The sequence below is a fragment of the Bos indicus x Bos taurus genome, chromosome 12 (genome assembly GCF_003369695.1).
Source record: "Bos indicus x Bos taurus breed Angus x Brahman F1 hybrid chromosome 12, Bos_hybrid_MaternalHap_v2.0, whole genome shotgun sequence".
Lineage (NCBI taxonomy): Eukaryota > Metazoa > Chordata > Mammalia > Artiodactyla > Bovidae > Bos > Bos indicus x Bos taurus.
The window spans coordinates 12,215,814-12,359,992 of NC_040087.1; the positions used below are offsets into that span (position 1 = coordinate 12,215,814).

General features: G+C 41.8%; 1 protein-coding gene and 1 non-coding gene across 5 annotated transcripts; one reads left to right on the forward strand and one right to left on the reverse strand.

Annotated features, from left to right (window-relative positions):
• Nucleotides 1–9,782: 9,782 nt before the first annotated feature.
• On the forward strand, nucleotides 9,783–62,203 carry AKAP11 (A-kinase anchoring protein 11). Of its 4 annotated transcripts, none has more exons than XM_027557155.1 (12): nucleotides 9,783–10,003; nucleotides 22,000–22,109; nucleotides 28,094–28,210; nucleotides 31,057–31,104; nucleotides 32,622–32,756; nucleotides 37,569–37,833; nucleotides 38,825–43,328; nucleotides 48,053–48,208; nucleotides 51,336–51,419; nucleotides 52,197–52,243; nucleotides 55,755–55,915; nucleotides 58,302–62,203. In XM_027557155.1, exons 2-12 carry the CDS (start codon nucleotides 22,050–22,052, stop codon nucleotides 58,440–58,442), a joined length of 5,718 nt encoding a protein of 1,905 aa, XP_027412956.1. In that variant the 5' UTR covers nucleotides 9,783–10,003; nucleotides 22,000–22,049; the 3' UTR covers nucleotides 58,443–62,203. The 4 variants fall into 4 exon arrangements, with proteins under 4 accessions (XP_027412956.1, XP_027412954.1, XP_027412957.1 ...); XM_027557153.1 differs by lacking the exon at nucleotides 9,783–10,003 and adding an exon at nucleotides 10,339–10,444; XM_027557154.1 differs by lacking the exon at nucleotides 9,783–10,003 and adding an exon at nucleotides 10,450–10,474.
• LOC113902609 lies at nucleotides 22,053–22,250 on the reverse strand. The gene has a single exon (XR_003513874.1). It is a non-coding gene; the product is annotated as a U2 spliceosomal RNA (small nuclear RNA).
• Nucleotides 62,204–144,179: the final 81,976 nt, after the last annotated feature.

The window sequence follows — 144,179 nt, forward strand, 5'->3', positions numbered from 1 at the left end:
TGATTCAGAATCGAATAAGATAGCATACATTTCAGCAGACATCCACCAAGGGCTTTAGTTCCTCCTGGAATTTAGCTGAATTCTTGGCATTACATAAAGAGTACAGTGAGCAAGAAATGTTCATAATAATTAAGAATAGTTATAAAAAATTCAGACTAATATTAAAGTTGGCAGGGCACAGGATTTGACACTAAAGTCCAAGAAGTACCTAGTATTGGGTTGATGAAAAAGTGATTGTGGTTTCAAACTGTGACTTTTAAATCATTATAACTAGGCTCAAACACAACTTTATTTATCAAAATAGGAACCATTACAGTCAATACATTTTTTGCCAATGAGAAATTAGTTTGTTTATTCTTGTAGTGCAAAAATCCATACGTTGGGATTTGATGAACTCTTGGAAGGCATCTTCTGCCTCCTGCTGGTCGTGAAAGCATTTTCCCTGCAAAAACTCATGGAGGCACTTGAAGAAGTGGTAGCTGGTTGGTGAGAGTAGTCCAACACATTTAACTTTTGAAGCGCTGGTTGTGCGACCTGCCGTGTGGTCACGCGTTGTCATGGAAAAGAATTGGGTCCTTTCTGTTGAGCAATGCCGGCTGCAGGCATGGCAGGTTTTGGTGCGTCTCATCGATTTGCTGAGCATACTTCTCAGATGTAATGGTTTCTCTGGGATTCAGAAAGCTGTAGTGGATCAGGCCAGCAGACCACCGAACAGTGACCATGATGTTTTTTTGGTGCCAGTTTGGCCTTGGGAAGTGCTTTGGAGCTTCTTCTTGGTCCAGCCACTGAGCTAGTTGTCTCTGGTTGGTGTACACAGTCCACTTCTTGTTTCACATCACTGTCCAATGATACTTCAAAACAACAATTTTTTTTTTATTTGTGGTCAGCTCATGAGGCGCCCACTTATCAAGCTTTTTCAGCTTTCCAATTTGCTTCAAATACCAAATGACCATAGAATGGTTGACTTTGAGTTCTTTGGCAACTTCTCACGTAGTTTAGGAGGATTAGCCTCGATGACGGCTCTCATTTGATTGTTGTCAAGTTCCTATGGCCGGCCACTATGCTCCTCATCTTCAAGGCTCTCGTCTCCTTTCCAAAACTTCTTGAACCACCACTGCATTGTACATTCATTAGCAGTTCCTGGGCCAAACACGTTGCTGATCTCGTGAGTTGTCTCCACTGCTTTACAACCCATTTTGAACTTGAAAAAAAAATCACTCAAATTTGCTTTTTGTCTAACATCATTTCTATAGTCTAAAATAAACAGCAAGTAATAAGTCATTAGCAAAAAAACATAAAGCAAGAAACATGCATCAAAATGATGTATAACATAACATTCATTTAAGACTGTATTCCAATGTCAAAGTGCAACAGTGTAAAACCATAATTACTTTTGCACCAACCTAGTAAAGTCTTGACTTGTATTTTCCATAAAAGAATGACATTTCCACAACCCATATACAAAAGGTAGTGTGGTATCCTATTGGTTTTATTTTACTATACATCTTGTTTTCATCAGATGTTTATATAGGAACTTCAGAATAGCTACTGACCAGCCCAGGTGGTGTCAATGGTAAAAAGCCTGCCCGCCAATGCAGGAGATGAGGGTTTGATTCCTGGGTCAGGAAGGTCCCTGGGAGGAGGGCAGGGCAACCCACTCCACTATTCTTGCCTGGGAAAGCCCAAGGACAGAGGAGCCTGGCGGGCTACAGTCTATGGGGTCACAAAGAATTAGACACGACAGTGACTAAATAACAACAACAAAACTGAAGCGGCTAGGCTCGCATGCATGCACCTGAAAAAGAGAGTTACAGGCTATTCAAGTGTGAAACAGGAGCTCAGCAAGAATCATGTTACACCCATTACACCTTGCCTTTAATCATGATGTTTCAAGATAACAAGATCCTTGTAAGAATCTTATTACAGCAACTGATAAGGATAGCAACCTGGTCAATCAAATGTGAGATATGGACAGGCTTTCAAAAAGCAGTGCTTTCCTGGCAGCTCAGATGGTAAAGAATCTGCCTGCAATGCAGGAGACCTAGGTTCCATCCCTGCCTGGGTCAGGAAGATCCTCTGGAGAAGGGAATGGCTACCCACTCCAGAAAAGCTCCAGGAAAAGGCCAGAGTTCATTCCAATACCAAAGAAGGGCAAGGCCAAAGAATGTTTAAAACGACCGCACAATTGCACTCATCTCAGATGCTAGCAAGGTCATGCTCAAAATCCTCCAAGCCAGGCTTCTACAGTACATGAACCGAGAACTTCCAGATGTTCAAGCTGGATTTAGAAAAGGCAGAGGAACCAGAGATCAAATTACCAACATCCACTGGATCACAGAGCTGTGCCGTGCAGGCTTTTCTCTTGTTGCTGCCGGAGGGGGCTACGCTCTAGCTGCCATGCTCCGGCTTCTCGTTGCAGAAGCTTCTTTTTTTGTGGAGCATGGGCTCTAGAGGATAGGTGCTTCAATAGTTGTGGCACATGGGCTCAGTAGTTGTGATTCCCCGGCCCTAGAGAACAGGCTCAATAGTTTGGCGCATGAGTTCAGCTGATTCTTGGCAAGTGGGTTCTTCCTGGATCAGGGATTGAACCTGTGTCTCCTGCACTGACAGGTGGATTCTTTACCATCAAGCCACCAGGGAAGTCGCTGTAGTAAAAATTTATTTTATAAAGTGTTGCTCTTCTATTTTATGATTAACTCTTTGTGCTTGTGCTCAGTCATGTCCAACTCTTTTGTGACCCCATGGACTGTAACCCATCAGGATCCTCTGTCCATTGGGATTCTCCAGGCAAGAATACTGGAGTGAGTTGCCATTTCTTCCTCCAGGGGATCTTCCCAACCCAGGCTTCGAACACGTGTCTCTTGTGTCTCCTGCACTGGCAGGCAGATTCTTTATGACTGCACCACTTGGAAAGCCCACAGTTAACTCTATACCAACCACACAAAATAAGAAGGGCACTGCTATTTTAAAAGTTGTCTTATGAAGCAGTTATATTTAGACATTGTTTTTGAACTTCATACAGTCATACATTATGTTTTCTTAAAAGACGGTATACCTGTATTTTACATATTGGAAGTTAAGTTAGTCATTTAGCTATGCGGGCTGCCTTCTATGGGGTCACACAGAGTCGGACACGACTGAAGCGACTTAGCAGCAGCAGCAGCATAATGTTTTAAATCAGAATAATTATTATATATGAGTATGATATATAACAGCACTCAAATATATTTTTCCAATTCAATATGTCTTTAATTTGGAGTGGCACTTATGAATTATCTTCTGTACTGTTTACTAATACTTATAGTCAGGATTTTAGCAGTCATGGAGCATTTAATAAACACCTACTATACATAAAATCATTACTGGGATTAACCATAATGGAAAAGAATATTAAAGAATGTATATATGTCTATGAGTCATTTTGCTGTATAGCCGAGACTGACACATCATTGTAAATTAACTATACTGCAGTAAAAACAAACAAACAACAAAAAATGTTACTAGGTGTCATTTTATACAAAAGGTTAAGATGAACTTTTGTCCTTCAGGAGACTCATTACAAACGAGTAAGGTAAGTGTTATAAATGACACAACAGATTGTGATGTAATATGCACACTAGTGAAACTAAGTCAGGGCTTCCCAGGTGACTCAGTGGTAAAGGATCTGCCTGCCAATGCAGGAGATGCAGATTCAATCCCTGGGTCAGGAAGATCCCCTGGAGTAGGAAATGGCAACCCACGCCAGTATTCTGGTGGTTGCTTTACATACATTACCGTTTCTCTGATGGCTTAAACAGTCGGACATGACTGAGTAATCACTCACGCAAAACAAAGTCATGAATGAGATACTTCATCTTTTAAATTTAAAAAGTATTTTTATGTTTTTAACTGGCTGATGAAATTATAACTTTCATATTTTCCCACCTTCCAAAGTTGGTTTATTAAATATTACTAAATAATGTATGTAAAGTGAAAACATTAGTTGCTCAGTCATGTCCGACTCTTTGCCACCCCATGGACTGTAGCCCACCAGGCTCCTCTGTCTGTGGGATTCTCCAGGCAAGAATATCGGAGTGGGTTGCCATTTCCTCCTCCAGGAGATCTTGCCGACCCAGGGACTGAACCAGCATCTCCTGCATTGCCCGCAGATTCTTTACAGTCTAAGCCATCAGGGAAACGGTAATGTATGTAAAGCAACCACTAGAAAGGGAATCAGCTCTATTCTCTTTTCCTGTATTTTCCATTATTCTACATAACGTGTATTGATTTGTTATTACTAAAACCTCCCAAATCCCCAAACAGCAGCGTGACAAAGAAGGACTGACATCTCTCTGTCACAAGTGAACAGCCAGCTGGCACCATCACTCAGGCAGGAAACAGGAATTCAGCAAGTGGGCCAAAGGGAGACTCAAGTTTTCAAACAGGAAGCGACATGGAATCTACTCCTGGCTGTCAGAGGTTGCTGGTGTAAAGCTCCAGAGATCCGGAGGAAAGATGATGCCTGCTTTGTCGTCAAAAGGTCATTAGGAGGATTACATGGACAGCTAGCTTTGTTCGCATGCCTAGTTCCATGGAAAGGCAGAACCAGACTGAACGAGCTGACTTGAGTCAGAACCACGACACTTAGTGGGCTTCCCAGGTGGCTCAGTGATAAAGAATCCACCTGCCAACGCAGAAGATGCAGGTTTGATCCTTGGGTTAGGAAGATCCCCTGGAGAAGCAAATGGCAACCCACTCTGTATTCTTGCCTGGAAAATCCCATAGACAGAGAAGCCTGGGGGGCTACAGTCGGGAGGGTTACAAAAGAGTTGTACCTGACTCACTGAACAACAGCCTCAACAACATGATGCTTAATGCCCCAGGTGATCAGAACAAATCATTCATCTGGGCTGGGCCAGGATTCTTTCATGCGCCTATAACTCAAATGTCTTGGCTCCATTAGGCTATGCAAACAAATGGAAGTAACATTTTCATTAAGTGGCAAAACTACTTTGGAGGAGATCCACCAGCCACTAACTTGACTGCTGGGAATCAGTCCACTAAAATGTGTCCTGGGCACTTGGGGGACCACTGAGGCTTTCCTTGGTATATGTTAGGTAAAGTAGACACAGCCTGTGTTCTCTGACTTGTCATACTGAGGCCTCATCTTCACTGTACACCAATGCCTTTCCCTCCGCACATCGCCCTCTCTGTAAGAAGCACCGGGCAGCGGATATGTGCCTCCCTTGCTACACCATCTCAAGCATGGGCCAGGCTTTCTATTCATTTCCTTTACCACAGCACAGATAGGCCTTACAACATTTATCAGGACCTTGCTTCAGGACTTGCTGAAGACCAGGACTTTCCTGGTATTAAAAAAATGCTCAAAGTAAACAATTTAGGTGATACAAATGAGCTAACTCTTCATGAAGTAGACAGCCTCCATTCCAAGAATTGCAAAATGGAATGAAAGGCAGGAAGCTTTTACAGGCTAAAAAACAGGGAAAAACAAAAACAGAAAATATCTGAGTGCCTGGGGCCACACTGCCGACCTTGCTTGGGGTGAGAAGGAACAAGGAAATAAACTCGGCTTTGCCTTGGCATTTGGGGATTTGTTGCTGTTTAGTCGCTCAATCATGTCTGACTCTTTGCCATCCATGGACTATAGCCCACCAGGCTTCTCTGTCCATGGGATTCCCCAGGCAAGAACAGGGGGGTTTGTCTGACTGAATAGACTGTGTTTCTGGTCTAGTGGCGGAATTACAGGAACATAAAAGTTCTCTAAGTTTTGGTTTGCTGAGGTAGTACTGTGGGCCCAAGAGCCTCCATGGTGGGCTTATAATTTAGTTCAAGTCTAGAAAAACAGGGAAAAATAGAACCCCCCTTTCCTTCTCTTCCTTCCTTCTTTCCTTTCTTTCTCCTCCCACTCTCCCCTCCTTCTCCTCCCTCTCTTTCTCTTCCTCCCTCCTTTCCTTCTTATTTTTCTCTTCTTCCTCTTCCTTTTCCTCCCCGTCCCCCTCCCCACCCCCTCCTTCTCCTTCTTTCTCTTTCTTCTTCCCTCCTTCCTTCCCTCCTCCTCTCCCTTCCTCCCTTACTTCCTCTGAATAGTTACTGAAGAACTACTAACACCTGCTGTGTGCCAGGCATGTTTAAGTAAAAACAGATGTGGTTCCTGCTCAGGGATCTTGCAGTCTAGCAGGGGAAAGAGACAGACAGTAACCAATTACTCAAAGAGAAATCATTTTAAGTTGATGAATGCTTTGAAGAAAAAGTAGAGAGTCCTAGATAAGGAGGGGCTTAGTCTGGGGAGTTAGGAAGAGTTCTTGACGAACTGAGAGCAGAGCAGGATGCTGGCAGATTCACGGGCATTCATTCAGAGGCTAAGGGGAATGGGGAGAGAAAGAACATTTACTAAGGAACAGCTTGTGGGAAGGCTCTGAAGCAAGGAGGGTCTGGCCCTACGTCCAGGAACTGAAACGAAGACTATCTGAGAAAGAGAATGACATCAGAGCGGGGAAGAAAGTTAGGAAGATCATGGGTAGACCAATCACAAGCCTTTTAAAAGGTTTTAAACAGGGCAGTGATATGGCCAGATGTGAAATACCCAAATAGAAATGCCAGCCTTCCGGGGATGAGTGCAGATTTCAAACAGCAGGCAAAAAAGACAAAGCTAGGGGGCTTCCCTGGTGGCCCAGTGGGAAAGAATCCACCTGCCAAGGTAGGAGACACAGGTTCAATTCCTGGGTCTGGGAAGATCCCCTGGACAAGGGCATGGCAACCTACTGCAATATTCTTGCCTGGAGAATCCCATGGACAGAGGAGCCTGGCAGCCTAGAGTCCACAAGGTCTCGAAGAGTCAGACATGACTCAGTGACTAAATAACAACAAGGAGCAAAGTAATTCTGCTAGGAGAAAAACATATGGACTTGTAAACTGGATATATATATTATTTTTTAAAGTATTAAAAAAGAATAAGCAACATCCACACAAACAGCCCCAAAGTGGAAACAAAACAAATGTCTATTAATTGATAAGTTGATAAATAAAATGTGCTATATCCATACAATGGAATCATTATTGGGCAATAAAAAAATGAACTACTGATACATGCTACATGATACATGGATGGCCCTTGAAAACATGAAATGACTGGAGTGAGACAAATGACCACATATTGGATAAATTTGTTAATACAAAATTTCCAGAATAGGAAAGTCTATAAAAGAATTTTTATATATAAAAAGAAAAAAGCTGTAGTGTAGGGCTGGGGACAGGGTGGAGGATTGACTGCTAACAGATAAGGGGTTTCTTTTGGAGGAAAAAAATTGTTCCAAAGTTAGATTTTGCTAATGATTGGGCAACTCTGGGAGTATACCCAAACCACTGAATTGTACATTTGAACACTGTATGATCAGTGGATTATATATCAATCAAGCTGTTAAAAAAGAAAATAAAAAATTATCTAGAACTAGGGACACCTGTAGAAATGGATTTCAATCCTGATTTCTTCTCATTTTATATTTGTTGGCCTAGAAATAATTGTAGACCGCAAGAGACAACAGTGACTGTCTTGCTAGCTTGAGTTGGGAGGGTTTATTGCTGTATTAGTTTAGGTTAGAATGGGAGAGTTGAGCCCATTGTGCATTAAATTAGCAGTATGGAGCAGCTGTTTCAGTTAATCATTATAAGGACTGCAAACAGCATTCAAAGAGTACTTGATTCTTTCAGCATTTTAAATGAATGCTCTTAATATGTTAAAATAATACTTTTTCTCATTCAGTGTTTTTCCTTTCAAAAAAATAACCCTATAGTGTTGAAATCTTATTTTCATTAAAATCGAGGTGTTGGCTTAACTTTAAAATATTGCTCCATATCTTTTAAACATTTCTAGTTCTTAAATTTTGATTAGGGATATGTGAATCATTATTACACACTACATAGGTTCAAAATAGCTACAGAGAAAGGGAATATGAGGTTGAGCAGGTGGAATGTTTCCATTTTCACACTCTGAGAAGGCCAAGGTTTCTTAGGGAAGCATTCCTGGTATCTGTATTAATCAGTTTGATAGTTTCTCAGCTGCTGTGTGTGCGTGCATACGTGTGTGTGTGTGTGTGTGCGCGCGCGCGTACGAGCTTCCAATTTCATTTGACTTGTGCTGCTGACTCTGTTAGGTTTTTATAGAAATTCATTTCATTTCCCTTTCCAGCTTCCCTCCTGTGGGTGTGTGCATGCCAAAATATAATTCAGGCTTAACCACTTTGCGTGCAGGCTACTTCATTGTCTTGTTTTATGCATGAGGAAGCTGAGACTTACGGATGATAAGGTACCTTGCTTGATTTGGCTGAGTCACCAGTTAATGAGTTCTTCTAGTTGGAACCCAGTTCTCCTGATCTCTGTTTCTTGTTAGTGAAACATCTCCATTTTCTAGCCTTAGACCTCTATCTTTTCAAATCTTATACTCAGGAATAAATATCTGCATTGAACATCATTTTATGTTGGCTATTCTTAGAACTGACCTTTGGACAGAAGAGGTGGTTATCTGTGAGTTGTAAATGGAGGGGAAAAAAATCAAAGGTAATGATTTTTTGGGGGCCATTTGTTTTCCCGTGTAATAAAATTTCCCATTTATTTCTCCAATTGTAATTAAACAGCAGTAACTGAAGAATATCTAGATTTTTTTTTTTTTAACAAAATATGGCAAACAGAACCAGGACTCTGACCTAACAGATTTTAGAACAGGAATGTCAATGTCATCGGAAATTAAAAATTTCGGGGCTCCTTCTTACATAGATTATAATCCTTTAATCTCCCTTCTTCCTTTGTGGCCTTCTTAAGATCCGTGCTCTGCAGCAAAGAGCTTAAAATTATTAAAACATAGGTGTCTCTTCCCTATTTAAAACTCTCCAGGGCTTTCCACTGCATTCAGAATAAACTAATTCCTATATTGGCTTACAAAACCCTACAGGATGTAACCTGTGCTTGTTTACGTCTCCAAGAGTGTTTCCAAGCTTACTTTCCTTTTACTTTCTCATACCTTCCCCCTCAAACCCAATTTAGGGCCTTAGAATTAGCAGTTTCCTTCGCCCCAAATTCTTCTCTGATATTTGCATGCCTGTTACGCAAACCGCTTCTTAAATGTTTCCTCCTCAAAAGGGCCACTCCATTGCAATAGTCATCAATCACATCATTCCCTGCATTTCTTCTGCGTGGAGCTTAACACCAAGATATTTTTCCTCCCCTGCTCATAAGCTCCCTAGAACTTAGATTTACATGTTTTTGAGGATGCTCAATCGAGAGTTTGAATAGTCCCTAACATAGAAGCTCAACAAAAAATTGTTAAGAAATAAACATATGAATATACCCTTTGTTCCTTGCCCTCCTCTCTCCCAGCCTGGGCAAAACTTATAATGAAGATATACTTAAAAATGTCGTTCTCATCTATCAGGTATCTCCACTCTTGAGGAATAGATGTCTTCGAGGAGACTGCAACTTCACTGGACTAGCCCTTCCGATTCTACTTTCTTTTTTTTTTTTTTCTACCTTGATTCTAAACATACTAGCTTTTCATCTCTGTTTTGGTTTCTCCGTGATCAAGGCTTTACTTCCCGATTCTGACATCGCCTCACGACGGAAAGGTGAGCATTAGGGCCTGGATATCCCTTGATACCATTTGTCCAGGTCTGCATGGGGCCGTGGGCCTGGCGCGCTGTGAATGGTCCTCTGGGAAATGCTGGGGGGAAAGGGCGGAGCTGTGTCAGAGGATGAGCCCTTCTAGAGCCGTCGGATCTCGAGGGGCTGCCGCTATGGGAAGGGGACCCCGGAATCAGAAGCAAGCACAAGCTAATCTGGGGCGAAGAAGGAGCCCAGCTGACCTCCGGCGGTAAAACCTAGGGGACGAAGGAAAGGAGGCAGGGCCTTACACCCGAACCGCAGAGCAAGCCAAGATTTGGATATTTTGCCAGAGGAAAGGGTTAAACGGTTCCCCAGGTAACGGACCAGGAAGCGCGCAAGACGTCTGCAGGAGGTTCGTAGGTCAGCCTCGAGTTTAAAGCTCCCGTGGGCCAAACGGACTCTGACCAATGGGAATGCTGCTGGGCGTGGTCACGTGACGCGCGCGGCCATCCGGCTGGCAGCCCCGGAGCACGTGGGAAGGCTTTTTCCTGTTCCTTCTCTCCCGTTTAAAAGCCCACCCACTTTTTGCGCGGGCTTGGTCGCGGAGTTCTTCTCGCGAGAGGCGGGGTGTCCTCTCGCGATAGCCAGTGGGAGGCGTGAGGACTCTCGGAGGTGTTGCGGGCTGGAGCTGCGGTGGCGGAAGCCGGGGGCGGGTGGGCCGGCCGCGGGGCGGGGAGGGGGGAGGGCTGGGGGCCGCTGCGGGAGGGGGGCGCCCGCCTCCTCGGCCGCTCCCGCCGCTGGTCGTTGCGGGCGGGTGTCATGCTTGTGAGCTGCGGAGGCTGCGGCCCCCCAGGTGAGCCTTGGCGCGGGTCCGCCCGCTGAGGTGAGCGGCGCCCGTTGGCTGGGGCGGCGGCGGGGCGTGGGGCCTCGCTGGATGGAGCGGCCGGGAGCGGCCAGCAGCCCCGGCTCTGACTTCGGGGCTGCCCGGAGCTGCGCCTTCGCACGGCGGAGGGAGGAGCGGGGCGGGGAGAGGAGAGGAAGCTTGAGGCCCTGGGCCTGAGGGGACGGGGACGAGCGTCCTCGGGCTCCGGAAGGGTCTTCCCGGGGTCTGAGGGCGGCGGCGGGGCGGCAGCTCTTTGGGTGACAGGCCTAGTTTCCGTCCCCTAAGGTGGTCTTCACAGCCGGGCCCCCGCCGTGCGTGCTGCTGCGTGTGCCTCGTTGGGGTGCGTGCTGCACGCACAGAAACCTTTGCGGGAGGAATAGGAGGATGCATTTTGTCCCCCGAACCAACAGCCATCCTCTGTCAGATCCCTTTGAGCCCTGGAATCGGGCACAGCCCAAATACTGTGACAGAAACGGAAAGCGTCAAGCAGCTCCTCGGGGTGCTACTTGGATTTATCTGCTCTCAGATTTCCTTCAGCGCTGTTAAACAGCTCAAATGCAGGCCACCACCCCTCATCTGAATGGACTGGGTAGACTTATTCTTTTATTCCAGGCACTTAAACTGCCTAATTAAAAAAAATACGTGGGTGTGACCAAAGTGTTAAAAACGTTGGCAGAATAACAATGGCAGTAGAATCTGAACCACAGTGTATGACGTGGGGACAGTCTTTCTGATTTCCTTCCACTGAAACCCCTGTTAAACTGGAGGTGGTTTAGCTTAAGATGCTAAGGAAATTTCAGGGTGAGAAATACTGCTGAGACATATATCTAATGGCCTTTTTGCAGCCTGGCGTTAAACATTCTGGTTCGCTTTTCAGCTTTGTAATTCCTTAGTCCCTTGCAAAACTCATAAGCTTTCCTTAGCTGTTTTCCACCTTGTTAGGGATGATATATTGATTGATACTGACTTTGGTATGTCTGGAAATAGGAAATGTACTCAGAAAATTTAGGGTTCTCAGCAGTTATTTTCATGTCTTATTATTGTCCTATTTATGGTTTTAGAGGAAATGGCATCCCAGTGCCCAGCACAATCACTGTCAGTTTAGGTAGTACCATTTTAATGAAGCTCTTAAAATACACAGTTGTATTTTTCTTTATGGCCCTGTGGCAGAACTGACCCAAAGGTTGACCGTGAATTTCACTCTTGGCTGTAACAGAAGTTTATGAGAAATCTGAGAATGTAAAGGGCAGTCAGAACAAATTCCCAAAATTGAACTGGTACCTAGGGATGAATATCTGTACCCACATAGCTGCTCTGTTAATAAGGGCCTAGTGGTTTACCTCCAGGAGAAGGCAGTGGCACCCCACTCCAGTACTCTTGCCTGGAAAATCCCATGGACGGAGGAGCCTGGTGGGCTGCAGTCCATGAGGTCGCTGAGAGTCGGACACGACTGAGTGATTTTACTTTGACTTTTCACTTTCATGCATTGGAGAAGGAAATGGCAACCCACTCCAGTGTTCCTGCCTGGAGAATCCCATGACGGGGAAGCCTGGTGGACTGCCGTCTATGGGGTTGCACAGAGTCGGACACGACTGAAGTGACTTAGCAGTAGCAGCAATGATATTTCCCAGTTATTGAGGATATGGGACCTGCCAGAGACCCTGAACCACAGTGAGAAGTTCTCTAGCTTTACAACTCTTCGGAGAACTCTAGAAGCTGAAGAAGTTTTCCTTTGCCTTTCAAGGATGGAAGAAGGATAGTACATTTGTTTTTCTTTTTTTTTTAATGAAACATTCCAGGAACTTAACTGTCTGGAAAAGTAAATCAAACCAAATCAGATGATACATTTTAGGTTGTTCTTAGGGAAATTTCCAGTAATGAGTAGGCTATGCTGTTGTTTGTACTTGGAGAAAACATGAAAAACTTCAGCAGTGTCTTTTTGAGAATGGGCAAAAGAGATTGTATAGATTTAAGAAGTTCTCTGTCATTTCATCTTGGGAAGCTGATTTTCAGGGATAGAAAAACAGTTTTATGCTGGTTTTTTAATCACTTTGGCAATATTTTCAGGTTTAGGATGTAGATACTTGTAAATGAAGTCACTTTGGGTAGGATGATTAGGTAAGCTAAACTGTTCTTTTTCTGGCCTGCATTTTTAGTCAAATCAATGATTTGGAGGAAATGAGGAATGGGGCAGGTCAGGAAAAGATCTAAGCTGGCCTGGGCTTGAGTTAAGGGTTAGTGTATAAAGTGGTAAAGTAAGGAAAGAAAAATACTTCATCAATTTAGAAACAAATCAGACAGCTCCTAGTGGCTTTATTCTGGCACTCATCTTCATTATTAAAGTTTATTATAAAATACTAGCATAAAGGCATTTGAAATATATAGGTTAGAGACTGGACAGGAGAAAAGAAAACATTTTTGGACTAATCAGAGAATGTTTCATGGGAAAAAACAGATAAATGGCATTGAGGATTGGAACAGATTAGATGTTACTTGAGTGAAAAAGAGGTACAGTGTAAAAGAAAAAAGTAGAAAGAAAAGAGTTTGTGTTTGGGAGTCCAGCAGATCTGTCCATTGATACTACAAAGCCTCTTTTTCTTCATCCCTGACAGGAAAGTTTTTAAAACCTTAGTTACAGTGAAGCACATAGTAACTGCTTACCCACTGTTTTTTCTTTGACCTCTTTTAATGTCTTGAGGATTATTTGGCTGCAAGAAACAGAAACCATTTGAATTAACTTACTTAAAAAGGGCATTTGTCAGACAGAAGGCGTCTGAAGTCCAGCTCAGCGTTCTGGAAACCAGAAGATCTTCAGGCAGTTAACCAGCCAGTTTTTCTCTGGGAAGCCATGACACGGGTCTTGTGTCTCTGTTACTCTGTAATGTCTGTTTCGACTTCTTCAGACTGTTTCTTTCAAGTTCTTGGTTTCTGCTTCCCCATACCTTTGGTTTGCACGAGACTTTGGTTTGCTTTAGTGCCGACACAAGATGTTTTGATTTTGCAGTGTGGTTCTCTTGAGATATCTCTATGTCTTAATTCCGAATTTCTGGAGATATAGATGGTCCAGTTGATCAGGTACCTACTTGTAGTCCTGTTGGCTGAGGGTGGGGAAAGATGGGGGAGAAGATGTAGGTGTGCTCTACACAAAAGTCCCAAAAAAGTCCCACAGTTTGTATTTTTTCAGGCTGGGTACTGCAATTTCTCTAGTAAAGGGGGTGTGAACAGCAGGAAAAGGTGGGTACTTCCGGTGTACTCTGACCTCCTACAGTTAGAATTTTCCCCTTCGTACTCCTCTGAACTTGCTCTCACCAATGATCTCCTTCAGGACAGGTTCTAGGTGTATGAGGGAGAAATGTGTATGTAAATCAGGTGTCCCCAACCTCCAGGATCTAATGCCTGATCTGAGGTGGAACTGATGTAATAATAATAGAAATAAAGTGCACAATAAATATAATGTGCTTGAATCATCCCGAAAACATCCCCCCCTCCGCAGCCCTGCCAGTCCGAGGAAAAATTGTCTTCCGCAAGACTGGACCCTGGTGCCAGAAAGGTTGGAGGACCACTGAAGTAAATGTTTTGTATCTCAGTTTTCTTATGTAAAAATGGGTATAAAACAGCAACTTCTGTTGTGAAAAATATAAATTCTGTTCATCAGCAATTCAGCAGTGCCTGCCTGGCAGAGTGTAAGGGATGTGGTGTGACTGACTGAGGGCTGTGGGTATTGTGTGTGGGTATTGTGGTGTGGCTCCTGCAGCATTTGAAGAAGAAACACTCATTCCTAGCTAAGTCTAGTACTGACCACTGCATACTTAAAACTGTTTCTTGACTTCAGTGACACCTGCTGCTGCTGCTCCTGCTGCTAAGTCACTTCAGTCGTGTCCGATTCTGTGCGACTCCATAGACTGCAGCCCACCAGGCTCCCCCGTCCCTGGGATTCTCCAGGCAAGAACACTGGAGTGGGTTGCCATTTCCTTCTCCAATGCATGAAAGTGAAAAGTGAAAGTGAAGTCGCTCAGTCCTGTCCGACTCTTCCTGACCCCATGGACTGCAGCCTACCAGGCTCCTCCATCCATGGGATTTTCCAGGCAAGAGTACTGGAGTGGGGTGTCATCGCCTTCTCCTCAGTGACACCTAAATTCTCCTAAATTGCTGCCTCACTTGCTTTGACTGCCACTGATTTGTGGTTCTTCGTTTACCTGCCTGGGGACTGTTCGTCATGATTGTCTTCTGTCTTGTCAGAGTCTCTAGGGTCAGTCAGCTTTGAAGCTCTCTGTATGCAGATAATTCCTAGAGTAGTGTCTCTAGCTCTGACTACCACAGCTAAATTTATTTTTTTAGGTGCTCTTTGGATATTATCTTGACATAAAATAATGCTATCTTCCACTTACCCTCTAGTTGGCTTCACTTACAGCTCCCCAAGCTTGAAACCTTAAAATTACCTTTCACACTCTTTTTTTTTTTTTAAACAACTGTTTATTTTTTTATTTGGCTCCACCTGGGTCTTAGTTGCAGCTTGCAGGCTCTGTCGTTGTGGTATGTGGGATCTAGTTCCCTGAGTAGGGATCGAACCCAGGCCCCCCTGCATTTGGAACACAGAGTCTTAGTTACTGGACCACCAGGTAATCCCCACACTTTTTTTTTTATGCTTCATGTATTCTGTTGGTTAATAGGTTCTGCACAGAATTTTAGAATGCTACATATGTGCCAAGCACTGGGCCCATCTGCAAAGGAGATCTGTTCACTCATTCCTGCTGCTGGCAGTTTGGGGTAGAACCTTATTATTATTTGCACGAGCTGCTTAAGTGCCTTTTCAGCAATATATTCTTAGAGCTGTGAAATCACAGATGCCACTGACATGGAGAAATGTGTTCCTGAATTAAAATTTTGAGCATACTTTTTTGTTAAAAATAATCTTGTAGGTGGGGATTGTGCAGAAGGTTAAGAATATTATTACCCTACCTTCTAGGAAGCGTATTCACATTAAGTGCACAGCCTCAGTACTTTAGGGTATTTTTTTAAGTTGTGTTTGTTGTTCATATACAGGACATTTATAGAGAAGCAGATATCTTAGTAGATAATCAGATTACATTCACACTTCTTTTTGCATGAATGATTATTGTGTTGAAAGACAAAGTAGTAACTGATAGCTGTGATATTTTTAGATTTCATAAATCTAAGGAAGAAGCTAACATTTTTCAGTTCTTTCTACATCAAGTATTGTTTTTAAATGTATTAATTGTATTCTTATAACCATCCTGTGAAGATGAAGCCTTGGGTTCCTTACCTGCAAAAAGAGGATAGCACCTCTTCACACCACTTTGCTTTGTATTTGATGGTTGCTCTGGGGTTAACAAGATAACTTATCAATATCACTTTTTGTATAGTGTAGAACAGTATTTTTTTTAGTTCTTAACTGTGTGTAATTTTGTTACACATCTTACTTATATGTATGTTGTAAACCCCATAATTCATTGTTATTTTCAGTTTAAAGTTATTTTTTAAGGAATTAAAAAAGCAGAAAATATTTTTTATATTACCCTTATATTGACCCTTTGAGATATTATGCTTAGTTTAGATCCAAATTTGCATGTGATAGTGTTTTTCTTTTGCCTGTAGAAAAAAAAATTTTTTAACACTGATTATAGTGATGGTTGGTTGGTGATGAATTCTCATAGCTTTTTTTTAGTTCAAATAAATTTATTTTCTCTTAATTTTTGAAAGATATTTGGGAATGCGTATCTGGGTTGACACTCTTTAGATGTTTCCCCATTGTTTTATGGTTTGGCATAGTTTCTAATAAGAAATTTGTTGCCTTTGTTCCTCTGTATGTAGTGAGTAGTTTTCTCTCTGGTTGCTTTCAAGAGGTTTCTCTTTATCACACATTTTCAGAAATTTGGTTGCAGTGTGTATTGGTGAAGTCCTCCTCATGTTTGTTTTCCTTAGGGTTTGTTAATCTTCCTTACATCTGTCAGTTTATGGTTTTCATCAACTTTGGGACATTCTGAGCCATTTTGTCTTCATATGTTGCTCCTTGTTCTCACACTTTTTGGGATTCCAGTTATTCATCTTTTACAGTGAGTCATTTGTTTGTTTTTAAGTTTCTCTGTGCAGCATTTTGGGTAGTTTCTATTGCTATGTCTTTAAATTAACTGAGCTTCTCTCTTGCAGTGTCTAATCTGCTGTTAATTGCATCTAGGATGTACTTTATTTTTATCTCCAGAAATTCAATTTGAATCTCTTGCATCTTCTGTTCTCTCCTTATCATAATCATGTTTTCTTTCCCTTCTTGACTGTATGGAACACATTTGTAATATAGTTTTAATATCTGTTCTGTGCATTCCATTATCTCCGTCATTTCTGGATCTGCACTTAGTGACTTTTATCCTCCTGCTTATGGGTCTTATTTTTCTCCTCTGTATATCTGATAATTTCAGACTGTGTGCCAGCTATTAAATTTTATGCTGTTACTTGCTCAGTTTTGTTGTATTCCTTTAAGTGTTGGAGTTAGTTGGAGTATACAGCTAGATTATTTGTAGTCTGTTGGGTGTTTTGAGGCTGGACTTTTATCTTTGTTAGGGTAAGTCCAGAGCAGACTTTAGTGCTGACTTAGTTCCTCAGCTGAGGCAAATTTCCTTCTGAGGAGTCCATCCATTTCCTGGTATGTTACAGAGTTTTCCCACTCTGGTTGGTGGGACTTATTCCAAAAGTCCTGTGTGGCTCAAGGTACTATTTGGCCTACTGCTCTCTGGAAATTATTTCCCCATCCTCAGCTACTCAGCACATATAAGGACCCTAGGAAGCCCACCTTGCAGGTCTGTAAAGTTCTGACTCTTTCTGAGCTCTTTCTCCAGTACCTGCCCTGCAAATTCTAAGCAACTTGGCCTTCCCAAACTCTGGTCCCTGTTTCTTCAATTCGGTGAGACTGCCAGACTGCTTGGCATGTGTCTCTTTGTGTTGTGACCTGGAAGTATTTCTCTTGGATGATAGTCTTGCATAGATCAACTCTTGTGTTGTCTCTTGTCTGGTAGTGTCTGAAACTAATGTTTCACATATTTTGTCCTATTTAGTTGTATTTATATTCAATAGAATATTTATTTTTAACACTGGATATTTGGGATTTGGCCAAAATATGTATTTGGTGTATTTATTATAAATACGTTCCCAAATATTATACAATTAGAAATTATTGGAGACTTATATTTTCAGAAATAATTATTTAAATGTAGAGGTATCCATTTCAACATTTAAAGATCTACTTTGTACTTTAAAAATAATTTTTATTTTTTTCAGCAGATGTTTGAATGCTTACTGTGCTTGAATACAAATACAATAAAACACTTTTGTTTTCAGAACTCAAAAAGAGGGAAACATGCAGTGTCAGTTTTGTATGTATATAATTTTTAAAAAAATCACCGAGAGCACACTATTTATGTTGTTCTGTAGCTTTCTTTTTTCCTTAATATATTGTGAACACGCTGGACTATCGTCAGTATGTATTGCTTTCTTTCCAACACAGTCATATGAATTTATTATAATTTATTTGACTTGTTGGGCTTCTAGGTTATTTTTAGTTTTCATCCTTTTTTGTCTTAGTGAATATTCTTTCACATATATCCTCGTGAATTTTGTGCAAGTATGTATATAGGATAAATTTTAAGAAGTGAAATCGCAGGATCAAGGATAGGTACAGTTTATTCAAAGTGTCTGATACCTGTTTTCTGTGCTCTTTATAATTTTTCTAGTTTTCATTTGTTTTCTTTTACATTCTGTGGTATTTATTTTTCTTTTGTGATATTTCTTAAAACTTTCTTGGTTGTTTGTGTTTCAGCAAACAACTATTCTGCTTTTTTGCTGCTTCTCAGAAGATTTCATTTGTTTCATGGTGCTTTATATCCTGTGGCTTTCCTGAGCTCTGACAGCTTACTCTTGAGTTGTTTGCCTTGTCCATCTGTACTTTATTTTCTTAGAGCTGTTTAGTAAAACATTATCCAGGTTCACTCTAATATTTGACTTTAGAGAAAAACCCTTAGTGATTTCCTGTTTAGGACTCTTGTTTATTCACCCAGAATGGAACACAAAACAAAAAAGCATTAAGGGAAAAGTTTATTATCCTAACATAAAGATGTTCCAGGGAAAAATACTGTATTTTTGCACCTTTTGTAAAATCTGTTTAAAAGTACATATTCTGTAATTATGAAAGAATGAGGAACCCTACTCTGTTACTCTTTCTCCCTCTATCTGCCTTTGTGTCTTTTCTAAAGAGATTTTTGTTTCTTTGCTTTATCAGAAGTATGACTCATACCATCTCATGCTGGATTCACTGTTACGGACTGTTTCATAGATATTCTTTGATAGATTTCTTTTCTCTGCAAGGTTAATATTTTGCTTATGTTTTAAGTGAAACACAGAAGTAATGGAGTAGGATTCAGTAAGTATTTTTCTTCAGTGAGTGAAGCAGAGTGTAAACGTGGGATTAAAACTAGTTTCTTAAATTCTAAAAATAGATAATGTGAGTTTTGGGTGGCATGAGTATGTTGGGAGTTTGTTTTTTTTTTCCTTTCTTCAGTGTATATTTGTGTGTGTGTGTGTTTTAATGATTCTTTGTAGGTTCATACTGGATTGTTCAGTTCTCAGCTTTGAAAAGGGTGTCCTGTTTAGGTCTGCCATTCAGGAATATTTCAGGTAGTGAGCTGCGGTAGTACACGGTGTCAGATACGGATGTTGTATCAGAGGCCCTGGCCTTCCCCGAAGGCCTTGTGACTGCTTCTTTCCTTGGGGGCTTGGCCTGTTGCAGAGTCCACCTTCTGGTGAGGTAATGGGTCAGTTTCAGGTTTGGTGACGCCACCATTGAGTTCAAGTTTAATCTTTGCTCGTGTTGCCTTTATTCTGCAGCTGCAAAGTTAATTGCTTTTAGCAATTACCATCTCTTAGCAACTCCATCTCTTGGGGAAGATTAGGGGTCAGAGAAAGTACAGATGCTTTGCATGCTGGTTGTCTGTCCGTGCGCATTGTGTACCGTGGCCGACATCATGTCGTGGTGGGAAGGCACTCTCGGGCATTCAGTCTTTCTGTTTCTGACATCTGGGGTGGTCCTTATTGCTATTACAAAGTGCGATGAACAGCTTTTCAGGCCTCTGTACACTGTAGAGAGGAGGATAAGCGCCTGGGGGCTGGAGTTCAAAGATCTGGATTTGCGTCTCAGCCCTCTGCTGCTAACTGTGGGGGCCTGGTGAGTGGTTAACTTTGCTCACCTCTGTTTTTCTCACTGTAGAACTGGATTCTGCCAGTCCTAAGGATTGAACGATACGTGCAAGGAAGTCTTTTAGCACAGCTATTGGTGTGTCTTAAGCTCTCCTGAGAACCCTGGCTGCTCCAGGGGCATTCTTTCCTTTGATGAATTCCCAGAAGTGGAGTGGCTGTGTCAGAGTGTAGGGGTGTTTTCAGGGTTTTGGCATGCATTACAAAATTGCGCTCCAGAAAGGTGATGCCAGTTTACTCAGGAGCTGAGTTAGAGTTTCACTGTTGTTGCATCCTTGTGTTGGCCTCTTAATTTTATATGTTTTATGTGAAGTTTGAGGCAAGTCCACTCGTCTCTGAGGGTTTTTGGTAGGTGTAGAAAAATCGGGGCGGGGAAGAGGGGAATGGAGAGTGTCTTGGACTGGGACAAAGAAAAAGATTATTTCTTTGCTTTGGTTACATAAACCTTTATACCTTGTTTTGAGAAGTTTGGTCCTCTTAATCATTTTGGTCTGTAAGTAAATCTTTTACCTATGTTTATAGTTTTTGAAGTGCCTCTTATAAATTTCTATTTGATTCTTACAATAAACTTGTCCAGTAAGTAGGGTAGTATACATTGAGGTTAACATACATCATATACACCCAGATATATACATAGAGGAAACAGATCCAGAGATAATGCAGTTTGCCTAGAGGGAACAGAGCTAGTGAGAGTCACAAGGGGGATACAAATGCTACTTTTCTGTATCCCAGTGTATCGCTCTTTATCTTGTGCTATCTGGACATTCCTTGTCTTTCTGACAACTCTGCTTCAATTCCAGTCACTAATCACGTTTTATTGTTAAAGAGACCAGAATAGAAGTTTATTTTAGTTCAGAATAGAAATTCTTTGTCTGAAACAATTAAATTCTGGGACTTCCCTGGCAGTCCGATGGTTAAGATTGCGCTACTCCTGCAGAGGGCACAGGTTTGATCCCTATTAGGGGAGCTGATAGCCTCCCCAAGTGTGTGGCCCCCCCAATAAGTAAAAAATATAATTCTTTGGGAAAAATTAGAATCTAGGAATCCCTAAAGGGAGGTGCATTTGTGTGCAGGCGCTGATACTTCAGTTTTATCTTTGTAGCAAAAGAATATAAAATTAGAGCTCCACTATAATTTAGGTTTTCTTTTTTTTTTTTTGCAGTTCTGTGGGGGACTAGTTTGAAGTTTGGTTTTGTGTATAAATCTCTTCATAGTATAAATTAATATCAACCAAATGTCTTGAAAACTTCAACTAGGTAATTCTTGAGAAGACCAATTTGACTGAAACTGATTAGGCATGTCTTCAATCTCCATTCAGATTTTTTTTAGTATTAAGGATTTATTTATTTATTTATTTTTTAGTATTTTTTTTTTTTTTAGTATTAAGGATTTAGAATTCAGTTCTCACTCCTGCCCTTTACAGTAATAAAGGATTTTCCTTGTAAGGCTCTGACCCAGAAGGGCTGTATATGCCCCGTTCTATACCTGTATCCATAGCATCTGGTGCCCATAGATTATGAACGAAGGGACAAGTTACTGTGGTCAAATGTGGGTATTGAGTGGTTAATACTCAAGTTGATTTAAGCTCTCAAAGGTGTTTCATTAAAGCATTGATAAAAAGTGACATAGCTAGCGTTTTCTACCAAGGAGGGTGTGTGTGTGTGTTTTAAATACTATGGTGTTATCATTTGAATTGGATGTTTTTGAATTCTTGCCATTGGTATGCTCTTAAGAGTCCTGTAGAAGGGATTTGTTTTTATCTGATTTTATCTGATATGTACAGATTTCATATTTTCGTTTGTATATTATTAAACCTTTCTCCCCAAGAAATAAGAATGTCTAGAGCATTCATGGTTGCTGTAGTAATAGAGTCACTTTTAGGAGACAAGAACGTTGAGGTTCTTTCTGTGATACTCTGTTTTAGGTTTTTTAAAAGTTTTTGAAATATTTCTTACTAAGGCTTTCAGATATTATTTGTAATTAAAAAGGGCTAAGACTGACTAGATATGGGTAATTTTGAATATATAATAATTTTGAACCTAAAAATAACATTTTGTAATAGTTTGATCTTACTAAGTTACCAGTATTCATAGTTTTCATGAATATTCAAATATTCATGTTAGACTGTTGAGTACATTTTTATGTCTGAGAATTTTTGTTTATGTTTTCATTTTTCTAAGTGAATTTGAAGAAGTTATTTTAGGACAAAATGCTTGCCTGAATTACTCAGATCAATAAATTAGTTTCTTTTACTATTTTTTCTTTAGGTCTTTAGTGGATTAACTCTTCATTGATTACATACAACAGCAGAATAGTCATGGCGACCTTCCAGTCTTTCAGGAACAATCACATGAAAACTAGAGCATCTGTCAGAAAAGTAAGTTCACTATATTAGATTTCTTTTAGTGATTGTTTTAATAAAAATGTTGATCCTTTTTCTGAAGTCAGAGTCTTTTTAAGCAGCTGTGTTATATTACTGTTTTTACACTTGATCTTAGCCAAAAGGCCAAGAAGGAATTGATATTACTGTTTTTAAATGCATTTTAATTATTGAAATCAATAATGATAAAATGCAGAGATTGGGATATATGTAAATAGTGATATGAAATCATGGAGACAATAAACATTATTTCCCAAAGATCAAAATCTCTCCCTATTTCTTCTCAGTAGTTTTCTTTCTTCTTCTTCACAATATAAGCATCAGGTGTGACTTTTCTTACATAGCTTTAGCTTTACCTCAAAATATTACTGTTCACTGATTCACTCAGCAGATATAAACTTGAGTGCTGCTAGTATGCCTGGCCCTAGGCTAGGTAGCAGGTGGAAAATAAAGAGCGAGCAAATGAAATGCGATTTCTGATGCTTCCGGGTTTCTAGTCTGAGGAAGAACCCTCTCTCTTTTCCTCTCGTGATGATTTTGTTACCCTTTCATTCTTGACATTTTTCCTGACTAACACTGTGGGGGTGTCACTTGATGAAAGGGAGAATGAACACTGGAGGACGGTTAGCAGTCTTTGTCAAACCTTTTTTTAGCTTCATCTCTTACATTATATGACACTGTTGACAAGTCCTTGCTTGATAAATGGTCTTTGACTTCTTGCATTGTAGCTTTTTCTCGCTCCTCTCTTATAGTAGCTCTTGTCTCTCTGCAGATCTTCTTTCCAGCTTCTCATTGTTAGTGTTCTTAAAGCTGCTAGGCCTGCTTTTTCATTTAGCTATTCATTTCTTCAGAGATCTAAGAAATGTTTGGGTTTGACTGCTAACTGGAATAGAGTGGTTGTCGAAAAAGGTGCCTGTAAAGTTGGAAAACAGAAAGTAAACTTATTTATTTTATATTTTTTATTGGAAGATAATTGCTTTATAATATTGTGCTAGTTTCTGTAGTAATTATATTTTTAAGTAATATGCCCCTTGTGTTTTCAGGGACCTTTAAACTTAGTAGGTCCCCTTTTTAATTTGAAAAAAGAAACCTGGGTTCTATCCCTGAGTCAGGAAGATCCCCTGGAGAAGGAAATGGCAACCCACTCCAGTACTCTTGCCTGGAAAACTCCATGGATGTAGGAGGCTGCTGGGCTATAGTCCATGGGGTTGCAAAGAGTTGGACACGACTGAGCAACTTCACTTCATAGTAAAAACTATTTTCTGTGTGTTTTTACTTTTTGTAAACTATAGGTATATTATAGTTTTTTCAGATTAGCCATTGGATCCATAGCTTTAAATTAGTAATTAAATTGTACTGATTGCTTTAAATTAATATTAGAACTAAGAAATGCACATATACAGAAAATATGGTAGTGAGTGACCATGTACTCCAAGCATTGTACTACCTATCTATTTAATTTGAATTCACCAGTGTATTCAGCCACAGCCGAAACTTCATACTGTTAATTTAATATTGTTATTTAGCAACCCACTCCAGTACTCTTGCCTGAAAATCCCATGGACGGAGGAGCCTGGTAGGCTGCAGTCCATGGGGTCGTGAAGAGTCGGACTTGACTGAGCGACTTCACTTTCACTTTTCACTTTCATGCATTGGAGAAGGAAATGGCAACCCACTCCAGTGTTCTTGCCTGGAGAATCCCAGGGACGGCGGAGCCTGGTGGGCTGCCATCTATGGGGTCGTACAGAATCGGACACGACTGAAGTGACGCAGCAGCAGCAGCAGCAGCAGCCCATTGTTTATATTAGACACATGATAAAATTCTGGTTTGAATTCTCTTGAATATTTGGAAACCCTTTTAGATAGAAGTATATGAATCTAAATCTTATATACTTTGTATGTGTGTTCTGTATGCACAGTACAACTTTTGACATTTTTTATTTCAAAAGGTCTGTGTGTGTGTGTGTGTGTGTATTATATGTATTATATGTATAATATATATATAATATATATATATTAGCTGAAAAAAACTTCCCTGTTGGCTAATGTGGAAATTGGAAACATATACTCAGATTTTCTAGATTTCACCTTACTTTGCATTAAAGGTAAAGAGATACTTTGAATATTTATTGGGAATCAGGGACTATGAGAACCAGAAAGAACTGCACTTTATATTCCATTAATTTTTTTCTAACATTTTATTATGAAAATTTCAAGCATATAGAGAAACTATAGTACACCCATATGTAAACCTACATACCAACCACCCCTATTCAGCAGTTAATATTTTTGTTTTATTTCTGTGTGTATTTAATTTTTGGCAGAACCATTTGAAAATTAATGGTCTTTATTTTTTTTAAAACTACAATTGATTTACAATATTGTGTTAATTTGAGGTGTAGAGCTTCAGATTCTTTTCCATTATAGGTTATCACAAGATGTTGAATATAGTTCCCTGTGCTATACAGTAAATCCTTGTAAAAGTTAACATTCTTGATGTTTCATCACTCCAAACATGATCACATTCAAGAAAATTAAATATAATCCCCTATATCTAATACCCAGCCATACTCAGATTTCCTTTATTACTCTGAAAATGTTTTTTATAGGCCATCACCCACCCCACTTCCATTTTGGGTTCAATGTAGGCTCCTATTGCATTTGAGCTAATTGCATTTGATGGTTATGACTCATGTTTTTGAGGAGTGGTTCTGAAAGAGCTTCTCTTCTTTTTCTCTGTTTTTAAATTCAAGACTGACTGGTTGAATGGGCCAGGCCAGTTTCTTGTACAGTGTTCCACATTCTGCATTTGTCTCGTGGTTTTCTCACAGTGCTATTTAACTTACTCTTCTCCCCTCTCTATATATTTCATATAAACTAGAAGTTAGGTGTAAAGGCTTAACTTAGATTCAAGTTAAAAATTTTTAGCCAGGATACTAAAGGGTAGTGAGAAGACAAAATTGCAGGTTTTCCTAATGATTAGTGATGCTAGAATCGATCAGTTGATTAAGGTAGTAACTGTTGTCCATTTTAAAAGTGTTTCTGTTTTTTAGTTAGCAGATAATCTATGGGATGATACTTGGTGGTGTGCAAGCATCTTGTTTTTTCAACTTTCATTAACACTTTTGGCATCCCTTGATGGTCCTTTCCTGCAGCTAGTTCCTGAAAGTTGCAACATGGTGATTATCAATTTTCAGATGAATGATTTGGTGGAATAGTCACCTTACATGGATGCTAGTAGTTTAAATTTATTTGTGTTGCTCTGGAAGCATTAATTTTAAAATAACTATGTTTTCTTATCTTTTATTTATTTGCAATCATTTATTTATTCACTCGTTTATTTAAGTTGCTCAGATTGCCCCAGACTTGGTCCCTATAAGCCCCTTCAGGCAATGCCAAAGTCCTTTTGTCTCAGGCTTATAATTCTTTAATTGCTTCCTTGCTTTCTAGTATAAGACTGACCCTGTTTCTGCTTTACCTTCCTCAGACCTGGAATGGGCTCTTTCTCCACAGAACCTTTTGATTTTAGAAATCAAGATCTGGGTACTAACTGTGACTGTTGTTCTTTTACTGTCAGGAGTTTATGTTGATTGCTTATGTTCAGATTTCACATTTCATATTTTTTCCTTTTTTAAGTTCATGTTCATAATTTAGCCTGAAAATTTCCACTCATTAGTGAAAGAAGAATCATTTAAAATTTTGAATATTCAAATATTGGGGGGAAAAGCAGTACAATGAACACCACATCTACTCTTCACTTAGATTCACCCTGTTAACATTTTACCAAACCCATTCTATCTGCATGTGTATATATGTACATACACACTTCCCTTTTGAAACCAAATAAGAGTAGGCTACAGACATTATTTTACTTCTCGTTTTCCTCTGCTAGCATGCTTCTCTTAAGAACATCAGCATTATTACTGTCCTTCAGAAAATCATTAATTCAGTAGCACAGTCTTAACGTGCAATCCATGCATAAATTTCCCCAGTTGTCTCAGTATCCTTGTGATTTTCCCCTTGCCTCTCATCTAGGAGTCAAGTAAGGTTGACATTCTCTACTTAGGTATTGTATCTTTTTGATCTCCCCACCCCCGTCAGCTCCATCTCTGGTCTAAATTCTTTTCTCATGATGGCAGATCTTTGGAAGAGTTTGTAGCGCTTATCTTGTAGAACATCTTCATATTCTGAGTTCACTTGTTTTTTCCTTGTGGTTAGGTTCAGTAGGAACACCTCACGGATCATGTCATGGTCATTCTAGTGTTTCAGATCAGAAGGTGCATCTTTTTAAGGCCAGGCTTGACCAGATAGTTAGTTACCCTTAACTGCCTTAACTCTGATAAACCACCAGTTATCTGCAGCATAAAGACACATAATCCCTTTGTAATTAATACTGTTAATAAGTAATCTATAGGGTGATGTGGCAAAACACTATCTTGTTCCCCAGTAGCTTTTAATCTGGTAGATTAGGATACATTGATAGTCCTTTCCTGAATCAGTAGTTATATTGGGAGTTACAAATGGAATTTTTAAATTTTGTCATTCTGTTCATATTTGTTAGCCAGCCTTCTAAGGTAAGGTAGCACAGTCCTCCAACCCCTACCCTTTTATCTGTCTCTCTTAATGGGCTTGTAGTTTCTTTGAAAACTCAGCTGTCGTACTCCATTACCATCTGTATTCTTTTGATGCTTAGATTATCCCATATTTGGCCAATTGGAATTCCTTCAAGTGTTCTTCAAGCTTCTGTGTTCTTTTGAGACACTTTCTTCCATTGTGTCACAGTAAGACGTTCAGCTGCACTTCATAAGTTTCCGCCTCAGACCTGGAATTCCTTCACTCAGAGAACTTCTAGTTCTTTTCATTGGTGAATGGTATTTAATTGGTGAATGGTAAATACCATTCCAGGAGTTTGTGTGCTGGATTTGCTCATTGCTCTTAAGGGTCATTGATTCTATGATCTATCAATGGAAAAAATGCAGTACAAACGTTTAAAGAGCCCTGAGTTCATATTGAAAGTTCAGATTTAACATTACATTTTTTTTGTTAATTGCTTTGATTTCATATTTGCATCTTTTCTCTTTGTTTGAGTTCATACTGTATGTGAGGTACTGAAATCTGGGATAATAGATTGAGTAAAGGACAATTACTTCAGTAATTTGGATTAACAGGTAGGAAAGACATACATACAAAAGCAGTAATTATAATACATTGTGGTATAGATTAAATGATCTTAATGTGCAAACAATACAGTAGGAAGTTTGGGAGAGCTTTATTACGACTAAGGGGTGGGAAATCTTCACAGGTCTTGGAATACATAGGATTTCTACAGGGGAACATTAGGGAATAAGGACATTTTTGCCAAAATAGCAGATCAACAAATCAGAAGGGGAATAAGGTAGAGAGAAATTAATGTTCTCTTTATATCCAACTATAATATTCATTTATGAAATTTTCCTCCTCCTCTGTTTCTTTGCACTTATGACATCCTTTTCTTTCAAATCTGGAATGCCTTCCCTCTTTCATCATACTGCTGCTTTAAGAACCCTGAAAAGCCTTATTTTGGGTTCTTACCTCTTTGATTTTTCCATCCCCAACTTCGCTATGAAATTAATCACATTGTTAGCATACCTTACTGTAAGCCCCCCCATCATCATCTTATGAATTGTTGCTTCTGTTCTTCCAGTGACTTGGAAATCAGGTGTGCCATCTGCTAGGTGTCAGTGCAGGGTGGAAGGGAGAGGGCCTGGCTGAGGGCCTCACGTCTCTCTAGGTTGAGAGCCTGGGGCTGTTGTGTGTTGAGCATGTGGAGTTCTGCTTCAGCCTTTTGTTCTTTCTTTCTCTCAGTTGAGTTGAGTTCTGTTACATCAAAAGGTGCCCACTGAATATTCTCTGGAAAGTTACGGACTCTCCATTTAATCCATCACCAGGTTCTTTTACATTGTCTTAGAATTAAGTAAATTAAGAGTATCTTTTGTTTTCAGAGCTTCAATGAAGATGTGTTCCAGTCTGTGAAGTCTTTATTGCAGAGCGAGAAGGAACTATGCAGTGTATCAGCCGAGGACTGTTTGAAGCAGGATGAACGTGCCAATTTGACTGAGGTTTGACGGATTACGCACTATACCCTTTTCTAATACAGCACAGTGTATTTTCATGTATCTTTGTAGGACTACGTGGTCTGTTTTTAAATGCCTAAAATCTCTGCACATTAATTCATGTGTGAGAAGTACCTGTTTTAAGTACCTGCTATGGTGGCACTAGTGGTAAAGAACCTGCCTGCCAGTTCAAGAGACATAAGAGATGTGAGTTCAGTCCCTGGGTCAGGAAGATCTCTGGAAGAGGGCTTGGCAACCCACTCCAGTATTCTTGCCTGGAAAATCCCACAGACAGAGGAGCCTGGCAGGCTACAGTCCATGGGATCGCAAAGAATCCCACACACCTGAAGCAATTTAGCACGCACACACAGCATAGTCATCTTAGTGTATTATAATGCACACATTTAATTCAGTGCACAGACATTACTGACCACTCAGACACACAGCTGTGTATTAAATGATTTCTACTATGTTCAGTAATTGGGACTTACATTCTGAAATTTTCTACTCTGAAACAAAATATATACTTACATTTATTGGTTGTTTAAATTCAGTGCTTTGATTCAAAAATGAAATAGTGATATATTTATTTTGAAGTAAGATATTTGCCACTTAAGGATATGATATACTACTTGCTCACCTTTTTCTCTGTTGCGTCAATGTTTCCAATCTTTGTTTGAATTTATTACTATTAAAAGGGGTAAAGTTTTTTTCTACAATATATAACCATAGTCCATCTATACATTTATTTACCAAAGAAGAGAGACAGGATATTGGGGTCATTGAAGCTCAAAACTGATAAATATGTTGATTAAAGATTCTTTTTTGAAATCAGGGTTCTAATAAAAATATTGGTTATTATTTTGGGTATGGTTTTCTTTCATATTCCTTGAGAAACTGTTTGAAGTAGCTGCACAGGATGGCGAGCACAGCTTTCAGGCCTGCAGTGGTTCTGACCCGAGCCTCTTCTTTTTGTGTGAGCTCGGTTCTCTGGCTCTTGGCTGTTCTCCTGTTTGTTATCCTTTATTATTTTATTTTAGTCGAGCCAAGCCTCTCCTGATCTCCTCAGCTGTTGCCAGGCATGACAAGTCTTCTGTGTCCTCTGCCCTCAACCGGGGTCCCAGCCGCCTCTCTCCAGTGGTTTACTCAGTGCCCTCTGAGCCCACATTCCTTAAGCACTGCGAAATGCAGTGCTCTGCTGGCACCTTCAGACCTCCATGCCAGCTCATTTTCTCTCTTGCATTCAGTTAAAGGAAGCTTAAAAGAATAGAAGGAATTTCTGTCTCATGTTAGGGCATATATATTTCCGAAGTATCTTTGTTGAAGAAAGGAAGCTTGTTACTTGAGTGTCTCTTTGTTGTTGAGTGCCTGCGATATGCTGGGCACTTTCCTCCACATTCTCTTATTAGCCCTCACAACCATGGGAGAGGAGTTGTGTTGCCTTAAGATTTATACGTAAGGAGACAGGTTCCTACAGGTTAATGACTTTACCTGGACACCTGGAAGTTAACTGTAACATTTCTGTGAAGGCAGTACTCATAATCAATGAGAATAAAGATTCTGCAACAATCTTAAGATTCTGACTTGCTTTTGAGTCAACAGAAAGATGTCAAAAGTATATTGAGTGTTGCTTTGTATTTTAACTATGCTGTTTTCCATTAATTCTTGAGAATTGATTATCTATATTGTTGCCACTTATTTCATATTTTTAGTCATAGAACTTACTTGGTAGACAGTTACTAGTCTAGCTTCAAGCAGTCAAAATTTCTTCTTATGATGTCAAAGACAAAGAAATATAAATTTTTAAAGTAATGATACTCAGGTTACAAAACTGTACATATTCCATATAGAAAAATAAGAAATACTGAAAGTATTAAAAAAAAATGTCATTAATTCTGTAAGTGAGGAAAGAAAAAACCATAGGGGGGCAAAAGTAGAGAAAAATAAGATCACTTACAATTCCATCATTAAAAGTTAATCCCTCCTTATAATTTGGTATATTAACTTCCAGAATTATTTTCCTGGTGTATATTTTTAAAAATAAGGTTGAAATTATGTGTATAGTCTATATCATTTTTCTATAATTTGTCCTTTTTGCTTAATAATGTGACATTTCTTCAGACCATTAGATTGTCTTTAAAAATTTAATTTCTATAAACTTTTGTAGAGAAATCTCCATGTAAAGGTATTGAAGGAAATAAATGTGATATCACAGAGAGTCAGTCAGGAGGTACCTTGGGAGGTTCCCAGGGAAAGCCTCTCTGTGGAGGTGATGTTTAGGTTGGAACTAGAAGAACAAGAAGCAGCTAGACAGGTAAACATCCAAGGAATAGGGGTCTGGGTTGAAGGCACCACTCTGAAGCCCTTAGGCAGGAACAATCAGGCGTGTCCTGGACCCAGCGAGGGGGCCCATGTGTTTGAATGAAGGTGAGGGAAAGTTGAAGCCACCAGCTAAGCCAGAGCCTTGGGACCTCCATTAGGACTCTGCATTGAGAAGCTTGGAAAGGTTTTGACAGGGAAATGACAGGATGGTTCCTGAGGCAGGTAGGAGAGGACTGGGGTCATGCCAGGGAGAAGTGGCCACAGAGGCTGTGGAGAGAAGAGACATGTGCTTTATGTTTGAGGGTGAGGATTGAATTTGCTAATGAGTGGGTGTGGGAGAGGTTTGGGAACCCCAGTTGGAGCCAGACCTTTGGTGAAAAACCTTTGTGATCATCTTTGAAAAAATTAATCATCTTGCAGCAGCATTTTAATGCATTGTGTGCTTTGCTTTCTGTTTCTCAGCTCTGTCAACAATCTAATTGAGACAAGACTTAAAAATTTTAATGGACCTTTATTCCTTTTTTATTCAGGTCACATTTCTAGGTTTTAATGAAGAAACAGATGCTGCTCATATACAGGTACGGTCGATTTATTGAACTGGAAAGGGACATGAGAGATTATTTGAAACAAATTTTGAGAGCCTGGAAAATTTGCTCATTAGCCTTAAAGTTACGTTAAACTCTTCTGTTATCATTCCTATTTAAAGTTAAAAGATGACATTTTGAGGTCACCTTTTGAGTGTGTCCTCGACATTTTCACTTTTAGTGTTTTCACTGAGTGTTTCTGTTACGGAAAGCAGTTTTAGGTCAGGGGACCACAAAAGTCATTTATCTGAGAAGGTTGCAAACCACAGGCTAACTTTTTCTGCATCTGTCATAATGTAGAATGGAAGATTTATTTTTTATTTCGATGGTTTTTATAATCTAACTTCAACAGTCATATTCTTATGTTTTTAATTGAGAAAAGAGTTAAATTTGTTAAAGTAAGAGTAAATTTGTAAAAAATAATGAAGAACCAGTGTAAAAATTGTAGCCTGTTTGATTTAGGCAGGTGTTTATAGAGGCACTGACAGTTGAGATTAGGATCAGCAAAGCAAAGCTGCACACTTAGGTGAAGAGGAGTGGAAGCTCGGGTAGATGTGATAGGGGTACTTTCTTTTTCACCTTGTACTGCTTCTTAAAACTTGTGCTCGTCGTGTTTCCTTTTGTGTCAGTAAAACATCTGGCAGAAGCAGCAGCACTAGCACTGCATTGTTTGCAAAGGTAATGCGTATCTGGTGATGAGAAAAGAAACCTTTGCTGTGTGTCTTGATTGTGCCCTTACCTGAAGGAAATAGTTTAGACAGAGGGCACAAGAGAAGATATAGTTGCGAGAGCGTAAGGCTTAAAAGATGAATCCAAAGTTATTTCTTTCATACTCCACTTCCTCTTTAAGAATGACTGATAAAACCATGTTTATGAAGGAAAGTACTATATGAATGGTCAGAGATGGTAATAATTCTTGCACTGGGCAAAACAGTTACATAAAAGGGGCAAATGGAAAGAAAAACAGGCGTTTTTCATTACATCTTCATAAAATTTTCACTAAAGGGAAGAAAGGCAGAAAAATAGACTTGAATTATACAAATATGTAACTTAACCGCCAAAGAACTGTAAAAGCAAGAATCCCATTTGAGACATTTCATGGTTAAACTTGAGGACTCCAGATTTGACATTTGCTGCTGAAAACTATTAAATGCCTCGTTGTTGTTGATGTGTGAGGTACCATGTGAAATCTTGTTACAGTTTGGTATCATTATGTTTAAAGTGCTAAAAAAATTGTCAATTTTAAAATATTTTAGTACATTTTATTTTTGAGTTTCCAAACAATCGATGGTGGTCAATAAACTGCAAGTGTTAGCTATTATGAACTGGAAAGTTTACTAACTAGTAGGCTTTAGCGTGCTGCAGTCCACGGGGCTGCAAAGGGTTGGACATGGTTGAGCAACTAAACAACAATAACAAGTAGACTTTATGATTTTAGTTCAGGGCCACAATATAAGGGATTTAAAGTGTTATGCTACAGTGTTATTTATTGTGTTATTGCTTTACATTAGGATTTGGCTGCAGTTTCTTTGGAACTCCCAGATCTTCTGAACTCACTGCACTTCTGCAGTCTAAATGAAAATGAAATTATTTGTATGAAGGATATAAATAAATCATCAGATATAAACAGTGATCCTCTAAACCAGGTAACTTTTATATATTATTTCTAATGAGTTTTTGTTGGCACATTTTATAAATGACTTTTAATTTAGCATTGTAGTTCACTCGCTCAGTCCTGTCCGAATCTTTGCAACCCCATGGATTGTAGCATGTCAGACTCTTCTGTCCTCCATGATCTCCTGGAGTTTGCTCATATTCATGTCCATTGAGTTGGTGATGCCATCTAACCACCCAGTCCTCTGCCTCCCGCTTCTCCTTTTGCCTTAAGTCTTTCCCAGCATCAGGGTCTTTTCCAGTGAGTCAGCTCTTTATATCACATGGCCAGAGTATTAGAGCTTCAGCTTTAGCCATCAGTCCTTGCAGTGAATATTCAGGGTTGATTTCCTTTAGGACTGACTGGTTTGATCTCCTTGCTGTCTGAGAGACTCTCAAGAGTCTTCTCCAGCACCAAATTAGAAAGCATCAGTTCTTCAGTGCTCAGCTTTCTTTATGGTCCAACTCTCACACCTGTATATGACTACTGGAAAAACCATAGCTTTAACTATATAATATAGGCCTTTGCAGCCAAGTACTATCTCTGCTTTTTAATATGATGTTTAGGTTGGTCATTGCTTTCCTTCCAAGGAGCAAGCATCTTTTAATTTGATGCCTGCAGTCACCATCTGCAGTGATTTTGGACCCAAGAAAATAAAATCTGTCACTGCTTCCACCTTTTCGCTTTCTATCTGCCATCAAGTGATGGACCGGATGCCATGAGTTTTTTTTTCTATTGTTGAGTTTTAAGCCAGCTTTTTCACTCTCTACTTTGACCATCTTTTGGGTTTGCCAGGTGGTGATAGTGGTGAAGAACCCGCTTGTCAATGCAGGAGACAAGAGACTGGTTCAGTCCCGCATGGGAAGCTCCCATGGAGGAGGGCATGGCAGTCCACTCCAATGATCTTGCCTGGAGACTTCCATGGACAGAGGAGCCTGGTGGGCTACAGTCCATAGTTGCAAAGAGTCAGACACAACTGAGACTTAGCACCCACGCAAGAGACTCTTTTCTTTAGTTGCTTTTCATTTTCTGCCATTAAAGTGGTATTATCTGCACATGGAGGTTGTTGATATTTCTCCTAACAATCTTAATTCCAGCTTGTGATTCATCCAGCCTGGAATTTGGCATAATGTACTATGCATATAAGTTAAATAAGCAGGGTGTCAATATGCAGCCTTGACGTATTCCTTTGACAGTTTTGCACCAATCACTTATTCTTCGTCTGGTTCTTTTGCTTCTTGACCTGCATACAGGTTTCTCAGGAGACAAGTAAGGTAGTCTGGTACTCCCATCTCTTTAAGAATTTTCCACAGTTTGTTGTGATCCACACAGTCAAAGGCTTTAGTGTAGTCAGTGAAGCAGAAGTAGATATTTTTCTGGAATTTCCTTAGTTTCTCCATGATCCAACGAATGTTGGCAGTTTGATCTCATGTTCCTCTGCCTTTTCTAAATCCAGCTTGTACATCTTGAAATTCTCAGTTCATGTGTTGCTGAGGCCTAGATTGAAGGATTTTGAGCATAACCTTACTAGCATGTGAAATGAGTGCAATTATCTGGTGTTTGAACATTCTTTGGCATTGCCCTTCTTCGGAATTAGAATGAAAACTGACCTTTTCCAGTCTTATGGCCACTGCTGCATTTTCCAAATTTGCTGGCATATTGAGTATAGCACTTCCATAGCATCATCTTTCAGATTTGAAACAGTTCAGCTGGAATTCCATCACCTCCACCAGCTTTATTCATAGAAATGCTACCTAAGGCCCACTTGACTTCACACTCCAGGATGTCTGACTCTAGGTGAGTGATCACACCATTGTGGTTATCTGGGTCATTAAGATCTCTTCTGTATAGTTCTTCTGTGTGTTCTTGCCACCTCTTCTTAATATCTTCTGCTGCTATTAAGTCCATACCATTTCTGTCCTTTTCTGTGCCCTTTCTTGAAATGTTTGCTTAGTATCTTCAATTTTCTCAAAGAGATCTTTAGTCTTTCCAGTTCTGTTGTTTTCCTCCGTTTCTTTGCATTGTTCATTTAAGGCCTTCTTATCTCTCCTTGCTATGCTCTGGAACTGTGCTTTCAGTTGGGTATGTATTTCCCTTTCTTCTTTGCTTTTTGCTTCTCTTTCTTGCTCAACTATTTGTAAAGCCTTCTCAGACAACCACTGTGCCTTCTTGCATTTCTTTTTCTTTGGGATAGTTTTTGTTACTGCCTCCTGTACAGTGTTAAAAATCTCCTTCTGTAGTTCTTCAGGCACTTTCTCTACCAGATCTAATCCCTTGAATCTATTGATCACCTCCACTGTTTAATCATAAGGGATTTGGTTCACTGAATCAAATCAAAATGGTTTTGATTTGAACCACTGAATGGTCTAGTGCTTTTCCCTACATTCTTCAGTTTAAGCCTGAATTTTTCAATAGGGAGCTGATGATCTGAGCCATAGTCAGCTCCATGTTTTGCTTTTGCTGACTATAGAGCTTCTCCATCTTTGGCTGCAGAGAACATAAGCAATCTGATTTTGGTATTGACCATTTGGTGATGTCCATGTGTAGAGTTGTCTCTTGGGTTGTTGGAAAAGGGTGCAGCATGTTCTCTTGACAGAGCTCTGTTAGACTTTGCCCTGCTTTGTTTTGTACTCCCAAGGCCAAACTTGCCTGTTACTCTACTCTGGGTATCTCTTGACTTCCTACTTTTGTATTCCAATCCCCTATGATGGAAAGGACATCTTTTTTTGGTGACAGTTCTAGAAGGTCTTGTAGGTCTTCTTAGAACCAGTGAATTTCAGCTTCTTTGGCATTAATGGTTGGGGCGTAGACTTGGTTTACTGTGATGTTGAATGGTGTGCCTTGGAAGCGAACCAAAGTCATTCGGTCATCTTTGAGGTTGCATCCAGTTACTGCATTTCGAACTCTTTCATTGACTATGAGGGTTACTCCATTTCTTCTAAGGAATTCTTTCCCATGTAGTAGATACAATGGTCATCTGAATTAAATTCGCCAATTCCTGTCTACTTTAGTTGACTGATTCCTAAGATGTTGATGTTCAATCTTGCCATCTCCTATTTGACCACATCCAATTTACCTTGATTGATGCACCTACATTTCAGGTTCCTATGTAGTATTGTTCTCTATATATCTGACTTCACTTTCACCACTAGACACATCCAAAACTGAGCACGTTTCCACTTTGGCCCCTGGTCTTCATTCTTTCTGGAGCTATTTGTAGTTGCCCTCTCCTGTACCCCAGTAACATATTGGACACCTTCCGACCTGGGCAGGCTCATCTTCTGGTGTCATAACTTTTTCCTTTTTTATAGTGTTGCTGGGTTCTCCAGGCAAGATTATTGGAGTAGGTTGCCATTCCCTCCTCCAGTGGACCACATTTTGTCAGAACTTTCAACTATGACCTGTCTGCCTTGGGTGGCCCAGCATGGCATGGCTCATAGCTTCATTGAGTTACGTAAGACACTTTGCCACAACAGGCTGCAGTCCATGAAGGGGTTAATTTAGAGCATTAAATTTTAAAATGCTTGGGTGAAGTTTCTTTTTGTTTAATACCATCTGAAGGAAATATAATTCATAAGAAATCGAACTCATGAATCTTTGAAATCACTGAAGGGTAAAATAATTTTGGTCATAGCTTTAAATTAGATTTTCCATGTATGAAGCTCCATAAGTGGTATGTAAGACATATTAATTTTTTTCTGAAAATTGATTATTTCTGGATTCTTGAATTTTTACCTGTGTGTAAGTCATATAAAATTTTCCCTCTTCTTTCCAACTCCAAATTTATGTAAATATTGAGCTGTATCTTTTAAAGAATATACTTTAACTCATTTTCTGGTTTAAAAAATTTCATGTTAAATCAGTACCTGAAGATGTGTTCTTTATTTATTTATAAGCAAAAATGTCACCTTTCAGTGAGGTCACTAGTATCATAATATTGAACATTTAGTTCTTTACTAAGTGTTAATTTATTGATAATGCACCAAACAAAAATACATTGCATATTTTCCCTCCTAAAAATTGAATCAGTAGGTTTAAATTTAGGTTACTTATTCCTTCAAGTGTTATAGACTACTGTGTTTTTTATGAGATTTACAGATAAAAGTAGAACTGTGCTCATTTCCTTCATTAGATTCTTCATTTATATTTACTTTGTTTTATTTACGAGAAGAGGTGATCAGCTATTTTATCTCATTTCTAGCCTTTTGAACAAGTCATTTGTCAACATTTGTCTTTTAATATGTATGGGAAAGTTCAGTTGACTATTTTTAATCAAAGCTATAAACCTTGGAAATTGAAATACTAGGGGAATTTAGGAGAAAGGAAGGGACAGTTCTTTTATGATAGAAGAGAATGTATTATCATGCTGAAAGCTGCAGGAAAATGGGATACGGGAAGACTAAGACCTAGTTCCTGTCCTTAAGCAGTTAATAATATAGTTAGTGAACCAGGTGAATGATTAAGAAAAAGCACAGGGCTGTATAGTAACAGGAAAGCATCGTTGTCACAGAAATGGATGGCAAGTTCTTTTGACATTTAAAGAGACATAATAGGTAGAATTTGAATACCTGGATAAGAGAAAGGTGGGAGAAGACACTGGAAAGTGAGAAGTGTTGTGGAGAAAGAATGAAGAAAATAATTAAACATTACAAAATCAGGCAGCCTTTTAGGATGCATGTGTTTCTTTTTTTTTTTCTTTTAAAACGGTATCGTGTTATTTCTGGGCTTTATTTCCAGGTAATATGTCTTGTAAGTATAGTATATTTTGAAATTAAAATTGTTACCATCTTTTATCTTTTCCCAGAGTCAACATCCTGGAATGCTTTGTGTCATGAGAGTGTCACCTACATTACCAAGACTTAAAATTGATTTTATTTTTAGTCTCCTAAGTAAATACGCTACTGGCATAAGGTACACCGTGGACACATATTTGCATCACAAGCACCAACTTGAGGCCACCAGTGAGGACGACGATGATACTAACCAGTCTGTATCTTCCATCGAAGATGACTTTGTCACTGCTTTTGAGCACTTAGAGGAGGAAGAGACTTCAAAGCCATATAATGATGGTTTGTTCTTCACTAGATTTTTTTTCTTGAAATAGAGAATTAAGGTTTAAAGTTCAGTTTTAAAAGTTTTAAGACAGACTTGTTCAGTTGACATTTATTTTGAAATTTGTTCAAATTAAAGCATTGATACCTATTTTTTGTCTGATAGAGGAATTAACTTTCTTGTGTCTTTTAAGGTCATTGTTACCTGGTTTTTAGTTTTGCTCTTTTATTAGGTTGTACTGTTCAGACACTGTTTCCCTTAAAAATGCCTAAGTTCAGACTTGAGTTAGCTGTCAGGGTCACCTAAATATTAGTGTTTCTAACATGTGGCAACATGCTAGATATTCCTTAGACCAGGTATTCCTAGATGTGGTGTAGAATGAGAATATTTTAGTAATGGGTAAACTCCAATACTTTGGCCATCTGATGCAAAGAGTTGACTCATTGGAAACGACCCTGATGCTGGGAAAGATTAGGGGCAGGAGGAGAAGGGGACACCAGAGGATGGATGAGATGGTTGGATGGCATCACTGACGCAGTGGACATGGGTTTGGGTGGGCTCCGGGAGTTGGTGATGGACAGGGAGTCCTGGCGTGCTATGGTTCATTGGGTCGCAAAGAGTTGGACACGACTGAGCAAATGAACTGAATACTTGCTCTTAAGTACAACTTGAGATGAATCTGTTAATTCAGTGGTCCCCAACCTTTTTGACACCAGGACTGGTTTCATGAAAGATAATTTTCCCATGGAACTAGGGCAGGAAGGGGATGGTTTCAGGATGATTCAAGTGCATTACATTAATTGTACATGTTATTTCTAGTATTATTACATCAGTTCCACCTCAGATCATCAGGCATCACATCTTGGAGGTTGGGGATCCCTGTGTTAAAATAGTATAGAAGATACTTATAATATAAATGAGTATTTCATGGTTCACGTCTACTTATTCCCATCGATTTAAATCAGTTAAATTCTTTTCAAGAATAATCATTTTATTCTTTTCCTCTAGGATTAAACATAATTGCACTAAGGAGCCAGTGTGATGCTACTTCACAGACTATTTCTGGTCACCATTTGGATACCCATGATTTCAGGGTTCTGGTTGGCTCTGAGCAGCAGAAGTCATTGGCTAAACCTTCAGCTTCTTTAATAAACATTCTGGGACATAAAAAACTGCCTCCAGTGAGAACTTCAGTCACGACATCAGTCTCTGAACCATGGGTCCAAAGGAGTTTCTATAGTTCCTTTGCTGCTTCAGAGAAAGGTAGTGATGCCCAGAAACCATTGTTCTCGTCTTCTCCTGCCTACTCGTCTGAATCAGAGTGCTCAAGTCCAAGTCCTGTTATCTTCTTGGATGAAGAAGGTTATCAAAAAAGTTTGAAAGCAAAACTTGAGTTACCTAAAATTCCTGTGATGAAAGATGATATTGAGGATTCAGACTCAGAAGTGAGTGAGTTTTTTGATAGTTTTGATCAGTTTGATGAACTAGAACAAACGTTAGAGACTGCTTGTCCGTTTCTGAAAGATCTTGCTGTAGGGAAGCCATCGCAAAAGAAAGGGCACAAACATGAAAAATTGTGCTCTGTAACCACTACTATGAATCCTCAAAAATTCAAGTTTGATCGGCCAGCTCTCCCAGCTAACGTTAGGAAGCCAACACCTCGTAAACCAGAATCCCCTTATAGTAACCTGTGTGATGCCCCAGATTCTCCCCGCCCCGTGAAGGCCTCAGGGGAAGACAGTGGTTTGTTTAGTCCTATTCGATCCTCTGCTTTCAGTCCTCTTGGAGGCTGTACTCCAGCTGAATGCTTTTGCCAAACAGATATTGGTGAAGATAGGGGTCATGAAAATCCTGATTCTCTTTATTATACCTTTGAAGATTATGCAAATAGCCTTTCCTATGAAGTTCTGGGTTCAGTTCTTCATAGCCAACATACTAATGCAACATCCAACACTAATAATATTAAAAAGGGAGAAAATAAAATGGTAGCTCTTCAGCATGGAAGCCTTGATCAAAAAAGTAAATCTAAAAATAAACCCATAATGATTGATAGCATTCAGAAGTTTGCAGCAGATCTCGTGGAAAAAAGTTTTGGCAGTGCATTTAAAGACTTACAGAAAGGGGTCTCTTCATGTACCAATGCCTTATGCCAGTTAGCCATCAAATTGACGTCATCCATTTTTCAAATGGCATTTAACGAACTGAGAAGGCAGTGTGCTTTTTCACTGAAAGAACGAGCCATTAGTGGCCTGGCTAGTTTTTTGGTGAGTGAGGCATTCTCAGATGCTTTACAAGATCTACAGTATGTAAAGAAACAGATCTTCACTAACACCGTCACTAGATTTGCTGCAGATCTTGCTGAAGAGCTTGTTTTTGAAGGCATCATGGAAGTGTGTCAGTTCTCATATCCTCCAACACCTGCATCTCTGCAGGGTCGGTCATTTCACTGTGAAGACAGAGTGGTGAAGTCCTATGCAAGAGATCTGTCTGAATCTGTAATACAGGAAGCATTCATTGAGCTGTCTCAAGTTGATGTTACCTTTACCACAAAGGCAGCAGTTAGTGTTTCCCCAGAAAACATCAAGTTTGTGAGCACAGAAGATGTAGTGCCAGCAACACAGACTTCTGTGTGTTCCCCTACTTCTAACAGTCAAACAGTTACGGTGACAAAACCAGTGCAGGAGTATAAAAAGGAATACACGGTGCAGCAGGCCTTGCTCTGTACTTCAGGAATTGTTACTTCAATACCAGTGCCCTTGGCAGGGAGTGCCCTTCACCCATACCGTATTTCTTCTAATACGTATCAGACAAAGTCTCATCCATCATGTGATGATAGTCATTTGAATGGTGGTCCTACCCCAGCAAGTGTTGCCACAAAAAACAAAGAAGAGGAGCTAGCTTGTCTCAGGAATATTTGTTTACCTTCAGACCACAACCCCGGTAGCCAGAATGAGGTGAAACCAACTAGTGATGTTGTTGAAACAAAAAGCTCTTCAAAGTTAACAAATGATCCTGTCATTATTGGCGATTTTTCTGCCGCAATGGTGCATACGATAGTAAATGAAACTATAGATTCAGTGACATCTTCCAAAGTTGCAAAAACAGAAGAACACACAGATTGTTTAACTCAAACAGGAAAGGGAAAAACCCCTTCTTTCTACTGGGATCAAGCAACAGTGCCACAGAGTGAGGCTAGCAAGAAGGACATGTTCGCCGATCGGTTATCTAAATCTATTATCAAACATTCCATAGATGAAAGCAAGTCAGTGATCGTAAATGTAGATAAAAATGTCCTCCCCAAGAAAGACTTGCCTGTTCCTGGAGATGAGTCACAGTTGACCTTGGAAGAGTTCCCCAAGTTTCTTGAAGCTCAAGATCATTTAACTCACTGTTCACTTTCAGAAGTAAAGGATTGTGTTCCAGAAGGTAAAGGTTCTGTGGCTCCTGGATTTTCTTTGGAGACACTACCACCTTGTCTAGCAGCGGCAGGCCAGAAAGCTGATCTGAAGGAAATTGCTAAGGACAAATCTGTGAAAAAGCAGAATTTGCATAATTCAGCCCTCGAGCCCTTGGCTTTTGGGCAGGAAAACTCGTTTCCCCATTCACATGCTTTCTCATCCACAGTGCTCACCTGTGTAGATGGTTTGCACGTGGAAGATAAACAGAAAATGAGAGATGGGAATGTAATACCTGACACCCCTCCATCAACTCCTCTGGTTCCATCCCAGGCTCCTTCTGATTGGGATATCAAGAAGTTAACCAAAAAGCTTAAGGGGGAGTTAGCAAAAGAGTTTGCACCGGCCACACCACCATCCACACCTCACAACTCGTCTGTAAGCAGTTTGTCTGAAAATGAACAAAATGCAATAGAAAAAGAAGAGTTCATGTTGAAGCTCATGCGGTCTCTCTCAGAAGAAGTTGAAAGTAGTGACGGCGAAGAGCAGCAAGAGGTGGACGTGAAGTTGGAGCCAGCAGGGAAAAAAGTTCAGTTTGCAGACGCATTAGCGACACACATCGTTTCTCTTGCAACAGAAATGGCAGCTTCCCATTTGGATAATAAAGTGATTCAAGAAGCCAGGGTGAAAAGCCCTTGCTTAAATGTGCAGAGTCAAAGAAGCCTATCACCTGCTTTTTTTAATTGCTCAGATGAAAGTTTACAGGCATTATGCAGTTTTGCAGGTGATATGGCAGCAGAAGTCATTACGGAAGCTGAAAAAATAGCAAAAGTTAGGAGCTGTATGTTTTTCAGGAGGAAGAGGAACAGTTGTGTTGATGGTGACCAAGATCATAGATCCGAAGAGAAGTTGGATGTAGAGGCTGTAGCACACCCGGGAGGAGTAGATCCGTTTGTTCTTCCTTTACCACCAAGTTCTTGTCTGTCAGGTCTAACGTACAAGTATCCCAGCTGTGAAAGTGTGACAGATGAGTATGCAGGTCACATTATCCAAATACTAAAACAGGAAGGTGGCAACAGTGAGTTAATAATGGACCAGTACGCCAACAGACTTGCCTATCGGTCTGTTAAGTCAGGATTGCAAGAAGCAGCTAAAACAGCCAAAGTGAAGTGCAGCTCCAAAATATTCCCTGTGCAGAGCTCACAGGTGAAAACCAACGATGAACTGTTACTGTTTTTAAATAAAGAACACCAGCAAGAAGCAGATACAAAAAGACAAAGCAGAAGTGCTGGAAGTTACCTTCATAAAAACCAGACTTGTGAGTGGACACGGGACACGTGCAGAAACGAGTGCTCGGAACTACGTAGTTTTTCAACCTGTCTTGCTCACAGCATCACAAGAGATGTTAAAAAAGAGCTGATGGCATCGACAGGTGGCTTGCCAAAATCCTTAACAGATTCTTGCCTTTATGAAAAAAACGTATGTGACAAAGATACTGAGACTCATGTCGGGCCAGAGTTTCCCAAGTCTCTTCAGCCTTCTTCACAGAATCACAGATTTTCTCAGAGTACAGGCAGCTTGAGTGGGTGTGGCTATGGAGAGACTGTCGTTCAAGCTATAGAGCAGTATGCTAACAAAGTTGTGGGCGACACTTTAGAGCTGGGTTTAGGATCTGCCACCTTCCACGTGTCTGAAGCCACAAAAGCAGTTGATAGGATTACTTACGCAGAAAAGCTGTCACCTCTGGTGGGTCAGGCTTGCCGATACTGTGACCGTAAAGAGCTCCATGACTGCACTGGAAATTCGTCTCCTCGCTTTCCCAGACCGGATTCGCTTGCTGGTAGTAAGCCAGTTTCTCATTCACAGCTTAGCAGCTTCTATCAGAAATCTAGGATTTTTCATCTCGATGTTCCTCAAATTCACGTTGATCTCGATAAGAAGACAGTGCTTGCTGAGAAGATAGTTGCTGAAGCAATTGAAAAGGCAGAGAGAGAGCTGAGCAGTACCAGCCAGGCAGCCGACAGTGGGATCGGACAGGAAGGTGTCAGCTTTGCCGAGAGCCTCAGCACAGAGATACTGGCGTCAGCAGTGGTCAGTGCTGGACAGGCCATCAGCAGGTAAGCTCCTAATTTCTTTTGGGTTTTGCAGTAAAGAGTTAACTTGATTATTTATGTCTTAGAAAGATGTTCAGAAAGATGTGATTCTTTTTAATCCTAAATGAACAAAAAGAAATACTCCCTATTACATTTGCATATCGTTGATATCCTACCTGTTACTTTTCATAGACACTGTCTCATTATCCCCCAGCAGCCCTTTGGGGGAAGGAAGATATGAGCCATTTCCTCAATTGGAAGGTGAGGCTTAGAGTAGAAAGTCACTTTGCCCAAGTTTACACAGCTGTAGAGTAGGTAGGGTTGAATCAAGGAAACAGCTGGAGAAGTTCATACAGCAAGTACTGAGTTGCACCATATTAATGTACCACTCTGAGATTATGTTTTTATTTCTGTTCACAAAGGTAAGTTTTCTTACAAAGAGTATAAATAACGTGCCAGGCGTCTCTGTCCATGGGATGTCCCAGGCAAAAATACTGAAGTGGGTTGCCATTTCCTTCTCCAGAGGGTCTTACCCACCCAGGGTTCTGTGTTGCCAGTAGATTCTTGACCAGTTGAGCCACCAGGGAAGCCCCATGAAGAAAGCAAGTGTTCTCTACATAGTTCCCTCCTGCCACCACTCCTCTTGATAAGCCGCCGTCTAAGGGGCAGTTCTCTGTGATAGTCCTACGGTGTTTTGTGTTTCAGAGACTGTGCCTTGTGCTTAGTGGTCCTAACAGCTTAGTTCAGATGTTTACTTTTAGCCTTCTCTCTCCCTGGGAAAACATCAGGACTGACTTGTGTTATTAGTTTGTAGGATTATTTTTGTTAGTCTTATGGAAAGAGAAAATTTCTTGAGTTGAGAAGGAATTCCATTGAGCCACATGGTAACCCAGGATATTTTAGTAGCTTTTGTCAATGCCGTGACAAGCACTGCCTCTTTTCTTGGCCAGAGGGAGATGCAGGGAGCTAGTGCTGGGGGTGGCGGTGGGCAGCAGCAGGCGGGGGTGGCATGCAGTTTTGAAGAGGTAGCAGGAAGCAGCTCGGACAAAGTGACATTTGAGCAGCGAGCCAAAGGTGAAGAGACAGTAAGCTAAGTGGGAATCAGGGAAATGGGGTTCCCAGCCAAGGTTAGTGGGACTGCGTTTTGGGGAAACAGCAGAGAGGCTTGTGTGGCTAAGGTGGGTGAGCCAGGGAGAGCAGGAGCCCAGGGAAGGTCATGAGAGGTTATCATACCAGATGCATGTTAAAAGGGTTTGGACTCTTTATTTTGATTGATGAGAAGCCACTGGAAGGTTTTGATCAGAAGACTAACACTTCCCCTCTTCATGTTTGAAAATACGGGGCAAGATTGGGGTATAGGGTTAAGAGGCACAAACTACTATGTGCAAAATAAGCAACAAAGATAAATTCTATAGCATTGGGAAATAAATATAAGCCATTATTTTGTAATAACTTTAAATGGAATATAATCCTCAAACATACCGAATCACTGTGTTGTACACCTGAAACTAATAAAATAATGTAAATCAACTGTACTTCAACAAAAAGTTAAAACATCACTTTAAACTGTTCAGTTCAGTTCAGTCGCTCAGTCGTGTCCGACTCTTTGCAACCCCATGAATCGCAGCACGCCAGGCCTCCCTGTCCATCACCAACTCCCGGAGTTCACTCAGACTCACGTCCATCGAGTCAGTGATGCCATCCAGCCATCTCATCCTCTCTTGTCCCCTTCTCCTCCTGCCCCCAATCCCTCCCAGCATCAGGGTCTTCTCCAATGAGTCAACTTTTCACATGAGGTGGCCAAAGTATTGGAGTTTCAGCTTTAGCATCATTCCTTCCAAAGAAATCCCAGGGCTGATCTCCTTCAGAATGAGCTGGTTGGATCTCCTTGCAGTCCAAGGGACTCTCAAGAGTCTTCTCCAACACCACAGTTCAAAAGCATCAATTCTTCGGTACTCAGCCTTCTTCACAGTCCAACTCTCACATCCATATGTGACGACTGTAAAAACCATAGCCTTGACTAGATGGACCTTTGTTGGCAAAGTAATGTCTCTGCTTTTCATTATGCTATCTAGGTTGGTCATAACTTTTCTGCCAAAGAGTAAGCGTCTTTTATTTCATGGCTGCAGTCACTATCTGCAGTGATTTTGGAGCCCGAAAAAATAAAGTCTGACACTGTTTCCACTGTTTCCCCATCTATTTCCCATGAAGTGATGGGACCGGATGCCATGATCTTCGTTTTCTGAATGTTGAGTTTTAAGCCAACTTTTTCACTCTCCTCTTTCATCTTCATCAAGAGGCTTTTTAGTTCCTCTTCGCTTTCTGCCATAAGGGTGGTGTCATCTGCATATCTGAGGTTATTGATATTTCTCCCAGCAATCTTTATTCCAGCTTGTGCTTCTTCCAGCCCAGCGTTTCTCATGATGTACTCTGCATAGAAGTTACATAAGCAGGGTGACAATATACAGCCTTGACGTACTCCTTTTCCTATTTGGAACCAGTCTGTTGTTCCATGTCAAGTTCTAACTGTCGCTTCCTGACCTGCATACACATTTCTCAAGAGGCAGGTCAGGTGGTCTGGTATTCCCATCTCTTTCAGAATTTCCACAGTTTATTGTGATCCACACAGTCAAAGGCTTTGGCATAGTCAGTAAAGCAGAAATAGATGTTTTTCTGGAACTCTCTTGCTTTTTCTATGATCCAGCAGATGTTGGCAATTTGGTCTCTGGTTCCTCTGCCTTTTCTAAAACCAGCTTGAACATCTGGAAGTTCACGGTTCACGTATTGCTGAAGCCTGGCTTGGAGAATTTTTAAGCATTACTTTACTAGCGTGTGAGATGAGTGCAATTGTGTGGTAGTTTGAGCATTCTTTGACATTGCCTTTCTTTGGAATTGGAATGAAAACTGACCTTTTCCAGTCCTGTGGCCACTGCTGAGTTTTGCAAATTTGCTGGCATATTGAGTGCAGCACTTTGAGAGCATCATCTTTCAGGATTTGAAATAGCTCAACTGGAATTCCATCACCTCCACTAGCTTTGTTCGTAGTGATGTTTTCTAAGGCCCACTTAACTTCACATTCCAGGATATCTGGCTCTAGGTGAGTGATCACACCATCGTGATTACCTGGGTCGTGAAGATATTTTTTGTATAGTTCTTCTGTGTGTTCTTGCCACCTCTTCTTAATATCTTCTGCTTCTGTTAGGTCCATACCATTTCTGTCCTTTATCGAGCCCATCTTTGCATGAAATGTTCCCTTGGTATCTCTGATTTTCTTGAAGAGATCTCTAGTCTTTCCCATTCTGTTGTTTTCCTCTATTTCTTTGCATTGATCGCTGAGGAAGGCTTCCTTATCTCTTCTTGTTATTCTTTGGAACTCTGCATTCAGATGCTTATATCTTTCCTTTGCTCCTTTGCTTTTCGCTTCTCTTCTTTTCACATCTATTTGTAAGGCCTCCCCAGACAGCCATTTTGCTTTTTTGCATTTCTTTTGCGTGGGGATGGTCTTGATTCCTGTCTCCTGTACAATGTCACGAACCTCATTCCATAGTTCATCAGGCACTCTCTCTATCAGATCTAGGCCCTTAAATGTATTTCTCACTTCCACTGTATAATCATAAGGGATTTGAGTTAGGTCATACCTGAATGGTCTAGTGGTTTTCCCTACTTTCTTCAGTTTCAATCTGAATTTGGCAATAAGGAGTTCACGATCTGAGCCACAGTCAGCTCCTGGTCTTGTTTTAGCTGACTGTATAGAGCTTCTCCATCTTTGGCTGCAAAGAATATAATTAGTCTGATTTCGGTGTTGACCATCTGGTGATGTCCATGTGTAGAGTCTTCTCTTGTGTTGCTGGAAGAGGGTGTTTGCTATGACCAGTGCATTTTCTTGGCAAAACTCTATTAGTCTTTGCCCTGCTTCATTCTGTATTCCAAGGCCAAATTTACCTGTTACTCCAGGTGTTTCTTGACTTCCTACTTTTGAATGCCAGTCCCGTATCATGAAAAGGACATCTTTTTTGGGTGTTAGTTCTAAAAGGTCTTGTAGGTCTTCATAGAACTGTTCAACTTCAGCTTCTTCAGCGTTACTGGTTGGGGCATAGTCTGTTAGTCAAGAATAAAATGTAGAAGGGGCATACACAGTAATTGAACAACAAATGGAATTTCTTGTGAAGATAGAATAAAACTATAAATGTTTTTTCCTCAATGAATAAAACTATAAATGTTTTTTCGTTGAGGAAAAAAATGAGAGGGATTATGATCCATGCTCAGAATGTTGAAGAGATTTGGCTAGTCTGACTGTACCCTCGATTGGCAGTGTAGAATTCCTTGAACTACTTTTTTTGTTGTTCTTAAAGCCAGAAAAGGGGTAATTTTTGGTACAAATAAAAATACTGTTTTACAAAGCAGATGTGGCAGACTTAGGAACTTGTGGTCCTTCATAGTGTCCCTATTGAAAATATGAACTGCTTTGAAGAGAATTTAAATAAATGATGTGCTTGGGATGAACCCATAATGAACAGAGTAGGTTAGGGATATCAGTGGGTATCTCAGTTAATTTTGAAATTAACAAGCTGTCCTGCCAAGTCTCTTTATTAGCAGATCCAAACAAAGGGTTAGATCGACCACTGGTCTAATTCTGAAGGTCCCATTTCTTGTTTTTGTCATCGGTATCATCAAATGGATATTCCTGTTAATAATACAAATCAGAACCTGATGCTTTTGGACTTATTTTCTTTCTTTCTTTTTTCTAGTCCAAAAGAAACAGAAGAGATTCAGTCAGCTGAGTCTCTTGGTAGCCAGCAGATGCATCTCAGTATTGGTGAGGACAGTACTGGGAGCTGGTCCAACTTAAGTTTTGAAGATGAACACCAGGATGAAAGCAGTAGTTTTCACCATCTAAGTGAAAGGTAACTCTGATTTTGCATGTAATTGCATAGTTTAGGTACTCAGACTCCTCAGAAATAAGTCCCAAATTATACTGAATTTAATTTTAAAATTCTTAATTTGTAAACCTAACCATTATTATCAAAGTGTATTTTGTTCCAACATTATTTCTAATGGTTTGACATTTATTAAATATAGTAATTAGCTGGACTAATTTTCTTTGTGCCAATAATTGAAAAATATGTCATACATTTGATTTTATATGCTTCATGCTATACTTGGCCTTCTCATGAACTTTTGAGAAAAAATTTTCTTTCTCACTTTAAAGGACAGGAAAAAGAATAATTATCTGTAAAAGGCATCAAAATGGTCCTGTAATTTTTTTAATATTATAGTAGTATTTTTCTAGGGGAAGGATTCCTTATTTGTCCATTCAGGAACACTGTAACTTGAGCAGTTATACCTGAATGACTGAAAATACGTAAACTCATTACAAAAATACAGTATAATATAACAGAAGGCACTTCATGTATCATTCTCTCAGTTAACCTTGTTCCTAAAACCAGTTTTAGAATATTTTATTAATTAGAATTATTTCCTTTATTCGTAATGCTGTACAGACCTTCCTGAGTAACCTATAAAATGTTACAAAATCTTTATTCACATTAAGTGATACTTGGAAATAGTAAACACTGACCCTAGCTGAGCCTAGGGAGAGGAGGGGGTTTTGGGCACTTGTAGAAAGGACCCTGTGAAGCTTCTGCAGAACAGGCCCTTGGAATGGACTTACCAGGAGGAGGAGGAAAGAGGGGATGAGGAAGCAGAAGGAAAGGAAATGGTTTTTCAGCTGTTAGAACACATCATCTCGGAGTACTTGGTTTGATGCTTGGATTAACCAGTGAGTGTTAATATTTTTATATTTTTATTGTCATAGTTTTTAAAATGTGACACAAGCCACCAACATTTTACAAAATTTAAATCCAAAAAAGGCAGTCTTTAAAATTAGTAGTAGGAAGTGGGGTAATATCACAGATTATCATTTGGCCCTCTCCATAGCTTTAGAATGTTTACACTTAAATTCTTCTCTCACTTTGAGAAACAGGCTTCTAGAATTTCAGTGGAGTTGACATTGTTGCTTATGAAATCCTGGTGTTAAAGTGGGAGAACTTAAAGGCTAGTGGCCATAAAAGGACTGTAGCTGGTTGAACGACTCAATATGGAATGCTCTCCAATATGATGAAAAGAAGGAAGTACCTACCAGGGTCAGCCCTTGGTTCTTCCTCTTTAGCATTATTTTATCAGTGGTGTAGAACACTCATTATTTGTGAGTGACTCAAAACAGAGATGAAAAGGTTAATCCTGTTAATAGAACCAGAGTTCAGAAAGACCAAATCAGGCTGAGGCTAAACCAGTTGTGTTTAACATGAGTAAATATCTTTAGGTTCAGAAAATTAATTACTTGAATGGGAAAAACCTGACCTGATAGCATTTTGTCCAGGGGAAAAAAAAACCTGTGGTTTAATTGACCATAGAATTAATAAGAACTAACAATACTGTGTGAATTTAAGGTTCCGGCACAAAGAAAAACTTAGTGGGGCTCATCCAGGGTTGGTGGTGTGCTTGTCTCCTAGAGATTAAGGTTCACTGGGTCATTGGCAGTCCCAAGATTCTGCATGCTTGATAAGTGCCTCAGATGATTTTAAAGCAGGTGTTTCAGAGACCTCACTTAAGATACATCCACTTTAGTGTAGAAATGGGTAAAAATTTTAATTTTGTAATTTTTTTCTGTGCGTAATCATTCTATTAATGGAAGTAAATATGGTGTTTGAGATCATTGATTTTCTCTCTCTTTGGCTGACAGCTGTCTAACCATTCTGTATTTCCATATTTTCTCGATTTTGGTTTGTCTGTCACCAGACTATGTAGGCAAAACTGGTTGGTTTCATGGTTTTACACTAGAGCTGTATTTGTTTGAATGTAATGTTGAAAAGACACTGATCAGTTTTAATTTTTATTCTGTAATGCATTACGGTTTGTGACAGTTGGATAGTGCTAATACGTACATGTTAATTATTGAGATAGCCTGGAAACTCTTTAGAACTTTTAAGTAATCAGCCCCTTTTTGGGAACCGTATCAACATTTACTGATGGATAAAAGGTGATTTTATGTTAACTAATTTTTAGAACCCAAATTTTATATTGTGTAAATATTTTTATAATTGTCTAGCCTACTATGGGAAAATACAGCTGCTTATCACTGCAAACTAATGTGCTTACTAATTATTTTAATGATAAGAATTTTTAAAAATTGCATGTTTAGATTTTAATCTGAAAAGCTGAATTTAGTTTTGTTTCCGAACACAGTTGCTTTTTGTGTTGTGTCGCTTTGCCGCACTTGTAGAATGTAGCTGCTTTCTTCTTTTGATTAGGCAGTGAAAGAAGGTATTGGTGGGGTGTTAGTGACTGGCTGATCTGTCAAGTGTGACACGTGATTAGACCTTGCAGTATTCTGAAGAAACTGTATATTATTTAACCTGCTGAATTATACATAATGTGTGAAATGAAGGTAATTGACATAATAACAAGTATCTTAAAGTGAGAAGATGTCTTTTCTCCCCGTAGTTAGACGAGGTCTTTTGGGAATGTTTCAGTGTCTTCCTTCTCATCCTTTTCCCATCCTCCTTCCCCGCCCTGGCCATCACTGTGTGCACTCTCTGAAGACTCAGGGGAAAAAAAAGACTCGAGAGAATGTTAACCTGTGTAAACTTTATCCAAACTGAAGAGCATTGGCTTTTTACAAATTATGTCCTAAGTTTTGCCATAGACGTTAATTTCATTGTGAAACTTTTTCCTTCTTCCATTCATTTACTGTCCTAAAAGTCACTGTCTGAATCTGTAAAATAAATATAAATTTAGAATAATTTTCATGAACTGCTGAGGACAAGTAAGTAAACTCCCTAATCTCTGAAGCTGTCAAACACCTCGTGTAGTAGCAACGATGGTCTTCACGTAACTCCATGGATGCTGCGCCCACCGAGGCAGCTTCAGAACATCCTCAGTTATCAGTGATGGATGCCGTTCCAAGGAAAACCAGGGTTGTTTTTACCATTCATTTTCTAGTTCAGCTCTGTTCTTTTCTTCCTCTGGCAGTAATGGTAACAGCAGTAGCTGGAGCAGTCTTGGTTTAGAAGGAGATTTGTATGAGGACAATTTATCCTTTCCAACATCAGACAGGTTGGTCCAGTCCAGAAATCTAAACACTGATGAGTCTTTCACCACTAATGCATGATATCATATTCTTAAAAGAATGTGGGTTAGAGTGCCAACATGTATCAACCTGCTTTTCTTCTATATTTGATTCTGCTTGATAAATTTACATCTAATGAAAAAATTCAACTCTACTAAGATACGACTGACACCTAATTGCAAAATGTGTTACTTTTATGCATGTGTTGCACTGCTTGCTATTTTTCATTCTACCAATTACTGTTTCATTAAAAAGAGCTTGCTTCCTACAGGATTTCTGTTGTTTTGTTTTATTTTGTTTTGTTTCTGTATATAGTTTCATTTCATTTATAAGAAAAGTATAGGAAAAAATGTGTTTTTAACTGTTAAAAATATACAAATGGCATCAACCGAAGCACTAATAAATAATTACTCATGGCATTCTGTGATATTCAAATGCTGTGTTATCTAAAACCAAATTAGCATATTTTTGCTTTAAATTATTTTAAATTTTATTATGTGATTACTTGACACTCTGTATGTTGTGGTCAGGTAGAAATTCTATTACTGATAACTTCCCTTTAGGCATCATTGGCACTTGAGATTTTAACATGAAATGGTGTGAGAAGCAAAGCTTCCTTTTATTGTCATTTCTCCCCTTTTTAAATGTCATATGTCATATTGTAACATTCATTTTTTGGTCACATTTTAAGAATTGACTTTAATACCATTATTAATTAAAGCTCTTTTTTTTTTTTTTTAACTGCTTTTGCTTCATTTGGTAAGTGATGGGCCAGATAATGATGAAGAGGAGCATCAGACTGATGTAGAAGGTAACTGGCTGTTTGTTTTTTAAAGTGTTTGCCTGTTTTTTGTATAAGGTATAAAGTTCTTTATGAAAGTCTTTAATTGTGCATTTTCATCAAATAGGCACTGTATTATTGTTATCAGGGTTTTTACATTGCAAAACAAATTCTTTTTTGTTTAAATTCATTAATTTATTTGCCATTTTACTAGACTTGGAACATTCAAACAACACAAACATACCAAAAAAAAGACGTTTATAAGAATGTATATGGAGCCCTATCAGATGGGAAATACTAACTGAAGACTGTTAATAATAACAGAAAAAATCATTTTATAATTCCATAATGTTTTTTTTCCCCCTTCCCTTTTGGTTATTAATGTCTTTTGAGATCCCTTCAACACAATATTACTCATTTAAACTATTCAGTGTAACTTGAAATTATTTATTAGGACAAACATTGATTTATTTTTAAATTGTTTTCCATTAAAATTACAGAAGTTTGCAATTGGAGTAGACCCAGGAGAAGTTCTTGTCTACATTTCTTATTACACAGATAATAAAGGAATTGAAAGATGAAGAAATATTCCAAATCAGGGTATTCTTGAACTAATCTATCCAGTGTCAGATCTTTTGCTGAGCACCTTGTGTTATTTGCTAAACTAAAAGGAGGGGTACTCATCAGTATAAAGATGAACTACTTTAAAAGAAGTATTCAGTTATTTGAGGGAGAAATTTATAATAGTCTCTTCATATAATTTTGTTTAAAATATAAAATTCTTATATAATGAGATATAATTATTATAATTATCACATGTCAATTTGTTTTCCTTTTAAACTAGTTATTTCTAGAATTACTGTTTGATGTCAATCTTATAAAAATCAGTAAATAAAAGATATTTTTAAACCAGTTCTCCCTTCCATTAATTGCAGTCTTACACTCGCACATATATTTGAAGAAAATACTCATTTCTTCCTTTAATGATCATGGTTCCAAATGTGTAAATACTACAGTTCTGGAATGTGATTTGTAATTCTTAGTTAAATATATTAGAATGTCTTAAGCAAATATCAAAAACTTCTCATGTTGAAACTGAGTTTTCATTATATTTAGATGGGTGTTGAGTTTTTTTCCAAAAATCTGATTTTCCTTTATTTCTGAAAATACCAATGTAAGAATATTCATGTTTAGACATTAGTTTTTGAACCAGTGATTCTTTAATCATCTCTTTAGAAATAGGCAAACAGAAAATTGTAGGAACAAATTACTTAAAATGTACTTTCCACCTGGGTTTCCAGTTAGTTTTATTACCAATTGTATTTTTTTAATTTAGAAAGGTCATGTATCAGTTTTGAGTCCAAATCCTCAGACCTAAGATTATTATTATTTTAGTTCTAAAACCACTCCTAAGTAGCCATTTTTTATATAGGGTTTCTGGAAGTAAGTTTTTTTCCTCATCAGATACAAAGTAGGGGTGAAAAGGGAAAGTAAAAGTGAGTCACTCAGTCCGTGTCCGACTGTTTGAGACCACATGGACTATACAGTCCATGGAATTCTCCAGGCTCTAATACTGAAGTGGGTAGCCTTTCTTCTCCAGGGGGATCAGGCAGTATTTTTAGAGTTTTTGTTAGACTGTTTATACTTAGTTGCTCAGTCGTGTCCAACTCTTTGCGACCCCATGAACTGTTGCCCACTAGGCTCCTCTGTCCATGGGATTCTCCAGGCAACAATAGTGAAGTGGGTTCCATGCCCTCCTCTGGGGATCTTCTCAACCCAGGGATCGAACCCAGGTTTCCCGCATTGCAGGCAGATTCTTTACCATCTGAGCCAGCCAGGGAAGAATATTTGCTTTACTTTTTGCTGACTAAAAACAATTCAGAATTATGGAAATCCTAAGGCAACAAGCTTTATTTATTTATTTATTTTTGTTTGTAGTTGTAGGATATCAGTTCTTTCTCTTTTCACTAGAGTTGAATGACCTCTCTTAGAGATCACTCTTAGGCAACCAGACATCCTGAACTGAAAAATCAAGTGATACAGAGAACCTTTCAACTCCATGACCTCTGCAGAATTTATAGAATGGCCCAAAGACTATGGGACTGTTGTGTGCCAGACCCATTTTTGATTGAGAATCAGAGTGTGGAAAGGAAGGAAATGATAATACATTTATTTTAAGAGAATAGCATGAACCAATTTTTTTAAATGAAAAATCTTACAGGTCAGTAGGAACCCTAAAAATTAGTAGTGGTCTAAAATGCCCTCCCAACTGTAAAAAAAAATTAGGGACATTCACCAGCAAATGTCCATTACTTGTGCAAATTGGTGTGGTGTCTGCCTACATCCCCGCTTCCTGCTGCTTGTGGGGGAGGCCCGGGCCTCAGCACTGCTGGTTGCTCAGCCACCACTAAGCAGTGGTATTCAACACAGGATATTGGTTTAGTTTTATAGTCAACAGAGATTCACCTTTTGTTATGTTGAAAACATAATTTTATTAAAAAACAAAACAAAACTTGAGAACAGTGTCTTATAAGACTGTATCAGAAAAGTCCGTGGTTTGGTTTTGTGGATGTAAGTGTTGCATATGACTTTCCCCCCCCCCCCCCCCCCCCCCCCCCCCCCCCCCCCCCCCCCCCCCCCCCCCCCCCCCCCCCCCCCCCCCCCCCCCCCCCCCCCCCCCCCCCCCCCCCCCCCCCCCCCCCCCCCCCCCCCCCCCCCCCCCCCCCCCCCCCCCCCCCCCCCCCCCCCCCCCCCCCCCCCCCCCCCCCCCCCCCCCCCCCCCCCCCCCCCCCCCCCCCCCCCCCCCCCCCCCCCCCCCCCCCCCCCCCCCCCCCCCCCCCCCCCCCCCCCCCCCCCCCCACCCCCCCACCCCACCCCCCCACCCCACCCCCCCACCCCACCCCCCCCACCCCCCCCACCCCCCCCACCCCACCCCCCCACCCCCCCACCCCACCCCCCCACCCCACCCCCCACCCCACCCCCCTCTTGGTCTGTCTCTACCCCTGATCCCTCACCTGTAAAATGAGATGATGGCAGTTCCCTCCTCCTAGGGTGCTTGTGAGGGGTGAGGGCGTTAGTGTGTATAAAGAGCTTAGAACAGCACTTAGGCTGTAATGTGTGTGATCCGAGTATTCACTCCTGCTGCTGTTTCTCTTAGTTCAGAAAGCTTTCTGAAAGTCCATTTAATATATTTGTGTTTTGATTGTAATTGTAGCATTTTAGTTTTATTTGCTATACTTGTGGATTATATTTTGACATAAATTATGGCATTTGTGAATTGCCAGTTGAATTCAGTGCCTCAGAATAGAGTTTTGCATTGTGCTGTCACAGATGATCAAACTGTTTCTTTATTTTAGCATTATTTTGCCCTTTCGAAGTAATGCTTTAGTTGGTGTTACGGTGCAGTTACGAAAAGATTATTTTTTGGAAAATTCCTTGGAATCTTAAGAAATGGAAAATGTTTATATATCCTTAGAAACCAGAGAACTGACAGTTGAATTGATGGATTTCACTACATATTGCTTAAAAATTTAAATTTTAGGTTTGGAGCAAGATGGAAAGACTCTGCTAATTACAAATATTGACATGGAGCCATGCACAGTAGACCCCCAGCTAAGGATTATTCTTCAGTGGCTCGTTGCTTCTGAGGCAGAAGTTGCAGAACTTTATTTTCATGACTCTACAAAGAAGGAGTTTATGCAAGTAAGTACCTACCTTGTAGGGTGGGTATGAGGGCACAGTGTATGCTGCTCTGTGTCACACAGTTGATCTGATAAGATGCCCACTGATAGCAAATGGGCAGATGCCCAGGCATTAGAGTCCAGTGCTTGGGCTCAGATACCAGCTCTGCCGTAGTCGCAGTGTGACCTTGGGCGGTTCACTAGTCGCAGTCTTTTTATCTGGACTGTGGAAATGAGCATAGAATTTACCTGGCAGAGGTTTGTGAGGATTAAATATAGCACTGTTAAAAGGTGCTTAATCCAGTGCCTGGCACATCCTAAATTCTCAAAGCTGGGTGTCTTTAATAAGCATTTCATGTGCTCATATGAAAAGATTGAGTTATTCTTTGTACTTAATTGATGCATAATTATGCCTAGTAATGAGTATGTCTCTTCTGTTAATCCAGTGTCATTAGTATGAGAAGCTAGCATAAGCAAAAGCCCATAAAAGTTTATAAACATTTAATAAGGGATAATAGTTCACTTTGAGCATTTAGTAGGGTTCTAATAATAAAACATTCAGATTAGGTGCATTAAGAGAATATTTTTATTGATAATTTACTGTGTACCAGTTACATTATTAGCCAAAATTTTTCGTTTGCAGCCTTAAGGTTTTTGTCCAGGACTTTTCTTTATCAGAACTTTAATTTAATCTTATTATATAATGTAGAATAGTTCAAAGAATAACCAATATAAAATGATTAATAGTAACAAAAAAAGGAATTGTCAAGTTACTCTTGATTTCCAGTTCAGAATTTTCAAAAATATTATTGAAAGAAGTATGTGAAAAAGATATATTAAAAAATTGTTTTTTGTATTTTGTTGTTTTTATTTAGACTTCTTGAATTTTTCCAGCATAGATTTCTGTTCAGAGGCAGAGGGAGAAAATAAGACAGAAAATAAGTTCAGGAAATGAATTGTCAAGGGGAAAAAATGGGTAGGGAAAGTATTAGAACTGACTATATGGAAGCAAGCATTTTCAAGTCGTTTAGTCTTAGATAAATTGAGGACTAAGGAAGGCCTTAGGCAGAGCTGAGTGTAATGGTGCTGAGGTAAGGGAACCGCATCCCCACATAACCTAAGAAAACATTCTTGCAGTTCCTCAAAAAGTCAAACACAGCATTATTATATAACCCAGAAATTCTCCACCTAGGTCTGTACCCAAGAGGAATGAAAACATATGTCCAAGGTGGTGTTATTTGTAATAGACCAAAAGTGGAAACATCGTAAATGTCCATTAACTGATGAATAAAATGTGGTCTGTCCATGCAGTGGAATATTGTCAGTAAAAAGGAATGAAGTAGAGACATGCTACACCCTGGAGGTGGAGGACCCTTGAAGTCATTATGCTAAGTGAAAGGAGCCACGTCACAGAAGGCCATATATTTTGTGATTCCATTAAAATGAAATGGCCAAAATAGGCAAATCTATAAACTGAAAGTAGATTAGTGATTGCCTCGAGTTGACGGGGTTGGGCGGAATGGGCAGTGATTATTAACAGGTAGGACTTTTTTTGGTATAAAGATATCCTAATGTTTGTGGTGATGTTGCATTCAACTCTGTGAATACACTAAAAACCATTGGCTGGTCTATTTTAAATGGGTGAATTGTGTGGTATGTGAATTATATCACAGTAAAACTATTTTTGAAAGGTTAAGCATATTTATATTACAAACAATTCGTTTTTATAGAACTAAATAGGAAAAAAATCTGAGTTGAAGACATATTTAGATTGGTGATGATAGTTTAAACCTGTATTTTTATACTTAAAAAAATGAGGTATAATTGATATATAACACCATATTAGTTTCAGGTGAACAACATAATGATATTTGTTCATACTACAAAATGACTGCCATAGTATTTAATTTTTATTTACTTTTTTTCTGAAACATGAACATTTCTTACGTGTTTCTTTTGAGCCTGGAGTGCGTATTCCAGGGGAGAAAGCCACACTGTACGTTGTGGAAGGAAGATCCACATCCTTTTATTAAGCTTGACATTGTCTTTATTATTTTATGTTCCCAGTTGAGGGTGTGGCAGATGTATTTAGTTCAGTTCAGAGTTTCCTGTAGAGATGGAGCCTCTCCACGCCCACACAGACACTGTGCTGGGTGAGGTTTGTGGGGTTCTGGCTCCCGCAATCCCAAAGTGTCACTCTGTGGAGGAGAGTATTTATAAAACCCAGGAAGGAAAAATGTTTAATTTGTGTAAAGAGTGGTGGTTTAGGGGAGAATACCTTGTTATAACTGGGAAACAGTATTTTGCTGCAAACAGCAGTTTGATCCAGTGTTATAAATAAAAATGAAAACTTTATTGTTAAAAAATTGCTTTTGGTTAATGTTTGGCTTATCTTCCTTTTTTACTAGCTTACAAAACGGCTACAGGAAAAAGGGTGGAAGGTGGGAGACCTCCTGCAGGCTGTGCTTAAATACTATGAGGTGGTGGAGAAGACATCCAGTGAGGAGAGATGCAAGTCCCTGTTTGATTGGCTCTTGGAAAATGCATAGAACAAACTCCAAACCAGTAAATTTTATTATTTGTTTTGGGAGAGGAAGAAAAGACACATAGGGTAAAATTTGAGTAGTGAATATTAACATTTAAAGTGAATTGGGAGGAAAGTAAATAGCTATTAAGTGTGTTGTGTCATCATATGGTGTATATAGTTCATACTTTCGTAATCTGTCAGATATTATCTTCATTTATTCTTCTGTACACATGTGCAGTGTGTTAAGTAAGACCCTAAGAACATGTATTTGAAGGAAGGTCTGACTGTGAGGCTTTCAGGAACATTGACTGATGACGGCGTTCTTTTCGCATCCAAATAGTGCTGCTAGAAATTGCACTGAGGTGGCTGAAGGTGGGTTCCAGGGATAAAGAGTTATAATTTTGCTCCTTTACAAGCAAATGGTTTCCTGTTAATAACAAATCTGACATCAAAAAAAACAGCATTGAGGCTAATTTATTTTTCTGACATCTTTTTCTATTTTTAAGGGTCAGTTTTATTTTCATGGTTCAGCTATTGGTATTTTTTTGAATCCCCCAAGTTATTTAATTTCTTATAAACTGTAGTTTAGGTTTCTATAAATACTATAAATGATAGTTTCCCCAGCCTTTCATTAAATGATCTTATTTGCTAATGTTTCCAGTTGTTCTGGCATGAAAGTGAGTGAGTGAGTGTGTGTGTGTGTGTGTGTATTTGTGTGTATGTAAAGGAGAACTTAAACCTTGCTAGTGGTGGGTACCCTCTTTTATTTTACTCTTTTCTGGTTACAAACCCGCTGTTAACATTAAAAAGGTGCTTTAAAATAAAATGTCTATAAAGATTGTGCAGTAGGAATTTTTCTTTTTTGACTATTTTGAGTCCCCACCTTATTCTTTAAATGAAAATAAAGGTGCAAAACATATTGAAATTTTAAAACTTAATGTTCATTTGGAAATGCATTTAGAGAAGCCCAATAATTGTTTTCTCTGTTGGGATTTTGAAAACCTTTAGCAAGGATTTTTAAATTAAAACTCCACTTTAGCAGGGATAAGCTTTTTCTAGGAAAAACGGGACCTTCCCACCAACCCCTTCCCCAGTAAAATGTATCTGTACTGTTTTGTAAAGTCCTCTGATACAGTCTTTCTGGGCTCTGCATTTTGTTCCACTCGTCTTTAGTAACTGCGAGTTGACTTGAATAGAGGACCAGGATTGTGTTTTGTATGAGGGTATGTGCATGTGAATTTTTGATTCTTCCATTAGCAGATTTTTAATTGAGAGGAAATCATTTTTGTTGAAGGCTTTTGGTTTTGCTCTCACTTTTTCTTTTTTTCCTGAGAACTGACTCTTCTGGAAGCTGCACAAAGTATCGAGGACAGTAGCACCTGCAGGGGACAAGGAACAGGGCACTTGCATTGATTTGAATTACAGTTATGGCAGGAAATCATTGCTTCTTAAGAAAAATGCCAAAATCTATTTAAATGTTTTGAGGTTACACTTACAGAAGCTTCTATTTTTCTCAATTTAAGATGAAGAAATAGAGCAGGCCTTAAAAATAAATTTTGCTAAAGTTTCTTCGGGCATTTTTTAAGGTTGGAGAAATGTAGGAAATGTATGTAAGCAGAATTGATTCTGTCTTTAGCTTCTTAGAATTTGATCTGCAGCAGCACTGGACTAGGTTCTTAATTGTTAGGAAGCAGGTTGTTATAACATAGATTAATTGATTATTAAGCTTAGGTTGAATTTTTACAAGTGTATAGCTATCAAATTGTGTTTGGTATTTTCACTGTATGTACGGGTGTTATTAACAGCAAAACTGAGTTCTGAATTTCTTTTAAGCTACAGTGACAATATGTTAGTTCTGTAAAACTCTCTACTTGAAAACGTTGATTTCCTGTATGGTAAGGTTTTCCTCCTGTCTTTGTTTTTGTTCGTTTTCTGGAGCTGTGCTGGATTCCGAGTTCCCTGTTCAGCCACTGTGGCCCAACAGACCAGTCCTTGGACCCTGGTGTGTATAGTACTGATGACAGTGGAGCTCCACACATAGCGGTTCAGTGCAGGGATGTAGAGAAAAACGTTAAACGTTGGCAAACGTGAAAAGAAGCGGGAGTTAAGCTTCCTTATATAGAGAGAGAACATTGGAGTTTAGAACAGTATCTTTTAATCAAGAACAGTCTAAACTTACTTTGTTTAAAGGCACTTTGTGATTTTTCCAAAGATGTAGATCTATTTGGTTGCTTAGCCTTCAGAACAGATCTGTTTGTCGAGGACGACTCTTATTTTGTTAAAAATCTATTTGATGTAATTTTATTATGATACTGTAATATTGCCATTCTGCATACTTTGGCCCTTATGAATATCATGTCTTACAGAACTGTTAAAGTTGTGATGTGCTTTGGGTTGAATTTTCTGTTTTATCAGTTTCAGAACCATTGGAGAACTGTGAAAAAAAAGTGAAGGAAGCCTTGGATGGGGTTTTTAGAACATTGTTTCAGATGGAACTTCTTTTTCCAAGCCAAGTTTAAAATTCCATTTATATTTGGGGTATTAACTCATTTTGATTTTGATTTATTTCCTGATTTTCACAAAAGGAATGATTCATTTATAAATCACAGAAGAACATTACAGTATCTCTGGGATGGTTTAACACAGTTTAATGGTTTAATGGAGTTTTAAAATCTTTGAGAACATTTACTCAGTGAATATATGTGATAACATCTTCATAGTTTGACAACCATTCCATTTACCCTTTTAGATATTTGATAGGAATTAATTCAACTCATAATACTTCCATTTTGCTTAAATAAAGGTTTTATTTTGCTGGTAGGAGAAGTTAGTTATTAAATGCACCAGGTATAAAGTAAAAGATGGTTTACCCACGTGGTTTTGATATCACGCACATTCCCCAGATGCAGTGTTTAACCTTGACTCATCACCAGGGTCTAGACTCAGATTAGTAAATATTCCTCTCTCACAATTAAAATGATCAATTTCCCATCAGTCTGTTGCTTTAAATTTTATTTCTTCAAGAGAAACTTTCCACAGAATTAAGAAAAATAATAATGCATCCATATTCAGGGTGTAGGGAAAATTCTTTCCATTTCAAGCTCTGTCCACCCGTCACCAGCACAAGAGAAGTAGAGCTTCCCTGGGAATTACGAAGCTGTGCTCAAGTGAAATGCTTTTTTCCTCACTCTCGTTTGAGGCCCTGCATACATTGACTAACTCACCGTATTCCTGCTCTGGAGAGCAGACGCAGTGTTGGTCACACTTGTCACTTTATATATTTATTTTTTTCTACCATCCATGTACATTCCTTTCACAGGGGTAGAATCATAGGTCTAGAAGTTCATTGTCTTGTTTTTTGTTGTAATGTTTGAACACTATTTAATATCAGGTTTTAATATTGCTGGATTTGCTACCTTTTGTTACTTGTGCAGTGTTAATAGTAATAATTCACATTCTTGTTTAATATACCAGCTATAGAGCAAAAGCAGCTTTGAATAATTATAGCTGTTTATTTGACTGTGCTGAATTATTCCGTTAAGATCTTGTATAACAGTAACTTTTTTCTTTTGCTTTTTCAGTAATTTAATATGTTCATTTACCAAAATATGAACTTCAGGATGCACTAAAATTTTGTTTTTGCAGTGGCTCAAAAATAAACATTTCAGAAATTACTTTTGTAATAATTTGCGATCAATTGTTCTTTTATTTTTTCCAATTGTTTAAGTCTGTGATCTTTCTCTCCCAATTAAGAATTTCCCAATAAACTTAAGAGATGCCTGACTTTGGTTTTCAATCTGTAGTATCTTGTTAACACACTCAATACTGGACTAAAACAAAAGCATAGAAGGCACATCAAACAACCTCTACGTTTCTAACATTATTTTAAAGAAGAACGGAAGCTAGAGTATTTGTAATTGGACACTGAATCCTAAGTTTTTATTTGAGTGCCTCTGAATGCTGACAGGATGACTTGACAGGCTGTTTGCCTTTTGGATTTTAGTGCAAAGTAGAATATTGTGATTGCCTTGAATATAAGTGTGTTAGGGAATTCTCCAGTCTGGACCGAGCACTTCTTCCATAGGATATAGAGATCAGACCTTTGTCATGCTGTATAGTATCAGGTACTTCAAAGCTAGGTGCTTGATTATTTATTACTAATGGAATTTGACTTTAAGTGTCTTCAGCCTTGGAATTAGTGATCTTCTAGCTTTTCATGAATGTTTCAAAATGTTTGGAAATAATGATCACATATAATGGCTTGGGTATGAGTACATCTCAGGAACCAAGAAAACAAAATGCTCTCAAGCCATAAGATTCTTTTGACTGTAATTCCAAAGAGGAAAAACATTTCAAAAGGAATGGGACCTTGTGACAAATGACATTTGAATACCTTTGCAGCAGCATTTATTTACAGCAGAAACAGTAAAGAGTTTAGGAAGTTGCATTTTGGGAGGCAGTGGTGGTTGCATTTTTTCCTCTTATTTGAGATCTGTGTTTCAGCTGGGATAAGGAGGGAGGATGAGAGACAAGCCTTGAAGAAGTACCTCACATTTAAAGTATGAAAGATGGAAGAGCCACATACCCCAGGATGAATATACTCTTGGTGCTTTTTTGCAAAGAGGGTAGGAGTAAAAACCTCAGAGCCTTTAGCAGCAGCATTTACAACAGAAACAAGAGTTCAGGAAGGCTGCCCCTTGGGAGTGGAGTGGTGATGGTTTTTTCTCTGTCCTTAGTAGTTTTGTAATCACCTCACCTTCATTTTACTGTTGTGCTCTGGAGCAAGAAGGGTAATATTTTAGGTTGGAAAGAGATGAAAAGAGACATCGCAAGAGGATTGAAGCTTCAAATTTGACATTTTAGGTCTTTCCCTCCCTGCCTTTCCCCATCCTGCACCCCATGTTATCTTTTAAACAGACACTTCGATTTTTTAGTTTAGAGCAAGGGATTAAAACCGGGCTCCTTGGTCCAACGTGAGATCTGATTTTTAAAATAATTGCCAACACTTAAAAATAAGGAGATTTCACATTTAAATAGGTTTTGTATTTCAGCATCTCTTGAAGCATTGGATGCCATGGAGTACTGATTGGGGGCTTCCCAGGTGGTGCTAGTGGTAAAGAAACCCGCCTGCCAATGCACAAGACATGAGAAACACTGGTTTGATCCCTGGGTCAGGAAGGTCCCCTGGAGGAGAGCTTGGCAACCTGCTCCAGTATTCCTGCCTGGAGAACCGCATGGACAGAGGAATCTGGTGGGTTGCAGTCCATTGGCTCGCACAGAGCTGGAACAGTCAACTGAAGCAGCTTTGCATGCACGCACGCACTTGACTGGACTCCCGTGTGGCAGCAGTTTGACAGGAGCTGCATAATGGTTGCTCCTGTAGTCCAGCCTTGTGTTTTTCTTGGCCAGTGGCCTGACATGCTTCACTTTACTCACTTGTGTTGTCTGCTGGGGCCCTATAGGAGTTTGAGATGCAAACTGACTTAAAGCAGATGAGTTACTTGATGTGTTTAGAAAATCTGAATGATTCTCTAACAGCTCTTTGCTTCTCTAGGATTGTGCAGAGATGGGAAGGAGAGTCTAGAAATTACAGACTTGGTGAGTTTATTGCTCTTGAACAGGGAACAGATCCTAATTATTAAGAGCACGTAGAGACGAAAGAAGGGAAAGCCAGCCTGGCTCTGCCAAGAGCAGATTCAGTTTACATTTCCTTTTTCAACAGAACTACCCTGCGGGCATGATGGAATACCAGAGATATAGTATCTATTTTAATGAGGCATTTTATACGGATAAAGGAATGACAAATTGTGTCTTCCTGACTTTTTGAGAAGGCACAACAGTTCGATTAGCAGTCTGCTCAACAGTGCATTGAAAGAGAATAGCTTCAAGTGCTGGTTAACCATCAAATCTAGAAATTCATATTTTTCTAAGCTATTTTTCAAGAGTGATCATAAACATTAAGGTAATTTCCAGTTGACTGAAAGAGTTTATGTTTACCTCTGTTGAGAAGAAAAACTACTGGATACTATTTTTCTAAGAAGGAAATTGAACTCTAAAGAAACAGGGTTAGCAGCATTTAAAAAAAATAAGAAAACGAAAGCCACCCAAAAGCAACACTTATTCACATAATCCTGTTTACCATTATGGCAAGCATTCCATGTCATTGAATCCAGACATCAATCTTGTTATGATTCCTATTTTTCCTGTGAGAAAACTCAGGCTCAGGTTGAAATTTTTTACAGCAGGGATAGTTGTGATGCCCTGATCTCCCAGGCTCCAGAGCCTGAGTTCTGCTCGTCACACTACATTGTTTCACCATAATTAAAAACCAAAATACAAAAGCATGATGAAACCACCTGTAAGAATACATGTTGCTAAATTGTCTCTGACTCCTTTGTGACCTCATAGACTGTAGCTCACCAGGCTCCTCTGTCCATGGGGTGGGTTTACATCTGTCTAGTTCCAGAAAAACATCTTTCTGCTTTATTGACTATACCAAAGCCTTTGACTGTGTGGATCACAAGAAACTTTGGAAAATTCTGAAAGAGATGGGAATACCAGACCACCTGACCTGCCTCTTGAGAAACCTATATGCAGGTCAGGAAGCAACAGTTAGAACTGGACATGGAACAACAGACTGGTTCCAAATAGGAAAAGGAGTACGTCAAGGCTGTATATTGTCACCCTGCTTATTTAACTTCTATGCAGAGTATATCATGAGAAACGCTGGGCTGGATGAAGCATAAGCTGGAATCAAGATTGCCGGGAGAAATATCAATAACCTCAGATATGCAGATGACACCACCCTTATGGCAGAAAGTGAAGAAGAACTAAAGAGCCTCTTGATGAAGGCGAAAGAGGAGAATGAAAAAGTTGGCTTAAAGTTCAACATTTAGAAAACAAAGATCATGGCATCCGGTCCCATCACTTCATGGGAAATAGATGGGGAAACAGTGTCAGATACTATTTTATCGGGCTCCAAAATGACTGCAGATGGTGACTGCAGCCATGAAATTAAAAGACGCTTACTCCTTGGAAGGAAAGTTATGACCAACCTAGATAACATATTCAAAAGCAGAGACCTTACTTTGCCAACAAAGGTCCGTCTAGTCAAGGCTGTGGTTTTTCCTGTGGTCATGTATGGATGTGAGAGTTGGACTGTGAAGAAAGCTGAGTGCTGAAGAATTGATGCTGTTGAACTGTGGTGTTGGAGAAGACTCTTGAGAGTCCCTTGGAATGCAAGGAGATCCAACCAGTCCATCCTAAAAGAGATCAGTCCTGGGTGTTCATTGGAAGGACTGATGCTGAAGCTGAAACTCCAATACTTTGGCCACCTGATGCAAAGTGTTGACTCATTGGAAAAGACTCTGATGCTGGGAGGGATTGGGGGCAGGAGGAAAAGGGGACATCAGAGGATGAGATGGCTGGATGGCATCACTGACTTGATGGACATAAGTTTTGGGTGAACTGCCGGGAGCCGGCATATTGCATATTGAGTGCATATTGCATATTGAGTGCAGCACTTTTCAGGATCTGGAATAGCTCAACTGGAATTCTATCACTGCCGGTAGCCAGCGTGAGGAACTCCACCCATGACAAAGGTCATGAGGAAGGAGGCTTGGCATACGCAAAGGCGGGATCCAGCCTCAGGAGTCTCCCTGGAAATTCTCGAGCAATCTACCCCCCAAACCAGAGTCTGCCTACTTTCTGCTTTGTGCTTTCACCTACACCTCTGACTTTACGGGGGGCTGTCCCCCACTACCTCTCTGAAAAAAGAGTTAGCTTACAGCTCCAGTTAATAATTCCTGGGTGTGACAGTGTTTCAACCTACAAACTCCTTTGGAAATCCTCTAGCCTGCCTGAATAGGTTTTTCCGGCCACATGTGATTGTTCAGAGCCTCCCAACTGTGAGAGGCAGGAGATGTTCTAAACTGTCTAAACACAGATTCTTTTGAGTAGTTAAAAGATTGATTAGAAATTGTATTGGTGAAGGGATTTTCACTTGTTGGGCCAATGTTTGCTGCAAAGTTTCCATATCCCTTACCTGCTGTGTCCCTGGCAGTGTATTGATTAATATAATTGGTGTAAGTAGTAGCTTTAATGTTTGTAACCTGGGACCCTTGAGTTAATTCTTTTTCTTGTTATAGCCCACCACACCTTTGCTCTGTAGGAATGCAACTTTATCTAATGCTTTGGGAGGGTGGCTCCTGATCAATCACCTTTAGAGAAAAATAAGTTTTCTGAAGAGAAGGTCTTAAAGTGTTAACAGGCCTCCGGGCCAGAAGATGATGCAAATCACCTAAGCTTTTGCATATGATAAGTTTGCAGGAAGAAAGCCTGGCTTGCTGCAAGACTCTACCCCTTCCCTCATTATCCTCTATGCATAACTTAAGGTATAAAAACTACTTTGAAAAATAAAGTGCGGGCCTTGTTCACCGAAACTTGGTCTCACCATGTCGTTCTTTCTCTTACCTTCTGGCTGAATTATTCAGCCTCTTTTCTGCACTAAATTTCCTCACTGAGCTATCCTTATTTCAGCCTCTTTTCTCCACTGAATTTCCTCACTGAGCTATCCTTATTTCAGCCTCTTTTCTTCACTGAATTTTACTGAGCTATCCTCATTCTATTACTCTTTATATCCTTAATTAACATTTAATTAAGCAATTGTTTCCTGATCTTCGCCTACGCCGTCTCTCCTTCGAATACCCTGGTTCATCCGGGGCTGGTCCCCGGCAGTGAACTCTGGGAGTTGGTGATGGACAGGGAGGCCTGACATACTGCGATTCATGGGATCGCAGAGTCGGACACGACTGAGCAACTGAACTGATATTATCTATTGATATCTATTGATAACGTGTCTATTTATATCCATATCTATTTATACCTATTTATCTTCTATTGAGAAAGATTTATTTTAAAGCATTAATTCACATGATTGTGAAGGCTGGTAAGTCCAAAATCTAAGTGGGCAGCAGCAGGCTGGAGACCCAGGGAAGAGTTGATGTTGTAGCTCTAGTCCAGAGGCAGCCTGCTGGAAGAATTCCCTCTTTTAGGGGGAGGGGACTTCAGTCTGTTTTCTCGTAAGATCTTCAGCTGGCTGGATGAGGCCCACCCACACAATGGAGTGTCATCTGCTTTACTCAGAATCTACTGATTGGAATGTTCATCCCATTAAAAAGAATTCCTTTTCAGGTAAATATATCTGCACTCCAGACATGTGTGACCAAGTATCTGGCCCTGTGGCCTAGCCAAACTGAAGCATTTTTCCTTAACCATCACACCAAACTTTTGGGCATGACCAGAGTGAAGACCTGAGATGACTACACCCACAGTATCAAAGTGAAGTTGGGGTTGGGGGAACAGCTTTCCCACTCTGGGGCTTGGAAGAAAACTTCTCTAGAACTTTGGCAGTGACTCAAGTTAAAAATCTTTCATGAGACTTGATAGGCTAACTCTCATGTGAGCAGTTTCTCAAAAAGTCAAAGTTATATAATTCAACAATTCTATTCCTAAGGAGATTCTCAAGGGAAATAAAAACACAGATTTCTACAAAAACTTGTGCATGAATATTTATAGAACTATTCATAACAGTCCCAAAGTAGAAACAACTGTCAGTTGATGAATAGATAAACAAAATGTTTATCCATAAAATATTCAGTCATTAAAAGGAATGAAGTAGTGATACACATTACAACATGGATGAACCTTAAAAATGCTATGCTAAGTATAAGAAGGCAGACACAAGTGGTCACATGTTATGTGATGCAATTTATGTATAATGTCCAGAATAAGCAAATCCAAAGTGACACTTAATTGTTTCCAGGGTCTGGAGAAAGAAGGGAACGTAGAATGACTGTTAGTGGGTTTCCTTTGGGTGATGGAAATGTTCTGGAATTATATAGATTGAGAAGGCAATGGCAACCCACTCCAGTACTTGCCTGGAAAATCCCACGGGCAGAGGAGCCTGGTCGGCTGCAGTCCATGGGGTCTCGAAGAGTCGGACATGACTGAGTGACTTCACTTTCACTTTTCACTTTCCATGCATTGGAGAAGGAAATGGTGACCCACTCCAGTGTTCTTGCCTGGAGAATCCCAGGGACGGGGGAGCCTGGTGGGCCGCCATCTATGGTGTTGCACAGAATTGGACACGACTGAAGTGACTTAGCAGCAGCAGCAGTGGTTGAAGAAATCAACCATCAGTATTCATTGGAAGGACTGATGTTGAAGCTGAAGGTCCAATACTTTGGACTCCTGATGTGAAGAGCCGACTCATTTGAAAAGACTGTGATGCTGGGAAAGATTGAAGGTAGGAAGAGAAGGGGACAGTGGAGGATGAGATGGTTGGATAGCATTACCAACTCAATGGACATGAGTTCGCGAAAACTGCGGGAGGTAGTGAAGGACAGGGAAGCCTGGTGTGCTGCAGTCCATGGGGTTGCAAAGGGTTGGACTTTTGAGACTTAGCGACTGAAAGTCCGACATGTCTTAGCAACTGAAAAACCATAACAAGTGGTTGTACAACTCTGAATAAAGATGACTGAATTTTATATTTAAAAGGATGAATTTTGTGTGATAAAAGTTATATATCAGTAAATTGAATTAAAAACAGCAGAAAGCAAGGAAATAGTTTTAAAAAACAAGTAAAAACTTCTAAAATTAAAAAAATAATGGAGCCAAAAAACTCAAGAGTTTAATAGCAGATTAGTCATGGCTTAGAATATTGAAAAAAAATGTCCAGAATGCAATGTAGAAAGACAAAGATGTGATATATTAAAGTTTAAGTGACCAGGAGGGAAAGGACAACTAATAAAAGGAGAACAGGGCATGAACAGGATCAATAGCTGAAAAGGTGATTGTTCGGAATTTCCTAGAAATGATGGATGAACCACTCAGTTTCAAAAAACCTAACAATTCTTATGTAAAAACAAGATTAGATTTCCCAGGTAAACCTATACACATACTTGCCTACTTTTCCAGATTATTCAACAAGCAAGCTAAAATAAATTTCTAGGATTGCCAGTAAAAGAATATAAAATTTATATATATTTAAAACTAGTGGAGAAAAAAGATTAGAAGCCAAGAAAAAATAGAAAAACAACTGGGGCAAAAAGTGAAAAGCACAAAGTAAGATGGCAGATCTAAATCTCACTTCCTTCATCCCTCACAGGTGTTCCTGAGAGCACCCCCTCCCAGTAAACTTCCTTCCAGGAACATCCTGGTCTGTTTGCAGGGCAACCTCATCTGTGAAATGAGGACAACTGCTTTGGAAAAGGATGATTACTTAGTTAAGGTGGACGTGTGTGTGCCCTGTGACACGTCTACCCTTATATGGAAGCTTTAGAGAAAATCTTGCATATGAAGACCAGGAGATGTGTACAAGTGTTTATCAATAGTGTAAGTTATGGTATGTTCATCCAGTGGAATAGTCCACAGTGGTAAAGAAGGATGACAGATACATGCTTCAACATAGACACGCTGCAAAAACAGCAAAAGAAGCAAGTCACAGAAGAATATAAAAGAGTGAGTCCATCTACATAAGGTTCAAAAACAGGCAAAACTATGTTCAGTTGACCCTCTATATCTGTGGGTTACGTGCCCCTGGATTCCAACCAACTGTAGATTGAAAATACCTTTTTAAAAGCCCCAAAATTTCCAAAAAGCAAAATTTAAATTTGCTGCATGTCTACAACAATTTACATAGCATTTACATTGTGTTTACAGCAATTTGCTTTGTATTTACATTGTATTAGGTCTTATAAGTGATCTAGAGTTGATTTAAAGTATACAGGAAGATGTGCATAGGTTAAGTGCAAATATTAGGCTACACTACTTTATAGAAGGGGTGTCAGCATCTGTAGATTTTGGCATACAAGGGACTTGTGGAATAATCCTCTGATGATTGAATTATGTTGTAATATATACATCTACACATACATGTATGGGCTTCCCCGGTGGCTCAGTGGTAAGGAACCCACCAGCCAGTGCAGGAGATGCAGGACATGCACGTTCAATCCGTGGGTTGGGAAGATCCCCTGGAGGAGGAAATGGCAACCCCCTCTGGTATTTTTGCGTGGGAAATCCCATGAACAGAGGAGCCTGTCACAAAGAGTCTGACATGGCAACTGAGCATGCGTGCACACATATATGTATATATACCATACATTCATTAAAAATTTTATTGTATTTTCGGCTGTGCTGGGTCTTCGTCGCTGCATGCAGGCTTTTTCTGTGGTGAGTAGAGGCTACTCTCTTGTTGAAGTGCATGCGCTCACTGTGGCGGCTTCTCTCGTTGAGCATGGTTCTCGGGCTCTTGGACTCAGTAGTTGTGCAAGGGCTTAGTTGCTTCACGTGTGCAATCTTCCAGACCAGGGACTGAACCCATGTTCACTACATTAGCAGGCAGATTCTTAACCGCTGGACTACCAGGGAAGTCCCATACAACCACTTAATAATCAAGTATGGCAGCGGAACCAGATATCAAATTGCCAACATCTGCTGGATCATGGAAAAGGCAAGAGAGTTCCAGAAAAACATCTATTTCTGCTTTATTGACTGCCAAAGCCTTTGACTGTGTGGATCACAATAAACTATGGAAAATTCTGAGAGAGATGGGAATACCAGACCACCAGATCTGCCTCTTGAGAAATTTGTATGCAGGTCAGGAAGCAACAGTTAGAACTGGACATGGAACAACAGACTGGTTGCAAATAGGAAAAGGAGTATATCAAGGCTGTATATCGCCACCCTGTTTATTTAACTTATATGCAGAGTACATTATGAGAAACACTGGACGGGAAGAAACACAAGCTGGAATCAAGATTGCCAGGAGAAATATCAGTAACCTCAGATATGCAGATGACACCACCCTTATGGCAGAAAGTGAAGAGGAACTAAAAAGCCTCTTGATGAAAGTGAAAGAGGGCAGTGAAAAAGTTGGCTAAAAGCTCAACACTCAGAAAATGAAGGTCATGATATCCGGTCCCATCACTTCATGGGAAATAGATGGGGAAACAGTGGAAACAGTGTCAGACTTTATTTTTGGGGGCTCCAAAATCACTGCAGATGGTGACTGCAGCCATGAAATTAAAAGACGCTTACTCCTTGGAAGGAAAGTTATGACCAACCTAGATAGCATATTCAAAAGCAGAGACATCCCTTTGCCAACAAAAGTTCGCCTAGTCAAGGCTATGGTTTTTCCAGTGGTCATGTATGGATGTGAGAGTTGGACTGTGAAGAAGACTGAGCGCTGAAGAATTGATGCTTTTGAACTGTGGTGTTGGAGAAGACTCTTGAGAGTCCCTTGGACTGCAAGGAGATCCAACTGGTCCATTCTGAAGGAGATCAGCCCTGGAATTTCTTTGGAAGAAATGATACTAAAGCTGAAACTCCAGTACTTTGGCCACCTCATGTGAAGAGTTGACTCATTGGAAAAGACTCTGATGCTGGGAGGGATTGGGGGCAGGAGGAGAAGGGGACGAGAGAGGATGATATGTCTGGATGGCATCACTGACTCGATGGACGTGAGTCTGAGTGAACTCCAGGAGTTGGTGATGGACAGGGAGGCCTGGCATGCTGCGATTCATGGGGTCGTAAAGACTCGGACATGACTGAGCGACTGATCTGATGTGTATATGTGTGTAAAACTGTAAGGGAATAATTAATACAAAACTTAGAATAGTGAATTACCATGGAGATGGGAGACGGATAGGGAGAGGATGTAATAGTGTGTTCTAAGGTACCAGTGATCCACACAGTCAAAGGCTTTGGCATAGTCAATAAAGCAGAAATAGATGTTTTTCTGGAACTCTCTTGCTTTTTCTATGAACCAGCAGATGTTGGCAATTTGATCTCTGGTTCCTCTGCCTTTTCTAAAACCAGCTTGAACATTAGGTTCACGTATTGCTGAAGCCTGGCTTGGAGAATTTTGAGCATTACTTTACTAGCATGTGAGATGAGTGCAATTGTGCAGTAGTTTGAGCATTCTTTGGCATTGCCTTTCGTTGGTATTGGAATGAAAACTGACCTTTTCCAGTCCTGTGGCCACTGCTGAGTTTTCCAAATTTGCTGGCAAATTGAGTGAAGCACTTTCACAGCATCATCTTTCAGGATTTGAAATAGCTCAAGTGGAATTCCATCACCTCCACTAGCTTTGTTTGTAGTGATGCTTTCTAAGGTCCACTTGACTTCACATTCCAGGATGAAAGAGATGGGAATACCAGACCACCTGACCTGCCTCTTGAGAAGTCTGTATGGAGGTCAGGAAGCAACAGTTAGAACTGGACATGGAGCAACAGACTGGTTCCAAATAGGAAAAGGAGTACGTGAAGGCTGTATATTGTCACCCTGCTTATTTAACTTATATGCAGAGTACATCATGAGAAACACTGGACGGGAAGAAACACAAGCTGGAATCAAGACTGCCGGGAGAAATATCAATAACCTCAAATATGCAGATGACACCACCCTTATGGCAGAAAGTGAGGAGGAACTAAAAAGCCTCTTGATGAAAGTGAAAGTGGAGAGTGAAAAAGTTGACTTAAAGCTCAACATTCAGAAAACGAAGATCATGGCATCCGGTCCCATCACTTCATGGGAAATAGATGGGGAAACAGTGGAAACAGTGTCAGACTTTATTTTGGGGGACTCCAAAATGACTGCAGATGGCGACTGCAGCCATGAAATTAAAAGACGCTTACTCCTTGGAAGGAAAGTCATGACCAACCTAGATAGCATATTCAAAAGCAGAGACATCACTTTGCCAACAAAGGTCCATCTAGTCAAGGCTATGGTTTTTCCTGTGATCATGTATGGATGTGAGAGTTGGACTGTGAAGAAGGCTGAGCACCGAAGAATTGATGCTTTTGAACTATGGTGTTGGAGAAGACTCTTGAGAGTCCCTTGGACTGCAAGGAGATCCAACTGGTCCATTCTGAAGGAGATCAGCCCTGGGATTTCTTTGGAGGGAATGATGCTGAAGCTGAAACTCCAGTACTTTGGCCACCTCATGTGAAGAGTTGACTCATTGGAAAAGACTCTGATGCTGGGAGGGATTGGGGGCAGGAGGAAAAGGGGATGACAGAGGATGTGATGTCTGGATGGCATCACTGACTCGATGGACATGAGTCTGAGTGAACTCCAGGAGTTGGTGATGGACAGGGAGGCCTGGCGTGCTGCGATTCATGGGGTCGCAAAGAGTCGGACACGACTGAGCAACTGAACTGAACTGAACTGAAGGTACCAGTGATGTTCTGTTTATGAGAGGTAGATCCCTGGATGTTCACTTTATAATTTTTCTTCAAATTATACACATTCTTTTATAACACTTAAAATTTCACACCCAAAATATTCATTCAAAACAGATTACTCAACAGAATTTGTTCAAAGAGGTTGCGGGGCATGTTAATTAGGTGTTTTCTCAAATGTTTCTAAAAACAACTTTGAAGAAAATTTCAGTTTTTAAGCACAACTGAAGATTAAAGGGGGAAAGCTGAAAACTTCTCTGTTTCCCAAATTGTGCCCTGAAAAGGTACGCATTACCAAGGCTTTCTGCTTGTCAGCCTCTTGGAATTGGGGCGGGTGGCAGTGAGGGAGGAGGGGAGAGAAGCCGCGGCTGCCTTCTCTCTATGTCTGTCCTGCATTTCCTGGTCTGTATTCCCACATCTGGACTCCACCCCAGCTCCTGACACAAGCTGGGTTTATCCACTCTTGTTGTTTAGCCACTAAGTTGTGTCCGACTCTTTTACTACCTCGTAGCCACCTGCTGGGCAGTAGAGGCAGAAGACGTGGGTTCCATCCCTGGGTCAGGAAGATCCCCTGGAGGAGGCAATGGCAACCCAGTCCAGTATTCTTGGGCTACAGTCTATGGAGTCACAAATAGCTGGACGTCTGAGGGACTGGGCAGGGACTGTAGCCCACCAGGCTCCTCTGTCCATGGGATTCCCCGAGCAAGAATACTGGAGTGGGTTGCCATTGCCTCCTCCAGGGGATCTTCCTGACCCAGGGATCAAACCTGTGTCTCCTGCACTGGCAGGTGGATTCTTCATCACTGCGCCTCCCGGGAAGCCCTATCCACTCTTCCTCTGAGGTTGTATCAAGAAGTGCCTGTGGCCCTGCAAAGGGACTGGATCTGAGGCAGGGGATGGAGGGCGATGGGGTCGGGCAGGGAAGGACACGGGGAGGCTTTAAGCAGAGCTAGCACCATCAACAGGCGGCAGTGCTGGATGAAAGGACACCATCCAGCCAGGAGATGAAGAAGGGCGCAGCGCCCCGGCCAAGAGTGGGGAAATGCTGAACCCCAATCCCCGCCCCCCCCCCCCCCCCGCCCCCCACCCAGGGAAGCTGCCTTGTGATCCAGCCTGCAGAAACAGGAACCTGAGATGCCTGAGCTCCGGGCTGAGGCGATCATTTTGGCAGCGTGCTCTCCACAGTGGTACTCTGCATGCTCCAGCCAGGCTGGACCCGTCACAGAACAGGCTGGCTGGAGGCCCTGCCCCTCTGCAGCTATCTTGCAGCCTCTCCCACGGGGTTCACAGCAGGGAAACCCCATAGCCAGCCCCGGGGCATAGGGCACTTTATTACGACAAGAGACAGCCTTTGGGAAGGGGCCACAGAAACCCAGCCGAAACATCGGAGAGGCGGCTGTCCTAAAGCTGCAGTCTCACTTTGAGCCGCTAGGTGGTACAGCAGCCCAGCCTACGGCTTAACAAAAACCAGAAGAATTAATACAGCTTTGCACGATGCTTTGTTCTTGTTCAGGCACTAAGTCATGTCCAACTCTTTGCGACCCCTGAGATGCTATGGCACAATTCCTACCCACCCCACCCTGATGCTTAAACCATATCTCAGGCACTTGCGGGCATTCTTTATTTCAAAGAACCTGCCTCCTACTCCAGCCCGGATTTTAGGGTCTTTTCTTGCTGACTTCTTCTCTTCTATCCCGGTCCAAATCTGGTTCATCTTCTCAGTGTTTCAGGCTTCTGTTCAGGTTCACCCGTCAGTTTCAGGGGGCTGAGCTGCCGCCCTGTGACCATGGCCCGTCTTCATGCCCCCCCCACTGCCCCGCCCCAGACAGTGCCAGGCACCCAGGACAGGTAAGTGCCATTCCTTGTGCAGTCACGGGGAAGCTCTGGTGAACAGCCTGCCACCACTAGCATTCCTCGGGTGTCCAAGCCACCTTCTTATCTTACCTGCCTCCCCTTCACAAGCATCCTCAGTCACTCCTCAGGCGCTTTGCTAAAATTTTTCTGGAATTTTCTATTAGCGTTTCATTATGTCCCTGCCATTCATGATCAGCTTTTATTCTGAGTGTACTGTAAATTGTAATTCAAATTTATTCTCTGCTCAGTGTCACCTTACGAGTATGGTTGTCCCTGAGCTTGCATGGGAAATAGCAGCCACCTTCTAACACTCTATTCCCTTGTTGTTTAGTTGCCAAGTCATGTCCAACTCTTTTGTGACCCTCTGGACTCTAGCCCACTGGGCTCCTCTGTTGGTGGGGTTTCCCGGGCAAGAATACTGGAGTGCATTACCATTTCCTGCTCCAGGGGATCTTCCTGACCCAGGGATCAAACCTGTGTCTCCTGCATTGGCAGGCACATTCTTTACCACAGAGCCACCAGGGAGGCCCCTCTTTATCCCCTTAGGTTGCTTTATTTTCCTTCTTAGCCTCTTTTCCGCCTGAGATAAGTATGTATTGGTACTCTCTTCATTTCCTAGAGTGGAAGCTCCCTGAGCACTGGAACTTGGCTGGTTTTGTTCTCTCTTGTGGCCTCAGTGCTAGAACAGTGTCTGGCATGTGGTGGGCACTCAGCAAATGTTTCTTGAATGAAAGGGTAGATGGATGGATGGAAGGATGAATGAATAGTTGGAGGGATGGATGCATGCATGGATGCATGGGTGGATGAGTAGAAGGATGAATGAGTAGAGGGAGGGATGGGTGGATGGATGGATAGATCTGCCTCTCCCCAGTAGGCCATGGGGAAAAGCAGTGTCCTGGGGGTTTGGAGTCTAAGGTTTTTGGCTCCAGTTGAGCCACTACTGGACTTTGAGCAAGTAACTAAATCTCCCAGTGTGGCCTGTTTCCTATTTTGTAAAATGAGTGGGCTGCACTTTGTGATCTGGTGTTTGTTCCTGCCCTGACCAGTTTTGGTTTTATAATTATTCCCAAAGGTGCTGAGGTCATTAGCTAGGTAACAGACAACATGCTTTTTTGGCAGAAAGCTGTTGCAAGTAATAACTTAGAATCAAAAGATGCATTTATATATGTGGATAAAGACATAATTGCTTCACAATATTGTCCTATGAAAATATTGGATGCGTTGGTCTTTGCTTATATTTCCACCTTGACCTCTGACTTCATGTATTAATGATTCTGATTATTCTGACAGATTTTTAAAAAATATATTGTTCTTCATTTGGGATTTTCCTTGGTTATTTCTTTTCATTAGTAATTTATGATTATTTAAAGAGTTGAAAATATTCTATAGGAGACACACCTACAGGTTTTGGAAAATTAGTAACATTATTTTCAAAAAGATATCATGTTTCTAGTGCACTTCCACTGTTGTAAGCAGATTTTAAAATAAAATACTATTAATAATATAAAAATTCTTAATGTTGAAGAAGAATGATCACCCAATGTCATGATTTTCCTTTTGCTACTTGGTTGTAATTATTTTGTAGGATTGGCTTGTGTCTGGTATCTGGAAAACCTTCAGATGTTTTTGAGTGAATGGCCAGTGGCCTGTGAGAGAAAAGACTCATCCTAAGATATAGGTAGAACTTCATGAAAGTAGTTCTCTCTTTCTTTTCCAAGAGCAGAAATCTAAATGAACTTAGGAATAAAAGGAAGGACTCTCTCCTAAATCCTCAATTCTATTTAATCAGTTAATTAATTTTGAATCAAGGCTTTTTATTTTTTTTGAAATAAACTATATTTATTTAAAATTTTTTTAATGTGGGCCATTTTTAAAAGCCTTTATTGAATTTGTTACAATATTGCTTCTGTTTTATGTTTGGGTTTTTTTTTTTTTCCCACATGTGGGATCTTATGTTCCCCACCAGGGATAGAACTCACAACCTTTGCTTTGGAAGGCAAAGTCTTAATGACTGGACTACCAGGGGAAGTCCCAGTCCTCAATTTTAAATGTTTACTCTTCTCTGTAATAAGGGGTAACAAAACTTGATACCTGTGGTTAAATAGAGTAGTGGCCCCTCAAGTCCAAGTCCTTCTCCCCAGGAACTGTGACCATGTCACCTCATCTGGCCAAAGGGACTTTGCAGATGTGGTGAAGTTGAGATGGAGACTGTATCTTGGAATATCCGAGTAGGCCAATTTAACCTTCTTGAATTGGAAGACTCTTTCTCAGCTGCTGTTGGGGGAAGATGTGGTTAGAGAGGAGGAGTGAGAGGCGGGGCGTGGCTGGCTTTGAAGATGAAGGAAGATGTCAAGGGCCAGCGGGTGCAGCCTGTCTCCAGAAGCTGGAAAAGTCAGAGAAGTGGGCTCCCCCTCAGAGCTTCTAAAAGAAACGCATCCCTGATGACGCTTTGATTTCAGCCTCGTGAAACCCAAGTCAGACTTCTGATCTACAGACCTGTGACAGGGTGCAACTTGTGCTAAGCCACTGAATTTATGGTCATTTGTTACAGCAGCGACAGGAGACTGATTCATTACCTTTTCTTCTTTTTAACTTAATTTTTATTGGCGTACAGTGTTTAGTTGCTTTACAAAGTTGTGTTAGTTTCTACTGTGCAGCAAAGTGAATCAGACATACGTATACACATATCCGCTCCCTTTTGGATTTCCATCCCATTCAGGTCACCACAGAGCACTGAGTGGAGGTCCTGAGCTATACAATATGTTCTCATTAGCTGTCTGTTTTATACAGAGTATCAATAGTAACAATATATTGTACGTCAGTCCCCATCACCCAATTTCTCCCACCCTCCCTGTCCCCCTTGGTATCCATCTATTTGCTCTCTCTGTCTGTGTCTGTGTTTCTGCTCTGTAAATATGATCATCTATACCATGTTTCTGGCTTCCCTGGTGGCTCAGATGGTAAAGAATACGCCTGCAACACAGGAGACGTGGGTTTGATCCCTGGGTCGGGAAGATCCCCTGGAGTGGGGAATGGCAACCCACTCTAGTATTCTTGCCTGGAGAATTCCATGGACAGAGGAGGCTGGTGGGCTACAGTCCGTGGGATTGCCAAGGGTTGGTCACGAGTGAGCGACTAACATACACACACATATATACCATTTTTCTAGATTCCACATATATGTGTGAATATATGACATTTGTTTTTCTGGCTGACTTTGTATGACGGACGCTAGGTCCATCCATGTCTCTACATGCATTACCTTCTTATTTGAACAAATGCTTTGAGCTCCCCAGAGTGAAAGAGAGAGGCCAGGCAGAGAGCTAGAGCTGGGCTAAGCAACATGGTAGCCACTGGAAAGGCAGCTGGTCTAAATTCAGTCCTATGAGAGGAATATACATAGATTTCAAAGAGTCAGTATGAAGAGAAACTTAACGACTCATTTATTTTTATTGATCAGATGTTGAAACGATACTGCTTTCAGACATACTGATTTAAATTAAAAAATTATTCAAAAGCATTTCACCTTTTTTTAAAAATAGCTTTTAAAAACTGTGACTGTTAGAAAATTTAAACCACACACATGGCTTGCATTTGTGCTTCTGAGTCAACTCTTCCGCTGTCCTCTGAAGGATAAGAGGTAATCATTCCCAGGGCAGACAGTTCTCCGGCTAGGCCGTGATCTGGGACATGCAGGTATAGGTTTTCAAGAGGATGGGTCAGACTTTCCCTGTATCTTCCTGTACTAGACTTCCTGGAAGAGAAAAGTGTCTCGTGGGTCTTTATATCCTCAGCACCTAATACAGTGGCCAGCTTATGTGGAGACTGTTTGCAGAGCACACACAGACGCCGCTGACCCTAGAAGGTGCTTTGACAAGGCACAACAAGGTGATAAATTTGTCTCTAGCAATTGTTCCAACAGACCTAGACACTGTGGTCTAACAGAAAGCAGGATCCAACGGCTGAGCCTTTTCCCCTTTTAGCCAGTATTTGCTCCCCTATCTTTCCCATCCCGGAGAAGGTCTGTTAGCATTTCCAGGAAAGAGAGATGTCAAAAAGAGAAATCAAGAGGCAGCCTCAGATGTCTGCGAGCCTAAATACCAAGAACCATTCTATATAGTGATTTCTGCTCGGCCTGTTTCTTGTCTCTGTGGCAACTTCTCAGTAACGCTGAGAAAAGGGGCTTGAGCTGAGAACCGAGAGACAAACTCTTCATTTGAAATTTTGGTTCTCTCACTGATGTGCCCCATGCTGAATTTACCTCGCTGTAGTTCCCCTCATCATGCCTGCATAAAGATGCCAATGTTTACATTGACCAGCACCGAGCGCCCTGAGGATTAATTAGTGACTGTGATTAGAAGCATTCTTTAAATATCAGGAATAATTTGTGTCCTGGGAACAGGATTGGGGATCTGATTGGTTGCTTAGCTGCAACCCTGAATTTGGCATTTGCAGAATATTTTGGGATTCAAAGCTGAAGCTATGAAAGTCAGGACTGCCTGTATGTACAGATGTATGCTGTCCATGCGCAAGACAGTGAGCTTTCTTTGGGATCCTGGAAGAATAGAAAGCACGCCCCAAAACCATCTGTCATTGTTTAGTTGCTTAGTCATGTCCGACTCTTTGCCACCCCATGGACTGTAGCCCACCAGGCTCCTCTGTCCATGGAATTTTGGAGGTTCAAAAGTTATTAGAGGTCCAAAATGCCATATTGGAAAGTGTCTACCATGGTTACATGCAGCTAAATGTTGCTGTTGCCCCCACCCCCGCCCCACCGTATGGTATCATTTGCTTAACTCAAATGAACTTTGTGCCATTAAAAATGGGGAAATGCAATTGATTTCAATGCCATTTGAGTCTGTTTTGAGGTCTTGTGGACGGAAATATCCTGGTTACTTGGTTCCGATGATTCATGTCATAAACTTTATCTTGTCTTTATTTTTGTTTTCTATATGGAAACTCATCATTTGAGGTTGGCAATGTGGATGTGGACTAAAGTTCTTCAATGAATTTTTTTCCGTGGCTCTCTGTTTCAGACCCCAAATCTCCAATTCTAGGCTGTTTTCCAAAAGCAAACATAATCATGGGCCCTCTGAAAGACGGCTGGCCTTTCGGATATTACAGTTAGCCCTCCTCTGAGGTTGGTTAGGCTCAGAATTTATTGCCTTTTAGTCAAAAAGAGAGAGTGTTACAATTCATTCCCAGGAGGGAGGAAGCAAATTAGTCATGAAAACGTTGTCTGGGAGACTGTTGCTGGTACACAGGACAAGTTCATTAGTGTGATCACCTTACTGGGACAGGGGCCGCTGACCAGGAAGAAAGTGCTGATGACCAGGTGATCGAAGACAGCGTATGTTCATATTCATTGCCCTGTCTTCAGCAAGCGACATGGCTGTTTTGGTTAAACACACACACACACACACAGAGTTATGTCTTTCCTGATGCTTCAGCAAAGTCTGTAAGTTAAGGCAAATGATACGGGCTGGGAGTAACTAACCATCCTGTCAGTATGGAAGTGTCGTATTTGCAGGAAGTGAATAATTTGCCCAGTAAGAAAACAAACTATATGAAGAAAGAGGTCAAGGCATTACCTATCCACAGAGGGATAACAGACAGATACTCCAACCATTCCAAGATTTCTAATAGCCATGTATATTTATCCTCTTTAACTTCTTCAGTCACTAAGTTGTATCCGACTCTTTGCGCCCCTGTGGACTGCAGTCCTCCCTGTCCTTCACCATCTGACTAAACAAATGTAATAGTCTCAAGGCTCCTATTTAAAATTGAAGACCACTCCTTAGATAAATCTGTATTTCTCTGAATTGACCACATGTAGAGTAAATATCCTGGGGCTTTGAAGTATACCATGAGACCATGTACAACTCAGCCCTGGTGGATCAAGCTTTGAGGACATACACAGCACAACCCTGTCCCTGCTCCCCACCTCGTGAACGCATAACTGTGTCCATGTGATGTTGTGTTTAGTTTGAGGGGTGCTGGAAGCAATGTCTTTTATTTCCGCTTTTATTTTCTTTGTCTTGCTAGCTCGCAGGGCTGGAGGCCACAGGGCAGTGTGTTATCACCATCGCAGTTTAAGGTTTAACACGCTGAATGTGATCATACTTGGGGATTGTCAAAACCTGAGGAAATGTGTCCTTTGTTGAATGGCCCTGGGGTAATAGGACAACATTTTCAGGGTGGCCGGGCACTTGGAATGCTACTCGTGGGCCAGGCAGGCATGAATCCATCATTCTCAACCTTGGAGCCTCTGGTACTCAAGTGTGGGGGAAGGTAGACATTTTGTTGGCCATTTGTTTGTCTCCTTATGGGGGCTTCCCTGGTGGCTCAGATGGTAAAGAATCTGCCTGCAATGCTGGAGACCTGGGTTCAGTCCCTGAGTCGGGAAGATCCCCTGGAGGAAGGAATGGCTACCCACTCTGGTATTCTTGCCTGGAGAATCCTGTGGACAGAGGAACCTGGCAGGCTACAGTCCTCGGGGTCGCAAAGAGTCAGACATGACTGAGTGACTAACACTAACACACTTTCAAGCAAATATATCTGGATGGTAGCCTTTAAAAGATGGCACAGATGCCTGCTGTGGCATCACCTGGCTCCCTCCCTCTACCTGTCCATGGGTGAGCCTTGCACCAGACCTCCTGAACTGCAACCTCTGGGGATAGGGTCCCCAGAAATCCTAATTTCTTGAAACTTTTAATTTTAGAACAGTTTTAGGTTAACAGAGAAGTTGCAAAGATAGCACAGAAAGGTCCTATTTATACTATACCCAGTTCTTTATTAAACTCAAATTTTAATGAACCAATATTGATGTGTGATTATTAACTAACATCCACATTTTGTTCACATTATGCCGTTTTTCCATGACAGGACCCTGTCTGAGATAACCACATTATGTTTGATTGTCAGATAAATGTCTCCTTTGGCTTCTCTTGGCTGTGATGGTTTCTCAGACTTTCCTTATTTCTGATGACCTTTCAGAGTTTTGAAGAGTCCTGGAGACAGTTTTGTAGACTGTCTCTCGATTGGGATCTGTTTGATGTTTTGCTCGTGGCGAGACTGGGGTTATGGGTTTGGGGAAGGAAGACCACAGAGGTAAAGTGCCCTTCCCATCACATCCCATCAGGGGTTCGTAGCATCAACATGACTCATGCTTGATGTTCACCTTGATCATCCGGCTGAGCCGGTTTTGACGAGCTTCTCCACTATAAAGTTTTCTTTTTCCCCACCTTTTCATACTGTATTTTTTGAAAGGAAGTCATTGTGGGTAGCCCACACTGAGAGAGTGGGGAGTTATATATAGTCCACCTCCTCGTGGGGGGAGTAGCATTGGGATTCTTCTGCTTAGGGGATTTGTCTATTCTCCCCCATTGATTTGTTCAATCATTTTATTATATCAGTATGGACTCATAGATGTTGGGTTATAATCCAATAGTAGTTTGTTGATCAAATTCCTCCTGCTTTGCATATTGGGGATTTAAGTTGGCTCCTTTCAACATAGCCCCATTATTGTGGTTTAGTGGATGCACCTCTGGGACTTTCAGCCACCAGAGGCAGCTCCAGGAATCCACATTTTAAAATATATTTCATTTTATTTGTGTGTATATATACACACACATTTATATATGAATCTACATTAAAAACAATGTCCACATTAAAAATATCCATATTAAAAATAGGCTCCAACACAGTCTAAAATTCAAGATTTATCATTTCCAGCCATGGAAAGCAGACATTTCCAAATGGCCTGCTTATAGATCAATGTGACACCAAGTGGTTAAAAAGAAGTTACAGAATAATTTGTATCTTCAAAGTCTCTCTGAGTTTATTTTGTAACATACAAAGCCAAGGCATGTATGGAGAGGCAGGTATTCACATCCAATTACAAGACTAGGGACCCCCCGAGACGTCATCAGGGAAGCATCTTGCTGAGCCTGGCAGGGCTTCTGGGTGACAGGCAAGTCCGAGGGAGAGCAGAAGCTGCTCTGAGCTGTCTCAGTCACTAGCCATGAGGAGCCAGAGCCATCTCAGCTGCTTCCTAGGGACTTCCTGGTGACTTCTCTGAGAGAGGGTCAGAGAAGACCCCTGGACAGCAAAGCTGAGGGCTGGCAGGGTTGGGCTAGGTGTCCCTCTGGTGGAATTGTACAGAGAAGACCAGGACTGTAGGCACGGGGAGGAAGTGACTGTATTTGCACAGGGTTCTGAGTGTGTGCTGCTCTGTGTGTGTCCATGCAGACTTGCAGAGGGGTGAACACTTCTTCCATCTTCCTTAGTTACGGCCATCTACACTTTATAACTGGATTAGACCGAGAGCCTGTTATTTTGTTGTTTGTTTTTTGCCAAACCTCGAGGCATGCAGGATCTTAATTCCCAAACCAGGATTGGAGCCCATGCCTCCTGCATTGGAGGGTGGAGTCTTCCTTCCACGTGCCGGGCGAGTCCCTAGACCAAGAACTTGTTCCCGAAGCCATGGATGCTGTCAATACACCAACCGCACAGAGACACACCTAGTGCCATTCCTAACTCTTGCTGGACAGTGCACGGTGATGCTGCAAATGCAGCCACCGCTCCCAGAACCATCCCAGCAGGAAGGCGACCGGCTCCCGCTCTTCTCGGCTCTTCCTTGCTTTCCAGATTTGCTTTGGCTCCTCCACCATCTCTGAACATCTGTTTACCTTTACAGAATGCATCTGGTAGCGTTTCTAATTAGTGATCACAACAAATTATGTGTACTCTAGACCTCACGGCATGTTTAAGCTGCTGCATGTCTAGTCTCATGGCCAGGAATCACTAGTTATTATTAGGTGTAGCCCCACATTATCCTTTTTGTGATTCTTCTTCCTCTCTACACCATGTCACTCTCCCTGCCCCCATCCTCCCCACCCCCAGCACACATATCCTCTCTCAGTTCTGCCAAAGATGTGGAAGAACCTCCTCCAGGTAACCTTCCCCTGCAGGCTAGCGTGTCAGCAGCAGCTGTCCCCAGTATGATTCCTGGCACCCTGTAGCAAAAAAAAGGAGGAAGAACTTTTTTTTTTTTCAGTGCTTCAGCCTTATTGATCATTTTTTCTTATTGGGGATTAGGGGTGTTGTGTTTTGTCTCATGGGACTTTTATTCCATCTGTTGCTGGGCTGGAGTTTATGGCAGAGATTCATTTGAAATGGGCTTGGTGTCTTTTTTTTTTTTTTCCGTTTGAGGCAAGAGTGCAGATGGGCTGTACTTTTAATTCTCTTGCTGCCACCTGGGAGGAATTTGTCATTTCATTCCTAAAGTAAAGAAGGAAAAAAAAACCCACATCTGAAATTATCTGATGCCAGCGTGTGCCAACCAATCCAACAACTGCACCACAGCAATTCTAACAACTTGCGTGATTATCTATGTCTAGAAAGATCTGTCCGTGGGAAGACTTCTTCTGAGTTTCCACTCAAGTCTGTAATAATGATGATAAAAGTAATGTTAACAGCGGCAATAAAGTAACTTCTGTTCGGTGAAATCTGTCTAATTGGATTAAAACCCCTTTTACCTAGTTTGGCTTTCACAATAACTTTATGAGTTAGACAAATCACCTCCATTTTATGGCTGAGAAAACTGATGCTGAAGAGTTTATTTTTTCTCCTTTAAACTCATCAAACTCCTAAAAGTGTGTAAGGATAATTTGACTGGAGGATCTAAGTAAATAAGCCAGGCAACCAAATTATCAGAGGGCTGGTGTTGGGACTTCCTGGGTGGCTCAGTGGTATAGAATCTGCCCGCCAGTGCAGGAAACATAGGTTTGATCCCTGATCCAGGAAGATCCTACATGCTGAGGAGCAGCTAAACCCGTGCGCCACAGCTGTTGAACCTGTGCTGTAGAACGGGGGGGCCGCAACTACTGAAGCCCGCATGCTCTAGAGCCCGTGCTCCACAACAAGAGAAGTCAGCGCAGTGAGGCGGCGTCGCACCACAGCGAGAGAGTAGCCCTCACTCACTGCAACTAGAAACAATCTGCACTACAGTGAAGACCCTACACAGCCAAGATAAATAAAATTATACTAAAAAAAGAGGGCTGGTGTCAAAGGACGGATCCAGAAATAGGGAAGAAAGATCCTTGCTTATCTTCCTGGATTGAACAAAGCATCTTGCCCCTAGGATGCCGGTCCAGGGTTCCTGCACAGGGTTTGCCTCTTTGTTTCTCCTGGGGCTTCCGTCTCTTCTGGCCCCAGCTACTCTGCACGTCTGGCCAGTTCCTCTCCAGATCTAACCCCAACTGAGGAGGTACTTTCCTGTCTATCCCCCAAGGATGCTCCTCTGGGCTTCCAGCCACCCAGCATTGACCTTGCAGTCACCTCCTTCATTCTCTTCCTCTGAGGGGGTCTCAGTGGGATTCCATGCTAACCCTTTACCCATTTCTTCTCCCCAGACCGGCCGAAAGCAGCTAGAATACTATTAAGCATTAAATGCTGAGACCTGGCTCTTGGATCCTATCCTGCAGTGGTTGCCAAGGCTCACAGGCGGGCTTGATTGATCATCACAGCGTCTATTCTCCCCCATGACCAGTTAGGAGCACTGCCAGGAGCAGAGCGTGGCACATGTGTTTCTTGTGGAGATATCTTCTCGAGTTTTCTTTGGACAAGGGAAGCTGACCTTGTACAGGCTTCAAGAAGCCCCCTTTCGTCTTGCCTTTTTTCGTTTGTTTGGCTGTGCTGGGTCTTCATTACTTTGTGCAGGCTTTCTCTGTTAGCGGTGAGCTACTCTTCATTGCAGTGTATGGGCCTCTCTTGTGCAGCGCGGACTCTAGGGCACACAGGCCGCCGCACACAGGCTCAACAGTTGCGAGCCCCGGGCTCTAGAGCACGGGTCAGTAGTTGTGGCTCAGGGGCACGGTTGCTCCATGGCATTGGAATCTTCACAGACCAGGAACAGAATCTGTGTCCATCCACTGGGCCACCAGGGAAGCTCCCCTCTTGGCTTTTTGCCCCCTTGCTCTTTCTGCATCTCTCCTCCAGGGTTCTGCTTCATCCTGCAGCGAGGGGAGCATCTCTTCGTGTTTAGATGTGGGCCGACTCTGTTAACTCTGGATCCTTAATGTACTTCAGAGCCAAGTACCCCTAAAGCTAAAACAACAGCAACCACCAACACTCTTGCTAATATCAAGTAGATATGTATTCTGCCAAGCCCTTCCCATCCTGAACACACACCACACAAAACCAGCGGTGAGGCTGAGAGAGTAAGGGTGAACAGAAGCTCATTTTGTGCCATTAGCAATTCTCCAGGTCTATTTAGAATTGAGGAATTCTCAATTTAATTCTCAAAATTGAGAATTAAAAAAAAAAATTGAGAATTTAATTTTGGAAAAGAAAAGGGGAGTGAAGTTGCCCAGTCATGTCTGACCCTTTGTGACCTTGTGGACTGTAGCATACCAGGTTCTCTGTCCATGGGATTTTCCAGGAAAGGGTTTCCATTTTCTTCTCCAGAGGATCTTCCCAACCCAGGGATTGAACCTGGGTCTCCTACATTGCAGGCAGATGCTTTACCGTCTGAGCCACCAGGGAAGCCAGCGTTATATCAGTCGCCCTAAAGCAGGATGAAGGGGCTTCCCAGGTGGCGCTAGTGGTAAAGAATCTGCCTGCCAATGCAAGAGATGCAAGAGATGCGAGTTCGATCCCTGGGTGGGGAAGATCCCTTGGAGGAGGGCATGGCAACCCACTCCAGTATTCTTGCCTGGGAAATCCCATGGATAGAGGAGCCTGGCAGGCTACAGTCCACAGGACCACGAAGAGTTGGACAGAACTGAACATACACAAAGCAGGATGCTGCCTCTCTTTCTTTCCAAATGTGCACTTCCTTGGACAGCAAGTCCCTGCTTCTCACGTGAGGGACCCCTCCATCTCAGAGTCAAGCAAAGATGACTAACGTCCCAGAGCCCATGGGCGACTGCTCATACTTCCCACAGTTCCATCGACTTCAGGTTTTCTTAATGACTCATGCCATTCCCTGTATGCCATTCCTTGCAAACCTTCATTGAATTGCTGTTCAAATATTGTGCCAGACAGGGTGAGGGGGGTAGTGCAATCAAGGGAAATGTTTTATTCTTGCTCTTCTGAGACCCGCAGTGCAAGGCAGAGGGGGGCCACTGGATAGGCATTTTCATAATCTACATTTCCTCCGAGTCACGGATTGTGTTTGCATGTCTAGTAAACTGAGAGACCTCCAGAGGAGGGAAGGGGGAGCCTTAATGCAGACAGTCAGGAACGTTTCCTGTGGGAGGTGGCATGTGGTCGTGACCTTGAAGGACGTCTAGGCCTGTGACCGGCAGGAAGACACCACTGAAAGAGTGATTCACGCACAGCGGAGCTCAGGAGTGGGCCCTGCGGGGCTTGTCCTCAGGACCCCGTGTAGATCCAGATGACTGCTTCTGTGACCAGCATGGCACCTGTGAAGAGACATGGGAAAAGGACTGGGAAGGCACAGAGGAGTGCCGCTGTTGCGGGATTTCATAAATGAGTGTTTTCCTCGTTATTCAAGTGATAACAATAGAGAAAGTACTTCATATATACATTTCTGTCCACCCTCGGTCACTCAATTGTGTCTGACTCTTTGCGATCCCGTGGACTGTAGCCTGCCAGGCCCCTCCATCCATGGGATTCTCTAGGTGAGAGTACTGGAGTGGTTCACCGTTTCCTTCTCCAGAGGATCTTCCTGACCCAGGGATCGAACCTGGGTCTCTTGCGTCTCCTGCACTGGCAGGTGGATTCTTTACCACTGAGCTGCCTGGGAAACTCCCTGTATATACATTAGACGTTATATAAATATTCAACATCATTTCAGGGTGAAGGCGGCTGTCACTCACCACTCTGCTGTCACTTCTGGTTTTGAACTTTATGGAAGATATGGAAAAAAATATGCACCAGTATCCTTGTGCTTGCATGGAAATTTTTGTCCCTGAAAATAATTTATTTAACTCTGTTTTGACTTTATAAATGGTTTTATGCCTTTTATTTTTGTTCTGTGCTTGTAGCCTGTATGTTTTGGGTTTAAGAATGCAGGCTTGGGGGTCAGTCTGCCTGGGTTTAGATCTGTTGCATCCCAGAGGTGTGATGAAGATCAGATTACCTGGCTCCTGGGTTTCTTACTTTCTTTAACTGTAGAATGGAAATAATAATAGTATGTACCTTTCAGGGTTATTGTGAGGATTAAATAAAATTATGCATGTAAAAGCCCTTACTGCCTGGCACAGGGTAAAAGATAAATTTCCACTGTCATTATGATGCTTTTGAAAACAAAATGAATTATTCATGTTGGTGTCAAAAGAACTGAAAGAGTAATATGTACCCAGGATAAAGCAACAACCAGAACACTCTGTAAGTACCAGAGGGTAACTAGTCAATGAAACTCCAACCCTGAACCTCCTGATGCCCACCCCCCTGCCCCCAGCAAGTCTGAGACAGTGCCTGGTACATTTCTCAGTATCCTTGCAGAACCAGCCTGAGTTTCTGGAGCACATATATGTATATGCTCCCCTCTCTCTGAATCTGAAGTAAACGTATGTATGTGTATGTGTGTGTGGATGTACACACACAAAGATCCTGTATATACATATATGTATTGTTTTGCACTTTATATTTTCAGAATATAGCACATCTTAGTGATCACTCTGTATCTGCAATATGGACCTACATAACTCTTTTAATGATAGCACAATATTTCATATGTATTTATAGATCCGATCCCTTATAAATGGAGTAATAAGATTGCCTCTAATCTTTGTGTTGCAAACAACTTTTCAAAGGTCATCTTAAAAAACAATTTTACTTCTTTTGGCTGTGCTGGGTCTTAATTAAAAATTTCCTCAATCTTTCAAGTTTTATGGAGTGAACGTGCTATTTCACAATGGAAAAGGGGAATAATAAGACTTTTAAAAAATAACAAAAATAACAGTCCAGTAGACTGCTGGAGAAAGGCACACAGATTGTATGAAAAAAGGACAAACCGTGGAAAGGCCACAGAAGAATTTAAAAAGCATAGCAGTTGGGTCTACAGCTAAAGCCCTGGAAACTCCAGGCAACCCTGGGGATAAGTGGTACCACTATCACAATAAATATTAATATTTGGGAATGTTAAGTCATTGAAAAAAAATGCTTAGCGAAAGCATAATGAGTTGGCTCAAGTGAGCTAGTGAGGAAGTTTGTAGTACATGTTAAAATAATCTTCCTCAAGATAATTTTTGAAGTGTTGTCATTTAAAGGGGAAACCAGCTGCTATTTGGAAAATGCACTTGTATAGACAGTCTCATTGTTTAACAACACTGGATAAACGGCCTTACTGTACCTAGTCTTCTTAAAAGTCTGCTTTTAAAAATGCTATCTTCAGACAGATCTGTGTGCTCCTTACTTGGTTAACTGTCTTTGATTATACTATTCCCTCCTTGTTCAAATTGTTTTAAGAAAGCGTCACAGAAAGAATCAGAAAAATGACCCACAGGTCTAATTCCTTTCCATAGAATTCAAGGGACTTTCCAATAGTTTATTTGAATTCCACTTGGAATTGCAGTTCAGAAAGTGGTTGATAGAAGCTTGTTTTTATAATCTATAAAGATAGGATTTACAGAGTGTATGACTTAGGTTTTACTTTCAGGAAGCTAATTTCTTTTTTTTTTTGTTTAGTTGGAGGAAAATTGCTCTACAATGTTGGGTTGGTTTCTGCTGTATGACAATGCAAGTCAGTCATATTTATATATTTTATATATATATACATATTTATATATATACATATATATATATGTATATATATGTAAAATCCCCTCCCTTTTAGGCCTCCCTTCCCTCCCCTATCCCACCCCTCTAGGTCATCACAGAGCACCAGGCTCTGCTCCCTGTGTACACAGCAGCTTCCTGCTAGTTCTCTATTTTACGCCTGATAGTGTGTGTGCTGCTTTCTCAATGTGGCCCACCCTCTCCTTCCCCACTGTGTCCACAATATACAGCGGATTAGTTCAGTTCAGTTCAGTTGCTCAGTCGTGTCCGACTCTTTGCAATCCCATGAACCACAGCATGCCAGGCCTCCCTGTCCATCACCAACTCCCGGAGTCCACCCAAACCCATATCTATCGAGTCGGTGATGCCACCCAACCATCTCATCTTCTGTCGTCCCCTTTTCCTCCTGCCCCCAATCCCTCCCAGCGTCAGGGTCTTTTCCAATGAGTCAGCTCTTCGCATCAGGTGGCCAAAGTATTGGAGTTTCTGCTTCAACATCAGTCCTTCCAATGAACACCCAGGACTGATCTCTTTTAGGATGGACTGGTTGGATATCCTTGCAGTCCAAGGGACTCTCAAGAGTCTTCTCCAACACCACAGTTCAAAAGCATCGATTCTTCAGCACTCAGCTTTCTTCACAGTCCAACTCTCACATCCATACATGACCACTGGAAAAACCATAGCCTTGACTAGATGGACCTTTGTTGGCAAAGTAATGTCTCTGCTTTTCAATATGCTGTCTAGGTTGGTCATAACTTTCCTTCCAAGGAGTAAGCGTCTTTTAATTTCATGGCTGCAGTCACCATCAGCAGTCATTTTGGAGCCCCCCAAAATAAAGTCAGCCACTGTTTCCACTGTTTCCCCATCTATTTGCCATGAAGTGATGGGACTGGATGCCATGATCTACGTTTTCTGAATGTTGAGCTTTAAGCCAACTTTTTCACTCTCCTCTTTCACTTTCATCAAGAGGCTCTTTAGTCCTTAACTTTCTGCCATAAGGGTGGTGTCATCTGCATACCTGAGGTTATTGATATTTCTCCCAGAAATCTTGATTGCAGCTTGTGCTTCTTCCAGCCCAGCGTTTCTCATGACGTACTCTGTATAGAAGTTAAATAAACAGGGTGACAATATACAGCCTTGATGTACTCCTTTTCCTATTTGGAACCAGTCTGTTGTTCCATGTCCAGTTCTAACTGTTGCTTCCTGACCTGCATGTAGGTTTCTCAAGAGACAGGTCAGGTGGTCTGGTATTCCCATTTCTTTCAGAATTTTCCACAGTTTATTGTGATCCACACAGTCAGAGGCTTTGGCATAGTCAATAAAGCAGAAATAGATGTTTTTCTGGAACTCTCTTGCTTTTTTGATGATCCAGCGGATGTTGGCAATTTGATCTCTGATTCCTCTGCCTTTTCTAAAACCAGCTTGAACATTTGGAAGTTCACCATTCATGTATTGCTGAAGCCTGGCTTGGAGAATTTTAAGCATTACTTTACTAGCATGTGAGATGAGTGCATTTCTCATCTCACTCATCTTTGAGCATTCTTTGGCATTGCCTCTCTTTGGGATTAGAATGAAAACTGACCTTTTCCAGTCCTGTGGCCACTGCTGAGTTTTCCAAATTTGCTGACATATTGAGTGCAGCACTTTCACAGCATCATCTTTCAGGATTTGGAATAGCTCAACTGGAATTCCATCACCTCCACTAGCTTTGTTCGTAGTGATGCTTCCTAAGGCCCACTTGACTTCACATTCCAAGATGTCTGGCTCTAGGTGAGTGCTCACACCATCGTGATTATCTGGGTCATGGAAATCTTTTTTATACAGTTTTTCTGTGTATTTTTGTCACCTCTACTTAATATCTTCTGCTTCTGTTAGGTCCCTACCATTTCTGCCCTTTATTGAGCCCATCATTGCATGAAATGTTCCCTTGGTGTCTCTAATTTTTTGGAAGAGATCTCTAGTCTTTCCCATTGTATTGTTTTCCTCTGTTTCTTTGCATTTATCGCTGAGGAAGGCTTTCTTATCTCTCCTTGCTATTCTTTGGAACTCTGCCTTCAAATGGCTATACCTTTCCTTTTCCCTTTTGCTTTTCGCTTCCCTTGTTTTCACAGCTATTTGTAAGGCCTCCTCAGACAGCCATTTTGCTTTTTTGCATTTATTTTTCTTGGGGATGGTCTTGATTCCTGTCTCTTGTATACTGTCACGAACCTCCATCCATAGTTCATCAGGCACTCTGTCTATCAGATCTAATCCCTTGAATCTATTTGTCACTTGCACTGTATAGTCATAAGGGATTTGATTTAGGTCATACCTGAATGGTCTGGTGGTTTTCTCCACTTTCTTCAATTTCAGTCTGAATTTGGCAATAAAGAGTTCTTGATCCGAGCCACAGTCAGTCCCGGTCTTGTTTTTGCTGACTGTATAGAGCTTCTCCATCTTTGGCTGCAAAGAATATAATCAATCTGATTTTGGTGTCGAGCATCTGGTGATGTCCATGTGTAGAGTCTTCTCTTGTGTTGTTGAAATAGGATTCATACTCATCCATAAAAGGAACGAATTCGAGTCAGTTGTAGTGAGGTGGGTGAACCTAGAACCTACTATACAGAGTGAAGTAAGTCAGACAGAGAAAAGCACATATTGTATATTAATGCATACATATGGAGTCTGGAAGGGTGGTACTGATGGTCTTCTTTGCAGGGCAGGAATGGAGACGTGGACATAGGGGATGGAAGCTGGCTTCTTAGGGGCCATCAAGTTTGTTCCAGGCGCGTGTTCACAAGCAAATGGTATGCAGTCTGACATCACTGATCTGCACAATCTTCCTGTTAACTTCCAAGGGCTCTATCTGACAGCAATCTGTTCTCTGCTTGAAATGACAGATTTTATTTTTGGAGAGTCAAATTTTTCTTCCTAACCCTCTGTCATTCTTTAAATGGGTCTGGATTATTGAAGTTAATATTTTATTTCACTTAACTAATACCTTGTACCATTTCAATAATTACTGTATTGAGTCTTGAAATTATGGAGCTTGCATTTCGATTTTTTTTAAATTTTATTTTATTTTTAAACTTTACATAATTGTATTAGTTTAATGTGGAGATTTGGTTGCCATGGTTCCTACTTTGATCTAGACACCTTGAGTAGCCATTTCTCCTTATTTGCAACCTGTTATTATCCCCAGTGTTAATGAAAGTTCTGGTGGATTTCCCCCACCCTGCTGTTTCCCCCTGTTTTTCTATTATAGGATATACAGTTATTTAAAAGGAGAAACCACTGTTGTTCTCGCATAGACAAAAGATGGTATCTTTCTTATAATTTTCCAGTGAATGCCCAGCAATGCCCCCAGACTCAGGCCCTCATGATTCCAGTGGCCCCTTTCAGATGAGGGCAACCGACGCATCGGCCCATCTGAGCACCTAGCAGAGCCTTCTGTGTTAGATGACCGCATTGCTGACATAAAGGACTTTGCGCTGGACCTGGGACTCCAGGATTTTTATCCAGCTCTTGAGCTTGGCATGTTACTCTCTCGTCGTCAATGCTGCCATCTTTGGTATACAAAGATGTTGATTTTAAAAGGTCTTTTTTGGCTCTCAAATCCCATGATTCTAGTGAAAGCGAAAGAAAACCACAGTTTAATTTCAGATGTATTATTAAATGATTGATCGATTGAGCTTTTGGCTGCTCTGGGTCTTTGTTGTTGCAGGAGGGCTTTCTCTAGTTGCAGAGAGCAGGGCCTCCTCTCTAGTTGCGGTGCACGGGCTTCTCACTGCAGCAGCTTCTCTTGTTGCGGAACCTGGGCTCTAGAGCTCCAGTAGTTGCGGTTCTTGGGCTTAGTTGCCCTGAGGCATGTGGAATATTCCCGAACCAGGGGTCAATACCTGTCCCCGGCATTGGCATGTGGATTCTTCACTACTGGACCACCAGGGAAGCCCAGGGATGTATTTTTAAGCCTGATCCTCACCTGCTGAGACCTTCCAGGTCTCTTTCCTCTTCCTATGTTCCAGACCTCCCCATTCCTCCCACTGTGTCCCCACAGTGCCTTGTCCTTAAAGGCTCCACATTGGACAGTTTATCATGTGATTTTTATAATTATCTGTTTATAGTATCTGTCTCATCTATGGTACCGTGATTCCCTAGAGGGCAGGAGCTGTATCTCTGTCACCTTTATATCTCCAGCTTCACACTCAGAATCCATCATATCAGGCCCCTGAAATGAGTGCTGAACGGTCATCCATCTCTAGGAATAAAAAGCAACAACTCTGAGATCCTGAGTCTTTTTTCTTATGAGAGCACCTGACTGGCAGTCAAGAGACTCTGGTTCAGCAACTAACCAGCTCTGGGCCCTGGATGCCTTGCTTAACCTATAGTTTGCCGAAAATCACTGGGTTGTGCTAGGGTCAGATGGGCTTCCTAGGTGGCATCAGTGGTAAAGAACCCACCTGCCAATGCAGGAGACATAAGAGACGCAGTTTCGATCCCTGACTCGGGAATATCCCCTGGAGGAGGGCGTGGCAACCCACTCCAGTAGTCTTGTCTGGAGAATTCCAAGGACAGAGGAGTCTGGTGAGCTGCAGTCCATAGGGTCACAAAGAGTTGGACACGCCTGAAATGATTTAGCACATGCACAAAGGTCAAATAATATAACACACCAGAAAATACCTTGAGAAATAAAGTGGTATTACTAAACTCACCATTACCATCCCCATTTTATGGGTGAGGAAACCAAGACTCAGAGATAACTGCTTTGATACACAACAGTTAGCAGGTGGATGGACTGGGATTCAAAGCTCTTTCCACTCTACCACACACACTGCCTCCGACTTTGCGGTGCGTATTTGTTAAAGTAATACATTAACATTTAGTGAATACATGCCATGTGCAAGGTTGTATATGTGTGTATGTTATTGGTGGTGAGGAGAGGTTGTAAAAATATAGTACTTAGATGCTGCAGTCACACCCAGTGGGTAGATTTAGTCCTCATCCTATTTAACCTCTCACCAATATTTGACCCTGTTGGCCACTTTCTCCTTGAAATACACTCTTCCCTTGGCCTTTGTAATACAGTCCTCTCTCTGTGACTATTCCTTTTCAGGTTTTTTTTTTTTTTATATTTTTTGATGTGGGTCACTTTTAAAGTCTTTATTGAATTAGTTACAGTATTGCATCTATTTTACGTTTTGGCTTTTCGGTCACGAGGCCAGGGACCTCAGCTCCCTGACCAGGAATCAAACCTGCACCCCCTTCATGGAGGGTTTCGTCTTAACCTCTGGACCACCAGGGAGGCTCCCCTTTTCAATATTTTAAAAAGACTTTCCCCTTTCTACGTAGCCATCAAATGTTGGTATTTCTAGACACTCTCCTCTTTTCATTCCTTCTTTCTTCCAGTACATTACCATATGAAACAAAGGCTTCCAGGGCTATTTCTATACTGATGAGTTTTAAATTCATATCTCTGGGCCCCAGGCCAGTATGCCTACTAGCCATCTCCAGGGCACTACAAATATAGGTCCAAAGCTAAATTCAGTCTGTCTGCCTTTCTCCCAGTACCCCTTCCTGATCTTCCAGTTTTTCTGAATGACATCATCGATGAAAGCCAAAAATTCGGGATTCATCCTTTGGACTGCTCTCTCCTTCCCTCTTCCTCTGGGTGCAGCTCATTGCCAGTTCCTATCAATGTCTCCACTAATTAGTTCTCAGCTCTGTCTCACTTCTCCATTTCCACTGTCCCGCTGCAGTCCAAGCCAGCCCCACCTCTCAGCAAGACTGCTGCATTAGCATCCTGACTTGGTCTTCCCCCATCCTCGCGGGCCCTCCTCCTCAAGTCCCTTTTCTACACACAGAGTGATGTTATTATTATTTTTTTATTTTATTGACTTTATCTTATTTAATATTTATTTTCATTTATTTGGCTGTACCGGGTCTTAGCTGTAGCATGGGGGAATCTCAGCTGTGGCACGTGAGGTCTAGTTCCCCAGCTAGGGATTGAACCCATGTCCTCTGTAGTAGAAGTACAGCATCTTAACTGCAGGGCCACCAGGGAAGTCCCAGAGTGATGCTTTTAAAAAAACACAAATATACTCCTTTTCCTCACCCTTAATGGATTTACATTTATCTTAGGAAAAAGACAGGATCTTTCTCACGGCATGGGTTCTCAATGGTCTGGTTCTTGCCCACTCTTCTGGCGTCATCTCATTCACCCTTCCTCTCTCTTTACACTTCAGTATCACTGGTCTTGCACTTCTAAGGACTTACTCTCTCCAATCCACAAGTGGGTCCTGGTAGAGGCTGTTTCTTCTGTTTGAAATGCTCATCCTACCTCTATCTACCCTGTGGCAAGCTGAATATTTGCCCCCAAAGATATTTCAGGTTCAAATCTCTGAAATCCACGAATGCTACCTTATATGGTATTAGGGGCTTTGCAAATATGGTTAAAGACTCTGAAATTTGGAGATTATCCAAAATGAGCCCTACATGGAATCGCTAGAATGAGACAGAAAGAGATTTGACATAGAAGGCAGAAGGCAATGTGATGACGGAAGCAGGGAAGCAGGAAGGGATCTGAAGAGGTTGTGATCGGGCCTTGAAGACAGAGGGAGATGTCTTGGCCAAAGAATATAGCAAGCTGGAAAAGGCAAAACAACGAATTCTTCTCTACCGCCTCCTGAGGAAGCACGGGCCGTGCGCACCTTAGTTTCTGCCCAGTGAGACACCTTTTGGACTCAGGCCTCCAGAACTGTAATCTGAGATGCTTCTAAGAAGGTACTGAGTTTATAGTAATTTTTACAGCAGCAGTAAACTAGTCAACTAGTACAATAGCTTCCTGTTCAAACAAATGCTTTGAAGCAGTGGAGCCACAGACATAGAGACAGACTGAGGGAAGGAGAGGGTGGGATGAGTTGAGAGAGTAGCAGGGAAACTTACACAGTACCATATATAAAATTAGATAGCCAGTGGAAACTGACTGTTGGATGCAGGGAGCTCAAATCTAGTGTGCTGTAATAACCTAAAGGGGTGGGATGGGGTGAGAAGTGGGAAAGAGGTTCAAGAGGGAGGGAACATATGTATGCCTATGGCTGATTCATGTTGATATGTGGTGGGAACCACGATATTGTAAAGCAATCATCCTCCAATTAAAAATAAATAAATACATTTTAAAAAAAGAAAGAGGAAAAAAAAAGTGGTTTGAACTCTCCAAAGGAGAGAGGCCAGGCCAGGGGGTTGGAGCTGTGCTGTCCAATATGGAAGCCAGAGCTCCAGGTGGTTAATGAGCACTTGAAAGTTACACTTGAGTTAGTGTAGCTGAGGAGGAACGAGGAAAGATTTAGGTCATTTTCCTAAAAGCACTGCAAATCCAAAGGAGGTGAAGGAGAGGAATGCATTTGAATTTGATGGAACTGCCAACTAAACTTAACCTTCCCTTGCCCCTGTCTACAGTAATGGGCACATGACCCAGGCCTGGCCAATTGTAGTAGACTCTCCCCAAGGCCGTGGTAGCTGGCCTGATGGTCTCATACCCAGGCCAGAGCAATCAGGAGTGCCTCCAGGGATTTTATATGAATGCAGAGAGGGCAAGCTCTCTTTTCCCCTCAGAGCTGCAGAGCTGGGATTATGTAAAACTGGAACTATCTCTGACCCCAAGCTCCCCTTCTCCCTCTGCTTGGGGAAGTGCTGATAGGAGGGATAATAAAGTTGACATATAGAGAGAAGCAGAGTTCAGATTGGCGGGGGTAGGGGTACAGAGAGGACGATCTGATTACATTTCTGGAGTCCCTGGGTCCTTAAGGTCACTGTGGTCCCTGCAATTACAAGGGAAAGGGTCACACAAATCTGGGATCGTAGGAGGCCACCTTTGCCACTGTGTGGAGGGAGCTTGCCAAAAATGAAGCCAAGAGGGAAGGAGGCAGAGATGAGACATCATGGAAAAGAGTAGGCGTCCTGAAGAAGAGCTTATGAACTTCTGGGATCCAATGAGTCTGATGCTAGCATGACCTCTTAGCTGTCCCCATCATGTGAGCAAATAAGTTCCCCTTTTTTTCCTAAGTATTTTGAGTTAGGGTTCTTTCGCTTGACCAATCCAGTTTTATTCATATGGCTAGCCAAGTGACTGTGCATTATTTGAAATAAGATGTTTAAATATTTACATTTGCACCATGCAAAGAAAAACTATTCAGAGATTCTCATAAGAAGATTAGGCAATAGAAGCAATAACCTATTATACAACAGCCTTTTAAACAGTGGCGATAAATTCAGGTCCCAGTCAATCAGTGGCCTCCCTGCTGAGTTCCATTCCATTCCACGCACTCTCCCCCTCACCAGTCCTAGGGTGAGCTGTGATGCCAAAGGAGACATAGGGTCTGTGATCTCAATGCTTTTATTATCCTCTGTCTCTATCCTGGTGATGATGGTTTCAAAAGTATTAAAGTGTAAGGTCTGCAAGGTAAGGGGTTTTGATCTTTTTTGGTCCCTGTTGTATCTTCAGTACCTAGAATAGTGCCAGGCTGATAATAAGTGCTCAAAAAATGGTTTTGAATTGAATGAATGAATGTCAGCAACAGCTACTTTGCACCCATTGTGTTAGGATGCAGATCAGGAGATGCAAGAGAACTGAAAAAGTCAGGAATGGTTCTCGGCCCTTGCAGAGGGTACAGATTAATTTTGACTCTAATTTTTCTTTATTATTATTATTTTTTTCTCATTGCCCTGCTCCCACCCTGCCCTGTGCCCCCCGATTCTTTCTTTCTCAATCTATTTTAAGCCATAGCCTGAAAATCATTGAGTTTGTTCCCTTATAATTTTCAAAATGCTCTTCCAAAGAGCACCCATGTTCTGAGAAATTCTCACGTCATGTCATCTAGTTCAGATATTTCCTTAGATGCTAAAGTGGGTGTGGATCAAATGCTTAGGAATTACAGACTCCCTGGAAGCCCCTAGGAGATACAATCGTTTGTTTTTAAGCTTAGAAAATAAACACGGCCGGGTAGGATGATTTAATTCCACATATGGGGTGAAAAGATGGCAGCACATTCTGTGTTACTCATGGAGCAAACATAACCCATTCAAGTAAGCCACTGGAAATTGTGAATAAAATTACCATAGTGACTTCGCGATGGTGGTTTTCTGAATGCCACCAGTCAGTCCACAACGGGAGGTCTGCCAGTGTCCCCTCCGCTTCTGAACTGGGCTTGAGTCATGGCCAACCTACTGTCACTCCCTGACCTGAATGCATTGTTTTTGGTAATCCACGTGGACCTTGGAGGCTGGGCTGCGGGTACCCAGTGCGCATGCGCAGATCAAAAGCTGGGTTCCCAGCATCAGCAAGTCGGGCACAGGGAATTCTGCCTATAAGGTCAGGGCAGGGTTACAGCAGATGCTTGCTCCACCCTGACACAGTGTCCGAAGGTAGCAATCTATAAACCCATAGAGGCTGTCAGCCTCCCAGCGTCCTCCCACCAAGAGAGTGTGCACAGGGCTTTTAGCACCAGGAGCTGGGCGCCATACACTTCTGTTTGCTTAAGTAGTCATTATCAGCCAGAAAGGAATTATGACGTCAGTCTGGTCTTTGTGGATTTCCTGATTCATTGTTTAAGAAGGAGAAATACTCCTAATGAGCCTTTGCTCAGATATCTGGTGAGGTATCTGGTTCAATCTATATCACAGGACCATCATTTTTCATTTTCCACGCCCGGAAGAGAGGAACGAGGGACTTGTTTTCCATCTTTCTTCCCTTCTAGCTATAGGGCGGGGCTGCAAACAATGAAAGGCAGAAGACAGCTGGGAGGATCCTGATGATTTTCAGATTCTGTCTTTCATAAAAAGCTGCAGTTTAGGCACCCTCTGCCATCCATCAGGTCCTGGTGTCCCTGAGTCGGGGGTGTTTCCGAGGCTGAACGCCCTTCAGCTCTCTGAACCACCCGCACGGGAGATCTGAGATCTGCGTGGCTCCTTTACTCAGCTGCGAAGCGAGGATCTGAGGGCTGAGCCCCTGTCTGCGTTCAAGGAGCAGGATAGTGTCTGTGAGGCTCTTGGGCCTTTCAAGGCAGGTGCTGTAAGAACTTGAGATAAAAGTTTCCAGAGATGAAACGCTGGTCAGGAGGCCCTTTGAGGGCTGATAACAGCACTGTGCAATTGCTTCCCACCCGGCGCCTCCAGACTCCCTCTGTTGTCAAGCCCTTGGCATTCGGTTGGCTGTAATGTAAGGACTTGAGGCGGGTAAGGTCCTGCATTGTAACGCCTCTTCCCTGGCTCCCCCTTTAGGGAAAGGGGCGAGAAGAAAGGAGGGGAGTCCGGAGGCTGGAGGGAGCGGTGAGGGAGGGTTCTGATGCCGATCTCTTCCCAACAGCGCTGGAGGAGGGCAGAGCCGCTGAGATGGCCCCACGTGCCTCATGCTCACTCTTTCCAGGATGTCTGGGGCCTCTGTAACTGCGATTCCCTCTTATCTCCTCCCCGGCTGGGAAGGAGGTGAGGCTTCCACTGAGATTAGCGGCTGGTGGCCAGCCAGACCCCCCTGGAACTTGGTGATGGCCCTGCTCCAGAACGTGGTGGTGTTCTCCGCCATTCATTATGTGTGTCTCCCAATAGATGGAGCTCCTTCTGAGGACAGGAGCTGGGCTTCCTCCACCTTTCCCCCACTTCTCTGATTCTGAATTCCAAGAAAATCTGCTGGCACAGAACCTGCTCGATAACAAGAATTGAAATGAAAGGGACTTTGACAAACTAGGGCTTCAACTCTTCTCCAAAACATACACATATGTATATATGTGCGTGTACTCAGTCGCTTCAGTCATGTCTGACTCTTTGGGACCCTATGGGCTGTAGCCCGCCAGGCTCCTCTGTCCATGAGGATTCTCCAGGCAAGAATACTGGAATGGGTTGCCATGACCTCCTCCAGGGGATCTTCCCAACCCAGGGATCAAACCTGCGTCTCTTATGTTTCCTGCATTGGCAGTCAGGTTCTTTACCACTAGCACCACTTGGAAAGCCCATTTATATATAACTGAATCACTTTTCTGTACACCTGAAACTAACACAATATTGTAAATCAACTATCTTTACATTAAAAAAAAAAAAAAGACTGATACTACAAGAAGTGCAAGTCCAGGGGAGTGGTGATACTCCAAAACCTGAAGGTCCTAGCACAGCCATGCCACTGGGATGGAGTTGAAAGATGACAAATTTGAACCTTTGTTGTTGTTCAGTCACTAATTCGTGTCTGACTCTTTGCAACATGCCAGGCCTCTCTGTCCTTCACCATCTCCCAGAGCTTGCTCAAACTCATGTCCCTTGAGTCGGTGATGCCATCCAACCACCTCATGCTCTGTTGTTCCCCTTCTCCTCCTGCCCTCAGTCTTTACCAGCATCAGGGTCTTTTCCAATGAGTCAGCTCTTCGAATCAGGTGGCCAAAGTATAGGAGCTTTTGAACCTTGAAGCTGGTTAATTTCACAAACAGCCCACATCCTGTTAATCTACACATTTGTTTTCTAAATGTTATCTGTATGATGCTTTTCTTTATAGGGAGAGATCTCATCTCATTTTTATTTATAAGCTCTGTGCTTCCAAACACCCCTACTAATGCAATACTCTGCACAAAGGAGGTGTTTGTATGACCTTAGATTCCTCATCCTACTTCTATGATATGGTTGTGGTCAGAAGAATAATGACTCCTAAATAAGTTCACATCCTAATTGCTGAAATCTCTGTTACTTTTATATGGCAATGGAACTTTCCAGATGTGATTGAGTTAAGGATCTCCAGAGGAAGAGCTTATCCTGGATTATCTGGGAGGCTGGTACATAGGAGGGACACAGGAGGAATTGGAGGAATCAGAGGAGAGGACCCTGAGACCTTGGAAGCAGGGGTCAGAGTGATGCACTTTGAAGACAGATAAAAAGGTCACACATCAAGGAATTCAGGTGGCCATAAGAAGCTGAAAAAGGCAAAGAAGTGGATTATCCCCTGGGTCTTTCAGAAGGAGCCAGCCCTGCCAACATCTTGACCTCAGCCTTGTGAATCTCATTTTGGATTTCTGACCTCCAGACATAGAAGACAATGCATTTCTGTTGTTTTATGCCACAAAGTTTGTGGGAATTTGTTACAGCATCAATAGGGAACTCTGCAGTGGCAGGGCTGGTACCAGGGGTCTGGGTGACCACAGGGCAGGGTGAGAGTCCTGCTGGATGGAGGGGGCAAGAAACAGGTGTAGACAACCTGCTGATGTCCAGCCCTCTCCCTACAGGTCTTGGGCTGGGGAGGTGATGTCGTTCAAGCTTTGTCCATCCCTAGGGATTTAAATGCAAAATTCTGGCTATGGTGGTTGCTTGGTGATGGAGCAGCAAATGGGAGCAAGCAACAATGCTTCTATGATGCCTAGGGCTCCCTACATGAAGCTTGTCCTCACCCCTGAAAATCACCCACAGTGACACAAGCTAGGGCTTAGACTCTACTCCAAAACACACGCCCAGAAAAAGAATCTAATGGTCCCAGAGGAAATGAACCTGAAATTTACTGCTTAAAAGATGAGTCAGATGCCATTGGCCATATAGTGACAGAGACCCAACTGACCCAAGCACATAGCACATCATATATATATTGGGTATGCTCAGTTGCTCAATCATGTCCAATTCTTTGCAACCCCATGGACTGTAGCCTGCCAGGCTCCTCTATCCATGTGATTTCCCAGACAAGCATACTGGAGAGGGTTGCCATTTCCTACCCCAGGGGATCTTCCCGACCCAGGGATCAAACCCTCATCTTGTGCATTGGCAGGCAGATTTTTTACCACTAGTGCCACCTGGGAAGCCATATATATATATGATAAGGGACAGTATTAGAACTATAAGATAAGACCAACTGAGAAGTAAAAAAAAAAAATTAGAAGTATGTAAGAAAAATTTAATAGTTGAATCAGTAACATGGAGAAGGGATAAATTCTTGGAAGAGTACATCTGAGACCAAGCTTGTGAGTTAGGATATAAGGTTGAGGGACTTTGCCAGAAGGAAATTGGAGAGGAAATTTAAGAGAAAAGCCAAATCCAAGGGCACTGGAGACTGAAGTAGAAATGCCATTATTCATCTGATAGGAACCACCAGAAAGAGAAAAATATGAAAACAGAAATGTATGGAGAAATCATGGAGACTAACTTCCTAGAATTACAGATAAAAGATTAAAAGACCCATTAGCAAGATAAAGAGAACCTCACACATAGACACATTAAAAGAGGGACATAGGCAGAGACTGAGAAAGAAAATGGAACATTTATTAAGCCATAAAGGAAGTTGCCATAAAAACCAAAGGATTAGTATCATGTAGACTACATTCTAAAACTATAAAACAATATGGGCCCATTTCGCTGTTGAATGTAGATGTGTAATTCTTAAAATGTTAGCTAGCTGAATCCAACAATGGTTTTAGAAATAAATCATGATCAAGTGAGGTAGATCTATAAACACAAACATAGTGTTAGATGGAGCATCATAGATGTATCTTAAAGGTACAAGATGAGCAAAGTGAGAAACAGAGTGAGATGCACATGAAATGCCTTTAACATGAAATAAAAGCAGCGCGTGCACACAAAACATGGCTCATGAATCTTGGGAACGGGCTTCCCCGGTGGGACAGTGGTAAAGAGTCCACCTGCCAATGCAGGTGATGCAGGAGACACAGGTTTGATCCCTGGGCCAGGAAGATCCCCTGGAGTTGGAATGGCAACCCACTCAAGTATTCTTGCCTGGAGAAATCCACGGATAGAGGAGCCTGGTGGGTTACAGTCCATGGAGTTGCAAAGAGTCGGACACGACTGAGCACGCACACACATACAAAGGAAAGATGCACAATGAACAAATCAGAAGGGTTGCCATTGGGTAGGGGAGAGAAACTGGAATGGGGGTTGAGCATAAAAAGATAAGTACTGATAAAAAGAGGAAAATCTGAGTTCAACATGGTAGAGCTCAGTTATTCCTTCTGTTTCCTTCTAAGGTTGGTTTTCAAAATGGCCATGGTAATTTGCTCCTCTTCTTTAAAAAAAATTAATTAATTAATTTTAATTGGAGGTTAATTACCTTACAATATTGTAGTGGTTTTTGCCATACATCAACATGAATCTGCCACGGGTGTACACATGTTCCCCATCCTGAACCCCCCTCCCACCTTCCCCCCCATCCCATCCCTCTGGGTCATCCCAGTGCACCAGCCCCGAGCACCCTGTCTCATGCATGGAACCTGGACTGGCGATCTGTTTCATATATGGTAATATACATGTTTCAATGCTATTCTTTCAGATCATCCCACCTTCACCTTCTCTCACAGAGTCCAAAAGACTGTTCTTTACATCTGTGTCTTTTGCTGTCTGACATACAGGGTGATTGTTACCATCTTTCTAAATTCCATATATATGTATTAGTATACTGTATTGGTGTTTTTCTTTCTGGCTTACTTCACTCTGTATAATAGGCTCCAGTTTCATCCACCTCATTAGAACTGATTCAAATGTATTCTTTTTAATGGCTGAGTAATACTCCATTGTGTATATGTACCACAGCTTTCTTATCCATTCATCTGCTAATGGACATCTAGATTGCTTCCATGTCCTGGCTATTGTAAACAGTGCTGTGATGAACATTGGGGTACATGTGTCTCTTTCAATTCTGGTTTCCTTGGTGTGTATGCCCAGCAGTGGGATTGCTGGGTCGAACGTCAGTTCTATTTCCAGTTTTTTAAGGAATCTCCACACTGTTCTCCATAGTGGCTGTAATACTTTGCATTCCCACCAACAGTGTAAGAGGGTTCCCTTTTCTCCACACCCTCTCCAGCATTTATTGCTTGTAGACATTTTGATAGCAGCCATTCTGACTGGCATGAGATGGTACCTCATTGCGGTTTTGATTTGCATTTCTCTGATAATGAGAATTTGCACCTTTTTTTATTTTTAACTTCTTGCTGTTGGCCACACACTGCAGTGTGTGGGGGTCTCAGTTCTCTGACCAGGGATTGAACCTGGGCCATGGCAGTAAAAGTCCAGAATCCTAACCACTAGGCAACCTGAGAAGTTCCCACAACTCTTCTTATTCAGAGATGAACTCTACTTCCCCATCCTTTGTATTTCTTCTTTGATCAAATTTCTTAGAGGAAGTTTTGACTGTATGTCTCAAGAGACCATGGAGCTCCCACTGTTCCTGCTGGGGACCCTGAAAACACAATGCAGTCCTCCCGGGCAGCTGTGGGAGAAGAACCACAGGGAGAGATGCCCCAGTGGTCCCCCACTGGCCTAACAAGGCTAGCACCAACCAGCCAGCCTCCATCAACTCACCAGCTTATGTTCTAAGAGGGTCACTCTGGCTGCTGAGTTGGGCAAAATTGCTGGGGTGCAAAGGTTTGTGACCACTCGACCCTGAACTTTTCCTGTAGTCATTTATCAGACCACCTTTGATCCCTATGCCCTGGAATTTTCTTTATCACTTTGCCCAAACCTCTCGCTTTTGTTTCTCCCAAGTCCGTGATGAATAAATGTTGAGTTAATGAATGAATGAAGGGCTGATCTCCCTCTTGGGACCTGACCTTGCACTTCACAGTGGAGATGAGCCCCATGTCATAAAAGAAGGGATGGGTGACATTTTACCTGGAGAAGCACAGAGAGGGACACTGGCTTTATGACTGTGTTAGCTGCTGGGGAGTCAAAGAGATGCAATCATTGGCATTGAGCAACTCATCACCTACTAGAGGGACAGATAGGTATACTCATTAGTACCAGGTGGAGACTGCTATAAACAGGGACATGGAGGGAGTTCCTTGGTGGTCCAGTTGTTAAAAGTCTGTGCTTTCACTGCAGTGGACATGGGTTGGATCCCTGTGCAGGTTAAGATCCTGCATGCCGTGTGGCCAACATGTGTTCAGAACCTCTCTAACAGGCAGGTTGATAGGGAGGTTTTCTGGAATTTGAAGGAGACCCTGTATTCCTCAGATATCTGTCTATACTGGACCATACACATGCTGTCATGTCAGATAATGTGCCCTGAATGCTTGTTACTCTTTATTTTCTGGTGTCTTAGATTTCTATATCTGACTGCATGCTGCCTAGGCACTGCATGCTACTCGTGCAATTGTGTCCAACTCTGCCCCCTTATGGACTGCAGCATGCCAGGCTTCCCTATCCATCACCAACTTCCAGAGCTTACTCAAACTCATGTCCATCCAGTCGGTGATGCCATCCAACCATCTTATCCCCTGTCGTCCCCTTCTCCTCCCACATTCAGTCTTTCCCAGCATCAGGATCTTTTCCAATGACTCAGTTCTTTGCATCAGGTGGCCAAGTATTGGAGTTTCAGCTTCAGCATCAGTCCTTCCAATGGATATTCAGGACTGATTTCTTTTAGGATTGACTGGTTGGATCTCCTTGCAGTCCAAGGGACTCTCAAGAGTCTTCTCCAGCACCACAGTTCAAAGCATCAATTCTTCTGTGCTCAGCTTTCTTTATAGTTCAACTCTCACATCCATACATGACTATTGGAAAAATTATAGCTTTGACTAGATGGACCTTTGTTGGCAAAGTAATGTCTCTGCTTTTTAATATGCTGTCTAGGTTGGTCATAACTTCTCTTCCAAGGAGCAAGCGTCTTTTAATTTCATGGCTGAAGTCACCATCTGCAGTGATTTTGGAGCCCAAGAATATAAAATCTCTCACTGTTTTCATTGTTTCCCCATCCATTTGCCATGAAGTGATGGGACTAGATGCCATGATCTTCGTTTTCTGAATGTTGAGTTTTAAGCCAACTTTTTCACTTTCCTCTTTTACTTTCATCAAGAGGCTCTTTAGTTCCTCTTCACTTTCTGCCATAAGGGTGGTGTCATCCTCATATCTAAGGTTATTGATACTTCTCCCAGCAATCTTGATTCCAGCTTGTGCTTCTTCCAGCCCAGCATTTCTCATGATGTACTCTGCATATAAGTTAAATAAGCAGGGTGACAATATACAGCCTTGATATACTCCTTTCCTGATGTGGAACTAGTCTGTTGTTCCATGTCCAGTTCTAACTGTTGCTTCTTGACCTGCATACAGATTTCTCAGGAGGCAGGTCAGGTGGTCTCGTATTTGCTGTTAGCAAGTGTTTATTCTTTGAATTCAAAGCCTTGCCTGGCTTATGTGTTGGCACATAGTAAATGTTTGAGGAGTTGAATTGAAAATTATAATTTATGTGGGAATAAAACTAGAAGACAGGATGGAAGTAACTTTAGGCCTACAGTTTCCTGCATTATCAGAAAGGTTTAGTGTAAGCAGTCAGTAGCCCACCCAATTATTGTCCAAAGATGAGAACCAGCAGGTGGACACAGAGTAAAAATATCTCAGGCTATGAAAATGCAGAAACATGGTGGAAAATTGGAACATACTCTAAAAGATTTGTTGACAAAAATGTTTCTTTTTAAAAGTGATTTGGTTAGTAAATCAACACTGAATAAAAATAAAGCATATCCATGTTAAGTAGTGGCTTTGAAAAATAACATGAATTTACTATTCTGGCACCTTAGAGCTGGAAGAGTCTTAAACATCTTAACTCCTCAGATCTCTGTTTCCTTATTGACAAAAAAAAAAAAAAAAAAGGAAGGTGGGGGGGGGGTGGTGCGGCGTTGAAGTGGCTTCTCTAAAGTCATATGACCTCTTGTGCCAAAATTAGATCCCATGTCAGTGCTTGGTCCAGCAGGGTCAGCTGCTCTCATGGTAATTAATTGTGATAATTATCAAACCAAACATGTTACATTCTGATGCCTGTCAAGCCTGCTCCTCCTTCTGCTATGATGGCATTGCCCTCCTCCCAACTATCTTCAGTTGGTTAGTACTGATCAGAATGGCAATCTGTCATATTGTGGGAGGACATGTTAGAATGTGTTAAGTCAGTGAGTCAGGAAAACATACACAGATTAGCTGATGAACGGAGAAAAGCAGATGTGATAGCAAATATTAGGCCCCAGATAATTTACATTCTTTAGTCAAAAGAGTGAGATAAACCAAGAAAATATTTTGTTTTTTTTAAAAATCTGTTAAGTAGGCTATAAAAGACTGGACAAAAATTGAACTTCAAAAATACTCTTCCCATGTCCCTTCAATTATGGTTATTTAGTTCATTGTAATATTCTGATGTGCACTTTACTTAACTCTATTCAGTTTTATTCCTTCCAAGGATATAAAGCACATTGCTGTGTACACAGGGGAAAATAATAAGTAATATGCTGAAGTAAAGTGCATTGCAGTTTTACAGTCCAGCCCTATTAAAAATCAAAGAATTTGTTTCTCTCTATGTCCTTTTCACTCAAATTAGTTTGTACACATTGGATGATTCATACAAGTGAAATTAAATAATTAGACTGGGGGCAAGCACATATTTTGATTTGTCCCAGTCTTTGGAACTTTTTAGACCATCTCAGCTTTGTGACCTCAAGATGTGTTTTTCTACTTCTCTGATCCTCATATTTCTCTTCTGTAAAGCAAGGATAAAAATACAGTCTCACAAGAGTGTTGCATGTATATCTCTTGAGTGTCTGAAAACACCAGCAAAACATCTCATACATAGAAAATGCTCCAAATATTTTGTTTCCACAGACATTTCATCTTCTCCACTCCTCTTTCGTCTCTTCAAGAATATCAAATCATCCTTGAAGTATAAATTTAGGTTATTGAGAGGTTTCCCATCTAATATACAGGGAAGTAGCTAGCACTGGTTAATAATTCTCCCTTCGTCTGATCTTACCCTTATTTTTTGATGGGGGGGGTCATTTTTATTTTTAATTGAAATATAGTTGATTTACAATGTTGTAAATCAGATTAGTTTCAGGTATATAGCAAAGTGATTATATATATATATATGTGTATATATATATTCATCTATCTATATTCTTTTTCAGATTCTTTTCCCTTACTGATTATTACAAAATATTGAGTATAGTTCCCTGTACTATACATTAGGTCCTTGTTAGTTATGTATTTTCTGTATAATAGCAGATATATGTTAATCCCAGACTTCTAATTTATCCCTTCCCCGTCCTTTCCCCTTTGATATTAAAAGCTCGTTTTCTTTCTTTCTTCTTTTGGCAGCGTTAAGTCTTTATTGCTGCACGAGGGTTTTTTCTAGTTGCAGTGAGCAAGGGCTACTCTTCCTGCGGTGTGTGGGCTTCTCATTGCGATGGCTGCACAAGGGCCCCAGAGCTCAGGAGTGGTGGCCCACAGGCTTAGTGCTTTGCAGCATGTGGGATCTTCCCACACTAGGGATCAAACCCGTGTCCTCTGCATTGGCGGGTGGATTCTTAACTGCTGGACCATCAGGGAAGTCTCCATAAATTTGTTTTCTATGTCTGTGCGTCTATTTCTGTTTTGTATATAAGTTTATATGTGTTTTTCTTTAGATTACTCATATAAGGGATATCATATGATATTCGTCTTTCCCTGTCTGGCTTATTTCACTTAGTATGACAGTCTCTGGGTTCATCCATGTCGCTGCCAATGGCATTATCTCATTCTTTTTTAACAACTGAGTGATCTTCCATTGTATACATACGTACCACGTTTTCTTTACTCATTCATCTGTCAGACATTTAGTTAGCTTCCGTGTCTTGGCAATCGTAAATGGTGCTGCTACACTGGGGTCCATGCATGTTTTCTAAGTGTTTATGGAAACAGAAAGGAACCTTTCCATGGTTGGTTCTTTCATCCTCCAAATAAGATATAATGACTCTATAAGTGGAACATGTCCCAGTCACTGAAGCACTTTGAGTATAGGTACCACCTCCTACGTGTGACAAGAGATCCAGACCCTGGACGAAGCTTCAAAAGACGTAGTTAGGTTACATATCAGGAAATTTATTTCTGCAGCATTTTCCACCCAGAAGTGGGTCTGGCAGGGTAGCTGTCCAGTAGCCTCCGCTACATAAACAAAAGCAAGGGCTTCTAGAAAGAGGTTATTGAACTGGTTGATAGGATTTCCTGGATTCATTTCTCAAATTTCATAATAGAAAACATGGAAAGACATGACTGGGAGAGAGAAGGGGAAACAGTGCAATGAGATATTGAGCCACTGAATGGAAGTGGTGCTTGTCAATGTTCTTGGTGGTTTTCTCCAACCAACGTCTGTTACGAGTATTGTGTGTGTATGCTTGGTCGTGTCTGACTCTCTGCAACCCCATGCACTGTAGCCCACCAGGCTCCTCGGTTCATGTGGTTCTCCAGGCAAGAATCCTGCAGTGCGTTGCCATTTCCCTCTCCAAGGGATCTTCCTGACCCAGGGATCAAACCCATGTGTCCCGTGTCTTCTGCATTGCAGGCAGATTCTTTACCTGCTGAGCCATCAGGGAAGAAATCCATTACAAAGATAATCAGAAGTTAAAAAGTGATTTGCAAAAAAAGCTCATTCAAGGAAGAAATTTGGAGGAAGATATCCTGCTTCTTGAGGCAGAATCAAGTTTGACTATGATGGCCAATGACGTCTCCAGTGACCAGGAGAGAAGCAGTTCTGGAGTGGGATTATTGCGGAGCTTAAAGAAATCTTTGTTTGAAAAAACTCCTACACTAAACAAATTATTTTAGATTATACATGCTTAATATAAACATTTAATTAATTCAGAAAACAGGAAGAAAGAACCTCATTTCCAAATCTTTTCAGATAACAAATCCATACACATTTATCCAGACACATTTCTATGAATTTATATAATTTGAGTATATGTATGCAACTTTCCTGGAATGTGAAGTTAAGTGGGCCTTAGAAAGCATCACTACAAACAAAGCTAGTGGAGGTGATGGAATTCCAGTGGAGCTATTTCAAATCCTGAAAGATGATGCTGTGAAAGTGTTGCACTCAATATGCCAGCAAATTTGGAAAACTCAGCAGTGGCCACAGGACTGGAAAAGGTCAGTTTTCATTCCAATCCCAAAGAGAGGCAATGCCAAAGAATGCTCAAACTACCGCACAATTGCACTCATCTCACAAGCTAGTAAAGTAATGCTCAAAATTCTCCAAGCCAGGCTTCAGCAGTACGTGAACCATGAACTTCCAAATGTTCAAGCTGGTTTTAGAAAAGGCAGAGGAACCAGAGATCAAATTGCCAACATCTGCTGGATCATCAAAAAAGCAAGAGAGTTCTAGAAAAACATCTGTTTCTGCTTTATTGACTATGCCAAGCCTTTGACTGTGTGGATCACAATAAACTGTGGAAAATTCTGAAAGAGATGGGAATACCAGACCACCTGACTTGTCCCTTGAGAAACCTGTATGCAGGTCAGGAAGCAACAGTTAGAACTGGACATGCAACAACAGACTGGTTCCAAATAGGAAAAGGAGTACGTCAAGGCTGTATTTAACTTAACTTTAGCAGCAAGTACCCTGCTTATTTAACTTCTATGCAGAGTACATCAGGAGAAACACCGGGCTGGAAGAAGCACAAGCTGGAATCAAGATTGCCAGGAAAAATATCAATAACCTCAGATATGAGGATGACACCACCCTTATGGCAGAAAATGAAGAGGAACTAAAGAGCCTCTTGATGAAAGTGAAAGAGGAGAATGAAAAAGTTGGCTTAAAGCTCAACATTCATAAAACTAAGATCATGGCATCTGGTCCCATCACTTCATGGGAAATAGATGGGGAAACAGTGGAAACAGTGTCAGACTTTATTTTTCTGGGCTTCAAAATCACTGCAGATGGTGACTTCAGCCATGAAATTAAAAGATGCTTACTCCTTGGAAGGAAAGTTATGACCAAACTAGACAGCATATTAAAAAGCAGAGACATTACTTTGCCAACAAAGGTCTGTCTAGTCAAGGCTATGGTTTTTCCTGTGGTCATGTATGGATGTGAGAGTTGGACTGTGAAGAAAGCTGAGCACCGAAGAATTGATGCTTTTGAACTGTGGTGTTGAAGAAGACTCTTGCGAGTCCCTTGGACTGCAAGGAGATCCAACCAGTCCATTCTAAAGGAGATTAATCCTGGGTGTTCTTTGGAAGGACTGATGCTAAAGCTGAAACTCCAGTACTTTGGCCACCTCATGCGAAGAATTGGCTCACTGGGAACGACTCTGATGCTGGGAGGGATTAGGGGCAGAAGGAGAAGGGGACGACAGAGGATGAGATGGCTGGATGGCATCACCGACTCGATGGACGTGAGTTGAGTGAACTCCGGGAGTTGCTGATGGACAGGGAGGCCTGGCGTGCTGGGGTTCACGGGGTCGCAAAGAGTCAGACACGACTGAGCGACAGAACTGAACTGAAGTGAACTGATGCAACTTTACCTAAATGGCATTAGGCAGCTTGCATTTTTGCCCAACAATATATATCTATATATATCTATCTATATATATATCTTAGATTTCTATTGGAGAAAAACAGAAGTCTTTATCATCATTGTTAATGGCTATATAATATTTCGTTATGTTGGAATTTACTCATGAGACTCCATTTGATTGGCTCTAATAAGCAATGTCTTCCTGAAATGTGGGAGACCTGGGTTTGATCCCTGGATTGAGAAGATCCCCTGGAGTAGGAAATGGCAACCCACTCCAGTACTCTTGCCTGGAAAATTCCATGGATGGAGGATCCTGGTAGGCTACAGTCCATAGGGTCTCAAAGAGTTGGATACAACTGAGCAACTTCACATAATAGACATTGATTTGAGAATCCAACTCTTCTCTACTAAATCAGACATTAAAGAACTATGCAAAAATGTGAAACAGCAACACTTTTCTGTAAGAAAAGTGTTTTCTCACTTTTTTTTTTGGTTTGAAAAGTAGTTGTTTTTCCTAAGACCGTATTATTTCTATTAATGTGCAATAATGTCACTTTTGTTATTTTTAACTGAACTACTACATATTAAGGGTTTTAAATTTTAACATGGTAATTGTTGATAGATACAAATAAAGCTTTTTGAGTTTCTCAATAATTTTGAAGACTGTAAAGGTGTCCTAAGAACAAAACATTAGAAAACCAGGAGAAACAAGGCCATATACACCATTAACTTTTGAATTAATTGCCTTGGATTATTGGTAATCTCTTCTTTGTAGAATCTCATTGGTTTTCTAGTCTTTCTCACAGCTCCCAAAGTAGTGCTGGACTTAGTAGCTGCTCAGTAAATACACACAGAATCAATGTGAGCCTCACCGTTAAGCTGCTAAACTGCTTTCCTGTAGTTGGGGTCTTTGAGGCAACACTGGGCCTTGAATACACAGGCAGAGTTCACACTTCAGTACCTGCATTTTTGAAATACTGGGTATGACTGAAAATGTCAGGCGTCTTTTTGCCTTGTTGGTACTTATCACTTCAAACCATCTTCAGTTTGCTTATCAAGTGATGTGATGATTGACGTGTTTACTTTGGTTTCTCTTTCTTCTTATCAAAGGTAATGACCAAACATCCCACATGAACATGAAGCTTCGTAGTCACTACTGGGAAAAAAAGATATAAAATCTTTCCCTTCAAGGAATGTACACGTTAAGGTGATTATTCTTTTAAGAAAGATTTGTGGGAATTTATTGGGGTTGTGATGTGGTGGATTCAATATGATGTCTTATAAGACAGAAACCGTACCCTCCAAAACCTCCCTATGTGGGTGGGAGATGTTAAGATGATGACAAAAGCATGTTGAAGCATAAATGTTTAGAGTTAGAGTCTGAAGCACTATTATTAATATTTGATTAACCCTTATAATCATGAGCTTCTGTAGAAGGGAGATGAAATTGTAACAGCTGTCTCAACAACTGAAAACTATGGATTAAAAAAAATTTTTTTTAAGACAAAGACATTGAGTGGTATGATTCAAGTAAATACAATTACTAATACTAATAATTACAATAATAATACTGGGCAAGTTTATTTTAAATTTAGTTATAGCCCAAGTAATTAATATTAGTATAATTTGTGAATGTCCATAATCTTCCACTAGTCATGTGGCATGAATTTCTAGAAACTTTTGAAGCATAGTTTATAGACAGAAGTTTACATTGTATTTTTCTTATTTTTATTGGAGTATAATTGCTTTTCAGTGGAGAAGGAAACAGCAACCCACTCCAGTATTCTTGCCTGGAGTTTCAATGCTGTGTTAATTTTTGCTGTAAGGGAATCAGTTATGTGTGTGCATATTTGCCCTCCCTCTTGAGCCTCCCTCCCACTCTCATCCTACCCCACTAGGTCATTACAGAGCACCGAAATGATCTCTCTGTGCTCTGCAGTAGCTTCCCACTAGCTATCTGTTTTACACGTGTATATGAGCTACCCTGGTAGATCAGCTGGTAAAGAATCTGCCTTCAATGTAGGAGACCCTGGTTCGATTGCTGGATTGGGAAGATCCCCTGCAGAAGGGATAGGCTACCCACTCCAGTATTCATGGGCTTCCCTGGTGGCTCAGATGGTAAAGAATCTGCCTGCAATGCCTGGGTTAGATCCCTGGGTTGGGAAGATCCCCTGGAGGAGGGCATGGCAACTACACCAGTGTTCTTGCCTGGAGAATTCCCATGGACAGAGGTGCCTGGTGGGCTACAGTCCATAGGGTCGCAAAAAGTCAGACATGCCTGAGCGACTGTGAGCGACTAAGCACAGCACAGCACACTGTATATATGTTAATGCTACTTTCTCAATTTGTCCCACCTTTCCTTTCCTCCCGTGTCCACAGGTTTGTTCTACATCTGCTTCCTGCCCCGCAAACAGGTTCATCAGTACCATTGTTTTAGATTCCATATATATGTATTGATACATAGTACGCATTTTTCTCTTTCTGACTTAGTTCACTCTGTATGACAGACTCTAGATTCATCCACATCATGACAAATGCCCCAATTTTGTTCCTTTTTATGGTTGAGTAATATTCCACTGTATATATACATACCACATCCAGAAGTTTACACTCTAGGTGAGTTGGATGCAAGCTGTTGCAATAAAAACAATTTGAAGCCAAGAGCATTCTTATTTCTATCTATATGACGAAAGGCAGTCAGAACAGAGGACTCTGCCATTTAACCTTTCTGGGTACCATCATCTGTTTCATCAACCAGCCAGAACTCTTGGTTAAATTTACTTGTCATAAATCCATTGTTTAAAATCAAGGAAGACTCCTAAGTCACCTGCCTAGTCAATTCACTTTTACTTTTCTCCCCCCTTAAAGCCAATCACAGCTATTTACTGAGCATTATGGAGGACACACAACACACAACACGAAAGGCACTCTGTTAAGCACTGCTGCTGCTGCTGCTAAGTCGCTTCAGTCGTGTCCGACTCTGTGTGACCCCATAGATGGCAGCCCACCAGGCTCCCCCATCCCTGGGATTCTCCAGGCAAGAACACTGGAGTGGGTTGCCATTTCCTTCTCCAATGCATGAAAGTGAAAAAATAAAGTGAAGTCGCCCAGTCGTGTCCAACTCCTAGCGACCCCGTGGACTGCAGCCCACCAGGCCCCTCCGTTCATGGGATTTTCCAGGCAAGAGTACTAGAAAGGATTAAAAAGCAATATGGAATCTCTCTCCCTTGGTTCATACTGGCTTCCTTTCAATGTCTCCGTTTCGAGTGCTTGAGGATGTGGGGTGTATCATTCAGATCGGCATTACATTTATCTGCTTCAGACAAATTTGTGGATTCGAAGGAGAGCACAGCTGCTGGCGGCCACAGTTCCAGCCCAGCATTTCTGCAGCCGGCCTGGCCCTCGGCCACTTCAAGCACGTGTGACTGGTGACAGGAGAAGGCAGGCGCTCCAGGGTTCAGGTTTACTTTAGAATCCCGGGCCACTGCCGGACTTGTTAGGTTGCTCAAACCTGCACTATCTGAAGCCACTTGAGTGGCTGCATACAGCAGGAGGAAACCTGTGTGATGAATCTGGCGTTTGACTCTGGCAACAGAAGTCTCATTTTGCAAGGCATCATATGCCTCACACACGCCATGGATTCCAATCGAGCTTCACTGCTTGGGGGACACAGTCTGGCACAGGGATAGCACCATGCCAGCTATAATGTCCACCGCTACAACTTCCGGGTAAGCTTAGGCAAGTATTCTCTGGGCCTAAAATGAGAGTTGGAGGAGGAGATGGCAGCCCACTCCAGTATTCTTGCCTGGGAAATCCCATGGACAGAGGAGCCTGGCGGACTACAGTCCATGGGGTCGCCAAGAGGCAGACACGACTGAGCAACTAAGCACACAATGAGAATAATGCCCATTGTATTTACCTCGCAATTTCGCTGTGATGCTGGAGAAGACTCTTGAGAGTCCCTTGGACTGCAAGGAGATCAAAGCAGTCCATCCTAAAGGAGATCAGTCCTGAGTATTCATTGGAAGGACTGATGCTGAAGCTGAAGCTCCAATACTTTGGCCACTTGATGCAAAGAGCTGACTTATTGGAAAAGACCCTGAACTGGGAAAGATTGAAGGCAAAATTAGAAGGGGGCGGCAGAGCATGAGATGTTTAGATGGCATCCTCGACTCAATGGACGTGAATCTGAGCAAACTCCGAGAGATAGTGGAGGACAGAAGAGTCCGTGGGGTCACAAAGAGGTGAACACACTTAGCGACTGAACAACAACAAAATCATTGTGAAAATTATAAGAAAGATTACATAAATAGTAATTAGCATAGTGGCCAATAATAGTAGAATAAAGAAATTATAGCTGTTGTGATTATTGATGTTGTTATTGTTACTGTTATTCCTGCTATTAAGGCTGGAAGGATGTCTACTTCTGCTCAGCCAATACATCATGGCAATGGATTATAGAAATGCTGCTCTTAGGCACTGATATTTTCTAAACGGATAAACATCATATTCACTGCTGTTTTGATCATTTAGAATCAACATTATCATATATTTGTTTTGTAGGAGCACCATAAAAATCTCTTCATTAACACACTGATAGCATCTTGTATTTTCCTACACTCAATCAGAAGTGTTTTTCTGCCAACAATTAGTCATGTTTCATCAAAGCAACAACTACCTAAAGGAATATGAATGTTCTACAGAACTTCATCCTTCTTACATTTTCATGGGAAATTAAGATCCGATCCCAGTCACAGCCGATAGCACAGGAAATATGTGATTCAGAGAATAGCACTGGCTTGCTTTCTTGTTGTTGCCAGATAACACTGAACCATAGACTGCAGAATTGCTTTGGGCTGAAAAGATTCTTTCTCCACAGATATCTTCCTTTTACGATTGCCAGAGTCATTGAAAGTAAATTTCAGATCTAGCTAAAGGAAAATATCAAAGGCACTATGCGGTGACAGCTTCCTGTGTTTGACAGAAAATTTTATACTTCTGATTCAGGTCCTTTGGGAAAAAAATGGAAGGATACTTACAACAAATAAGGGATACTGCTGCAAGAAACCTTTGCTTTGTTGATAGTTTGCAAATCGTGTTCTAATACAAATACTAGTATTGTATTTTCATTGGATAAAAGTTTTGTATTCTCATTTGATTAAAGGATATTTTATTCTCATTTGATAAAAGATGTCAGAGAAGATTCCTGAGAGTCCCTTGGACTACAAGTCAATCCTAAAAGAAAGCAACCCTGAATATACATTGGAAAGACTAAAGCTGAAGCTGAAGCACCAATACTTTGGTCACCCGATGTGAAGAGCAGACTCATTGGAAAAGACTTTGATGCTGGGAAAGATTGAGGGCAGGAGGAGAAGGGGATGACAGAGAATGAGATGGTTGGATGGCATCACCGACTTGATGGACATGAGTTTGATCAAACTCAGGTAGACAGTGAAGGAGAGGGAAGCTTGGCGTACTGAAGTTCATGGGGTCACAAAGAGTTGGACATGACTTAGTGACTGAATAACATTCTCATTTGATAAAAGATGTTGGTAAATAACCCCGCTCATAAGTTTCATTAAGATTTTGATATTGTGGCATGATCTCCTGTTGTATTCACTTTTCATTTTATCCTTTTAGTAATATGATCTTCCAAGTTTTAGTTGGGCACACAGGCTCCATTTCCTAGGCTCCTGAAGCTAGGTATGTGATTACATTCTGGTCCGTGGGCTGTGAGCTCCCTTTAAAAAATAAGCTGGCTGTCTTTCATCCTTTCTGTGGGGTGGAGTGGAAAAGAGGTGCTGTAGATGAGGATAACATCCTGGGGAACAGTGGAGCCCCAAAGTAGAAGGGTACATTTAAAATTGGGGGCTTCCCTGACAGTCCAGCAGTTGGAACTTTGCCTCCCAATGCAAGGGATACAAGTTCGATCCCTGGTCAGGTAGCTAAGATCCAACATGCCTCTTGGCAAAAAAAAAAAAAAAAAAAAAAAAACATAAAACAGAAGCAATATTGTAACAAATTCAATAAAGTCTTCAAAAAAGGTCCACACCCCCCCCAAAAAAATATCTAAGAAAATAAAAAGAGTAAATTGGACCCTATATAGATTAAAACTTAATGAAGAAAATATGAAAGAGAGCCTGCATTCTTGGAGGACCTCATGGAACAAAGTTAGTTTCTTGTTCTGACTTGCCCCAAACCCCTGCACTCCTCCAATAAAAGGAAATACATGTCCATTCTGTTTGAGGTGCTGTGTTTTGAGGTTGCCATGCTACGACAGCTTGGGCTGTATCCTAAATTTTCTACACTTGCTATTTTCCTGTTGGATCAGGTGCTCATGGGACACAGTATATGTTGAAAGGAAAAACAAAAATGACTTCTCTGACACTCTCTTCCAAGATGGGGGACGAAGCCCCACTTCACATCATGGGCCCTTTTAGCTTACTATGTGTCTTTAGCGTCTGTATCAGTTTCGGTGCCTTTCCATTTTTTCTTATTTGTTAAATGAAATGAACAGTAACCATGCACAGCTATTACAACCCACTACAAAAGTAGTAACGCTGTTCTAGTAAGTCAAGGGGCCATTATTGTCTTTGTCTAGAAAAGCAGGACCTCAGCGGGCAATTCAACATGTCATGGAAAATGGTACAAAGACAAAGGAAACTGTGTTAACATGAATAAGGGGTGGTTTGTATCGAGCATTAGGGTTGATGGCAGCTAACCTTAGCCCTCCCTAAAGCCATGCAAGAAGTCCCTTGCCTTTATTAAGTCCCCAAGCTGCATCCTATAAGCAGAACTCTATGCATCATGCTGTTTTGCTAAAAGGAAATAGGGAAGCTGTGGGGCCCCTGTGAAACCCCCCTTGACATATTTAGCCTGTGGCCTGTGAGTATTCACTCCAGCTCCAGATGTGTGGGTGCCCTTTAGTCAAATCGGACTCAGTTTTGCATCTGTCTCCCAGGGCAGAGATGAGAGACAGGGAGCAGGTGTGACGGTCTGCAGTAAGAACACAGCACAGACTTCCTTTGAAGTCTGAGTGTGGGTACGTTTTGTTTCACTGGTACCCTTGGTACATCTGGGATGGTAAATGGCATGGTGAGTCATTCAGAAAGTGGAAACGGAAAGTGTTGATGGGTCTGATATTGGGTTTTGCAGCAACAAGTGTACATCTAGAGAAACTTGGAGAGTGCCGGGTTTCCTTCTCCTTGGGGAGCTTTTAATTGTCTCTGTTACAGTTATTTAAATGTATGTATGGCTGGGAATCCTTGTAGCACAAGATTTTAGGGATTTGGGGCTTCCCTGGTGGTCCAGTGGTTAAGGTTTCATGCTTCCAATGCAGGGGGCACAGGTTCAATCCCTGGTCTGGGAAGTACGATCCTATATGCTGTGCAGTACGGCCAAATTAAAAAAAAAAAAAAATTTTTTTTTAAAGGATTACAAGAATTTAAGTCACCAGTGTCTTAAATATGGTTCCCTCAGAAATATCAGAGAAAAAGACTTCTCAACATGGGAATTTTGACGAGTCCAGAAATAATCCAAATTCCTGACTGTTGGTATGAGAAGCCCCTTCCTAGTCTGTCTTATTTCCCGCCTCTGCTTCTGCCTCCTGGGGGTATGATCTCAAATTGTAGAGGCATTGGAACCAGCAGACTGGATTGCAGTTTTTGGCCACATGGTACGATCCATCATTCTTTCAGTGTCTTGGTGGAAAAGACCGGCCGGGTTACCTTCCTCGCATCTTCATTGGATTTTTTTCTATGCCTGAGACGCTCTCATTGATGGGGTCCAGAGGATCATCCCGAGATGGTTCTCCAAGAAGGAGGTGGCTTAGGGAGTAAGAGGCTGTGCTATCTGCTGAACCCCAGCCTCAGCCCCCGTGTGCCCGGCCAGCCTCGGAGGGAAGACCGCAGTGCTGGGGCGCCGGCCCTTTCAGCCGCCGCCTTCTTTCCTAAGGTCCTTAACGAGCATGCTAATTAGTGGCAATTTCCCTGGTGGTTTGTGTGATGTGGAGACTCCTCCACTAAGAAATGGCCCAGAACCACAAACTCATTTAAAATAGTCAATCCTACTGGAGATAGAAATAACTCCTTGTCTGTGTTGATCCTAGCTAGTGACCAGTGAGCAGGAGGTTAAGTCTTGGGAAGAGAAGGCTGGGCTCTGACTCAGCAGAAACCACTGTCTGACATTTTTAGCCTCTTCTTTGGTCCTACTGGAGGGACTCTTCTTCCTACAGCCAAATTGGACAGAGTATCTCTACCAGCTCGCCTTCTGCTGCACCAGCTGCCCTCCTGCCAATCAACTTGGACTTATCTTGTTACCCTTCTGATGCTTGAGATTCATAGCACTCATCTCCGAGCATGATATCCAAGAAGAGGAGACAAAACTAGCATCCCCAGAGATCAGTAGTGCTCAGCCAGGAGTGTCTTGGATTCCTGGGGACATTTCAGAATGTCTGGGGACCTTTTTGGTCATCACAACATGGGGAGAGCAGGGCTTTGGTGCTACTGGGATGGCTGCTAAAGACCCACAAGGCCAGAGCAGCCCCCATGACTAAGCATTCTCCAGTCTCCAATGTCAATAATGCTGGTCTTGAGAAGCCCTGGGATAAATGAAGGCAAAGAAATGTCTTCATATATTCTGCAGTGTAAGAAATGAGAAAATTTCACTGAGCATCTATTGTGCATGTAAATGATATGTTTTATGAGAGAGTCTATAAGAAATGAGTCATATTCACTAACATCAGGAAGTTTCTAATTTATTTGGACATAGTACATACGCACTGAAAAGTTGTGTTATTTGCTACAGCAATAACTCACTTGCAAGGGAGATTGGTATTTATATTAGTTTGCTAGGGCTGCGATAAGAGAGTACCACAGTCTGTGTGACTTAACAGAGATTTATTTTCTCACAGGTTTTGGAGACTAGAAGTCCCAGATCAAAGTGTCAGCAGGGTTGATTTCTTCTGAGGCCTCGCTCCTTGGCTCTATAGAGCTGACTTCTCCCGGGGTCTTGAGATGGTCTTCCCTCAGCAGCTGTGTCCTAATCGCCTCTTCTTTTAAGGACACCAGTCGTCTAACCCACAAGGGCCACTGTGGAGCACATGGACCTCTGCTCCATGTTATGGGGCAGCCTGGTGGGAGGGGAGTTGGGGAGAATGGATACATGTTTTGTATGACTGAGTCCCTTTGCTGTCCACCTGAAACTATCACAACGATGCTATTCAGCTGTACTCCAATATAAAATTAAAAAATTAACATACATGTTAAACGGATAAAAAATTGAGTAAAGGGCACCAGTCCTATGGATTGTGCTGAGTCGCTCAGTCGTGTCTGACTCTTTGCGACCTACTGGACTATAGCCTGCCAGCTCCTCGGTCCATGGGGATTTTCCAAGCAAGAATACTGGAGTGGGTTGCCATGCCCTCTTCCTATTGGATTAAGGCCTATCTAATGATTAATTTTAATGTAATGACCTCTTAAAAGCCCTTATCTCTGAATACAGTCATATGCTGATTTATGCTAGGGCTTAGGGCCTCAACACACGGGAGGAGACACCATTTCAGTCCATATCAGAATTATTTTGTTATAACTTGATAACCAGGGGTAGCAATATAAGAAGCATAGGAATGTGTTCCAAAGTATTAGAAAAGTACTGGTGTGCTTTAAGAAAAGGAAAATGGGCCTAACACAAATTTAAAAAAATTTTTGAGTCTTCAAGTAGGAAATGCTGTTGATCTGAAGAGGGATGGTATTTGAGGAAATTCTCTGGGATGAAGGCCAGATTACTTCCTACCCCAGCTCATTCGTTCAGTATATTAATAGCTGCATTGAGCTCATGTTAGGTAGTACCTGGATTATGTATGTTACTCTCCTAGTTAAATAAAGATTCTTGCCTTCGGGATGCTCACAGGCACATTTGCATGTATTTGTGGGTGTCAGTGCAGTGGGGAGAGTGGGTGGAGGATAAGGCAAGAAGACATACAGAACAGACTTTAAATACTTTAATATTTGTGTGGTCCCATGGGCGAGGTGATGACCTCCGACTAGGGTGGTGACAGGGTAGAAATAAAGCTTGGAACTTGGGAAACTGGTGGCTGACAGCTGGTGTCCATTATGATTGCCCAGCTGGCTGCTCAGTACTTTGAATGTCATCCCCAGGTTGTTGAGGAAGGTGGCAGAGGAGGAAGAGTGTGGGCTGGATCTTGTGAATCAGTAGGACTTTGCCTTGCTGGGGAGCGGGCTGTGGAGTTGTAGGAAGGCTGAGGATCATGAATAGAGGGAACAGAATGCAGTCAGTCTGGAAAAGACCAGACTGTGGGCAACAGGAAGTCAAGGAGAACATCTGTCTCGCTAACCATTCTGTTCTCAGGGCTACCATCTGACACATAATAGGTTTTCAATAAATACTGACTGAATGAATACATGAACGAAAGAGCACAGCACATTTGGAAAAGGGTAAACAGTGGAGAAAGCAGGGTTTGGAGAGAAAGTTTGACCATGTGTCAGGGCTTCCCAGGTCATGGGGAAAAAATCAAAGACACAGACTCCAGCACGCCAGAGAATTTTCAGGGGGGAGGTGAGAGAGGACATATCTGGGGATTGGATGGGAAGGAGAGACCGTGTGTTGCCTTACTCATGAATCACTCCTGAAGTGTCCTTTTAGGATGCTTTAATGGCTCTGAGTTCTCATTCCATTCAGTTCAGTTCAGTTCAGTCACTCAGTCGTGTGCGACTCTTTGCGATCCCACGGACTGCAGCACACCAGGCCTCCCTGTCCATCACCAACTCCCAGTGTTTACTCAAACTCGTGTCCATTGAGTCGGTGATGCCATCCAACCATCTCATCCTCTGTTATCCCCTTCTCCTCCCCTCAATCTTTCCCAGAATCAGGGTCTTTTCATTAGTCACACACAAACTGTGGCTGTATAGTCATGGTCATTGTAATGACCTGAGTCTTCTAATTTTCTAAGTCTCGGTTTTCTCATCTGTAAAATTGAAATAACAATCATCTCATCAATGGAGGATTAAATTACTTAAAACCTATGAAGCATCACAGTAATGGCACATTGTAAGTGTTCAATGGAATAATTATTATTTTTAGATCAGAATATCTTTCAAAGGAGTAGATCATTTTTAAGATATTCTTCAAATTAATTCATTTTCTACTGGTGTTTGAAATTTCATAAAGGAGAAGAAACCTACTGCTCTACAAGTAGAGTTAAACAACTTCAAATACAAATATAAATACAAGTAACAATGGCTTCAAATATAAACATCCAGCTGAGGTGCCCCTGGAGGCGTGAATAAACTTCAGGAAAGGTGCCAACTGGACAATCCACAAGTGTGATTGACTGGTTACAGGATCTTGCTGGTCTGGTAGGGAGATGGTGAAAGAAGTAAAAGGTTTCTGGGTACTTAACCTCACCAGGAAGGTAAGTGAGAAGTTACGGAGGTCTGGGAAGGGGACAGGAAAGAAGCTGGGGACCAGAGCCAAGTCGCTGATTTCATATCTTTCACTTGGAGCCTTAGGGTCTTACAGAACACAGATTTTTTTTTCTCATGTAGGTGAAGTTGCTGTGGCCTCAAGGATTCATGAAGACTTCAACAGAGATGGTGTGGGCCATCGAGATGTGGGTCCCAATGATTCAATGAGCTTTCTGAGGAAGGAGAAAGCTCAGGGGCGGGAATATTTAGGGAAACCTTCCTAAAGGCGTGCATCGGAGCTGGGCCTGGGGGACTAGAGGAGTTTGAATGGGAGGAGAGTGTTAGAAGAGATAATGAGATTTGGGTCCTAACTGATGGTCTTGCTCAAAGGATCCAGAGTCATGAATCTTGTCTGGATGCCAAACTCTTTCTTCTGATGAGAGTCCTGATGGAACTTTGCTTAAGGAAAGATAGCAAATAGGAAACTGAAAAATTAAAATGTATTGAGTGTAAACCATGTATCAGATCATGGCATCCAGTCCCATCAGTTCATGGCAAATAGATGGGGAAACAGTGGAAACAGTGTCAGACTTTATTTTTTTGGGCTCCAAAATCACTGCAGATTATGATTGCAGCCATGAAATTAAAAGACACTTACTCCTTGGAAGGAAAGTTATGACCAACCTAGACAGCATATTAAAAAGCAGAGACATTACTTTGCCAACAAAGATCCATCTAGTCAAGGCTATGGTTTTTCCAGTGGTCATGTATGGATGTGAGAATTGGACTGTGAAGAAAGCTGAGTGCCGAAGAATTGATGTTTTTGAACTGCGGTGTTGGAGAAGACTCTTGAGAGTCCCTTGGACTGCAAGGAGATCCACCCAGTCCACCCTAAAGGAGATCAGTCCTGCGTGTTCATTGGAACGACTGATGCTGAAGCTGAAGCTCCAATGCTTTGGCCACCTGATGCGAAGAGCTGACTCATTGGAAGAGACCCTGATGCTGGGAGGGATTGGAGGCAGGAGGAGAAGGGGACAACAGAGGATGAGATGGTTGGATGGCATCACCGAGTTGATGGACATGTGTTTGGGTGGACTCTGGGAGTTGGTGATGGACAGGGAGGCCTGGTGTGCATGGGATCGCAAAGAGTTGTACACGACTGAGTGACTGAACTGAACTGAACTGAACTGATGTGTCAGATACTTTTCTAAGCAAGTTTTATACGTGTCATGTACTACTATTACCATCACAGACAAGTTATTACAGGCAAGAAGCTGGTGTGGAGCGAGGTTAAGCACTTTTTTGCCAGAAATCATAGCAAGACAGTGATGAAGCTACTTTCCCACTCACATCTTTTTCTCAATTAATTGACTAGAATTCAACTATAGGGAAAAGAAAACAGAGAGAGAGAAAGCATGTAGAACTTCTGCTGAATGTGATGGGGTCCAGGGCATCAAGTCTGAGACAACTGAGAGTTTCTATAAAATCCAAGAAAAATGTATATTTTAAAAATGCAAATAACTGAAATATAATACTGTATAGAAAAGGGCACCAATCACAAATATTCAGCTTGATGAGTTATGACAGAGTGAACATAGAGTGCCAACACCACCCAGGTCAAGAAATAGGACATTGTGAGACCCCAGAGGTGCCTCTGTACACCCTCCCCCATCACACCCCGTTTTCTCTTCTCTCTCTCATAAGCAATTTTTAATGATTTTCCAACCCCCAACTGCGAAGGAAAGCACTCTACTCAGGAGGCCTCCCTGAAGGTGATGACAGACGGCTTAGTACCCTCAAGGAATAGATCGACAAATCCTTGGAAGGTCATAAAGAAGCCCTGAAAAAATGAGAACAGGGAAAATGGACACAGGATTGTGTGCACATAGTTTTTCCCTTTGGACCTCAATGAGCAGTGAGTTGAGTTCGTCATACTCCTCTGTTTAAAACTGCTGTCATCATTGGTTCTTGTAGGGTTCTCCCTTGTTTCATTAATTCATTGCTTGCTTACTCATTCCCCAACCCCAGCCTTATTGAGACATATTTAACAAATACCACTGTGTAAGCTTAAGGTGTGCCACCTGATGATTTTATATATGTATATATTGTGAAATGATGGCCACGATAAGGGTAGTTAACACATCCATCCTTTCACAGAGTTACTTTTTATTTTTGCAGTGAGAACATTTAAGAGTTACTCTCTTAACAACTTCCACGTGTACAACAGTAGTGTAAGCTATAGTCACTATTCTGTACATTAGATTCTCAGAACTTATTTATCTTGTAACTGGAAATTTGTACTTTGACTAACATCTCCACTTTTTCCCCACCCCCAGGCTTTGGTAATAACCATCTACTCTCTGTTTCTCTGAGTGTAGCTTTTTTTCTTTTTTTGGCCATGCTGCATGGCATGTAGGATCTTCGTTTCCTGATCAGGGATTGAACCTGAGCCCTCTGCCGTGGCAGTGTGGGATCTTAACCATTGGGCCACCAGGGAAGTCTCAAATCTAGCTTTTTTAGGTTTCATATATAAGTGACGGATCATAACAATCTGTGGAAAGCTCTTAAAGAGATGAGAATATCAGATCATCTCTCCCATCTCCTGAGAAACCTGTATGTGGGTTAAGAAGCAACAATTAGAACCCTTCATGGAACAACTGATTGGTTCAAGATTGAGAAAAGTGTTGACAGAGCTATCTGCTGTCACCCTGTTTGTTAAACTTATATGCTGAGCACATCATGAGAAATGCCAGGCTGGATGAGTTACAAGGTAGAATCAAGATAAGCAGGAGAAACATCAACAACCTCAGATATGCAGATAATACCACTCTAATGGCAGAAACCAAAGAGGAACTAAAGAGCCTCTTGATGAGGGTGAAGGAGGAGAGTGAAAGAACCGGCTTAAAACTAAATATTAAAAAAAATTAAGATCATGGCATTTGACCCCCATTAAGGCATGGCAAACGGAAGGGGAAAAGGTGGCCGTAGTGACAGATTTCCTATTCTTGGGCTCTAAAATCACTGCAGATGGTGACTGCAGTCATGAAATCAGAAGATAATTGCTTCTTGGCAGGAAAGCGATGACAAACCTAGACAGTGTTGAAAATCAGAGACGTTACTCTACTGACAAAGGTCCACATAGTCAAGTCTATGGTCTTCCCAGTGGTCACGTATGGTTGTGGGAGCTGGACCCTAAAGAAGGCAGAACACCAAAGAATTGATGCCTTCGAACTGTGGTGCTGGAGAGGACTTGTGAAAGTCCCTTAGACAGCAAGGAGATCAAAGCAGCCAACCCTAAGGAAATCAATCCTGAATACCCAGTGAAAGGACTGATGCTGAAGCTGAAGCTCCAGTATTTTGGTCATTTGATGCAAAGGGCCGACTCATTGGAAAAGTCCCTGACGCTGGAAAAGATTGAGGGCAGAAGGAGAAGAGGGTGTCAGAGGATGAGATGGCTGGATGGCATCATCGATGCAATGGACTTGAACTTGAGCAAACCTCTAGAGATGGTGAGGGACAGGGAGGCCTGGTGTGCTGCAGTCCATGGGCTTACAAAGAGTTGGACACGACTGGGTGACTGAACAACAACGTATAATGATATCATAAGATACTCGTTTCTCCCTGTCTGATCTGTTTCGCTTTGCATAATAACCCTGAAGACTCAGTCATGTTGTCACAAATGATAGGATTTTCTTCCTTCCTATGGCTGAATATTATTCCATCATATACATATATATCTATCTTGCATCATTTTTATCCATTCCTCAATCAGTAGACTCATAGATTGTTTCCATACCTTGGCTGCAGTGAACATGGGGATGCAGATTTCTCTTCAAGATTCTGATTTTGTTTCCTTCAAATATATACCCAGGAGTGGGATTGCTTTACTCAGCTTTTTTTGTCTGCATTCTCTGATCTCCTTTCTTTCTCCATATGAAACTATTCTAATGTTTCTATCTTTTTGTTTATAAGTGTTCTTGCAACATATTTATTGTTTTCTTGTCAACTTGTAATTTATATAACCTTTTATTATTGGGGATTTTGAACATACCCCCAAAGAAATAAAAGAGTAAATGAACTTCCTGTACCCATTATTCAGCCTCAACTACCATTAGCCTGTGGCCAAGCCCATCCCATCTACAGCCCACCCACTTCCTTCCTTTCAGACACTGGATCATCTCATCCAGAAATATTTCAGTGTGTGGCTGTACAAGATAACATAACCACAATATCCTTATCAATAGCTTTAAAAGGAAATATGTCCTGAATGTCATTAAATAGTGCTCAAATTTCCAATCCTCTCATAAATGTCATTTCTTTCCATAATTTGTTTACATGAATCAGAACTCAGCTAAGGCTCATACATGGTGACTGACTGATATTTCTTTAAGTCTCTTTTAAGCAATAAATTTCCCATTGAATCTGTGTTTATTTTTTCCTCCCTTTCAATTTATTGTCTAAAGAACACAAGGTGTTTGTCCCATAAGATTTACCACAGTGTGATTCATCTCTGTGCTTCTTTTAAGTAGGTAGCTAAATGTAGACACTTGATCAGACGCATATATAATTTTTTTTTTTTGACAAGACCGTTTCACAGTTTGTGCTGTGATTTTCCCATCAGCATCTCAGATTTGGTTTTCTCTTTTGTGTGTGTGTAATATTAGCAGCCCCTGGTAACCAAAACCTAGGATCTCATTAGTTTATTAGTTTATTAGTGTATTCATTGTCTTTTGGCTTGTAACACCATTGTCACAAACTTAGTGGCTTGCCAAAAAAAAAAAAAAAAATGCAACCCACATTAATTATCTCACGGTGATGGGTCAGACGTCCTGGCACAAGTTAGCTGAGACCTTGACTTCAGGGTCTCTCAGAAGGCTACAAAAAAGGTGTTGACCAGGGCTAGAGTGTGGTCTGAGGCCTGACTGGAGGAGAATCTGCTGCTGAGCCTAGTGGCTGCTGGCAGGGTTCAAGCCTTTGCGTGAGTCTGACAGAGAGTCTCAGTTCCTTGCTAGTTGTGGTCAGAAGGCTGCCACTGGGCCTCTTTAGATAGCAGCTTACCTCCTCTAAGCCAGCCAAAAGAGACAGTCTGTAAAGAGACTGTGCTGGAAAGGTGGAAGGACAGTCATACGTAATGTAATCATGGAAGAGACACCCCATCACCTTAACCATATTCTATCGATCAGGCGCAAGTCACAGGTTTAAGGGACTGAGATGACACGAGGGCATGAATACCGGTGATAAACGGGGGTCATCTAAGAGTCTGCCACAATTTGGTGTTATAAGATGGTGATCTTCTAATTCTAGCATTCTTTGTTTATTAGCTGGAGCACTTCTATAACAAAAGTTCCAGTGATAAATTATTTGGTTATTCACAGTATAACTCATAGAGGAAGGCCAGCATAAATTCTTGATTCCTTCTTTTTGTTTATGAGGTTTATGTATCAGTTATATATATACTGTAGTGTACATTTACTTCTTAGCCTCTGCTTGTTGAATATTATTCCAGAGTATGATTTACCCATTTTATGTTTATATATATTTTAAACCAAATGGTTGGTTGTTTTTTTTTTTTAAGATTTTTGATGTGGAACATTTTAAAAATATTTATTGAATTTGTTGCAATATTGCTTCTCTTTCACGTTTTAGTTTTTTTGGCACGTGGGATCTTAGCGGCCTGACCAGGGGTTGAACTCGCACCTCCTGAATTGGAAGGCGAAGTCTCAACCATGGAACAGCCAGGGAAGTCTGTATGCATTTTATCAATCTGTTCACTTAGTGGACACCAGGACTGCTTCCAAGTCTTTGGCATGGTGGCCATTCTCACACAGCTCTCCTTAGGATCCTTGTACCTCAGTGGAACTGCCAGATAGCAGGGTGTCAGGAAGGAGTGTTTGCTTAAGTAGTGCCAGCTGTTCTCCAGAGTGGCTACACAAAGCTGTCTCTCAGGGAAATAATTTATTAACATACATAGGCAGCTTAATGCGGGGAGGAAACACCCTAATCTCCTTATGGATTTTGTGCTCTTCACAAAACAGAACTAGGGCTTCCCAGCTGGTGCTAGTGGTAAAGAACCCGCCTGCCAACGCAGGAGACATGAGAGACTCGGGCTGGATCCCTGGGTCAGGAAGAGACCCTGGAGGAAGGCATGGCAACCAGCTCCAGCATTCTAACCCGCTCCAGTATTCTTGCCTAGAGAATCCTACGGACGGAGGAGCCTGGTGGGCTATAGTCCATAGAGTCGGAAATAATCAGACATGACTGAAGCAAGTTAGCACGCATGCCTGCAAGCTGGGCCGTCTTGAGGAGGTTCTCAAGAACCACTTCTATCAGAAGCATCTGAGTTAGCCCACATCTCCAGAGCCAAAGCTGTGCCAGGCTGTGGGAGCTGAGAGCCAGAATCTTACACAAGCATTTTCCAGCCTAGACTATTGTCGTCTGGTAAACGATCCAAATTCTGTTCCAGACCTCAGAAATGAGGGAGGGGAGGAAGAAAGAAGGGGCGAGAAAAGGGCTGGAGAAGAGGTAGGAGAAGTGACTTTGCTTATTCAGGAAGGGGCATTAGGAGGAATCTTGACTTATTCACTCACTCAGCATCTGGTTTACAGACATGAAAACTGAGACCACAGGGGATCACTTTGAGTTTCATTTTGGGCATGTAAAACTGTGAGGCTAGTCGGCTGGTCCCCAGGTGAGATCTGGGAGGGAGGCGGGGGAGCCTCAGAGGTGAGGAGGTGGCTGACGACCGAAGCAGCTTGGGTTAAGTTAATGTTGAGGAGCTGACACAGGAGGTAACATGTGAAGTGGGGAGTGTCCACCTACTGAGATCTCACAGCAACTGTGGACCTTTCTAAACACTCTAAGAGGAGTTGATTTTGTCTTCACCATACTTCCTCTGAAGTGGGAGTTACCATTCTTCTTTTAGAGGTGTGAGACAAGGCTTGGAGGTTTTAAACAACTTCCCCAATGTCTTGCAATTAGAAAGTGTCAGACAGCCATTCAAATTTAGGTCTGTGGATGCCACGATCTTTGCTCTTAATATACATACAGACACAGAGCCAAAGAGAGGGTCTCAAGGAGAGTGCAGTTAATAGGGCCTAATGCTGAAGCGAGGTCAAGGAGAGTGAGGAGAGGAAGTGGTTTCAGAAATTGTGGTCTTAGGTGGAAAAAGTCATTCACCAGTTTCCTTAAGCTGTTACTGCTTAAGGTGGGGAGGGGGAGATGAAAGGTCATCTCTGCTGATTTGGGGAGCCTTGAAGAAAAGTTGAAATACTGAAATCATTTGGAACCACAGGTAAGTAGAAATACATAGTGGGATCTTGAAGCCTTAAATTAGATGCAGTTTTAACAGAATTTTTCCTCGCTTAATTGCGATTAAGGAAACCATAAGTGACCAATAGGAAAATGGTTTTTGCTCAAGTCCATAAAAATCCAGAGATGATAAAACTGAGACTATTTAAAGAATGCTCAAACTACCACACAATTGCACTCATCTCACAAGCTAGTAAAGTAATGCTCAAAATTCTCCAAGCCAGGCTTCAGCAGTACGTGAACCGTGAACTTCCAGATGTTCAAGCTGGTTTTAGAAAAGGCAGAGGAATCAGAGATCAAATTGCCAACATCCGCTGGATCATCAGAAAAGCAAGAGAGTTCCAGAAAAACATCTATTTCTGCTTTATTGACTATGCCAAAGCTTTTGACTGTGTGGATCACAATAAACTGTGGAAAATTCTGAAAGAGATAGGAATACCAGACCACCTGACCTGCCTCTTGAGAAACCTGTATGCAGGTCAGGAAGCAACAGTTAGAACTGGACATGGAACAACAGACTAGTTCCAAATAGGAAAAGGAGTATATTGTCACCCTGCTTGTTTAACTTCTATGCAGAGCACATCATGAGAAACGCTGGGCTGAAAGAAGCACAAGCTGGAATCAAGATTGCCGGGAAAAATATCAATAACCTCAGATATGGAGATGACACCACCCTTATGGCAGAAAGTGAAGAAGAACTAAAGAGCCTCTTGATGAAAGTGAAAGAGGAGAGTGAAAAAGTTGGCTTAAAGCTCAACATTCAGAAAACGTAGATCATGGCATCCGGTCCCATCACTTCATGGGAAATAGATGGGGAAACAGTGTCAGACTTTATTTTTTGGGGCTCCAAAATCACTACAGATGGTGACTTCAGCCATGAAATTAAAAGATGCTTACTCCTTGGAAGGAAAGTTATGACCAACCTAGACAGCATATTAAAAAGCAGAGACATTACTTTGCCAACAAAGGTCCATCTAGTCAAAGCTATGGTTTTTCCAGTGGTCATGTATGGATGTGAGAGTTGGACTGTGAAGAAAGCTGAGCACTGAAGAATTGATGCTTTTGAACTGTGGTGTTGGAGAAGACTCTTGTGACTCCCTTGGACTGCAAGGAGATCCAACCAGTCCATTCTAAAGGAGATTAATCCTGGGTGTTCATTGGAAGGCCTGATGCTAAAGCTGAAACTCCAGTACTTTGGCCACCTCATGCGAAGAGTTGAAAAGACCTTGATGCTGGGAGGGATTGGGGGCAGGAGAAGAAGGGGACGACAGAGGATGAGATGGCTGGATGGCATCACCGACACAATGGACATGAGTTTGCGTGAACTCTGGGAGTTAGTGCTGGACAGGGAGGCCTGGCGTGCTGTGATTCATGGGGTTGCAAAGAGTTGGACACGACTGAGCGACTGAACTGAACTGAATGATAACTTCATCACAAAGGTAAGAAAGCCATAAATGACTGGACTGAAAATGGCTTTTGCCCAAGTCCAGACAATAAAGTGGAGAATATTTAAATGGTATAGGATAGAGCTGCTAGGCCAGAGTATGTAGAAGGGTCATTAAAGCATCATCCCTGAGTGCCTGTGTCAGCGGAATGTAAGAGGGTCGAAGGAGCATTCGGTCTAACTTGAAAGTCCACTGAATAATTAATGTGTCAGAGACCAAGATGGGGGTGGGGGGAGGTAGGAAATGAATGATCAGTGTGCTTTTCTACCTGTATCTTCTTCTTTGGAAAAAGGCATTTCAATTTGGGCATCTTAAATAGCAGACCGTTTTTTCTCAAACATCATTTTAATAAGCAGAATGTAATTAAATCTACTGCTTCCAAAACATACAGAGTTTGTAGTTCAAGGGGCAGAGTGCCAGACAAGTTGCCTTTTGGGTCTTAAAAAGCCCAGCATTTTGTGACTGTTGTTAAGACTGAGGCAGGGTTTGCAAGAGGGGCTCTTTTTGAAGCCGGGAGTGAGCTGCCTCCTCTTCTGGTGGGGAGGCATGTTGGGTCCTGGGAGAATTTCCTGTGCTGGTTGTGCATTTCTGGCCCAGTCCTTGGTGCCCCAGAGTCTTCTGCATCTCCACCATCTCTTGTTTCATTTTCTCCCTTCCTCCTCCTCCTCCTTTTCCTCTTATGCTTTTCCACCTGCTATGGACTACTTGTTGGTGTCCCTTCAACAGATTCGTGTGTTGAAGCCCTTCTCCCCAGGCGGTGGTGTTTGGAGGTGGGGTTTGGGGAGGTAATTGGATTTGGGTGAAGTCCTGGGAATGGAGCCCCAGTGGTGGCACTGGGGCCCGTACACAGCGATGAAGAAGCCAGAACTCTTTCTTGGTCTTGTGAGGATACGGTGAGAAGGCGGCTGTCCATAAGCCAGGAAGTGAGTCCTCATTAGAGCCCAACCACACTGGCACCTTGCCTCGGACTTTTAGCCTCCAGGACTGTGAGGAATAAACCTTGTTGTTTAAGCCTGGTAGTCTAGCCTGAAAAGGCTAGACATTTCCCTTCCCAAGTCTACTTCTGTGAGCAAATTCTGCTTACCACACTCTACCCAGCATGTTTAAAAAATTGTTCCTAACTTCAGCTTTGGGCTTGTGGTAATGGACCAACAGGATGCTAGCTATGTTCAACTTGGCTGCAGCAGAACGTCTTTGACCCAAGAACGAGCATTCCTCAAAGAGGCAGTGTCTGTACGCTTGGGCTGCAGAGTTTCTTCTTCTGCAAAACGGGATGACGGTGCCTGCCTCAACACAGGCTCGTAGAGAGTAAACTCAGTATGCTTTAATCTATCCGCCACGTCTCATTTTCCTGTTCATGTCTTCTATTCTTTTATCTCCTGTGCTGTATTCTAGGTGAATTCCCCAGGACTGCCCTCCAATTTCTAATCTTATCACTTGTGTTCAGTATTTATCCAGTCTATGAGGTTTTAATTTTAAGGGATGTGTTTTTAATTTTTAGGATTTGTAACTGATTATTTTTCAGAACCATGTGTTCTTCACTCACGTGTGTAGTTTGCATGTGCTCAGTCATGTCCAACTCTTTGTGACCCGTGGACTGTAGCCTGTCAGGCTTCTCTGTCCATGGAGCTTTCCAGGCAAGAATACTGGGTGGGTTGCCATATCCTTCTCCAGGGGAACTTCCCAACCCAGAGATGGAAACTGCATCTCTAGGGTCTCCTGCATTCGCAGGCAGATTCTTTACCATTGTGCCACCTGGGAGACCTCCTAAAATAAAGCCACAGCAGAGGCTTTAGCAGAATTAAGGAGAAAGTTTCTAATAACATAATTTAAGCATTTAGATCCAGCCATACCTGAATCCATATCCCTTGGAATTTTCAGTTAAGTGTGCCAATAAAGTCTCCTTTTTTGTTTTTAGCTACTTCGATTAGAGTTTCTGTCATTTGAAAGTGGAACAGTCCTAATAAATTGTTTTGGGCTTTTTTTGTGTGTATGTGTTTTTAAGAACTTTTGTTAACTTTTGACTTGAAACTGGCAGTTTCCCAATATCTCCTCTGAAAGGGAAGCTTATTTCCCCTTTTCACATGTCCTGATTATTTATCAGAATTTTAAGCTTAGTTCTTAAAGCCTTATTTAAGAACAACATTTTATATTAATTACACACAGAAGAAAAGCCTTTCACTTTTGTTCTTCGTGCATTCAATCGCTTTATCTCTTTGAAAGTTTCAAGCACACTTATTTAAGATAATTTTTGAGATTGCTCAGGTATTTCCATTTTTGAGAGAATATCTTTCTGGTTTTTCAGATTGTTAGTTGACTTCCTTATGTTAGATTTCCTATAAAATTTAGGTTTGTGTGCTCATCTTGACTGGCTTATCCTTCCCTCTAGCTTTGGGTTATTTTCTTCCCTGTTTAGTGATTTTAATGTTCCTCTACCTAGCTCCCAGAGGCCCTGTTCCAGAACCAGGTTGACTATTCATGGCTGGACTTCCTCCCTGCCCATGTACTGGGAATGCATACAAGCAGCCATCAAGCAGGGTGGTGGCTTCACTCAGAATGGGGCTCCAGGGAGGCTGTGGAGAATGTGAATTGGTAGAGCCACTGTGGAAAACATCCAGGAAATGAGTCTAGAACCTGACCATGCTGGCACCTGGTCTTGGATTTCCAGCCTCCTGGACTACAAGAAATAAAACTCTTATTTAAGCCTTGCAGTCTGTGGTATTTTGTTACAGCAGCCTGAGCAGTCTGGACACAGTATGGAGGTTCTTTAAAACCTAAAAATAGAGTTATACCATATGATCCAGCAACTCCACTCCTTGGCATATATATATTCAGAGAAAACTAATTCAAAAAGATACATGCACACCAATGTTCATAGCAGCACTATTTACAATAGCTAAACCATGAAGCAAGTTAACTTTCCTTCAACAGATGAATGGATAAATAAGATGTGGTATATTTATACGATGGAGTAGGGATTTGAACCCTGGTCTGCATTGCTCTTCTCTGGTGGCTCAGTCAGTAAAGAGTCTGTTCACTCTGCAGGAGACCTGGGCTCTATCCCTGGGTCGGAAGATCCCCAGGAGAAGGAAATGGCAACCCATCCAGTATTCTTGCCTGGAGAATCCCATGGACAGAGTGGGCTACATACAGTCCATGGGATCACAAAGAGTAGGACATGACTGAGTGACTACCTTTGATTTCATAGCTCTTCATGCTAGCTAAACTCTAAATAATAATAAAATGTCCTACTGAAGGATTCATTTTCATGTTTCTCCTCCTGCATTGCAGGCAGATTCTTTACCATCTGAGCCACCAGGGAAGCCCTATAATTTTACAGTGGAATACTATTCAGCCGTAAAAAAGAATGAAGTAATTCCACTTGGAACAACATGCATGGACCTAGAGATTATCAAGGAGCTCCCCAGGTGGTGCTAGTAGTAAAGAACCCACGTGCCAATGCAGGAGATGTGAGAGATGTGGGTTTGATCCCTGGGTTGGGAAGATCCCCTGGAGGAGGGCATGGCAACCCACTCCCACATTCTTGCCTGGAGAATCCCATGGACAGAGGAGCCTGGGGTGGGGGGTGGCCTACAGTCTATATAAGGGTCGCAAAGAGTCTGACACAACTGAAGCGACTTAGCACACACACATGCAGAGGTTATCATAGTAAATAAAGAAAGCCAAACAGAGAAAGACAAATATCATATGATATCATTTATATGTGGAATCTAAAATAAATACATAGATGAAATTACTTACAAAACAGAAATAGTCTCACAGACATAGAAAACAAACTTATGGTTACCAAAGGGGGAAGGGGAGGGGAGGGATAAATTAGGGGCTGGAGATTAACGTCTACATACCGCTATATATAAATGGATAACCACCAAGGACCTACTGTGTAGCACAGGGAAGTACACTCAATATCTTTAGCAGTCCATGGGGCTGCAAAGAAGTAGACATGGCTGAACGACTAAGCATGCCACGGAAAAGAATCTGTAAAAATAATATATATATATATATATAATTTAATTGTATAGGTATAATTGAATCATTGTGCTGTATACCAGAAACTAACACAACATTGTAAACCAACTCTACATCAATTAAAAAAGAATGGGGTTCCGTGCTGTCTCTGTTTCTTTTCATCACTGGAGCTTCCTGGATTTTATAAAAAGGCCGGTGGTTTAGGGCAGCGGCTATGGTTTTCCTGCTTCTTTTTATAGCTGAGGAAGAGCAGCACCTGTGGCTTCAGGCTCCATCCTATTCAGGCCCTGTGCTGAGCCCGGAAGGCTTTACTCCCTATCAGCCCAGGGGAATATCAGCCCAGAGGAGTCAAACTTTGCCCCTCTCTGCCTTCTTAACTGGGAAACCTTGAAGCTCATGGCTTTGACCTGTTTATATAATGGTGTGTTTCTCTTCCATGGAAAATATTTATTTAATATTGCAGTGTGCTTTTATTTTGAAAAGTGTTTCCTACATCCTTGCTGTGTCTGGAGTTGGAGAGCTTGGAGCTTGAGCTCACAATGGCGTCTCGCCTAGAGGTGCCTCTTCCAGTTCATCTTTATGTTCTCACGCTTGTCACATGGCAAGTCCTCTATGAGTTTTGATAGCTTGTTGTTACTGGGACATGGATCTGTTAGGCAGAGGCTTGAGGGTGAGAAAAATTAACTTACCACAAAGTCAGGGAGAGTTCTTCCGGTTGAGTTGGGTTTTACATACTCCATAGGGTATCTGAGACCTTCTCCTCTGACTATAAAGCCTACCTACCTCAGAAGTCCCTACTTACGGGCAGAGGGTGTTAAGAGTGTCCTTAGTGCTAGAGACAGTCCTGATCTTCTTATTGCAGGAAAAACATCATCACCCACTTAAGGTCTTCAGTATCAGTGTTTAATGAAAGAGTGTTGTCTTTTAAGTTGATCTGTGGCTCATCAGGGGGTTTCCCATATGGCACTAGTGGTAAAAAACAAAACAAAATCTACCTGCCAATGCAGGAGACTCAAGAGACACTGATTCCATCCCTGGGCCGGGAAGATCCCCTGGAGGGGATATGTCAACCCACTCCAGTATTCTTGCCTGGAGAACCCTATCGACAGAGGAGCCTGCAGGGCTACAGTCAATAGCATCTCAAAGAGTCAGACATGACTGCACGTGACTCATTAGGTGATTTGGTGGTTTCACATTTGTGTTCTTGGGTCAGGGAGTCAGAGTTGAGCTTCAGCAGGCTGACTCGGTGGTAAAGGCAAGAGCTGTGTGGATTGCTGACAGGATGCCAACTTGGGTGAAAAGCTGATCTTAGATAAATCCATAGATAATCTGCTTTAGGGTAATCAAGTACCCTCCATGGAGAAAAATAAGTCAGTAATGTGCTCTCGGTGGGAAACTTGATTCAGGGGTATGATTACGATCTGACGTCAGTGTAACTTTGACCTTTTTGTGTATTTTTCTCATTCATCCCATGAGTCATAGAAACATTTTGACAATTGCAGCAAAATCTATGGCTATTTGTATTTAACTTCACCAAGCTGGGAGAGCCTTATCCAACTATAGAAAACAGTCGAGTGCCATGGTTCAACCCTGAATTCCCACTGGAAGGACCAGTACTGAAGCTGAAGCTCCAACACTCTGGCCACCTGATGTGAAGAGCCAACTCATTGGAAAGACCCTGATGCTGGGGAAAATTGAGGGCAGGAGGAGAAGGGGGTGACCAAGGATAAGAGGGTTGGATGGCATCACCAACTCAATGGACATGAGTTTGAGCAAACTCTGGGAGATAGGGAAGAACAGGGAAGCCTGGTGTGCTGCAGTCCATGGGGTCACAAAGAGCTGGACACAACCTAGCGAAAGAGTCAAGTAGCACCAGCAGGGTCATGCTTCACGTTGCTAAAGCACGAGCTCAATTCTTTCTTCAGATTTAATTGGAAGCATATCAGATTTAGAAGACTGGGTCCTGGGTGCATGGGGCAGCCCAGTTTGCTGTGGGTTTCTGTAGTTTTGGCTCCTCACTAGCTCAGGGTGGCTAAGAGACATTGGATGTCTTTGCCTGTCCAGCACTGATTGTCATCCTTCTAGGGAGTGAATGCTTTTCTCATGTGGTGAACGCGTTCCCCTCCCTGAGCCAGGAGGCCGTGTGCTCTTCAGGAATGGGCCCAGGACCTGAGCAGAGTCTCCCTGGGACGTTTCTGCTAAGTGTTAGTCGGTCAGTTGTGTCCAACTCTTGGTGACCCCATGGCCTGTAGCCCATCGGGCTCCTCTGTACGTTGGAATTCTCCAGGCAAGAATAACTATCACCAAATACTTTCCTTTTACTGGGCCTCTGAGCTGGCAACCATCTTCCAGCCTTCTTCTGGAGAGCACCTGTCCAGCAGAGGGAGACAGAGGCAGAGGTCTTAAGACATTTGAAATTTTGTGATAAAAAATGGTATATATTTGAGTTGTATAACATGATGGTTTGACTATATACAGTGAAATGATTACTACTGTTAAGCTAGTTAACATATACATCTCCTCACGTAGTTACCCTTTACGTGTGTGTGTCTGTGCTAAGAGTACCTGAAATCTACTTCCTTAGCAATTTTCCAGTATTCAGTATTGTTTCTTGTTGTTTAGTCACTAAGTCATGTCCAACTGTTTTTGTGACCCCTCCATGGACTGTAAGTCAGCCAGGCTCCTCTGTCCATGGGATTCTCCAGGCGAGAATACTGGAGTGGGTAGCCATTCCCTTCTCCAGGGGATCTTCCTGACCCAGGCATCAAACCCAGGTCTCTTGCATTTCAGCCAGATTCTTCACTGTCTGAGCCACCAGGAAAGCCCCATATCCAGCTTTGCCTGAGGTCAAACATGCAAGGTATGTAAGCCCATGGGTTTCTTTCTTGGCTTTCACTAATTTTGAATTGCTGGCACTTGAGATTGAAAGCGTGTTGACTTTTTATGTATAGGAGTGGAGAGTGAGGTCATTCATCAAAATTCTTGATACCAAACTCTATGTATGTTTCATCCATCCCAGGCCCAAGCTATTTAAAAATGTATGCCCAGGGGCTTCCCTGGCTGTCCAGTGGTTAACACTTTGTCTTCCATTGCAGGGGGTGCGAGTTTGATCTCTGGTAGGGAAGCTAAGATCCCATGTTTTGTGGTCAGAAAACCAAAACACACAACAGAAGCAATATTATGTAAAAAAAAAAATTCAATAAAGACTTTTAAATGGTCCATATCAAAAACGTCTTAAAGACATAAATAAAAATAAAATGGATGCCCAGCCCTTGGGTACACCTCAGGCAGCTATTCACTGAACTTATTGGGCAAGCACTAACTTTTTGGGTGTCTAAGGTTTGAGCTTCTTTGATCACCTGATGCTGAAGAAACCAAAGAGTCAAAATTGGTGAAAGGGAGAGTAGGTATAGGACCACGCAGACGGCACCTACTCATGCTAGTTGCTATGGAAATGAATGGAAACAATCACGTGCTTTACTTTCAGGAAGGGCCAGCCATGGAGGATGCCCTTCTCTGAACAGCTGAATCACTTTTTATTTACTTACCCGAGGCTGCTGAAGTATCAGTTTACCCAGAGAGTCAAAGTAATTTTCCCCTAGCCACACAGTAAGTCCGATTCAGATCTTTCCGTTTCCATGCCAAGTTAGGCATTCATCAGACCACACTACTTTCCTGCCTTGGAGAAGAGAAATAAGCAGAAGTTAGAAAACAGAAGCAGCCACAGTATTCTACAAACTGTCTATGTCTCCTAGATAAAAGATACCATGTGTGTGGTCTATATGGCTGGGAACCTCTGCAGAGCAGGTGGGCTTTTGAGAAATTCAAAGGAAGGAGCACAGGGCAGGAAACCTCTGAGTTTAGCTTCTGACTCAGGGTGTGCAACTGTTGTGAGGCTGCGTGGGGTGGGTGGGAAGGATTGCAGGCGAAGAAGACACAGAAACAAGTGCATAAGGCAAAGCAGATGTGAGGACGAGGACTGACTCATGATGAGAACCTTGTTCTTTCCTCCTGTCCATCATATCAGAAAGGGACCCATAAATCTTAGTAGAGATTGGAATAGAAACATTGAAACTGTCAGTGATGGGCAAAGCATGGGGAGGGGGCGGCATTCACCAAGATGGGATGACAGATAAAGTGCTTTGCTAGAAAGATAAAGGAGAGGTGGGTGAAGACTTTCTTAGCTAGAAGCTGCTTTCAAGATGTGTAAGGAAGGCCAGGAATATGGGGCCTCAAAGTTCCCCTGGAGAAGAGATAGGCTACCCACTCCAGTATTCTTGGGCTTCCCTGGTGGCTCAGATGGTAAAGAATCTGCCTGCAACATGGGAGACCTGGGTTTGATCCCTGGGTTGGGAAGATCCCCTGGAGGAGGGCATGGCAACCCACTTCAATATTCTTGCCCAGAGAATCCACATGGACAGAGGAGCCTGGCGGGCTACAGTCCATGGGGTTGCAAAGAGTTAGACATGACTGAGCAACTAAGCACAGCATACAGGGAGACCCCCAAACCTTATATCCTGACCTGGGTAGAACACAGAAGGCTGGGTTCAGAAGAAACCTGCTGAGAAGTGTGGGATCTCCAACCCCAAGGAGTCCTCCCTGTACTGACCCATCCCAGCCATGGCTGACATTTAAACAGGAAAGATGCACAGAGAACATGGGAACATGGACTACCCTCTATGTCCAGACACCTATGGTCGGGGAGGGGGGTACCCTCTGTCTCCATATAGCATACAGTCTCCCCTCAACCATCTCCATCCTCCAGTCCCCAAACTCAGCAACGCGTCACTGGTTCAGCACCTACATGCTACAAGCCAGCTCAGTGCCAAGACACAACAGTCCAGGGACGGACGTGGCCTCAGCCCTCATCTTTCTGAGTCCTCTGTGTCCTCTAACCCCTCTGTCAGACTCTGTCTTGCAGGGGCTGATGACTGAGGTGTGTGCACAGTTTGGGTTCCTAACCCAGAAAAATCCCAAGCCCTGCCTGCGGTGCGTCAGCATCCTCCACATCTCCTGTTCCCAGCCTTGGCCTTGGCCCTGGCCCTTGCCCCGACGTGGTTCCTCTGGCTGAGCCTGGGCAGGAAGCCTCTGCTCGCCTCCACAAGTTCAAGGTCTTCCCTCCACTCCCCCAGCCCCACTCCTGAAAAGGGAGGGTCTTTGGAGGTCAGTCATCAATCCTTCATTTATTGAGCATGTAAAAAGAGAGGGAGGTGCTGCTCTATGATAGAGTTTTGTAAGGCATTTGAGATTCTGGCAGTGGTGTCAGAGATGGGAATAAATGGACAATGACACCTGTATATTATTTCTGTTTCATCCATCCCATTTGAAGAGTGGGTACGTTTGTGTGAAGCTCTAAGCTCAGAAATATAGAATCAAAACACCAGCCTTGGTAGCCCACGAGTTCCCTCTCCATCACAGATATGATCACAGACCATTATGAGGATTAAAACTGCAGGGAGACTTCCCTGGTGGTCCAGTGGTTAATACTCTGTGCTTCAACTGCAAGGAGCTTTGGTTCGATCCCTGGTTGAGGAACTAAGATTCCCACATGCCCTGCAGTGCAGCCAAAACAAAACAAACAACAACAACAACAAAAACAAAACTATATGAAGAAAAGCCAGTCGATGCAGTTGCTATTGTTTTTGTTCAGTCACTCAGTCTTGTCTGACTCTTTGCGACCCCATGGACTGCAGCATGCCAGGCTTCCCTGTCCTTCACTATCTCCTGGATTTTGCTCAAACTCATGTCCATTGAGTCAGTGATGCCATCCAACCATCTCATCCTCTGTCACCCCCTTTTCCTCCTGCCTTCTATCTTCCCCAGCATCAGAGTCTTTTCCAATGAGTCAGTTCTTCACATCAGGTGGCCAAGGTATTGGAGCTTCAGCTTCAGCCCCGGTCCTTCCAATGCACATCCAGGGTTGATTTCCTTTGGGATGGACTGGTTGGATCTCTTTGCAGTCCAAGGGACTCTCAAGAGTCTTCTCCAGCACCACCACAGTTGCTATAGAGAGATCCTGAGACTCAAGCTCTACCCTTCGGAAGTTCTCTAAAGACCTGTTGACGTTCAATAGAAGCTTAGGTGCGGCTTCATCATGGGTTCCTGCTGGGTACATGAAGTGTATTAATGCAGGGGACCCCAGCTGGACTCAGCTGGAGGGATAAAGGCTATCCTGGAGGGATGCATGCTTTGCTAGTTGCTTCATTTGGTGTCAGAGAAAGGCTGGGCAGCTCCTCCTCATAGTAGCCTCTCCCAGAACTCCGGTGTCCTGTCAGCAGCTCTCCCCACTCCTCGCGTGGTGCCATCTTGCTTGGCCTGGCCACAGAGAGACTTCCTTTTGGGTACCTGGGGCAGACATGACCACAACCACAGGAGTCCTGAGCTGAGTCCTTCCTGTGGTGGGCAGCCAGGCTGGCTGACACGGTGGAGTCAGTGCGCCAGGACAACGCTGGTTGACCAAGCTGGTAGGCCGAAAAATTCCTTAAAATACCCCAAGGGCATGTTTTTATTTTGTATTGTTTTTAAAAAGGATAAATATTCCAAAACTCTGATGTCAGGAAAAAAAAAATGCTCTATAACTTTTACAAAACTGGCCATGCTGCAAGTTAAAAAAAATTAGTTAAAAGACTAGAAATTATGGTTACAAAAATATCTCTACTAATAGTTTACTGTCTGGCTTGAGTGAGTTTAACTTTAAGGTGTGGTAGCTCTGGAAATTTCTCGTGAGTCACTACATAATAACTGGCTGCACTATCAGACATCAGCCCACACACCATTTTCCAGCCCTGAACTTTGAATGTTTCACACAAAATGAAAATAATACCATCTTATGTTTTATTCTAGGGGTAAGGTGGTTGGCAGCACTTTAGGCTTTGCTGAAGAGCTGTGAATTTGATGTTTCCTACCAAATTCAAATGCTTTGAGGCAGGGTCTTGTTTCTAGTTGGCAAACACAAATCTCCTTTAAGAGAAAAGCCCGGTCCATGCAATCCACGGTCTGTAGGTTGTTTTCCTCATTTGTGGGTTATTTGCTTGACCTGCATCATCGTCTCTCCAAATGGCCAACTCAGCCCTTGGCAGGGTAATTACACATTGGAAGGAAGACTAAACCAGCAGACACAGATGCTCATCCCTCTTCATGCTTTAGTTTCTCTTGTCTTTTTCTTGCCTTCGGTTCTCTTTCTGAGATTGGAAAACCATGTGTTACTCGCTCAGTCGTGTCCAACTCTTTGAGACCCCATGGACTGTAGCCCGCCAGGCTCTTCTGTCCGTGGAATTCTCTGGGCAAGAATTCTGGAGTGGATTGCCATTCCCTTCTCCAGGGGATCTTCCCGACCCAGGGATCAAACCCGGGTCTCCTGCATTGCAGGTACATTTTTCACTGTCTGAGCCGCAAACCATAGTTCCTGTACTACATCTAAGACAGCCTCATGGAGGAGGCAGTAAGTAGATGCCCTTCTTTCTTTTATACACTAGAATTGAGCTTGAGTTTTCA

Coding starts and splice junctions, on each gene's coding strand:
- AKAP11 (XM_027557155.1), top strand. CDS start 22,050: ATGGCGACCTTCCAGTCTTTCAGGAACAATCACATGAAAACTAGAGCA. Junction 28,211..31,056: donor AACGTGCCAATTTGACTGAG/GTTTGACGGATT, acceptor TTTTTTATTCAG/GTCACATTTCTAGGTTTTAA. Junction 55,916..58,301: donor CAAAGAAGGAGTTTATGCAA/GTAAGTACCTAC, acceptor CTTTTTTACTAG/CTTACAAAACGGCTACAGGA.